At 36.9% G+C, this 144,179-nt stretch overlaps 1 long non-coding RNA gene across 2 annotated transcripts; it reads left to right on the top strand.

Annotated features, from left to right (window-relative positions):
- The first annotated feature begins 39,652 nt into the window (after window positions 1–39,652).
- On the top strand, window positions 39,653–139,057 carry LOC143693965 (uncharacterized). Of its 2 annotated transcripts, none has more exons than XR_013182098.1 (7): window positions 39,653–41,647; window positions 42,668–42,845; window positions 46,503–46,642; window positions 51,511–51,660; window positions 91,847–92,013; window positions 135,642–135,875; window positions 138,187–139,057. It is a non-coding gene; the product is annotated as an uncharacterized LOC143693965 (long non-coding RNA). The 2 variants fall into 2 exon arrangements; XR_013182097.1 differs by having other exon boundaries at window positions 134,142–135,875.
- Window positions 139,058–144,179: the final 5,122 nt, after the last annotated feature.

Below are 144,179 nucleotides of genomic sequence, written 5' to 3'. Positions count from 1 at the left end.
GCAATTTCGCGACCATATGAAAATGGATCGGGATTATTTCAGAACAGTGCCAAAAACCAAAACATGCCAAAAGAAAGCTCACAGACGTAGCAAAAGCAGAGGAAAATGTCAAGGAGGAAGAAAAATCTTGGTGGGGAAGATATAAGAGACATGGCGTGGATGCTTAAGAAAAATAATAAAAAAAAAGAAAAAAAACTTTCCCAAAGTCATAACCATCAAAAGGCATGGCATGTCATCCAGAGCAGGGACATGCACCAATGATTCCTCTAGTAGTCCCCATTAAAATCGCAAGATTCCGTTTCCCTTCCCGAAAGGAAATTTCATTTCCTTTCGGGAAGGGAAACGGAATCTTGCGAACCTGAAAAGAAAGGCTTACAAACACTCTGGAAAGGAGATAGGAACAAATGAAAAAAACCTGAAAAACACCCCAAAAAAACCTGAAAATGGGGTGTTTTAGTGTCTGCAAGAAATGACCCGTGAGGCAATCAGCTGCATTGCAAAGGACCAAAACATGCCAAAACAAAGCTCACAGATGTTGCAAAAGCAAGGGAAAAAGTCAAGGAGGATGACAGAACTCGGAGGAGAAGATATAAGAGACATGGCATGGTTGCTGAAAATAAATTTAAAAAAAATTAAGAAATCCTTCCCATACGCTATTAAGTGCAGGCACATGCAGCAAAGCTTGCCAAAAATGATCCCCGCTGAAGGCCAAAAGAGAAAAGAAGGACTTAGAAACACGCTGGAATGGAGATACCATCAAAGGAATTGCAATTGGAGGAGAAAAAAAAAAAATTTGGGAAATTTGGGCAATTTCGCGACCATATGAAAATGGACCGGGATTATATCAGAACAGTGCAAAAAACCAAAACGTGCCAAAACTAAACTCAGACACGTAGCAAATGCAGAGGAAAATGTCAAGAAGGACAAAATAACTTTGAAGAGAAGATATAAGAGACATGCCATGGATATATAAAAAATTAGAAAAAAAAAAATTAAGAAATCTTTCCCATACGATATGTAGTGCAGGCACATGCAGCAAAGCTTGCCAAAAATGATCCCCGCTGAAGGCCAAAAGAGAAAAGAAGGACTTAGAAACACGCTGGAATGGAGATACCATCAAAGGAATTGCAATTGGAGGAGAAAAAAAAAAAATTTGGGAAATTTGGGCAATTTCGCGACCATATGAAAATGGATCGGGAGTATATAGGAGAACAGTGCAAAAAACCAAAACATGCCAAAAGAAAGCTCACAGACGTAGCAAAAGCAGAGGAAAATGTCAAGGAGGAAGAAAAATCTTGGTGGGGAAGATATATGACACATGCCATGGATACATAAAAAAATAAAAAAAAAAAAAAGAAAGGCATCTTTCCCATACGCTATTAAGTGCAGTCACATGCAGCAAAGCTTGCCAAAAATGATCCCCGCTGAAGGCCAAAAGAGAAAAGAAGGACTTAGAAACACGCTGGAATGGAGATACCATCAAAGGAATTGCAATTGGAGGAGAAAAAAAAAAATTTGGGAAATTTGGGCAATTTCGCAACCATATGAAAATGGACCGGGAGCATATCAGAACAGTGCAAAAAACCAAAACATGCCAAAAGAAAGCTCACAGACGTAGCAAAAGCAGAGGAAAATGTCAAGGAGGAAGAAAAATCTTGGTGGGGAAGATATAAGAGACATGGCGTGGATGCTTAAGAAAAATAATAAAAAAAAAGAAAAAAAACTTTCCCAAAGTCATCACCATCAAAAGGCATGGCATGTCATCCAGAGCAGGGACATGCACCAATGATTCCTCTAGTAGTCCCCATTAAAATCGCAAGATTCCGTTTCCCTTCCCGAAAGGAAATGAAATTTCCTTTCGGGAAGGGAAACGGAATCTTGCGAACCTGAAAAGAAAGGCTTACAAACACTCTGGAAAGGAGATAGGAACAAATGAAAAAAACCTGAAAAACACCCCAAAAAAACCTGAAAATGGGGTGTTTTAGTGTCTGCAAGAAATGACCCGTGAGGCAATCAGCTGCATTGCAAAGGACCAAAACATGCCAAAACAAAGCTCACAGATGTTGCAAAAGCAAGGGAAAAAGTCAAGGAGGATGACAGAACTCGGAGGAGAAGATATAAGAGACATGGCATGGTTGCTGAAAATAAATTTAAAAAAAATTAAGAAATCCTTCCCATACGCTATTAAGTGCAGGCACATGCAGCAAAGCTTGCCAAAAATGATCCCCGCTGAAGGCCAAAAGAGAAAAGAAGGACTTAGAAACACGCTGGAATGGAGATACCATCAAAGGAATTTGAAGTGGAGGAGAAAAAAAAAAAATTTGGGAAATTTGGGCAATTTAGCGACCATATGAAAATGGACCGGGATTATATCAGAACAGTGCAAAAAACCAAAACGTGCCAAAACTAAACTCAGACACGTAGCAAATGCAGAGGAAAATGTCAAGAAGGACAAAATAACTTTGAAGAGAAGATATAAGAGACATGCCATGGATATATAAAAAATTAGAAAAAAAAAAATTAAGAAATCTTTCCCATACGATATGTAGTGCAGGCACATGCAGCAAAGCTTGCCAAAAATGATCCCCGCTGAAGGCCAAAAGAGAAAAGAAGGACTTAGAAACACGCTGGAATGGAGATACCATCAAAGGAATTGCAATTGGAGGAGAAAAAAAAAAAATTTGGGAAATTTGGGCAATTTCGCGACCATATGAAAATGGATCGGGAGTATATAGGAGAACAGTGCAAAAAACCAAAACATGCCAAAAGAAAGCTCACAGACGTAGCAAAAGCAGAGGAAAATGTCAAGGAGGAAGAAAAATCTTGGTGGGGAAGATATAAGAGACATGGCGTGGATGCTTAAGAAAAATAATAAAAAAAAAGTAAAAAAACTTTCCCAAAGTCATAACCATCAAAAGGCATGGCATGTCATCCAGAGCAGGGACATGCACCAATGATTCCTCTAGTAGTCCCCATTAAAATCGCAAGATTCCGTTTCCCTTCCCGAAAGGAAATGAAATTTCCTTTCGGGAAGGGAAACGGAATCTTGCGAACCTGAAAAGAAAGGCTTACAAACACTCTGGAAAGGAGATAGGAACAAATGAAAAAAACCTGAAAAACACCCCAAAAAAACCTGAAAATGGGGTGTTTTAGTGTCTGCAAGAAATGACCCGTGAGGCAATCAGCTGCATTGCAAAGGACCAAAACATGCCAAAACAAAGCTCACAGATGTTGCAAAAGCAAGGGAAAAAGTCAAGGAGGATGACAGAACTCGGAGGAGAAGATATAAGAGACATGGCATGGTTGCTGAAAATAAATTTAAAAAAAATTAAGAAATCCTTCCCATACGCTATTAAGTGCAGGCACATGCAGCAAAGCTTGCCAAAAATGATCCCCGCTGAAGGCCAGAAGAGAAAAGAAGGACTTAGAAACACGCTGGAATGGAGATACCATCAAAGGAATTTGAAGTGGAGGAGAAAAAAAAAAATTTGGGAAATTTGGGCAATTTCGCGACCATATGAAAATGGATCGGGAGTATATATGAGAACAGTGCAAAAAACCAAAACATGCCAAAAGAAAGCTCACAGACGTAGCAAAAGCAGAGGAAAATGTCAAGGAGGAAGAAAAATCTTGGTGGGGAATATATATGAGACATGGCGTAGATGATTAAGAAAAATAATAAAAAAAAAGAAAAAAAACTTTCCCAAAGTCATAACCATCAAAAGGCATGGCATGTCATCCAGAGCAGGGACATGCACCAATGATTCCTCTAGTAGTCCCCATTAAAATCGCAAGATTCCGTTTCCCTTCCCGAAAGGAAATTTCATTTCCTTTCGGGATTGGAAACGGAATCTTGCGAACCTGAAAAGAAAGGCTTACAAACACTCTGGAAAGGAGATAGGAACAAATGAAAAAAACCTGAAAAACACCCCAAAAAAACCTGAAAATGGGGTGTTTTAGTGTCTGCAAGAAATGACCCGTGAGGCAATCAGCTGCATTGCAAAGGACCAAAACATGCCAAAACAAAGCTCACAGATGTTGCAAAAGCAAGGGAAAAAGTCAAGGAGGATGACAGAACTCGGAGGAGAAGATATAAGAGACACGGCATGGTTGCTGAAAATAAATTTAAAAAAAATTAAGAAATCCTTCCCATACGCTATTAAGTGCAGGCACATGCAGCAAAGCTTGCCAAAAATGATCCCCGCTGAAGGCCAAAAGAGAAAAGAAGGACTTAGAAACACGCTGGAATGGAGATACTATCAAAGGAATTGCAATTGGAGGAGAAAAAAAAAAAATTGGGGAAATTTGGGCAATTTCGCGACCATATGAAAATGGATCGGGATTATTTCAGAACAGTGCCAAAAACCAAAACATGCCAAAAGAAAGCTCACAGACGTAGCAAAAGCAGAGGAAAATGTCAAGGAGGAAGAAAAATCTTGGTGGGGAAGATATAAGAGACATGGCGTGGATGCTTAAGAAAAATAATAAAAAAAAAGAAAAAAAACTTTCCCAAAGTCATCACCATCAAAAGGCATGGCATGTCATCCAGAGCAGGGACATGCACCAATGATTCCTCTAGTAGTCCCCATTAAAATCGCAAGATTCCGTTTCCCTTCCCGAAAGGAAATGAAATTTCCTTTCGGGAAGGGAAACGGAATCTTGCGAACCTGAAAAGAAAGGCTTACAAACACTCTGGAAAGGAGATAGGAACAAATGAAAAAAACCTGAAAAACACCCCAAAAAAACCTGAAAATGGGGTGTTTTAGTGTCTGCAAGAAATGACCCGTGAGGCAATCAGCTGCATTGCAAAGGACCAAAACATGCCAAAACAAAGCTCACAGATGTTGCAAAAGCAAGGGAAAAAGTCAAGGAGGATGAATGAACTCGGAGGAGAAGATATAAGAGACATGGCATGGTTGCTGAAAATAAATTTAAAAAAAATTAAGAAATCCTTCCCATACGCTATTAAGTGCAGGCACATGCAGCAAAGCTTGCCAAAAATGATCCCCGCTGAAGGCCAAAAGAGAAAAGAAGGACTTAGAAACACGCTGGAATGGAGATACCATCAAAGGAATTGCAATTGGAGGAGAAAAAAAATAATTTGGGAAATTTGGGCAATTTCGCAACCATATGAAAATGGACCGGGAGCATACCAGAACAGTGCCAAAAACCAAAACATGCCAAAAGAAAGCTCACAGACGTAGCAAAAGCAGAGGAAAATGTCAAGGAGGAAGAAAAATCTTGGTGGGGAAGATATAAGAGACATGGCGTGGATGCTTAAGAAAAATAATAAAAAAAAAGAAAAAAAACTTTCCCAAAGTCATCACCATCAAAAGGCATGGCATGTCATCCAGAGCAGGGACATGCACCAATGATTCCTCTAGTAGTCCCCATTAAAATCGCAAGATTCCGTTTCCCTTCCCGAAAGGAAATGAAATTTCCTTTCGGGAAGGGAAACGGAATCTTGCGAACCTGAAAAGAAAGGCTTACAAACACTCTGGAAAGGAGATAGGAACAAATGAAAAAAACCTGAAAAACACCCCAAAAAAACCTGAAAATGGGGTGTTTTAGTGTCTGCAAGAAATGACCCGTGAGGCAATCAGCTGCATTGCAAAGGACCAAAACATGCCAAAACAAAGCTCACAGATGTTGCAAAAGCAAGGGAAAAAGTCAAGGAGGATGACAGAACTCGGAGGAGAAGATATAAGAGACATGGCATGGTTGCTGAAAATAAATTTAAAAAAAATTAAGAAATCCTTCCCATACGCTATTAAGTGCAGGCACATGCAGCAAAGCTTGCCAAAAATGATCCCCGCTGAAGGCCAGAAGAGAAAAGAAGGACTTAGAAACACGCTGGAATGGAGATACCATCAAAGGAATTTGAAGTGGAGGAGAAAAAAAAAAATTTGGGAAATTTGGGCAATTTCGCGACCATATGAAAATGGATCGGGAGTATATATGAGAACAGTGCAAAAAACCAAAACATGCCAAAAGAAAGCTCACAGACGGAGCAAAAGCAGAGGAAAATGTCAAGGAGGAAGAAAAATCTTGGTGGGGAAGATATATGAGACATGGCGTAGATGCTTAAGAAAAATAATAAAAAAAAAGAAAAAAAACTTTCCCAAAGTCATAACCATCAAAAGGCATGGCATGTCATCCAGAGCAGGGACATGCACCAATGATTCCTCTAGTAGTCCCCATTAAAATCGCAAGATTCCGTTTCCCTTCCCGAAAGGAAATTTCATTTCCTTTCGGGAAGGGAAACGGAATCTTGCGAACCTGAAAAGAAAGGCTTACAAACACTCTGGAAAGGAGATAGGAACAAATGAAAAAAACCTGAAAAACACCCCAAAAAAACCTGAAAATGGGGTGTTTTAGTGTCTGCAAGAAATGACCCGTGAGGCAATCAGCTGCATTGCAAAGGACCAAAACATGCCAAAACAAAGCTCACAGATGTTGCAAAAGCAAGGGAAAAAGTCAAGGAGGATGACAGAACTCGGAGGAGAAGATATAAGAGACATGGCATGGTTGCTGAAAATAAATTTAAAAAAAATTAAGAAATCCTTCCCATACGCTATTAAGTGCAGGCACATGCAGCAAAGCTTGCCAAAAATGATCCCCGCTGAAGGCCAAAAGAGAAAAGAAGGACTTAGAAACACGCTGGAATGGAGATACCATCAAAGGAATTGCAATTGGAGGAGAAAAAAAAAAATTTGGGAAATTTGGGCAATTTCGCAACCATATGAAAATGGACCGGGAGCATATCAGAACAGTGCAAAAAACCAAAACATGCCAAAAGAAAGCTCACAGACGTAGCAAAAGCAGAGGAAAATGTCAAGGAGGAAGAAAAATCTTGGTGGGGAAGATATATGAGACATGGCGTAGATGATTAAGAAAAATAATAAAAAAAAAGAAAAAAAACTTTCCCAAAGTCATAACCATCAAAAGGCATGGCATGTCATCCAGAGCAGGGACATGCACCAATGATTCCTCTAGTAGTCCCCATTAAAATCACAAGATTCCGTTTCCCTTCCCGAAAGGGAATTTCATTTCCTTTCGGGATTGGAAACGGAATCTTGCGAACCTGAAAAGAAAGGCTTACAAACACTCTGGAAAGGAGATAGGAACAAATGAAAAAAACCTGAAAAACACCCAAAAAAAACCTGAAAATGGGGTGTTTTAGTGTCTGCAAGAAATGACCCGTGAGGCAATCAGCTGCATTGCAAAGGACAAAAACATGCCAAAACAAAGCTCACAGATGTTGCAAAAGCAAGGGAAAAAGTCAAGGAGGATGACAGAACTCGGAGGAGAAGATATAAGAGACACGGCATGGTTGCTGAAAATAAATTTAAAAAAAATTAAGAAATCCTTCCCATACGCTATTAAGTGCAGGCACATGCAGCAAAGCTTGCCAAAAATGATCCCCGCTGAAGGCCAAAAGAGAAAAGAAGGACTTAGAAACACGCTGGAATGGAGATACCATCAAAGGAATTGCAATTGGAGGAGAAAAAAAAAAAATTGGGGAAATTTGGGCAATTTAGTGACCATATGAAAATGGACCGGGAGCATATCAGAACAGTGCCAAAAACCAAAACATGCCAAAAGAAAGCTCACAGACGGAGCAAATGCAGAGGAAAATGTCAAGGAGGAAGAAAAATCTTGGTGGGGAAGATATATGAGACATGGCATAGATGCTTAAGAAAAATAATAAAAAAAAAGAAAAAAAACTTTCCCAAAGTCATAACCATCAAAAGGCATGGCATGTCATCCAGAGCAGGGACATGCACCAATGATTCCTCTAGTAGTCCCCATTAAAATCGCAAGATTCCGTTTCCCTTCCCGAAAGGAAATGAAATTTCCTTTCGGGAAGGGAAACGGAATCTTGCGAACCTGAAAAGAAAGGCTTACAAACACTCTGGAAAGGAGATAGGAACAAATGAAAAAAACCTGAAAAACACCCCAAAAAAACCTGAAAATGGGGTGTTTTAGTGTCTGCAAGAAATGACCCGTGAGGCAATCAGCTGCATTGCAAAGGACCAAAACATGCCAAAACAAAGCTCACAGATGTTGCAAAAGCAAGGGAAAAAGTCAAGGAGGATGACAGAACTCGGAGGAGAAGATATAAGAGACATGGCATGGTTGCTGAAAATAAATTTAAAAAAAATTAAGAAATCCTTCCCATACGCTATTAAGTGCAGGCACATGCAGCAAAGCTTGCCAAAAATGATCCCCGCTGAAGGCCAAAAGAGAAAAGAAGGACTTAGAAACACGCTGGAATGGAGATACCATCAAAGGAATTGCAATTGGAGGAGAAAAAAAATAATTTGGGAAATTTGGGCAATTTCGCAACCATATGAAAATGGACCGGGAGCATATCAGAACAGTGCAAAAAACCAAAACATGCCAAAAGAAAGCTCACAGACGTAGCAAAAGCAGAGGAAAATGTCAAGGAGGAAGAAAAATCTTGGTGGGGAAGATATAAGAGACATGGCGTGGATGCTTAAGAAAAATAATAAAAAAAAAGAAAAAAAACTTTCCCAAAGTCATAACCATCAAAAGGCATGGCATGTCATCCAGAGCAGGGACATGCACCAATGATTCCTCTAGTAGTCCCCATTAAAATCGCAAGATTCCGTTTCCCTTCCCGAAAGGAAATTTCATTTCCTTTCGGGAAGGGAAACGGAATCTTGCGAACCTGAAAAGAAAGGCTTACAAACACTCTGGAAAGGAGATAGGAACAAATGAAAAAAACCTGAAAAACACCCCAAAAAAACCTGAAAATGGGGTGTTTTAGTGTCTGCAAGAAATGACCCGTGAGGCAATCAGCTGCATTGCAAAGGACCAAAACATGCCAAAACAAAGCTCACAGATGTTGCAAAAGCAAGGGAAAAAGTCAAGGAGGATGACAGAACTCGGAGGAGAAGATATAAGAGACATGGCATGGTTGCTGAAAATAAATTTAAAAAAAATTAAGAAATCCTTCCCATACGCTATTAAGTGCAGGCACATGCAGCAAAGCTTGCCAAAAATGATCCCCACTGAAGGCCAAAAGAGAAAAGAAGGACTTAGAAACACGCTGGAATGGAGATACCATCAAAGGAATTGCAATTGGAGGAGAAAAAAAATAATTTGGGAAATTTGGGCAATTTCGCAACCATATGAAAATGGACCGGGAGCATACCAGAACAGTGCAAAAAACCAAAACATGCCAAAAGAAAGCTCACAGACGTAGCAAAAGCAGAGGAAAATGTCAAGGAGGAAGAAAAATCTTGGTGGGGAAGATATAAGAGACATGGCGTGGATGCTTAAGAAAAATAATAAAAAAAAAGAAAAAAAACTTTCCCAAAGTCATAACCATCAAAAGGCATGGCATGTCATCCAGAGCAGGGACATGCACCAATGATTCCTCTAGTAGTCCCCATTAAAATCGCAAGATTCCGTTTCCCTTCCCGAAAGGAAATGAAATTTCCTTTCGGGAAGGGAAACGGAATCTTGCGAACCTGAAAAGAAAGGCTTACAAACACTCTGGAAAGGAGATAGGAACAAATGAAAAAAACCTGAAAAACACCCCAAAAAAACCTGAAAATGGGGTGTTTTAGTGTCTGCAAGAAATGACCCGTGAGGCAATCAGCTGCATTGCAAAGGACCAAAACATGCCAAAACAAAGCTCACAGATGTTGCAAAAGCAAGGGAAAAAGTCAAGGAGGATGACAGAACTCGGAGGAGAAGATATAAGAGACATGGCATGGTTGCTGAAAATAAATTTAAAAAAAATTAAGAAATCCTTCCCATACGCTATTAAGTGCAGGCACATGCAGCAAAGCTTGCCAAAAATGATCCCCGCTGAAGGCCAAAAGAGAAAAGAAGGACTTAGAAACACGCTGGAATGGAGATACCATCAAAGGAATTGCAATTGGAGGAGAAAAAAAATAATTTGGGAAATTTGGGCAATTTCGCAACCATATGAAAATGGACCGGGAGCATATCAGAACAGTGCAAAAAACCAAAACATGCCAAAAGAAAGCTCACAGACGTAGCAAAAGCAGAGGAAAATGTCAAGGAGGAAGAAAAATCTTGGTGGGGAAGATATAAGAGACATGGCGTGGATGCTTAAGAAAAATAATAAAAAAAAAGAAAAAAAACTTTCCCAAAGTCATAACCATCAAAAGGCATGGCATGTCATCCAGAGCAGGGACATGCACCAATGATTCCTCTAGTAGTCCCCATTAAAATCGCAAGATTCCGTTTCCCTTCCCGAAAGGAAATTTCATTTCCTTTCGGGAAGGGAAACGGAATCTTGCGAACCTGAAAAGAAAGGCTTACAAACACTCTGGAAAGGAGATAGGAACAAATGAAAAAAACCTGAAAAACACCCCAAAAAAACCTGAAAATGGGGTGTTTTAGTGTCTGCAAGAAATGACCCGTGAGGCAATCAGCTGCATTGCAAAGGACCAAAACATGCCAAAACAAAGCTCACAGATGTTGCAAAAGCAAGGGAAAAAGTCAAGGAGGATGACAGAACTCGGAGGAGAAGATATAAGAGACATGGCATGGTTGCTGAAAATAAATTTAAAAAAAATTAAGAAATCCTTCCCATACGCTATTAAGTGCAGGCACATGCAGCAAAGCTTGCCAAAAATGATCCCCGCTGAAGGCCAAAAGAGAAAAGAAGGACTTAGAAACACGCTGGAATGGAGATACCATCAAAGGAATTGCAATTGGAGGAGAAAAAAAATAATTTGGGAAATTTGGGCAATTTCGCAACCATATGAAAATGGACCGGGAGCATACCAGAACAGTGCAAAAAACCAAAACATGCCAAAAGAAAGCTCACAGACGTAGCAAAAGCAGAGGAAAATGTCAAGGAGGAAGAAAAATCTTGGTGGGGAAGATATAAGAGACATGGCGTGGATGCTTAAGAAAAATAATAAAAAAAAAGAAAAAAAACTTTCCCAAAGTCATCACCATCAAAAGGCATGGCATGTCATCCAGAGCAGGGACATGCACCAATGATTCCTCTAGTAGTCCCCATTAAAATCGCAAGATTCCGTTTCCCTTCCCGAAAGGAAATGAAATTTCCTTTCGGGAAGGGAAACGGAATCTTGCGAACCTGAAAAGAAAGGCTTACAAACACTCTGGAAAGGAGATAGGAACAAATGAAAAAAACCTGAAAAACACCCCAAAAAAACCTGAAAATGGGGTGTTTTAGTGTCTGCAAGAAATGACCCGTGAGGCAATCAGCTGCATTGCAAAGGACCAAAACATGCCAAAACAAAGCTCACAGATGTTGCAAAAGCAAGGGAAAAAGTCAAGGAGGATGACAGAACTCGGAGGAGAAGATATAAGAGACACGGCATGGTTGCTGAAAATAAATTTAAAAAAAATTAAGAAATCCTTCCCATACGCTATTAAGTGCAGGCACATGCAGCAAAGCTTGCCAAAAATGATCCCCGCTGAAGGCCAAAAGAGAAAAGAAGGACTTAGAAACACGCTGGAATGGAGATACTATCAAAGGAATTGCAATTGGAGGAGAAAAAAAAAAAATTGGGGAAATTTGGGCAATTTAGTGACCATATGAAAATGGACCGGGAGCATATCAGAACAGTGCCAAAAACCAAAACATGCCAAAAGAAAGCTCACAGACGGAGCAAAAGCAGAGGAAAATGTCAAGGAGGAAGAAAAATCTTGGTGGGGAAGATATATGAGACATGGCGTAGATGCTTAAGAAAAATAATAAAAAAAAAGAAAAAAAACTTTCCCAAAGTCATAACCATCAAAAGGCATGGCATGTCATCCAGAGCAGGGACATGCACCAATGATTCCTCTAGTAGTCCCCATTAAAATCGCAAGATTCCGTTTCCCTTCCCGAAAGGAAATGAAATTTCCTTTCGGGAAGGGAAACGGAATCTTGCGAACCTGAAAAGAAAGGCTTACAAACACTCTGGAAAGGAGATAGGAACAAATGAAAAAAACCTGAAAAACACCCCAAAAAAACCTGAAAATGGGGTGTTTTAGTGTCTGCAAGAAATGACCCGTGAGGCAATCAGCTGCATTGCAAAGGACCAAAACATGCCAAAACAAAGCTCACAGATGTTGCAAAAGCAAGGGAAAAAGTCAAGGAGGATGACAGAACTCGGAGGAGAAGATATAAGAGACATGGCATGGTTGCTGAAAATAAATTTAAAAAAAATTAAGAAATCCTTCCCATACGCTATTAAGTGCAGGCACATGCAGCAAAGCTTGCCAAAAATGATCCCCGCTGAAGGCCAAAAGAGAAAAGAAGGACTTAGAAACACGCTGGAATGGAGATACCATCAAAGGAATTGCAATTGGAGGAGAAAAAAAATAATTTGGGAAATTTGGGCAATTTCGCAACCATATGAAAATGGACCGGGAGCATATCAGAACAGTGCAAAAAACCAAAACATGCCAAAAGAAAGCTCACAGACGTAGCAAAAGCAGAGGAAAATGTCAAGGAGGAAGAAAAATCTTGGTGGGGAAGATATAAGAGACATGGCGTGGATGCTTAAGAAAAATAATAAAAAAAAAGAAAAAAAACTTTCCCAAAGTCATAACCATCAAAAGGCATGGCATGTCATCCAGAGCAGGGACATGCACCAATGATTCCTCTAGTAGTCCCCATTAAAATCGCAAGATTCCGTTTCCCTTCCCGAAAGGAAATTTCATTTCCTTTCGGGAAGGGAAACGGAATCTTGCGAACCTGAAAAGAAAGGCTTACAAACACTCTGGAAAGGAGATAGGAACAAATGAAAAAAACCTGAAAAACACCCCAAAAAAACCTGAAAATGGGGTGTTTTAGTGTCTGCAAGAAATGACCCGTGAGGCAATCAGCTGCATTGCAAAGGACCAAAACATGCCAAAACAAAGCTCACAGATGTTGCAAAAGCAAGGGAAAAAGTCAAGGAGGATGACAGAACTCGGAGGAGAAGATATAAGAGACATGGCATGGTTGCTGAAAATAAATTTAAAAAAAATTAAGAAATCCTTCCCATACGCTATTAAGTGCAGGCACATGCAGCAAAGCTTGCCAAAAATGATCCCCACTGAAGGCCAAAAGAGAAAAGAAGGACTTAGAAACACGCTGGAATGGAGATACCATCAAAGGAATTGCAATTGGAGGAGAAAAAAAATAATTTGGGAAATTTGGGCAATTTCGCAACCATATGAAAATGGACCGGGAGCATACCAGAACAGTGCAAAAAACCAAAACATGCCAAAAGAAAGCTCACAGACGTAGCAAAAGCAGAGGAAAATGTCAAGGAGGAAGAAAAATCTTGGTGGGGAAGATATAAGAGACATGGCGTGGATGCTTAAGAAAAATAATAAAAAAAAAGAAAAAAAACTTTCCCAAAGTCATAACCATCAAAAGGCATGGCATGTCATCCAGAGCAGGGACATGCACCAATGATTCCTCTAGTAGTCCCCATTAAAATCGCAAGATTCCGTTTCCCTTCCCGAAAGGAAATGAAATTTCCTTTCGGGAAGGGAAACGGAATCTTGCGAACCTGAAAAGAAAGGCTTACAAACACTCTGGAAAGGAGATAGGAACAAATGAAAAAAACCTGAAAAACACCCCAAAAAAACCTGAAAATGGGGTGTTTTAGTGTCTGCAAGAAATGACCCGTGAGGCAATCAGCTGCATTGCAAAGGACCAAAACATGCCAAAACAAAGCTCACAGATGTTGCAAAAGCAAGGGAAAAAGTCAAGGAGGATGACAGAACTCGGAGGAGAAGATATAAGAGACATGGCATGGTTGCTGAAAATAAATTTAAAAAAAATTAAGAAATCCTTCCCATACGCTATTAAGTGCAGGCACATGCAGCAAAGCTTGCCAAAAATGATCCCCGCTGAAGGCCAAAAGAGAAAAGAAGGACTTAGAAACACGCTGGAATGGAGATACCATCAAAGGAATTGCAATTGGAGGAGAAAAAAAATAATTTGGGAAATTTGGGCAATTTCGCAACCATATGAAAATGGACCGGGAGCATATCAGAACAGTGCAAAAAACCAAAACATGCCAAAAGAAAGCTCACAGACGTAGCAAAAGCAGAGGAAAATGTCAAGGAGGAAGAAAAATCTTGGTGGGGAAGATATAAGAGACATGGCGTGGATGCTTAAGAAAAATAATAAAAAAAAAGAAAAAAAACTTTCCCAAAGTCATAACCATCAAAAGGCATGGCATGTCATCCAGAGCAGGGACATGCACCAATGATTCCTCTAGTAGTCCCCATTAAAATCGCAAGATTCCGTTTCCCTTCCCGAAAGGAAATGAAATTTCCTTTCGGGAAGGGAAACGGAATCTTGCGAACCTGAAAAGAAAGGCTTACAAACACTCTGGAAAGGAGATAGGAACAAATGAAAAAAACCTGAAAAACACCCCAAAAAAACCTGAAAATGGGGTGTTTTAGTGTCTGCAAGAAATGACCCGTGAGGCAATCAGCTGCATTGCAAAGGACCAAAACATGCCAAAACAAAGCTCACAGATGTTGCAAAAGCAAGGGAAAAAGTCAAGGAGGATGACAGAACTCGGAGGAGAAGATATAAGAGACATGGCATGGTTGCTGAAAATAAATTTAAAAAAAATTAAGAAATCCTTCCCATACGCTATTAAGTGCAGGCACATGCAGCAAAGCTTGCCAAAAATGATCCCCGCTGAAGGCCAAAAGAGAAAAGAAGGACTTAGAAACACGCTGGAATGGAGATACCATCAAAGGAATTGCAATTGGAGGAGAAAAAAAATAATTTGGGAAATTTGGGCAATTTCGCAACCATATGAAAATGGACCGGGAGCATACCAGAACAGTGCAAAAAACCAAAACATGCCAAAAGAAAGCTCACAGACGTAGCAAAAGCAGAGGAAAATGTCAAGGAGGAAGAAAAATCTTGGTGGGGAAGATATAAGAGACATGGCGTGGATGCTTAAGAAAAATAATAAAAAAAAAGAAAAAAAACTTTCCCAAAGTCATAACCATCAAAAGGCATGGCATGTCATCCAGAGCAGGGACATGCACCAATGATTCCTCTAGTAGTCCCCATTAAAATCGCAAGATTCCGTTTCCCTTCCCGAAAGGAAATGAAATTTCCTTTCGGGAAGGGAAACGGAATCTTGCGAACCTGAAAAGAAAGGCTTACAAACACTCTGGAAAGGAGATAGGAACAAATGAAAAAAACCTGAAAAACACCCCAAAAAAACCTGAAAATGGGGTGTTTTAGTGTCTGCAAGAAATGACCCGTGAGGCAATCAGCTGCATTGCAAAGGACCAAAACATGCCAAAACAAAGCTCACAGATGTTGCAAAAGCAAGGGAAAAAGTCAAGGAGGATGACAGAACTCGGAGGAGAAGATATAAGAGACATGGCATGGTTGCTGAAAATAAATTTAAAAAAAATTAAGAAATCCTTCCCATACGCTATTAAGTGCAGGCACATGCAGCAAAGCTTGCCAAAAATGATCCCCGCTGAAGGCCAAAAGAGAAAAGAAGGACTTAGAAACACGCTGGAATGGAGATACCATCAAAGGAATTGCAATTGGAGGAGAAAAAAAAAAATTTGGGAAATTTGGGCAATTTCGCAACCATATGAAAATGGACCGGGAGCATACCAGAACAGTGCAAAAAACCAAAACATGCCAAAAGAAAGCTCACAGACGTAGCAAAAGCAGAGGAAAATGTCAAGGAGGAAGAAAAATCTTGGTGGGGAAGATATATGAGACATGGCGTAGATGATTAAGAAAAATAATAAAAAAAAAGAAAAAAAACTTTCCCAAAGTCATAACCATCAAAAGGCATGGCATGTCATCCAGAGCAGGGACATGCACCAATGATTCCTCTAGTAGTCCCCATTAAAATCGCAAGATTCCGTTTCCCTTCCCGAAAGGAAATTTCATTTCCTTTCGGGAAGGGAAACGGAATCTTGCGAACCTGAAAAGAAAGGCTTACAAACACTCTGGAAAGGAGATAGGAACAAATGAAAAAAACCTGAAAAACACCCCAAAAAAACCTGAAAATGGGGTGTTTTAGTGTCTGCAAGAAATGACCCGTGAGGCAATCAGCTGCATTGCAAAGGACCAAAACATGCCAAAACAAAGCTCACAGATGTTGCAAAAGCAAGGGAAAAAGTCAAGGAGGATGACAGAACTCGGAGGAGAAGATATAAGAGACATGGCATGGTTGCTGAAAATAAATCAAAAAAAAATTAAGAAATCTTTCCCATACGATATGTAGTGCAGGCACATGCAGCAAAGCTTGCCAAAAATGATCCCCGCTGAAGGCCAAAAGAGAAAAGAAGGACTTAGAAACACGCTGGAATGGAGATACCATCAAAGGAATTGCAATTGGAGGAGAAAAAAAAAAAATTTGGGAAATTTGGGCAATTTCGCGACCATATGAAAATGGATCGGGATTATTTCAGAACAGTGCCAAAAACCAAAACATGCCAAAAGAAAGCTCACAGACGTAGCAAAAGCAGAGGAAAATGTCAAGGAGGAAGAAAAATCTTGGTGGGGAAGATATAAGAGACATGGCGTGGATGCTTAAGAAAAATAATAAAAAAAAAGAAAAAAAACTTTCCCAAAGTCATCACCATCAAAAGGCATGGCATGTCATCCAGAGCAGGGACATGCACCAATGATTCCTCTAGTAGTCCCCATTAAAATCGCAAGATTCCGTTTCCCTTCCCGAAAGGAAATTTCATTTCCTTTCGGGAAGGGAAACGGAATCTTGCGAACCTGAAAAGAAAGGCTTACAAACACTCTGGAAAGGAGATAGGAACAAATGAAAAAAACCTGAAAAACACCCCAAAAAAACCTGAAAATGGGGTGTTTTAGTGTCTGCAAGAAATGACCCGTGAGGCAATCAGCTGCATTGCAAAGGACCAAAACATGCCAAAACAAAGCTCACAGATGTTGCAAAAGCAAGGGAAAAAGTCAAGGAGGATGACAGAACTCGGAGGAGAAGATATAAGAGACATGGCATGGTTGCTGAAAATAAATTTAAAAAAAATTAAGAAATCCTTCCCATACGCTATTAAGTGCAGGCACATGCAGCAAAGCTTGCCAAAAATGATCCCCGCTGAAGGCCAAAAGAGAAAAGAAGGACTTAGAAACACGCTGGAATGGAGATACCATCAAAGGAATTGCAATTGGAGGAGAAAAAAAAAAAATTTGGGAAATTTGGGCAATTTCGCGACCATATGAAAATGGACCGGGATTATTTCAGAACAGTGCAAAAAACCAAAACATGCCAAAAGAAAGCTCACAGATGGAGCAAAAGCAGAGGAAAATGTCAAGGAGGAAGAAAAATCTTGGTGGGGAAGATATAAGAGACATGGCGTGGATGCTTAAGAAAAATAATAAAAAAAAAGAAAAAAAACTTTCCCAAAGTCATAACCATCAAAAGGCATGGCATGTCATCCAGAGCAGGGACATGCACCAATGATTCCTCTAGTAGTCCCCATTAAAATCGCAAGATTCCGTTTCCCTTCCCGAAAGGAAATGAAATTTCCTTTCGGGAAGGGAAACGGAATCTTGCGAACCTGAAAAGAAAGGCTTACAAACACTCTGGAAAGGAGATAGGAACAAATGAAAAAAACCTGAAAAACACCCCAAAAAAACCTGAAAATGGGGTGTTTTAGTGTCTGCAAGAAATGACCCGTGAGGCAATCAGCTGCATTGCAAAGGACCAAAACATGCCAAAACAAAGCTCACAGATGTTGCAAAAGCAAGGGAAAAAGTCAAGGAGGATGACAGAACTCAGAGGAGAAGATATAAGAGACATGGCATGGTTGCTGAAAATAAATTTAAAAAAAATTAAGAAATCCTTCCCATACGCTATTAAGTGCAGGCACATGCAGCAAAGCTTGCCAAAAATGATCCCCGCTGAAGGCCAAAAGAGAAAAGAAGGACTTAGAAACACGCTGGAATGGAGATACCATCAAAGGAATTTGAAGTGGAGGAGAAAAAAAAAAAAATTTGGGAAATTTGGGCAATTTAGCGACCATATGAAAATGGACCGGAATTATTTCAGAACAGTGCAAAAAACCAAAACATGCCAAAAGAAAGCTCACAGACGGAGCAAATGCAGAGGAAAATGTCAAGGAGGAAGAAAAATCTTGGTGGGGAAGATATATGACACATGCCATGGATACATAAAAAAATAAAAAAAAAAAAAGAAAGGCATCTTTCCCATATGCTATTAAGTGCAGTCACATGCAGCAAAGCTTGCCAAAAATGATCCCCGCTGAAGGCCAAAAGAGAAAAGAAGGACTTAGAAACACGCTGGAATGGAGATACCATCAAAGGAATTGCAATTGGAGGAGAAAAAAAAAAATTGGGGAAATTTGGGCAATTTAGTGACCATATGAAAATGCACCGGGATTATATCAGAACAGTGCAAAAAACCAAAACATGCCAAAACTAAACTCAGACACGTAGCAAATGCAGAGGAAAATGTCAAGAAGGACAAAATAACTTTGAAGAGAAGATATAAGAGACATGCCATGGATATATAAAAAATTAGAAAAAAAAAAATTAAGAAATCTTTCCCATACGATATGTAGTGCAGGCACATGCAGCAAAGCTTGCCAAAAATGATCCCCGCTGAAGGCCAAAAGAGAAAAGAAGGACTTAGAAACACGCTGGAATGGAGATACCATCAAAGGAATTGCAATTGGAGGAGAAAAAAAAAAAATTGGGGAAATTTGGGCAATTTCGCGACCATATGAAAATGGATCGGGAGTATATATGAGAACAGTGCAAAAAACCAAAACATGCCAAAAGAAAGCTCACAGACGGAGCAAAAGCAGAGGAAAATGTCAAGGAGGAAGAAAAATCTTGGTGGGGAAGATATATGAGACATGCCATGGATACATAAAAAAATAAAAAAAAAAAAAGAAAGGCATCTTTCCCATACGCTATTAACTGCAGTCACATGCAGCAAAGCTTGCCAAAAATGATCCCCGCTGAAGGCCAAAAGAGAAAAGAAGGACTTAGAAACACGCTGGAATGGAGATACCATCAAAGGAATTTGAAGTGGAGGAGAAAAAAAAAAAATTTGGGAAATTTGGGCAATTTAGCGACCATATGAAAATGGACCGGAATTATTTCAGAACAGTGCAAAAAACCAAAACATGCCAAAAGAAAGCTCACAGACGGAGCAAATGCAGAGGAAAATGTCAAGGAGGAAGAAAAATCTTGGTGGGGAAGATATATGACACATGCCATGGATACATAAAAAAATAAAAAAAAAAAAAGAAAGGCATCTTTCCCATACGCTATTAAGTGCAGTCACATGCAGCAAAGCTTGCCAAAAATGATCCCCGCTGAAGGCCAAAAGAGAAAAGAAGGACTTAGAAACACGCTGGAATGGAGATACCATCAAAGGAATTGCAATTGGAGGAGAAAAAAAAAAATTGGGGAAATTTGGGCAATTTAGTGACCATATGAAAATGCACCGGGATTATATCAGAACAGTGCAAAAAACCAAAACATGCCAAAACTAAACTCAGACACGTAGCAAATGCAGAGGAAAATGTCAAGAAGGACAAAATAACTTTGAAGAGAAGATATAAGAGACATGCCATGGATATATAAAAAATTAGAAAAAAAAAAATTAAGAAATCTTTCCCATACGATATGTAGTGCAGGCACATGCAGCAAAGCTTGCCAAAAATGATCCCCGCTGAAGGCCAAAAGAGAAAAGAAGGACTTAGAAACACGCTGGAATGGAGATACCATCAAAGGAATTGCAATTGGAGGAGAAAAAAAAAAAATTGGGGAAATTTGGGCAATTTCGCGACCATATGAAAATGGATCGGGAGTATATATGAGAACAGTGCAAAAAACCAAAACATGCCAAAAGAAAGCTCACAGACGGAGCAAATGCAGAGGAAAATGTCAAGGAGGAAGAAAAATCTTGGTGGGGAAGATATATGACACATGCCATGGATACATAAAAAAATAAAAAAAAAAAAAGAAAGGCATCTTTCCCATACGCTATTAAGTGCAGTCACATGCAGCAAAGCTTGCCAAAAATGATCCCCGCTGAAGGCCAAAAGAAAAAAGAAGGACTTAGAAACACGCTGGAATGGAGATACCATCAAAGGAATTGCAATTGGAGGAGAAAAAAAAAAAATTGGGGAAATTTGGGCAATTTCGCAACCATATGAAAATGGACCGGGAGCATATCAGAACAGTGCAAAAAACCAAAACATGCCAAAAGAAAGCTCACAGACAGAGCAAAAGCAGAGGAAAATGTCAAGGAGGAAGAAAAATCTTGGTGGGGAAGATATATGAGACATGCCATGGATACATAAAAAAATAAAAAAAAAAAAAGAAAGGAATCTTTCCCATACGCTATTAAGTGCAGTCACATGCAGCAAAGCTTGCCAAAAATGATCCCCGCTGAAGGCCAAAAGAGAAAAGAAGGACTTAGAAACACGCTGGAATGGAGATACCATCAAAGGAATTGCAATTGGAGGAGAAAAAAAAAAAATTGGGGAAATTTGGGCAATTTAGTGACCATATGAAAATGGACCGGGAGCATATCAGAACAGTGCAAAAAACCAAAACATGCCAAAAGAAAGCTCACAGACGTAGCAAAAGCAGAGGAAAATGTCAAGGAGGAAGAAAAATCTTGGTGGGGAAGATATATGAGACATGGCGTAGATGATTAAGAAAAATAATAAAAAGAAAGAAAAAAACTTTCCCAAAGTCATAACCATCAAAAGGCATGGCATGTCATCCAGAGCAGGGACATGCACCAATGATTCCTCTAGTAGTCCCCATTAAAATCGCAAGATTCCGTTTCCCTTCCCGAAAGGAAATGAAATTTCCTTTCGGGAAGGGAAACGGAATCTTGCGAACCTGAAAAGAAAGGCTTACAAACACTCTGGAAAGGAGATAGGAACAAATGAAAAAAACCTGAAAAACACCCCAAAAAAACCTGAAAATGGGGTGTTTTAGTGTCTGCAAGAAATGACCCGTGAGGCAATCAGCTGCATTGCAAAGGACAAAAACATGCCAAAAAAAAGCTCACAGATGTTGCAAAAGCAAGGGAAAAAGTCAAGGAGGATGACAGAACTCGGAGGAGAAGATATAGGAGACATGGCATGGTTGCTGAAAATAAATAAAAAAAAAATAAAGAAATCCTTCCCATACGCTATTAAGTGCAGGCACATGCAGCAAAGCTTGCCAAAAATGATCCCCGCTGAAGGCCAAAAGAGAAAAGAAGGACTTAGAAACACGCTGGAATGGAGAGACCATCAAAGGAATTGCAATTGGAGGAGAAAAAAAAAAAATTTGGGAAATTTGGGCAATTTAGTGACCATATGAAAATGGACCGGGAGCATATCAGAACAGTGCAAAAAACCAAAACATGCCAAAAGAAAGCTCACAGACGGAGCAAAAGCAGAGGAAAATGTCAAGGAGGAAGAAAAATCTTGGTGGGGAAGATATATGAGACATGGCGTAGATGATTAAGAAAAATAATAAAAAAAAAGAAAAAAAACTTTCCCAAAGTCATCACCATCAAAAGGCATGGCATGTCATCCAGAGCAGGGACATGCACCAATGATTCCTCTAGTAGTCCCCATTAAAATCGCAAGATTCCGTTTCCCTTCCCGAAAGGAAATTTCATTTCCTTTCGGGAAGGGAAACGGAATCTTGCGAACCTGAAAAGAAAGGCTTACAAACACTCTGGAAAGGAGATAGGAACAAATGAAAAAAACCTGAAAAACACCCCAAAAAAACCTGAAAATGGGGTGTTTTAGTGTCTGCAAGAAATGACCCGTGAGGCAATCAGCTGCATTGCAAAGGACCAAAACATGCCAAAACAAAGCTCACAGATGTTGCAAAAGCAAGGGAAAAAGTCAAGGAGGATGACAGAACTCGGAGGAGAAGATATAAGAGACATGGCATGGTTGCTGAAAATAAATTTAAAAAAAATTAAGAAATCCTTCCCATACGCTATTAAGTGCAGGCACATGCAGCAAAGCTTGCCAAAAATGATCCCCGCTGAAGGCCAAAAGAGAAAAGAAGGACTTAGAAACACGCTGGAATGGAGATACCATCAAAGGAATTGCAATTGGAGGAGAAAAAAAAAAAATTGGGGAAATTTGGGCAATTTAGTGACCATATGAAAATGGACCGGGAGCATATCAGAACAGTGCAAAAAACCAAAACATGCCAAAAGAAAGCTCACAGACAGAGCAAAAGCAGAGGAAAATGTCAAGGAGGAAGAAAAATCTTGGTGGGGAAGATATATGAGACATGCCATGGATACATAAAAAAATAAAAAAAAAAAAAGAAAGGAATCTTTCCCATACGCTATTAAGTGCAGTCACATGCAGCAAAGCTTGCCAAAAATGATCCCCGCTGAAGGCCAAAAGAGAAAAGAAGGACTTAGAAACACGCTGGAATGGAGATACCATCAAAGGAATTGCAATTGGAGGAGAAAAAAAATAATTTGGGAAATTTGGGCAATTTCGCAACCATATGAAAATGGACCGGGAGCATATCAGAACAGTGCAAAAAACCAAAACATGCCAAAAGAAAGCTCACAGACGTAGCAAAAGCAGAGGAAAATGTCAAGGAGGAAGAAAAATCTTGGTGGGGAAGATATAAGAGACATGGCGTGGATGCTTAAGAAAAATAATAAAAAAAAAGAAAAAAAACTTTCCCAAAGTCATCACCATCAAAAGGCATGGCATGTCATCCAGAGCAGGGACATGCACCAATGATTCCTCTAGTAGTCCCCATTAAAATCGCAAGATTCCGTTTCCCTTCCCGAAAGGAAATGAAATTTCCTTTCGGGAAGGGAAACGGAATCTTGCGAACCTGAAAAGAAAGGCTTACAAACACTCTGGAAAGGAGATAGGAACAAATGAAAAAAACCTGAAAAACACCCCAAAAAAACCTGAAAATGGGGTGTTTTAGTGTCTGCAAGAAATGACCCGTGAGGCAATCAGCTGCATTGCAAAGGACCAAAACATGCCAAAACAAAGCTCACAGATGTTGCAAAAGCAAGGGAAAAAGTCAAGGAGGATGACAGAACTCGGAGGAGAAGATATAAGAGACATGGCATGGTTGCTGAAAATAAATCAAAAAAAAATTAAGAAATCTTTCCCATACGATATGTAGTGCAGGCACATGCAGCAAAGCTTGCCAAAAATGATCCCCGCTGAAGGCCAAAAGAGAAAAGAAGGACTTAGAAACACGCTGGAATGGAGATACCATCAAAGGAATTGCAATTGGAGGAGAAAAAAAAAAAATTTGGGAAATTTGGGCAATTTCGCGACCATATGAAAATGGATCGGGATTATTTCAGAACAGTGCCAAAAACCAAAACATGCCAAAAGAAAGCTCACAGACGTAGCAAAAGCAGAGGAAAATGTCAAGGAGGAAGAAAAATCTTGGTGGGGAAGATATAAGAGACATGGCGTGGATGCTTAAGAAAAATAATAAAAAAAAAGAAAAAAAACTTTCCCAAAGTCATCACCATCAAAAGGCATGGCATGTCATCCAGAGCAGGGACATGCACCAATGATTCCTCTAGTAGTCCCCATTAAAATCGCAAGATTCCGTTTCCCTTCCCGAAAGGAAATTTCATTTCCTTTCGGGAAGGGAAACGGAATCTTGCGAACCTGAAAAGAAAGGCTTACAAACACTCTGGAAAGGAGATAGGAACAAATGAAAAAAACCTGAAAAACACCCCAAAAAAACCTGAAAATGGGGTGTTTTAGTGTCTGCAAGAAATGACCCGTGAGGCAATCAGCTGCATTGCAAAGGACCAAAACATGCCAAAACAAAGCTCACAGATGTTGCAAAAGCAAGGGAAAAAGTCAAGGAGGATGACAGAACTCGGAGGAGAAGATATAAGAGACATGGCATGGTTGCTGAAAATAAATTTAAAAAAAATTAAGAAATCCTTCCCATACGCTATTAAGTGCAGGCACATGCAGCAAAGCTTGCCAAAAATGATCCCCGCTGAAGGCCAAAAGAGAAAAGAAGGACTTAGAAACACGCTGGAATGGAGATACCATCAAAGGAATTGCAATTGGAGGAGAAAAAAAAAAAATTTGGGAAATTTGGGCAATTTCGCGACCATATGAAAATGGACCGGGATTATTTCAGAACAGTGCAAAAAACCAAAACATGCCAAAAGAAAGCTCACAGATGGAGCAAAAGCAGAGGAAAATGTCAAGGAGGAAGAAAAATCTTGGTGGGGAAGATATAAGAGACATGGCGTGGATGCTTAAGAAAAATAATAAAAAAAAAGAAAAAAAACTTTCCCAAAGTCATAACCATCAAAAGGCATGGCATGTCATCCAGAGCAGGGACATGCACCAATGATTCCTCTAGTAGTCCCCATTAAAATCGCAAGATTCCGTTTCCCTTCCCGAAAGGAAATGAAATTTCCTTTCGGGAAGGGAAACGGAATCTTGCGAACCTGAAAAGAAAGGCTTACAAACACTCTGGAAAGGAGATAGGAACAAATGAAAAAAACCTGAAAAACACCCCAAAAAAACCTGAAAATGGGGTGTTTTAGTGTCTGCAAGAAATGACCCGTGAGGCAATCAGCTGCATTGCAAAGGACCAAAACATGCCAAAACAAAGCTCACAGATGTTGCAAAAGCAAGGGAAAAAGTCAAGGAGGATGACAGAACTCAGAGGAGAAGATATAAGAGACATGGCATGGTTGCTGAAAATAAATTTAAAAAAAATTAAGAAATCCTTCCCATACGCTATTAAGTGCAGGCACATGCAGCAAAGCTTGCCAAAAATGATCCCCGCTGAAGGCCAAAAGAGAAAAGAAGGACTTAGAAACACGCTGGAATGGAGATACCATCAAAGGAATTTGAAGTGGAGGAGAAAAAAAAAAAAATTTGGGAAATTTGGGCAATTTAGCGACCATATGAAAATGGACCGGAATTATTTCAGAACAGTGCAAAAAACCAAAACATGCCAAAAGAAAGCTCACAGACGGAGCAAATGCAGAGGAAAATGTCAAGGAGGAAGAAAAATCTTGGTGGGGAAGATATATGACACATGCCATGGATACATAAAAAAATAAAAAAAAAAAAAGAAAGGCATCTTTCCCATATGCTATTAAGTGCAGTCACATGCAGCAAAGCTTGCCAAAAATGATCCCCGCTGAAGGCCAAAAGAGAAAAGAAGGACTTAGAAACACGCTGGAATGGAGATACCATCAAAGGAATTGCAATTGGAGGAGAAAAAAAAAAATTGGGGAAATTTGGGCAATTTAGTGACCATATGAAAATGCACCGGGATTATATCAGAACAGTGCAAAAAACCAAAACATGCCAAAACTAAACTCAGACACGTAGCAAATGCAGAGGAAAATGTCAAGAAGGACAAAATAACTTTGAAGAGAAGATATAAGAGACATGCCATGGATATATAAAAAATTAGAAAAAAAAAAATTAAGAAATCTTTCCCATACGATATGTAGTGCAGGCACATGCAGCAAAGCTTGCCAAAAATGATCCCCGCTGAAGGCCAAAAGAGAAAAGAAGGACTTAGAAACACGCTGGAATGGAGATACCATCAAAGGAATTGCAATTGGAGGAGAAAAAAAAAAAATTGGGGAAATTTGGGCAATTTCGCGACCATATGAAAATGGATCGGGAGTATATATGAGAACAGTGCAAAAAACCAAAACATGCCAAAAGAAAGCTCACAGACGGAGCAAAAGCAGAGGAAAATGTCAAGGAGGAAGAAAAATCTTGGTGGGGAAGATATATGAGACATGCCATGGATACATAAAAAAATAAAAAAAAAAAAAGAAAGGCATCTTTCCCATACGCTATTAACTGCAGTCACATGCAGCAAAGCTTGCCAAAAATGATCCCCGCTGAAGGCCAAAAGAGAAAAGAAGGACTTAGAAACACGCTGGAATGGAGATACCATCAAAGGAATTTGAAGTGGAGGAGAAAAAAAAAAAATTTGGGAAATTTGGGCAATTTAGCGACCATATGAAAATGGACCGGAATTATTTCAGAACAGTGCAAAAAACCAAAACATGCCAAAAGAAAGCTCACAGACGGAGCAAATGCAGAGGAAAATGTCAAGGAGGAAGAAAAATCTTGGTGGGGAAGATATATGACACATGCCATGGATACATAAAAAAATAAAAAAAAAAAAAGAAAGGCATCTTTCCCATACGCTATTAAGTGCAGTCACATGCAGCAAAGCTTGCCAAAAATGATCCCCGCTGAAGGCCAAAAGAGAAAAGAAGGACTTAGAAACACGCTGGAATGGAGATACCATCAAAGGAATTGCAATTGGAGGAGAAAAAAAAAAAATTTGGGAAATTTGGGCAATTTCGCAACCATATGAAAATGGACCGGGAGCATATCAGAACAGTGCAAAAAACCAAAACATGCCAAAAGAAAGCTCACAGACAGAGCAAAAGCAGAGGAAAATGTCAAGGAGGAAGAAAAATCTTGGTGGGGAAGATATATGAGACATGCCATGGATACATAAAAAAATAAAAAAAAAAAAAGAAAGGAATCTTTCCCATACGCTATTAAGTGCAGTCACATGCAGCAAAGCTTGCCAAAAATGATCCCCGCTGAAGGCCAAAAGAGAAAAGAAGGACTTAGAAACACGCTGGAATGGAGATACCATCAAAGGAATTGCAATTGGAGGAGAAAAAAAAAAAATTGGGGAAATTTGGGCAATTTAGTGACCATATGAAAATGGACCGGGAGCATATCAGAACAGTGCAAAAAACCAAAACATGCCAAAAGAAAGCTCACAGACGTAGCAAAAGCAGAGGAAAATGTCAAGGAGGAAGAAAAATCTTGGTGGGGAAGATATATGAGACATGGCGTAGATGATTAAGAAAAATAATAAAAAGAAAGAAAAAAACTTTCCCAAAGTCATAACCATCAAAAGGCATGGCATGTCATCCAGAGCAGGGACATGCACCAATGATTCCTCTAGTAGTCCCCATTAAAATCGCAAGATTCCGTTTCCCTTCCCGAAAGGAAATGAAATTTCCTTTCGGGAAGGGAAACGGAATCTTGCGAACCTGAAAAGAAAGGCTTACAAACACTCTGGAAAGGAGATAGGAACAAATGAAAAAAACCTGAAAAACACCCCAAAAAAACCTGAAAATGGGGTGTTTTAGTGTCTGCAAGAAATGACCCGTGAGGCAATCAGCTGCATTGCAAAGGACAAAAACATGCCAAAAAAAAGCTCACAGATGTTGCAAAAGCAAGGGAAAAAGTCAAGGAGGATGACAGAACTCGGAGGAGAAGATATAGGAGACATGGCATGGTTGCTGAAAATAAATAAAAAAAAAATAAAGAAATCCTTCCCATACGCTATTAAGTGCAGGCACATGCAGCAAAGCTTGCCAAAAATGATCCCCGCTGAAGGCCAAAAGAGAAAAGAAGGACTTAGAAACACGCTGGAATGGAGAGACCATCAAAGGAATTGCAATTGGAGGAGAAAAAAAAAAAATTTGGGAAATTTGGGCAATTTCGCGACCATATGAAAATGGATTGGGATTATTTCAGAACAGTGCAAAAAACCAAAACATGCCAAAAGAAAGCTCACAGACGTAGCAAAAGCAGCGGAAAATGTCAAGGAGGAAGAAAAATCTTGGTGGGGAAGATATATGAGACATGCCATGGATACAGAAAAAAAAAAAAAAAAAAAGAAAGGAATCTTTCCCATTCGCTATTAAGTGCAGTCACATGCAGCAAAGCTTGCCAAAAATGATCCCCGCTGAAGGCCAAAAGAGAAAAGAAGGACTTAGAAACACGCTGGAATGGAGATACCATCAAAGGAATTGCAATTGGAGGAGAAAAAAAAAAAATTTGGGAAATTTGGGCAATTTAGTGACCATATGAAAATGGACCGGGAGCATATCAGAACAGTGCAAAAAACCAAAACATGCCAAAAGAAAGCTCACAGACGGAGCAAAAGCAGAGGAAAATGTCAAGGAGGAAGAAAAATCTTGGTGGGGAAGATATAAGAGACATGGCGTGGATGCTTAAGAAAAATAATAAAAAAAAAGAAAAAAAACTTTCCCAAAGTCATCACCATCAAAAGGCATGGCATGTCATCCAGAGCAGGGACATGCACCAATGATTCCTCTAGTAGTCCCCATTAAAATCGCAAGATTCCGTTTCCCTTCCCGAAAGGAAATGAAATTTCCTTTCGGGAAGGGAAACGGAATCTTGCGAACCTGAAAAGAAAGGCTTACAAACACTCTGGAAAGGAGATAGGAACAAATGAAAAAAACCTGAAAAACACCCCAAAAAAACCTGAAAATGGGGTGTTTTAGTGTCTGCAAGAAATGACCCGTGAGGCAATCAGCTGCATTGCAAAGGACCAAAACATGCCAAAACAAAGCTCACAGATGTTGCAAAAGCAAGGGAAAAAGTCAAGGAGGATGACAGAACTCGGAGGAGAAGATATAAGAGACATGGCATGGTTGCTGAAAATAAATTTAAAAAAAATTAAGAAATCCTTCCCATACGCTATTAAGTGCAGGCACATGCAGCAAAGCTTGCCAAAAATGATCCCCGCTGAAGGCCAAAAGAGAAAAGAAGGACTTAGAAACACGCTGGAATGGAGATACCATCAAAGGAATTGCAATTGGAGGAGAAAAAAAAAAAATTGGGGAAATTTGGGCAATTTAGTGACCATATGAAAATGGACCGGGAGCATATCAGAACAGTGCAAAAAACCAAAACATGCCAAAAGAAAGCTCACAGACAGAGCAAAAGCAGAGGAAAATGTCAAGGAGGAAGAAAAATCTTGGTGGGGAAGATATATGAGACATGCCATGGATACATAAAAAAATAAAAAAAAAAAAAGAAAGGAATCTTTCCCATATGCTATTAAGTGCAGGCACATGCAGCAAAGCTTGCCAAAAATGATCCCCGCTGAAGGCCAAAAGAGAAAAGAAGGACTTAGAAACACGCTGGAATGGAGATACCATCAAAGGAATTGCAATTGGAGGAGAAAAAAAAAAAATTTGGGAAATTTGGGCAATTTCGCGACCATATGAAAATGGATCGGGATTATTTCAGAACAGTGCCAAAAACCAAAACATGCCAAAAGAAAGCTCACAGACGTAGCAAAAGCAGAGGAAAATGTCAAGGAGGAAGAAAAATCTTGGTGGGGAAGATATAAGAGACATGGCGTGGATGCTTAAGAAAAATAATAAAAAAAAAGAAAAAAAACTTTCCCAAAGTCATAACCATCAAAAGGCATGGCATGTCATCCAGAGCAGGGACATGCACCAATGATTCCTCTAGTAGTCCCCATTAAAATCGCAAGATTCCGTTTCCCTTCCCGAAAGGAAATGAAATTTCCTTTCGGGAAGGGAAACGGAATCTTGCGAACCTGAAAAGAAAGGCTTACAAACACTCTGGAAAGGAGATAGGAACAAATGAAAAAAACCTGAAAAACACCCCAAAAAAACCTGAAAATGGGGTGTTTTAGTGTCTGCAAGAAATGACCCGTGAGGCAATCAGCTGCATTGCAAAGGACCAAAACATGCCAAAACAAAGCTCACAGATGTTGCAAAAGCAAGGGAAAAAGTCAAGGAGGATGAATGAACTCGGAGGAGAAGATATAAGAGACATGGCATGGTTGCTGAAAATAAATTTAAAAAAAATTAAGAAATCCTTCCCATACGCTATTAAGTGCAGGCACATGCAGCAAAGCTTGCCAAAAATGATCCCCGCTGAAGGCCAAAAGAGAAAAGAAGGACTTAGAAACACGCTGGAATGGAGATACCATCAAAGGAATTGCAATTGGAGGAGAAAAAAAAAAAATTTGGGAAATTTGGGCAATTTCGCGACCATATGAAAATGGATCGGGAGTATATATGAGAACAGTGCAAAAAACCAAAACATGCCAAAAGAAAGCTCACAGACGGAGCAAATGCAGAGGAAAATGTCAAGGAGGAAGAAAAATCTTGGTGGGGAAGATATATGACACATGCCATGGATACATAAAAAAATAAAAAAAAAAAAAGAAAGGCATCTTTCCCATACGCTATTAAGTGCAGTCACATGCAGCAAAGCTTGCCAAAAATGATCCCCGCTGAAGGCCAAAAGAGAAAAGAAGGACTTAGAAACACGCTGGAATGGAGATACCATCAAAGGAATTGCAATTGGAGGAGAAAAAAAAAAAATTTGGGAAATTTGGGCAATTTCGCAACCATATGAAAATGGACCGGGAGCATATCAGAACAGTGCAAAAAACCAAAACATGCCAAAAGAAAGCTCACAGACAGAGCAAAAGCAGAGGAAAATGTCAAGGAGGAAGAAAAATCTTGGTGGGGAAGATATATGAGACATGCCATGGATACATAAAAAAATAAAAAAAAAAAAAGAAAGGAATCTTTCCCATACGCTATTAAGTGCAGTCACATGCAGCAAAGCTTGCCAAAAATGATCCCCGCTGAAGGCCAAAAGAGAAAAGAAGGACTTAGAAACACGCTGGAATGGAGATACCATCAAAGGAATTGCAATTGGAGGAGAAAAAAAAAAAATTGGGGAAATTTGGGCAATTTAGTGACCATATGAAAATGGACCGGGAGCATATCAGAACAGTGGAAAAAACCAAAACATGCCAAAAGAAAGCTCACAGACGTAGCAAAAGCAGAGGAAAATGTCAAGGAGGAAGAAAAATCTTGGTGGGGAAGATATATGAGACATGGCGTAGATGATTAAGAAAAATAATAAAAAGAAAGAAAAAAACTTTCCCAAAGTCATAACCATCAAAAGGCATGGCATGTCATCCAGAGCAGGGACATGCACCAATGATTCCTCTAGTAGTCCCCATTAAAATCGCAAGATTCCGTTTCCCTTCCCGAAAGGAAATGAAATTTCCTTTCGGGAAGGGAAACGGAATCTTGCGAACCTGAAAAGAAAGGCTTACAAACACTCTGGAAAGGAGATAGGAACAAATGAAAAAAACCTGAAAAACACCCCAAAAAAACCTGAAAATGGGGTGTTTTAGTGTCTGCAAGAAATGACCCGTGAGGCAATCAGCTGCATTGCAAAGGACAAAAACATGCCAAAAAAAAGCTCACAGATGTTGCAAAAGCAAGGGAAAAAGTCAAGGAGGATGACAGAACTCGGAGGAGAAGATATAGGAGACATGGCATGGTTGCTGAAAATAAATAAAAAAAAAATAAAGAAATCCTTCCCATACGCTATTAAGTGCAGGCACATGCAGCAAAGCTTGCCAAAAATGATCCCCGCTGAAGGCCAAAAGAGAAAAGAAGGACTTAGAAACACGCTGGAATGGAGAGACCATCAAAGGAATTGCAATTGGAGGAGAAAAAAAAAAAATTTGGGAAATTTGGGCAATTTCGCGACCATATGAAAATGGATTGGGATTATTTCAGAACAGTGCAAAAAACCAAAACATGCCAAAAGAAAGCTCACAGACGTAGCAAAAGCAGCGGAAAATGTCAAGGAGGAAGAAAAATCTTGGTGGGGAAGATATATGAGACATGCCATGGATACAGAAAAAAAAAAAAAAAAAAAGAAAGGAATCTTTCCCATTCGCTATTAAGTGCAGTCACATGCAGCAAAGCTTGCCAAAAATGATCCCCGCTGAAGGCCAAAAGAGAAAAGAAGGACTTAGAAACACGCTGGAATGGAGATACCATCAAAGGAATTGCAATTGGAGGAGAAAAAAAAAAAATTTGGGAAATTTGGGCAATTTAGTGACCATATGAAAATGGACCGGGAGCATATCAGAACAGTGCAAAAAACCAAAACATGCCAAAAGAAAGCTCACAGACGGAGCAAAAGCAGAGGAAAATGTCAAGGAGGAAGAAAAATCTTGGTGGGGAAGATATAAGAGACATGGCGTGGATGCTTAAGAAAAATAATAAAAAAAAAGAAAAAAAACTTTCCCAAAGTCATCACCATCAAAAGGCATGGCATGTCATCCAGAGCAGGGACATGCACCAATGATTCCTCTAGTAGTCCCCATTAAAATCACAAGATTCCGTTTCCCTTCCCGAAAGGAAATGAAATTTCCTTTCGGGAAGGGAAACGGAATCTTGCGAACCTGAAAAGAAAGGCTTACAAACACTCTGGAAAGGAGATAGGAACAAATGAAAAAAACCTGAAAAACACCCCAAAAAAACCTGAAAATGGGGTGTTTTAGTGTCTGCAAGAAATGACCCGTGAGGCAATCAGCTGCATTGCAAAGGACCAAAACATGCCAAAACAAAGCTCACAGATGTTGCAAAAGCAAGGGAAAAAGTCAAGGAGGATGACAGAACTCGGAGGAGAAGATATAAGAGACATGGCATGGTTGCTGAAAATAAATTTAAAAAAAATTAAGAAATCCTTCCCATACGCTATTAAGTGCAGGCACATGCAGCAAAGCTTGCCAAAAATGATCCCCGCTGAAGGCCAAAAGAGAAAAGAAGGACTTAGAAACACGCTGGAATGGAGATACCATCAAAGGAATTGCAATTGGAGGAGAAAAAAAAAAAATTGGGGAAATTTGGGCAATTTAGTGACCATATGAAAATGGACCGGGAGCATATCAGAACAGTGCAAAAAACCAAAACATGCCAAAAGAAAGCTCACAGACAGAGCAAAAGCAGAGGAAAATGTCAAGGAGGAAGAAAAATCTTGGTGGGGAAGATATATGAGACATGCCATGGATACATAAAAAAATAAAAAAAAAAAAAGAAAGGAATCTTTCCCATATGCTATTAAGTGCAGGCACATGCAGCAAAGCTTGCCAAAAATGATCCCCGCTGAAGGCCAAAAGAGAAAAGAAGGACTTAGAAACACGCTGGAATGGAGATACCATCAAAGGAATTGCAATTGGAGGAGAAAAAAAAAAAATTTGGGAAATTTGGGCAATTTCGCGACCATATGAAAATGGATCGGGATTATTTCAGAACAGTGCCAAAAACCAAAACATGCCAAAAGAAAGCTCACAGACGTAGCAAAAGCAGAGGAAAATGTCAAGGAGGAAGAAAAATCTTGGTGGGGAAGATATAAGAGACATGGCGTGGATGCTTAAGAAAAATAATAAAAAAAAAGAAAAAAAACTTTCCCAAAGTCATAACCATCAAAAGGCATGGCATGTCATCCAGAGCAGGGACATGCACCAATGATTCCTCTAGTAGTCCCCATTAAAATCGCAAGATTCCGTTTCCCTTCCCGAAAGGAAATGAAATTTCCTTTCGGGAAGGGAAACGGAATCTTGCGAACCTGAAAAGAAAGGCTTACAAACACTCTGGAAAGGAGATAGGAACAAATGAAAAAAACCTGAAAAACACCCCAAAAAAACCTGAAAATGGGGTGTTTTAGTGTCTGCAAGAAATGACCCGTGAGGCAATCAGCTGCATTGCAAAGGACCAAAACATGCCAAAACAAAGCTCACAGATGTTGCAAAAGCAAGGGAAAAAGTCAAGGAGGATGAATGAACTCGGAGGAGAAGATATAAGAGACATGGCATGGTTGCTGAAAATAAATTTAAAAAAAATTAAGAAATCCTTCCCATACGCTATTAAGTGCAGGCACATGCAGCAAAGCTTGCCAAAAATGATCCCCGCTGAAGGCCAAAAGAGAAAAGAAGGACTTAGAAACACGCTGGAATGGAGATACCATCAAAGGAATTGCAATTGGAGGAGAAAAAAAAAAAATTTGGGAAATTTGGGCAATTTCGCGACCATATGAAAATGGACCGGGATTATTTCAGAACAGTGCAAAAAACCAAAACATGCCAAAAGAAAGCTCACAGATGGAGCAAAAGCAGAGGAAAATGTCAAGGAGGAAGAAAAATCTTGGTGGGGAAGATATAAGAGACATGGCGTGGATGCTTAAGAAAAATAATAAAAAAAAAGAAAAAAAACTTTCCCAAAGTCATAACCATCAAAAGGCATGGCATGTCATCCAGAGCAGGGACATGCACCAATGATTCCTCTAGTAGTCCCCATTAAAATCGCAAGATTCCGTTTCCCTTCCCGAAAGGAAATGAAATTTCCTTTCGGGAAGGGAAACGGAATCTTGCGAACCTGAAAAGAAAGGCTTACAAACACTCTGGAAAGGAGATAGGAACAAATGAAAAAAACCTGAAAAACACCCCAAAAAAACCTGAAAATGGGGTGTTTTAGTGTCTGCAAGAAATGACCCGTGAGGCAATCAGCTGCATTGCAAAGGACCAAAACATGCCAAAACAAAGCTCACAGATGTTGCAAAAGCAAGGGAAAAAGTCAAGGAGGATGACAGAACTCAGAGGAGAAGATATAAGAGACATGGCATGGTTGCTGAAAATAAATTTAAAAAAAATTAAGAAATCCTTCCCATACGCTATTAAGTGCAGGCACATGCAGCAAAGCTTGCCAAAAATGATCCCCGCTGAAGGCCAAAAGAGAAAAGAAGGACTTAGAAACACGCTGGAATGGAGATACCATCAAAGGAATTGCAATTGGAGGAGAAAAAAAAAAATTGGGGAAATTTGGGCAATTTAGTGACCATATGAAAATGCACCGGGATTATATCAGAACAGTGCAAAAAACCAAAACATGCCAAAACTAAACTCAGACACGTAGCAAATGCAGAGGAAAATGTCAAGAAGGACAAAATAACTTTGAAGAGAAGATATAAGAGACATGCCATGGATATATAAAAAATTAGAAAAAAAAAAATTAAGAAATCTTTCCCATACGATATGTAGTGCAGGCACATGCAGCAAAGCTTGCCAAAAATGATCCCCGCTGAAGGCCAAAAGAGAAAAGAAGGACTTAGAAACACGCTGGAATGGAGATACCATCAAAGGAATTGCAATTGGAGGAGAAAAAAAAAAAATTGGGGAAATTTGGGCAATTTCGCGACCATATGAAAATGGATCGGGAGTATATATGAGAACAGTGCAAAAAACCAAAACATGCCAAAAGAAAGCTCACAGACGGAGCAAATGCAGAGGAAAATGTCAAGGAGGAAGAAAAATCTTGGTGGGGAAGATATATGACACATGCCATGGATACATAAAAAAATAAAAAAAAAAAAAGAAAGGCATCTTTCCCATACGCTATTAAGTGCAGTCACATGCAGCAAAGCTTGCCAAAAATGATCCCCGCTGAAGGCCAAAAGAGAAAAGAAGGACTTAGAAACACGCTGGAATGGAGATACCATCAAAGGAATTGCAATTGGAGGAGAAAAAAAAAAAATTTGGGAAATTTGGGCAATTTCGCAACCATATGAAAATGGACCGGGAGCATATCAGAACAGTGCAAAAAACCAAAACATGCCAAAAGAAAGCTCACAGACAGAGCAAAAGCAGAGGAAAATGTCAAGGAGGAAGAAAAATCTTGGTGGGGAAGATATATGAGACATGCCATGGATACATAAAAAAATTAAAAAAAAACAAGAAAGGAATCTTTCCCATACGCTATTAAGTGCAGTCACATGCAGCAAAGCTTGCCAAAAATGATCCCCGCTGAAGGCCAAAAGAGAAAAGAAGGACTTAGAAACACGCTGGAATGGAGATACCATCAAAGGAATTGCAATTGGAGGAGAAAAAAAAAAAATTGGGGAAATTTGGGCAATTTAGTGACCATATGAAAATGGACCGGGAGCATATCAGAACAGTGGAAAAAACCAAAACATGCCAAAAGAAAGCTCACAGACGTAGCAAAAGCAGAGGAAAATGTCAAGGAGGAAGAAAAATCTTGGTGGGGAAGATATATGAGACATGGCGTAGATGATTAAGAAAAATAATAAAAAGAAAGAAAAAAACTTTCCCAAAGTCATAACCATCAAAAGGCATGGCATGTCATCCAGAGCAGGGACATGCACCAATGATTCCTCTAGTAGTCCCCATTAAAATCGCAAGATTCCGTTTCCCTTCCCGAAAGGAAATGAAATTTCCTTTCGGGAAGGGAAACGGAATCTTGCGAACCTGAAAAGAAAGGCTTACAAACACTCTGGAAAGGAGATAGGAACAAATGAAAAAAACCTGAAAAACACCCCAAAAAAACCTGAAAATGGGGTGTTTTAGTGTCTGCAAGAAATGACCCGTGAGGCAATCAGCTGCATTGCAAAGGACAAAAACATGCCAAAAAAAAGCTCACAGATGTTGCAAAAGCAAGGGAAAAAGTCAAGGAGGATGACAGAACTCGGAGGAGAAGATATAGGAGACATGGCATGGTTGCTGAAAATAAATAAAAAAAAAATAAAGAAATCCTTCCCATACGCTATTAAGTGCAGGCACATGCAGCAAAGCTTGCCAAAAATGATCCCCGCTGAAGGCCAAAAGAGAAAAGAAGGACTTAGAAACACGCTGGAATGGAGAGACCATCAAAGGAATTGCAATTGGAGGAGAAAAAAAAAAAATTTGGGAAATTTGGGCAATTTCGCGACCATATGAAAATGGATTGGGATTATTTCAGAACAGTGCAAAAAACCAAAACATGCCAAAAGAAAGCTCACAGACGTAGCAAAAGCAGCGGAAAATGTCAAGGAGGAAGAAAAATCTTGGTGGGGAAGATATATGAGACATGCCATGGATACAGAAAAAAAAAAAAAAAAAAAAGAAAGGAATCTTTCCCATTCGCTATTAAGTGCAGTCACATGCAGCAAAGCTTGCCAAAAATGATCCCCGCTGAAGGCCAAAAGAGAAAAGAAGGACTTAGAAACACGCTGGAATGGAGATACCATCAAAGGAATTGCAATTGGAGGAGAAAAAAAAAAAATTGGGGAAATTTGGGCAATTTAGTGACCATATGAAAATGGACCGGGAGCATATCAGAACAGTGGAAAAAACCAAAACATGCCAAAAGAAAGCTCACAGACGTAGCAAAAGCAGAGGAAAATGTCAAGGAGGAAGAAAAATCTTGGTGGGGAAGATATAAGAGACATGGCGTGGATGCTTAAGAAAAATAATAAAAAAAAAGAAAAAAAACTTTCCCAAAGTCATCACCATCAAAAGGCATGGCATGTCATCCAGAGCAGGGACATGCACCAATGATTCCTCTAGTAGTCCCCATTAAAATCGCAAGATTCCGTTTCCCTTCCCGAAAGGAAATGAAATTTCCTTTCGGGAAGGGAAACGGAATCTTGCGAACCTGAAAAGAAAGGCTTACAAACACTCTGGAAAGGAGATAGGAACAAATGAAAAAAACCTGAAAAACACCCCAAAAAAACCTGAAAATGGGGTGTTTTAGTGTCTGCAAGAAATGACCCGTGAGGCAATCAGCTGCATTGCAAAGGACCAAAACATGCCAAAACAAAGCTCACAGATGTTGCAAAAGCAAGGGAAAAAGTCAAGGAGGATGACAGAACTCGGAGGAGAAGATATAAGAGACATGGCATGGTTGCTGAAAATAAATTTAAAAAAAATTAAGAAATCCTTCCCATACGCTATTAAGTGCAGGCACATGCAGCAAAGCTTGCCAAAAATGATCCCCGCTGAAGGCCAAAAGAGAAAAGAAGGACTTAGAAACACGCTGGAATGGAGATACCATCAAAGGAATTGCAATTGGAGGAGAAAAAAAAAAAATTTGGGAAATTTGGGCAATTTCGCAACCATATGAAAATGGATTGGGATTATTTCAGAACAGTGCAAAAAACCAAAACATGCCAAAAGAAAGCTCACAGACGTAGCAAAAGCAGCGGAAAATGTCAAGGAGGAAGAAAAATCTTGGTGGGGAAGATATATGAGACATGCCATGGATACAGAAAAAAAAAAAAAAAAAAAAGAAAGGAATCTTTCCCATTCGCTATTAAGTGCAGTCACATGCAGCAAAGCTTGCCAAAAATGATCCCCGCTGAAGGCCAAAAGAGAAAAGAAGGACTTAGAAACACGCTGGAATGGAGATACCATCAAAGGAATTGCAATTGGAGGAGAAAAAAAAAAAATTGGGGAAATTTGGGCAATTTAGTGACCATATGAAAATGGACCGGGAGCATATCAGAACAGTGCAAAAAACCAAAACATGCCAAAAGAAAGCTCACAGACGGAGCAAAAGCAGAGGAAAATGTCAAGGAGGAAGAAAAATCTTGGTGGGGAAGATATATGAGACATGGCGTAGATGATTAAGAAAAATAATAAAAAAAAAGAAAAAAAACTTTCCCAAAGTCATCACCATCAAAAGGCATGGCATGTCATCCAGAGCAGGGACATGCACCAATGATTCCTCTAGTAGTCCCCATTAAAATCGCAAGATTCCGTTTCCCTTCCCGAAAGGAAATGAAATTTCCTTTCGGGAAGGGAAACGGAATCTTGCGAACCTGAAAAGAAAGGCTTACAAACACTCTGGAAAGGAGATAGGAACAAATGAAAAAAACCTGAAAAACACCCCAAAAAAACCTGAAAATGGGGTGTTTTAGTGTCTGCAAGAAATGACCCGTGAGGCAATCAGCTGCATTGCAAAGGACCAAAACATGCCAAAACAAAGCTCACAGATGTTGCAAAAGCAAGGGAAAAAGTCAAGGAGGATGACAGAACTCGGAGGAGAAGATATAAGAGACATGGCATGGTTGCTGAAAATAAATTTAAAAAAAATTAAGAAATCCTTCCCATACGCTATTAAGTGCAGGCACATGCAGCAAAGCTTGCCAAAAATGATCCCCGCTGAAGGCCAAAAGAGAAAAGAAGGACTTAGAAACACGCTGGAATGGAGATACCATCAAAGGAATTGCAATTGGAGGAGAAAAAAAAAAAATTGGGGAAATTTGGGCAATTTAGTGACCATATGAAAATGGACCGGGAGCATATCAGAACAGTGCAAAAAACCAAAACATGCCAAAAGAAAGCTCACAGACAGAGCAAAAGCAGAGGAAAATGTCAAGGAGGAAGAAAAATCTTGGTGGGGAAGATATATGAGACATGCCATGGATACATAAAAAAATAAAAAAAAAAAAAGAAAGGAATCTTTCCCATATGCTATTAAGTGCAGGCACATGCAGCAAAGCTTGCCAAAAATGATCCCCGCTGAAGGCCAAAAGAGAAAAGAAGGACTTAGAAACACGCTGGAATGGAGATACCATCAAAGGAATTGCAATTGGAGGAGAAAAAAAAAAAATTGGGGAAATTTGGGCAATTTAGTGACCATATGAAAATGGACCGGGAGCATATCAGAACAGTGGAAAAAACCAAAACATGCCAAAAGAAAGCTCACAGACGTAGCAAAAGCAGAGGAAAATGTCAAGGAGGAAGAAAAATCTTGGTGGGGAAGATATATGAGACATGGCGTAGATGATTAAGAAAAATAATAAAAAGAAAGAAAAAAACTTTCCCAAAGTCATAACCATCAAAAGGCATGGCATGTCATCCAGAGCAGGGACATGCACCAATGATTCCTCTAGTAGTCCCCATTAAAATCGCAAGATTCCGTTTCCCTTCCCGAAAGGAAATGAAATTTCCTTTCGGGAAGGGAAACGGAATCTTGCGAACCCGAAAAGAAAGGCTTACAAACACTCTGGAAAGGAGATAGGAACAAATGAAAAAAACCCGAAAAACACCCCAAAAAAACCTGAAAATGGGGTGTTTTAGTGTCTGCAAGAAATGACCCGTGAGGCAATCAGCTGCATTGCAAAGGACCAAAACATGCCAAAACAAAGCTCACAGATGTTGCAAAAGCAAGGGAAAAAGTCAAGGAGGATGACAGAACTCGGAGGAGAAGATATAAGATATTTCTCTTATCCTTAGAGAAATAGTTTAATGTCTTAGAATTTTTAAAATAATTTGAAATTTAACCGGCCAGATAGCTTTGGGGTGAGTAAAACTAAACCAAACTATTTTATTTCATGTTCAATCAAAAGTATTTTGGGAACACTTTCTCAAATAGCAGTTTGGATTGCAGGAAACTATTTTCATGAGAGCAGTCGGTTCTGTAGATAATAACTTGTCCCATACTGTGTTCATGCTTTGCAAGCCCTAGTTGTTTTTTTTCCTCTAAAGTCTATATCCATATCCCTTGCTGCCACCTGCTGTGTCACACAGAGTGGCTGGAATAGTTACCCATAGGATTTTGTAGGTTTTGTAATATTGTACTTTGTAAACAACAAGAAAATATTCAGTATCTGATGTAGTGTTTAAGCAAGTATGGGGTAGTTTTTTTGAGAGATTGAAAAAGAATACCAAACCCAAGTGACCAAACCTTCAGACCAATTTAACAGCCATATAAAAATAGCAATAATACACAATCTGTGTTGTCCTTTTACTTGTGCAAATACTCAAATGAGTAAAGAAACAAGTGTAATTAGATGTTATGCCAGAATGTCAGCTGGAGGTCTATTTAGGTCTCTGCTCTACATAGCTGCCACTCCCAAAATCTCTTGCTTACATACTCACATAAAAACCTCTATAAAGCTGTGTTACTGGGAAAAAAAAAAAAGTAAAAGGCAGCTGTCAGAATCTTGCTTTAAATTTTGCTTTAGTCAGAGTGAGGATGGCATACATCCTCAGCAAAGTGATGAAAGCAGGGATTTCTCTCTCTACCAGGATATCAAAAGGCTGCAAATGTCTTATAGGGTGGATGAAAAATTTGTAGCTGAGGAATAAAAAGCAAGAGGTCTTTAAATATGTAAAACAGAAATGAGTTGAATAGGAATACCTCCAGATCACTGGTCCTAATGATTATATGCAGTTTCTTTCAAATTTTCTGCAGATTTAGGCATATAAAATATGCTTTTAGAAATTTATTGAAGAAAAAGATAAAATAAAACTTAGGTGATCACTGTTATATAATGATAAAAAATAATTAAATATTATATATATTGTGATCCATCAGAAAAGCATTACAAGCCTAAGCTCCAAGGTTTTTCTGTCCTCTGCCACCAGCCCTACACCCAGCACTGATGCTTTGTTGAGCTCATAGCAGTGCACCAATGAAATACTTGCTTTCTATACCTGAAGATATAACCACAATGTCCCATAGGAAGCCATTTCATGTGTTTTGCCCTTAAGATTGCATTCTGTAAGGTGAAAGGTGAACTTAAGCACTAAATGTCTGGTTGTTCATTTTGCTTAACTGCTAATTCAGTTTGTCAAATAATACATTTTCAGATAATGCCAAGGCTTGTTTTTGTGGGATGTTGTGCACTAGGCAAAACAGATGAGACTGTGCCAGATTTTGTCTGTAAAAAGAAAAAAATAAAAAAATTGTAAAGAAAAAAATAAAAAACTTATGAAGTCCCTGACCAGTCCCTCAGGACTTTTGCTTGTTATTTCTTCATAGTTTCATATAAAATCTATAGCACTCCTCCTCAATTTCCCATGTAAAAATATTCTGATTGATTGCAATATTAATAATTGCCTTCCTTTTATAATAATTGTCTTTCACTCTGAAATTTAAATAACTAAAAAAAATATGAATTTTGCTATATCTGTAAAGATACATATCCAGGCTGGAGGAGAGGCACAGCCCAGAGCTGGACAGCGCAGATGTGGCCAGTCTGTACTACTTGATCTCACTTTGAGATAATGGTCCCTTGCATTGCTCCATTTGTTTGTGTGTTTACATAATCTTCCTTTTGTTAGCATTTATGGTGTCAGTAACTTGTGTTCTGTGTTTCTGAAAGGTTTGACATTCTTCCATTAAGATACAGCTTGGAGCACCATGTTTAAAACCTACTGGAAGACTTTATACAAGAGGTAAAACACTGTTTCTCACTAAAGTTAGAAAAAACCCCAGCTTTTAAAGTTTTTTTTTATTTGCCTGTAAAGAATAGCAGAAAGAAATATATTGGTTACAAAAAATTAAGACTACTATTTCAGTCTCTGTTGGTTTTGTTGAGTTTTTTTACATGACTAATAAAATTGCCCCGCTTTTGTGGACTTGTAAATAAGCAAGAGGCTATTTACTATAGATATTGGATTTAAAAGTTCACTAAAGGAAGACTGGGAAAAGTATGACTTAAAATATAGCATTTTTTAGCTATAAATTAATGGGAAACCTCTTTCTCTCATTTTTATGCTGAATGATTTTCTTCTGTCCCACATCAAAAATAAGTTTTATCAAGAGTCAAGGAGGACAAAATAACTTTGTTATTTTGAGAGAATGAGGAGAAAAAAAACCTTCAAGATAAAGAATTCAAGAAAAATAATTATTTTTTTCTGAACATATTGAACACAGGCAGAGTGAACAGAGCTGCAAAACTGTGATTCTGTTGTTATACTAACTGAAAATAAGTGCTTCAATATGATAACAGGATTGCCTTGTGTAAAATCTTTGCTGAGACACTGTGTGAGGGAACTTTGTGCAGTTTGAGGAGTTGATTCTAGCATAAAAATGCATGGAAATATTCCAAAGACCAGGTAAATGGCAAAGTGGCCATGAAGGCACTGGCATATTCAGACAAGGAAACCAAGGTCGATGGATTTTGGTTCTTGCCCTTAACAGAAAACATGAATGATAGTGAACAACTCTGGCGAAGGGCAAACAATTATTCAGTCAATTATTTAAAACTAGTAAAAGAACAAATAAGCAAAAACTAAACATCTGGAGTTTAGGTTGGAAATTAAAAAAAAAAAAAGGTTCCTAGCCTTTAATGTAAATCTTTTGTGTAACAACCTTCTAATGGGAAAATAGAAAGGGAGAAGAAATAATATCTTTTTAAATAGAACTTAAGAGTGATCTTGAAATTATTCTATTCTTTTTTTTTTTAATACTAGCAGAGAACCAAATGCAGCGATGCCAGGGATCACTTCTTCATTTCTGCATTTCTCCAGCCTATTAAATGCAAGAAGATAATATATTTTCTCTTCCAGAAGAGAACAGGAAGAATAGGACTTTACAGTAGAGCTGCCATCTAAAGAAGTTTTACACTGTAAGTCCCAACCCCAGATCAAGGTAAGAATTAAGATTTTAATTTTTTAATTTATATTATTTGTCCATGTTCCCAGTTTCTTTTTGCATAAATGAATTATTCAGTGCTTCAGTAAAATGTTTATAGAATAGATGGGATTAATGATCAGACACATAGGTGTGTCCTACAACATGAATCCATCTTGGTTCACCTCTTATTATCTATGTTTCAGATTTAAGTTTGGAATTACCAGTCTTTGGGGCAAAAACTGAATGTGAATTTTTACCTGCTGTGATCTCCTCTCTTTCCCTCACATCCTCTCTCCTGGTGTTTCTGATAAACAGATTCAGCTCAAGTTTACCTAATTGAAAATCTCATTTTGGAGCTATAAAACTCCATGGCAAGGTGAATGCAAGAGGATCTCTATGGATACACTGCATATTTCAGCTGCATTACTAGAATCATTCAGATCACACCCACAAATTTATTTTTCAACTAACGAAGAACATATGCAGAAAATTTCCACAAGGTGGGGATAAAGGGATGTTTCATATCAAGGAGTTTGCTTTTACAAGACTCAGTTTATAGTTTGCACATCTGTATGAAGTTTATGGAAGAGAAATTTTATCTTACAAATCAGGGATTCAAACAAAATATTCATGAAAGCACAGTAACTTTCCACTGACTGTTGTAGGATAACATGTAGGCTTGTTTAAATAACTTGAACGGTATAATCATAAGGGTTATTTAGCAGTGGCCCTGAGAGAGTTCAATTCACTATTTGTCACTTTGTTTGATTTAAAATTATCAAACTTATGCTTCATTTGCCTAATGTTTTGTTATCCTGCATTGAAGAGTCAACCTTCTAGTTTTATGATTATGGAGGCTTATAAAAACCTCATCTTGTAATGCTAAATCCAAATAAGAATGGTTGTTGCAGCACAGTATAAGAAAAAATTAAAACAAAAAATTATAATACATGTAAATCAGATATGAAGAAATTATGAACTAAGTATAATTAGAATAAGAGATTTTGCATATTCAGAGTATTAACAAGTCTTTCACTAGAAGGTTTTACATAGTTTGATTAATCCTCAGTTCAGCAGAGACAAAAATTAATTTCAGAACTCACCCACTTGTTTGTCTGAAAGATTTTAAAGGCTTTTGTAGTTAAGGAGGAAGTTAAGCAATGGCTTAAGAGCCACAGGAAACAGAAATTTCATGGGTTTAGAATGAGAGTACTAGTCACCCATGCTAATTTAACTGTGTTGTGTTACACACAATTAGAAATAGAAGAAATACTGCGTATGATGATTTAAATCAAGAGGAATGGGCCAAAATCAAATCAAGAAGAGACTTGAATGCATTTACCTACCTGTTTTCAAATTGAACATACAAGTTTCCTGTTTAGATTAATTATACACAACTGTGACAGGTTATTTCACAGTCCAATACTTTCTGAACAGATCTCTTAGATATTCTACACAGGAAGAGTTTAATGTTTTAATACCAAACTTGCATTTTTGAAGATACTTGACTCTACACAGGATTTAGATTTTGGAGCATGACTGGGTAAGTTATTGAAATTATTAAAACTGTTGTGCTTGAGCACAACAGTTACAAAATACAGTTGGACCACACTGCAAATGTCATCCCCATGACTCATGTCAGTATGTCCACTTTCACAATGTGGTCTTAACAGTGTCTGACACAGAAAACTGTGCTCTTTATGTCCTTACAACCACAGAGCTCTTATTTTGCATGAGGATGACAGACCAGGCAGGAAGTGTAAGGTCCGGTGCATGTGCTGGTGACCCATTTGTGACAAAAATTTACAGGCTGTGAATCCTAAACCAGTGACTCTTGCTCTATTCTTCCTGCATCTATTAATTGCACACTGTCTCTTTATAATGACATTTCTATTGGTTTTATTATTTTATCTGTTTGCCAGGGTCATACTCCAGTACCATATGTTTAGGTCAGGCTGTATAGATTGATATGTTGCATTTCTTTTTCTATTCCTTTCCCTACAACATTGCGTACTTTTCATGATTTTTAAGCCCATAAGCATAGTTTTCAATATTCATTACTGAAGTTGCTCATAAATTACCTGTTCAAGCTTGGATCCATAATGCAGTTTTAGCAACTAGTATTAATATTTTTCAGGACAGTATATCATTGCTCTGTCTTACACATTTGATTTTAAAAGTGTTGCTCTTTGTCTTCTGAATCATGGTTTGTACCAGCTAATTCTATTACTAAACAGATACATCACTATACAATTTCTGTAACTCTTCTCATAATGGAAGTTCTTTGTAAAAGGAAGAATACTATTTTATCACAAAGACAAACACATTAATTGAAGCTATTTAATTGCATACCTTCCTTAATAACTCTTTTATTAGCTGCTAGCAACTCCATTCATACTCTTGGGTCATTAACTTTGATGCAGCAGGCAAGTGCAATTTTGTTGTAATCAAGAAAGTAATAAAAGGATACTTTGTGCACCACAGGACAGTTTACAATAGCAATAAAGCCTAATGAATTCTATTATTCACTCACTCCTATTAAAGGTTGAGTTTAGGTTCTGATATCAAATATCTGGGGAGTGAAGCAGATAAGAGAGGGACCATTCTGTCCTAATATGAAATTTATAGTTTGCACTTGAGAAATTAAAATGAAGCAATAGAAAATAAGTGGATTCCCATGGGTATTTCTTTGAGAACAATATATTGTGTCTCAAATGGAACCTATTCTTTGACATGATTGTGAGTCAGCAAGATAAACCTCAGCTAGATTTTACCTTGCCTGTTTTTACAGGACAAGATCCTACTGCTGGGGAAGAGGAGTCCAAAAAGTAATCGTTGGATTTATCCAAGATGAGCTGACAGATTTTCTGTGTTTCCCTGTTTTCCCTGTGTATGCATTAACCATTGGCATTTGACTTGGCACAAATTCCCTTACCACAAGAAAGGGAAAGCTATGGAGCCCTACCTTTCCCATAAAATTTGCACCAATACATGCCTTATAACAGTTATTTTGGAAGTTTTTGTCCTGAATAACATTCCAGAAAATGGTTAGAGTAATAAAGCATGGTGAGACCTGATTAGAACCTGAATTAGAATAAATAGAAACATGACTGCTTTTCAAGGACTTGTCAATTTTTAGGTTGGAGAGTGCCTTTGAATTCTAGAATACAGGGAAGAATCCTGTGGAGGCTGCAGTAATTTTAGAAATATGTGTGGTTTGTAAAAAACATTTTCAGGGATTGGGGAAGAAACTGAGTTGGCTTGAAGCTATGTTCTGTAATCTCAAGAACATACATTTTTTTTATTTAACTGAAATTTAAAAAAAAATCATCTTCAACAGACACATGCCAGAAATGGGCTGTACCTACTCAGGTATGTGCTGTAGCAGGGGATAGCATCACACCTAGGCATCTGATACTCATATTCTTAGCTACACTCTTGACCACATTCAAAACATAGCACAAGGAAAATGCATGACACTGTACTAAGGTGTACAAATGGTCTGGTGACGAGGAAAGCCCCATGTTTTCTCTATTCCCCCTTTCCCCACTTTTTGGATGAGTTGTACCCAAGTGCAGTTTACCTTGGTGTTTCTCCTCTTCTTTCACAGTAACAATAACCCAATTTCATACTGTTCCCTTCCTCCTCAATGCTGTTTTTTCATGATTGCAGGGGTAACTCAAATCATGCCTTCATCTAAATCTTGCTTCTAGCCTTCACCACCTCACCAGCACAGTACTCCCTGGATCCTATTCTGGTTTCCTGAGGGGGAATGCAAGCCCAGAACTGCCTGCACTCTTTTATCAAACCTTGTAAGTAGCTTGGATGAGAAAGTCAAGGGCTTCTAATGAGTTGATTGATGTTAACTGACAGTCAACTGACAGTGGCAGTCTATTGTCCAGCAAAACAAAACAATATATGAACAATTACTGTAACACAAGACCTCTTTGTGGTTCATGGATGAAAAGAGGGCAGCTGTGTGGGCTAGTTGGAAATCCCTTCATAAGGCTGTTCAGCAAAAGTGTCCTTTTTCTGCCTAATCAGGCAATTCCAAATAAACTCTTTTTTGTATGTTGGTGCATACCAGATCAGTGTCCTTAGGGAATGAAGGTGCAATCCTGCTCCTTTCCTGAATTTCAAGTGCCTGAGGCAACTGGATTCACACCTCTGCCAGAAGAGTGGCACCTTCTGGCACATGGCTTAGTAAAGATTGCCAGCAGATGTCTAAGACATCTCCAAATGCACAATTAGACAAATTTTGCTCTATTTTCATTCTCATTCAGATGTGAGCTTAAGTAAATGAGCAAAAAATACTGCAGCTATAATTTGGTAAAAAACAGATATGAATTTTTATTTATTAACTTTGGAGCTAATAAATTTTTTGCAGAAATATAAAGAATAGAGAAATCTAAGGTAACTAAAGTCAGCAGCATCAAGATTTTTTTTTTTACTCTGGGGAAATAATGTCAAAGGCTGTCTAGAAAGGCTGTAAAATCTCCTTCCTCAGACTGAGAATGGGGCAACCTCCTTCAACTTGACTTTATTTAAACTGAACTTGAAATTGGAAGACCTCCAGAGGTCTCTTCCAACATATTGGATTCTGTTTCTAGGATTTGTGTTGTTGTTCTATTTCTAGAGTCCCATATTCTTGTTAGATTTCTAAAGTCCATACCTCCTTGGTGTAGTCTCATGGCTGCAGATCCTCACAACACAGACTCCTTCTTCTGCATGCTGTTCTCTCTCAGTCCAGGGCTCCTCCAAGGCTCTCCCTGACTGGCTAACCCGCCCCCTTTTATCTCAGTTATCTTCATTGGTCACAGCTGCAGCCCAATTAAGGACATGGCAGCTGCAGCCCATCAAGGACAACCGGGACCTCCCAAGGCAAAGCCTATACACAGATATTCAAGTACAGATATTCAAGTACAATACATTTCCTCTACTATAGATTTGTGTCTATCTGATGACATTGCTGCATATGCTACTGATCAACTCAAAATTAGCAGCTAATACAAATGGGATTATTCATAATGAATACATTCAGGGTTTTTTTGCCAAAGGTTTTCAAGCCTATACTTTTCAGTTTAAAGCTCACCAGCAGGCAATGCAATACTGTTGAAAACAGCAAGTAATTCTTAACACTGGTAATTTCTAGTACGTCAACTGCATACCAGCAATGTTTGAAAAACTTCAATTCCCTATCAAAAATGGATGTTCAATTCCATGTTAGAGCTAGAACCTGGGTCTCACAACAGGTTTTTAGAGAAGTTTACCGAGATACTTCACCATTATTTCCACTCTTTCCCACTCTTTTATGTAGTAGGCATATTTAGCCACCCTCACTGACTATTGTTGAGGAAGCAGTGTTCTCATGCCTCCTCTTCTTTTTACTGTTCACTGCTGCACTGCAGCCTTCCAGCAGCCTCCTTTTGCCAAAATCCTTTTGCTGCCACATCCTTCACCTCATGCTTCTGTTAATTCTTAATGCAAGTGATGATTCTATTTTAAGTCTGGTATTGATTCCCTTGAATGAGTGTCCATCCTTTGCCAAATCGGAGCACCCCAGCTCATATCCATCTTTCCAGCTCCTCTCCTTCCCTGAATTTTGCGTTGTACTGCTGGAAAGGATATAATACTTTTCTTTTCCCCCTCAGCCAAATGATGACTTCCCTGTGAGCCCAGATTTTGTGTTTTGCACAGCCCTTACTTCAGCCAAAACCCTGTATGAAACTATCTGTGTGCATTGAAGAGCAATAAGTAAGCATTTAATCAGGTTTGCCAGACATTGTTCAGGGAAATCAAGCACTTCTGTGCTAATTATAGGTTTAATAAAGGATGGGCAGTGATAATTTTCCAAAATTCCTTGACAGTCCTCCCTGAACATACATGCTCACATATATATATATTTATATATATATATATATATGTGTGTGTGTGTGTGTGTGCATATGTGTATGTGTATATTTATAATACACTACAACCTGGTTCAGAGGAAAAGGGCTCTGCATTACCTTTATGAAATTGTCTTTCAAAAGTAAGAGAAAAAAGTTAAAAATAAATTTGAAATCTACTAATACTCCAAATTATGCTGCTTAAAATTCCACAGTGAACCATGAAGACATTTATATTATTGTAATTCTTGTGAAGGGATATTGATCTGCAAAATGTGAAGTTAGAAAAGTGCTGTTCTATCCAAAAGCAGACAACTGCCTTTCAAATGTTTAAATGATCTGAGGAAATATTAAAATGAACATTTGCAATGAATCCTCAACTTTCATCAGGAATCTTCAGTGAAGAGGCTATGAGCTAGCAAAGGACAGGAAAAGACATGGCCACTGCCCTTTTCTCAAATTATTAGAAAATGAATATCTAAAGAAAGAAACCCAAGACTGTCACTGAGAGAGTTCACTTGAAATTAAGAAACCACTGAAGCAAAATTGAGGGAAGCAAAATTGTTTGTCAGGGAAATCTGTAGAAAAATAACATAACAATCATGGTTACATAAAATTTGTTACATAGCTTTAGGTAAACATGGATATCCCAAGACATTTATTGCAATTCATACTTGCAGAAAGGGAAGCAAATGAGAATGGATGTCTGTTCAAATATTTGAGGACTGATCCTGAAAAAAAGCTGCAGCTGCCTAACCAAGGTAATGGCCATTCAGCTAAGGAAAAAAACAACAAAAAACAACTAAAACAGAACTCTTTGAAGTTTGGGCAAAAGGACTTATTTTGGACCTGATTTAGTAAATCACTCTCTTAGGTTTGGTTTCCTTCTTCCTAATGTTGCAGATTTAAACTCATCTACCACATTTTGATAGCCTGAAGGCTTTCAGTTGTTACTTACACAGTGTAGTGTAGCCACCTCCACAGATTTTTTTAAACCAAAAGTTAATTAGTTAATTTTCCACTGACAGAAAAATGGAGCAACTGGAATGATTGCTCAGGACTTAGAAAAACCAGGCACTGCTGTCACAGGCAGATGTCTTATGCAGGATCTTCACCAAGGATAACTTTTCAGGTGTAAAAGATTCTTGAAAGTCACTAGACATGTTTATTTTATTAATCATTGAGTCATCAACTCAGAGCAGCCACAAGATGTCATTGTGGGCCTACTAAGATAAGCACTGTTGGAGTTGAAAAAAACCCATTTTATTAGTTACTGATATTCGTTCTTGAACACAGAAATGCTATCCAGACAGTGACAAATGGTTTTAGCATTATAATGAGGAGTATCTCTGCTTTCACTATATAGAGTTGCTTTATGCTTTTTGGACAAATATTTTGTAAAAGCTAACAAGCCTTGAGATCTCACTTTTCTTGTATAATACCATTATAATCTGGTAATGAGACAGAAAAAATAGAAAAAATGCTGATCAAATCTGTTGCTGTAAGGCACTTAATAAAAACTTACAGTTAGAATGAAAAATACCTGAACATTTTTGTTGTGATAGAACAGAAATTAGCCATTGGATGTTTTTAGTAAATTTTCCCTTTACATATTTTAAGAGTCTAGAGAAAAAAAATCATTCTTATTTATGTTATTATTTTATCTTTTTTTTTTTTGCTGCATCCACATCTAAATTCATCAACTGAAAGTTTTTACCTCAGAAGGAGCACACAGGAGCCTTAGAACTAAATTATTTTTATATTTTGGGCTAGACAATAAGGATCTGTAAACCTATCCATATACAAGATGTAACAGAATCAAAATGAAGGCATCAGCAGACAGTAGTGATTTTATGGGAAGTTATTCAGTAAAAATATCTGAGAAAAGGAGGAGGAATAAGAAAATAAGAACCTCAAAGGGACTATTGTTGTGATAGGAATTATTGTTGGTAGGATGATGAGACGTGGACGTGGGATGGTGGCAGACACGCATGTTTCACCTGCTGAGATGTTTAAAGCAGTGGCATTGGGAGAATTGTTGTCTGACAGACTGTCTCAACAGAATCATCTCCGCTAGGAAAACACACAAGGAATGAAAAACACGGGTAGCGCCTTTGAACTATTTTCAGTGGCTAGAAAATATGTATAAGGCCAGTGATTGTTTGTTAATAATTTCTGTGAAGGAAGTGAGGAAGGGAATTACCAAAAATAAGGCTTTCTGAGAATCTGAATCACTGATAAAGCAAGGAAAGTAAGTCATGGAAATGGGGTTTATCTGTGTTTTTTGATGAGGTGATGTCAAGTGAAAATCTGTTCATCAGGTAACATGAAGATTAATATAGGAAGAAATAGAACAAAACTTTTTTTGGGGAAAAATATGTCCAATGGTTATTACTGGTCATCCATCACATAGGAATCTTAATTGTTGAGAAGGTTTGATAATGAGCTATTTCACCAAATTAAGAATATTCTTTTCAATGCTGAATAAGTTAAGTCTTGGTAGGCCATGCAATAAATGATGGATTAGTACAATTGTGGAAAGAATGAAATCTTTTGGTTGAGATACCTGGATTTTGCTGAGAGATGAAATACATTATTTGGACAAGTCTTCATGAAATAATAAATAAAAATAGAGAAAGGGAAGCTGGAGGATATGAAACATTAGACTGACATCACATTACATTATCACATGCACATTATCATGCTTATGATAATGCATAAAACATTGATTCACTTGAAATGTTTATTGTCTGATTGTCTGATGAAAATAAAAGGCTTCTATTCCTTCACAGGGATTTTCATGATGTACACTTGCATCCACTACCTGGATTAGTCATGTTCCTCATACTACCTGTTGCAGAGCTGAGTGCTTGAGAGTCTGTCTGCTGGTCTTCTGGGTCCTCATCAATCTGCTAAGAGAATATAAGGAACAAGGAGCCCAGGTATACCTAAGCTCAATTTTATTTAAAAATGTTGTAAATGAAGCTAAGCTATACAAAATTAAATTCTTGGTTGTTAGAAAATTTTCAATGGATTTTTTCTGCTACAAAATTGAATATTCTTGCCCTTCCCATCAAGTTCCTGTAGAATGAAAATTCTGATATCTTGTCAACTCTAATCACAAATTTCTATTTGAGCAAGGAAGACCAGTTTGGCTATATTATGCTGCTGTACCTTTGCAAAACAATTTAAATCTGCATCCCCGAACTGTTCATGGAATTTGAGAGAATGACTTAAGAAATTGCTTCAGTTCACCCTCTTTCTGATTTGATTTGATTTGATTTGACACAGAAGTTTGTGTAGGTCAGGAAGCAGGATGGGACCTATATTTTGAATCAATGAATTTTATTTTGTCACTAAGTGTTGTTTTGTTATGGGTACTCCTGACATCTAACTTATCATGTTTTAAACTTCTCTGTTTAATAAACTATGATAATTAATATTACATTTATCTGAAACAGATTTCAACACAGAACATTTCCTCTTCTTTCTTCCCATGAGAAAGTGCTTTTTTTACTTCTTGTTCTCCAAGTATGAGCTAATAACTTTATTTGAAATATGCATCTCTAGTGAGATAGTTCTATCTATATGCATATGTGTTATGTATCCAAGTATAAAATTATGGTTGTCAGTATTTTTACCACTGTTCTCCATTCTGCTTCATCTGTGAGAGTACAAAGCAGTATATAGGCACTATGTTTTTCTCTATATGATTTAGAAAAAAACAAAACCCAGTCAGATAAAATTTGACTCAAAAAATTTGAGTCAGAGATGAAACAGGATTTTTTACTTCAGAGACACTTTTTAAAGATTGATCTATTTCTCTCCTGGTTCCTTGTCTTGCTTTTGGTTTCCCTCCTGTATTGAACTGATTACTCTTGACCTTTCTCACTCAGGTTAATGTGCTTTTATAATATGATGATTGACTCAAACCAAAATTTTCAGCCTGTAGCACTATTTAGAAACTTTACTTGTGTTGGAAAAGATCTTTCCAATACAAAGCCCATTGCTTAAAAAGAAAAATTTTTCACTGTTCTCCTCAGGGAGGGAACATCAGGGTGATCCCTCTGTGATCCATTTTGTATATTAATCTACACTGTTCACATATCATTTGTATGTTTGGGTAAAGAGCAAGGATACACCATGTTAAATCTCTATATGGAAGCACCATATTCATTACAACCATGGGAAAGACAAAAATTAAATTATTAATATAACATTTAAGCAAGGATTTTTTCTGCTAATTGCTCAGTTGTGGTAGCAATAGCAAATAGTAATAACATAAATTGCTGGATTCATTATAATTTACATTGCATTGAAAGAAGTATATCTAACTTACACAAGGGCTATTTTTACAATCAAGTGTCAAGGCAAAAGTTTCAGTTTTGCTTGATTCTATGATAAAGTTATAGTTGTTCATATTTCCTTTGGTGGAGTTTGGAGTGAGCAGCATGATGGAGAAAAGGAGAAATGACTGAAACACACATAAAGAAGGGAGGTAAATCAGTTATGTAAGGACAGAGAATTTTTGTGGGAGGTCCAGTTAAAGCTAAATAATTGCCTGTGGAAATGGTCACTCTCCTTCCTTACCCCATGCTGGAAACACTTAAGCTCATTTTCACCCTTCCAGTACTTTGCTCTTGACTACAGAGTGTCGCTCAGCTGGATAAGCTGGTGTTACTAATAGAAATATTATGCTAATCCCCAGTGACTTTCAGTATACATGAGTGTCTGTATATTTAATGTGAAAATTTATCTTCTGCAAAATATGAATACTAATCATTTGCCTCAGTTCAAGACCTTACCTTCTAGTCCCATACTCAGAGCTGTAGATAATCCTCCATCTCTCAGAAAATACGGGTAAAATTAAGGTCTTATATTTTTGTTTTACATCCTCATACTGCTTAGAATCTAAATTCTCTAAATTAAAAAAAAAAACAAAACCAAAAACCACTATACTGATATTTTGAATTTTTTTCTACATGATCCATCTTTTATATAATTCAATATACTTTTTATTATGTCAAATGACAAAATTTCTTTGGTCAGTATTGCACCAAAATTATTGTGGTTGATGAAAGACATAATGTTGGTATTTTAGTACACAATTGGAGAAAATTAAATTTTAAACTTCTTAATTCTCTAAGATGAATTAAAATTTTTGATTTAATAAATGTGTTTAGGTATGTATTGATAGTGATGGGATTTTTTAATGTAAGTATTATAAAAATCTTCATTATGGTCTACTTAGATAATAAAGTACAAAATAATTTTTTGAGGCAAAAGGCTTGAATCTGCAAAACAACTGCTCAGAGTATAAAATTTGGAGTTTATTTGCCTTAGTTTTGGAAATTATGTATGGAGGTACTTTAGACCACAAGTCCTTCTGCATTTTCATATTTGCTTTCAAGGTAGAAAGAGTAATTTGTACTTTGCCAATTTTAATTTCATTACATATTTTGCCATCACTTAATGCTTGCATTCAAAATTGGGGAAAAAACTCCCACAAACAACTATCACCACTTCTTTTGAGGGGAGGGATAATATTATGTTTTCTTCTAGTTATAACTGTCTTCTTGCACTTATTTTCCCTCTCAGATATTTTTGTTTTGTATTTTTTTTTTGTATTTATAGGCTTATAGAACTCTACAATTTGTTTCAATATCTTTTGCAGGATATCTCTTGCTCTGTCTTTAAGCAGCTCATGTGGCATCATAGATATCTTCTTGTTTTTCAAGGATATTCAGAGATCAAAAAAGAAGTAATAAGTTATACTATCAGAAACTTTAAAAAATAGTATTAAGCAAATGTTGTTAAAATCTGCATCTCATAACTTAAGCAAAAACTAGTCTTGACTTAAGAGGTACTTTGGGATTACACGTGTGTTAGCTAACATAGCTATCTTCAGAAGTGGCAGAAAGGATGCACTACACCCCTCCAGTAGGTTAAGCAGTTAAGGTAACACATACACAGTCATTTGAAAAGTGGTAAAGGGTTAAATCAGCAGATTTTGTACTGTGCTTTAGAAGGAGCCATGAGTCCCTTCTAATTCTTCCCAAAGGTTTTGCACTTAAAAGAAGCTGAACTGAGAGTTGTCAGAAAAGGCAGTGACAGAAAAAGAGAGAGAAAAAGCAAAGAAGTTGATATGGGGTGACTAACATGAGGTACAAATCAGCAACTTGTGATTTTAAACTTTGGGGTTTTTATAGACTGACGTTTCCTTGATGAGGGTTTTTCTAGTGTTGGAATGTGTGCATAGCAAATGACAGCTCTGGTGTTCTTAGCTGTGTGCTAAGCAGAAATGACATGTGTAAGTCCTGGGTGGAGGGGAATAAAACAGAAAATAGAAGGGGCTTGTGGAAGGTCAATGGCCCAGTCATGAGCAGAATGAAGGTCTGTACCTTTCCATGCCGTGGCCTTTCTGCTGAAATACATGGTTTGCCTAATCTTGTATTATATTGTCATCTAGAGGGTAGAGAGAGAAAACAATGTACCCGAATATCTAGTTGAATTATTTTATTAACTCACCTCTAACACCCTTTTGAATACACCTTGTAAAACTGGCATTATCTGACACATATGAAACAAGAATTTACTGGTTTTCCCACAGTGTAAAATAGCAGCTGGCACGAAACTGTGAGGGAAGCACACAGAAATAGTCTTAGTGAGTCCAGAAAGCTATTAAGGTACACATAAAGTAGACTCAAGGAAAAAATAAACTGTAGGAGGTAAGCAGAGGAGAGCATCAGTAAAACACTCTTTAGACATCCACTGCATAAGGATGTGTAGAAATATGCACCAATATAAAACAAACAAACAGAAAAAAAACAAACAAAAAATATGAAGGTATCAAAATATCATACACAGGTTGAACGACATGTATTTGATAAATAAAAGTGAGATTATTTTATCCCGCACTAATAAAACACATGGTTTTTCTTCAGCTTTGCAATATCTGAATTAACCAGAGATATTGCGTTATACACAAAGATTAGACCAGAACTGCATTCAGCAGAAATGGAGAAAGAAGACATAGAATTTTAAGTAGTTCTGTGATACTGCAGCCTGTGTGACTGCTCTGAAGATTTGCTGCCCCTAATGAATAATGCATAAAGTGTGATTTCTTTCAAGGGAATAATAGGCTATCTAATGAAAACTTTGAAGGGGATTGCAATTTACCTGCCTCAAGTGAACTAAAAAAAATAAAAATATAGGTATCTCATTATCAAACAAAATAATATCAACCCTGGAAAAAAAACCAGCTTGTTCTCTTAGTTTCCAGTTATTTCCTAACTCTTTTTTTGTCTGAATATGCTGCATTAAAAATAAGACGTTTCCATGTAAAAACAAAAGAAGTTTTTAACTCACTAAGTAAATATATATTTCATTTCTATATTGAGGTAAAACAATTAATGACAAGATGTTGTAGTATGCCCCTAAAAGCTAATAATATGCTGCCCATCAATGATATAAGAACATTTAACATTTATTTTGTACTTTTTTTTCTTTGTCTTTTCTTCTTCCTTAACTTTCAAATCAGAGGTGAGTTTATTTGAATGTGTTTATTGTTGCATATTACACTTGACTCTTGTAATTTTGTCTGAAATATACGTATGGTAAAATAAAAAAGTGTTAGGGAAGTAAAATTAAGAAGAATCAATATGTCGCTATGTTTAATATGAAGACTTTTATTCATCTGTAAAGAGTTGGAGGCTCTTCAGTGACTTCATTGCATATGTGTGTCATAGAGCAGTAGAGAAGGGAATGCAATCTTTAACATCAACCATTCTGGGAAAATTCTTGAAAGTATTAATGTAAATTCTGAATAGCCTAGAAGGCTGAAAGAATATGCTTGTGTGGGACAGGCAAAACTACTGATTCTGAGTGAAATGGATGTCAGGTACTTTATTATAACAATTATGGCTTGTTTTGGTTTTGTAATTACTGTGGTAAGAAGTAAGCATTTAAAAGACATCAGAAATCTGCACTAAATGAATGTCAAAACAGAACATATTATTTCATATAAAAGTGCCCTTACAGTGCTGAAGGGTACAAAGAAAACCCTGCTTTGTAACCTATGCTCTCTATGCTCTGCCTCTGCACATCTAGAAGGTCAATTTTGTGCTGCAATTGATTGGAAGATATTTGGTGATTACTTGGTTTGCCAACACACAGAATATTTTGCCCACAGCAATGGTTTTGCTAAAGCGCCTACAAAGGAGTCCAGTTTTTGCACAATTTCAACTTTTTTTAGCAGCTCTACATTGATATAAAATCTGGAGTTATGAAAACCTCATTGCCAAATCTTGTGTCCAAGCAGTGTCTAAGTTTCTTACTCTGGAAGGAAGTAGTTCCTGGACTATAATTTCAACATGAAATGTAGTAAAACTAGCTGTGCAAAAATCAACCATACCATCCTTCCTTATTTACATTTACTCAGGTATAGAAAAATAATAATAAGTGGCCAGAATCCATTTTACAAATTAATATTAAAAAAACCCACATTATTTTTAATGCAAAACAGACATTCATTTCAAGATTAGAAAAACATTATCTACATACAGCTATCAGAAAAATAAAGAGTTTTTTATAATTGATTGTAAGACGGATTCTGTGACAATGACATTAAAGAACTGTTAGAGGATTTATCTATTTTTTGTAATAGCTTCAGGTTTTTCCAATTGCAGAACTGCTCAAATAATTTTTTTTTTAAATTTGAAAATTACCCCTTTGCTCTTTATTAACTACTAACAATTTTCTTCATGTAATATATACAGCATATTTTCCTACTCTCTAAATAGAACAAGGTATAGAGAACACAGAAAATGATGATCAAAAGAAAAGCAGGACTTAGAAATTATAGTAATTTGTCTTCAGCTCTACACTTCTATGCTATGGAGAAATATGGTTTCTGCAGAAAAAAGGACAGGGGACACACCAAAATGAAGTACTCAGGCATATATCCTAGAAGTAGTCCAGGTTGTTCCAGAACATTCAGGGCCTTATAAGTGACTTTCAGAAAATGACTAGTTTAACTCAGTTTAATCTGTTTTCTATAATATTTACTACATTTATATATATATGAAAAAAAGAGAATTAAAATGGAATGTTTTTTTCCTACATTTATTAAAAAATAACAGAAGAAGAAAATTTCAGCTAACATTGGAAGACATTTGTTATTTTTAATAGCTGAATAAGCTGTTTGGCATTTAGAATTTTATATACAGGAAGTTGAGCTCTGTGAGAAGTAAAACTGAAAAGGAACATGACTGAGGAAAAAGCACAGCACTATGCAATATGTGGACTCTATATAATTACTTCTGACAAAATGAAATTTATTAAGCATGTTTTTCATAAATAAGATTTAAATTACTTCCTAAAAGAATGCAATGAGCTAGTGTTCTCTATCAAAAGGTAAGTGGGTAATTAATTATCAACAGGAAACATGAGAAAATTTAATCGGTAGCTTAGAGTTGGTGTTAGATTGCTGTCTATATATAGTAATGCAAATTTTATATATTAACTTACTATGTCTCTACATAAATTGATACAATTTCTCAAGTTTTATGTTGTTAAAAAGCATAATTAAATTTATATACTAATTCTGAAATAAGCTGATAATATAATTAGCCCTGAAGTGAATGACCTTCCTTCTTTTTTTACGTCTCCTGGTATATCAGCCAGTGGATTACTTACAAGATTAAAGCTATTTGATAGTAATGATTCACAAAAAAAGTAGCTGATAGAGTTGCTTATTTTTACCAGATACATGTATTACTATTTACCCTCAACTCAAGCTTTTTAATTCGATATTTTTTCTTAAAAGATAGGCTTCTATGAAGATGTTGAGACTGTTTGCTGTCATGGTAACACGCTTTATATAGAGATATTTTAGTAGGCTTGCTGTTATGTCCTTTTTCCTGTGTGTAAATTAGTGCACACAGGTCTTTACATGTAAATATAGCTTAGTCATCTCTGAAGTGGGTATGTGAGTTGAAACCCCAGAGGTGCAGTTTCAAGCTGAATCACTGAGAGTGGCGATGCACTCTGTAATACAGGCCGACAACCAGGGATTTACTGTTGTACTCGCTGCCAAGCCATGCTCAACAAAAGAGAAGGAAAGGTGTTGTTTTGAAAGTATTCTCTTGCCAGGCAGGAGCAGTGGGCTTCCCACAGAAGTGTTCAGTTCTGATCTCAAAAGGCACTGAAACCAACAGTAGATTTTATGAACTTCAAATGAATTCCTTCTAAAATGAGAGGAGCAAAACCATCAATGTTACCAGTGCTGCAGTGTCAGACAACATGGTGTTTGCCAGACAACAGCACCAACTGCAGCTTATGGAGCATATTCACAGTGCTGCTTCGTGGCAGACCTGAGATTTATGGTCTTCCAGTTATGTCTCTAACAGGCTTCGTTTGATAAGCTGTTAAAGTGTGTACTTCTAACAAGGCACTGTCACGAAATCATGTCCCATGGGGTAAGTATAAAACTTTTATTGTTTCTGTCTCAGCTTTTAAGTAGGGAACAAAACCAATGATATAGCAAATTGCATTTCTATACCAGCTTTGATGTTGACATTTCATACCTGTCACAGGGAGCTGGGCTGCCCCTGGAGTAAATGAACATTTCTTTCTTGTGTCTGCAGAACTGCCCATTCTGTACTATCCTCCTGACTCTAGTCTAGTCCCCTGTAGACCATTCTTTCTGTAACAACTGATATGATAAATATTTTAACATTTATTCTGAAGATATATTCAGTGTTCAGTGCAATAGAAAGATCCCTTACTTTCCCCCCACCTTTTTAGAGGGAACTATCCACTTACTATCCTAGTAGATAGTCATGAAGAACAGAAGCAAGATAAATCAATGACCCAGAGCTTGTTTTACAGCCATCTTTAATGTATATAGACAATAAAGCCCAATTTGTCTGTTTTATTGGTCAACATATTTGCTCATATGATGTGTAGGCTGTTGTTATGCAATTAATTTGTTCTGAACATCTTGCATGGAAATACTACAGTTTGCATTTAATGGTTTTATAAAGGCTGTTAATAAAGATTTACAAGAAACCCTCACATCTTTTACAACTACCACCCTTTCCAGTAATATAAATTCTTGTCCAGAGGTTTTTCAGAATGTTTTGTTCTCTATTCATAAAGTCCTGGAAAAGTTTAAGTCAGAAAGGATGGTAAAGATAATGTAGTTCCGACCTCCCCAGTCTCAACCGTTCCTGGGCAGGGACAACTTTCATTAAACCAGCTTGCTCAGAGCTCTGGCCAGCCTGGCCTTGAACAACTCCAGGGATGGGAGAGCCACAACTTCTTTGGGCAACCTGTTCACAGTGCATCTTCACCATCACAGTACTGAATTTCATCCTCCTATCTAATCTAAACCTGCTCTACAATGCTTTGAGACCACTCCCTTGTCCTGTCACTATGTGTCCTTATAGAAATTGTCTCTCCATCCTTCTTGTAGTCTCCCTTCAGGTACTGGAAGGCCTCAATTCAATCACTCTGGAGCATTTTCTTCTCCAGACTGAACAACCCCAACTCTCTCACCTTTCCTTGTGGGAGAGGTGCTCCATCCCTCTAATCATCTTGGTGGCTTCCTCTGGACTCGCTCTAACAGATCAATGTCCTTCCTGTGCCCTTCGTAAAGTCATTTTTTCTTTTCATACTAAAGAATAAGTGGGAAGTAGGTTACATATGCCTTTCTTTTGCCTAAACTATATTTTTTTAATATTTTCTTCTTTCAGATTACATCTAGTCCTATAAACAGAATATTAGTGGACATATATTACAGAAACTTGTATATTGGAATGAAGGCTATTTGCTTCCTAAGTAATTCAAAATGTTTACTTCAGGATTTGTAGTGGATAATTAATGCACAACAATAAATCTTAAAGGTGTAACAGTTAAACCCTGGTCTTGAATAGAGTCAGTCTTCTGCAGGTCTAACTGGAGTGTCAAATTGCTGTTCTCACAGCCATTATTAGTCGTGTACAGATGCACATCTTCAGAAATCCAGCAAATTTTTTTTTCAACTACAATATAGCAAAAGTTTGCAGGACTTTATGAGTGGAGGCAACTATTTTGCTCTGATAAGCTGTGCTGCAAACAGCATTCACATAATGTTTTTTTGAGTCTAAAATTCTATTTAGCAAGCATAACTAAAGCACAGGTCTTCAGAGATAGCAACATTGTTGAGATATAGTACTCTGTAAAAATATTAAGGGTTGGTGGTCTTCAAACAGATATTGAAAAACAGTGCAGTATGGTGTTTTCAACAACCTAATTGCAAATATAAAATATGTAAAACAGCACAACATCAGGGACTAGATTACTAGTCTTGCTTCCAGAATTTCTTAATAAATCCTACCTCTGTGTCCCTCTCTTGGATTCATTTTATTCAGGTAATAGCTCAGACACAGACTGAGTCACAAGTCTCTCAAACTATGGTCTGTAAAATGAGGATTTAGGCATTCCTTATTTAAGCATTCTTTCTCTGTCTTTTCTATTTACTATTATTTTTTCTGGTTTATGTGCATTGCACCTGACTTAACCAGGTTCCATTTTTTTACAGGTACATATGTGTGCAGTAATGAGGAAGGAAAATGTCTCAGCTTCCTAAGGAATGGCTGTATTTACTTATTTAATGAAATTTATTAATTTACTTATTTAATGAAAGTAACATTAGGTTATTAAAGCTGATTGAGTTACTATGAATGATGATGCTCAAATCTGTGCTGCAGATACAGGAAAAATTGCCAGCTATATAAACAACAAAGTATTAGTATTTGCTACTGTGATGATACCCAATGTCATGGGAAAGCTTTTAGTTCCAAGCCTTAGCCAAAAATTGTGTTTTCATGTCTTGCAGTATTTGCAAATTTGAACATTTAAACATCTGTTGAACATTTTTTGATTCCTTCCTTCCTTCCTTCCTTGAAGAAAATGAAACATTGTTTGAAGGAGCAACAACTTCTGTTTATCCCAAATTATTTTTGTGGGTTTTTTATTTGTTTATTTATTTTGTTTGCTTGTTTCGAGAAGTTAATAGAAGCAATTATCTTCATTTTGAGTCAGTTTTCTACATGACCAGTGAAATGAACAGTCAGCTTTTTGCATAGCACCTTTCTATGCCAGTTGTCAATCTGCCAGTATGGTACTAATGCTGTTTAAACAAAGCTGGTTCTGTTTCATTGCTGGCAGCTGAGCCAGTGAGTTGTAATGATGGGAACAGGAATTGGCTGTTCCATGGAAAATGAAGCAGTGATTCTGAACAGGAACTTGGCTAACTACATAAACGTGCCATATTTGCATCGTGAATTTTTATTGTGAAGAGTTTCAGATAAAAATTCATTATTTTTATGAATCATAAATAAAAAATATATGGCCAATTTAAATGTGGTCAGCAAGAAACTATTATTGTCTATATAATAAATGGTAAGAAGTGTGAATACATAATTAAAGGCAGTTTACAGCACCATGATTTTTAGAAAAGCAGCCAGACTGATATAGCTGCCAGTGGCAAACCCACTTTATTTCATTTAATAAGCTTTTATTTGTTGGATCTAGCCCAGTCTCCTGGAACACTGGATTTTGCCAAACACATTTCTTATTCATAAAATAAAAGCAAAAACTCTGGGACCTCCTTCCCATTTACAGTTTTCTAATTAGATGGTGAGCAAGACACCAGAAGTAATCCATAAACTAACTGCAAAGTATTTTGAGTGCTGAATCATATGAATTAAAACTCCATTAAGTTATTTACAAAACTGTAGCAGTAATTTAGAGAAACATGAGCAAAAGAGCAATTCCTCTCATGGTGGGAATGGCTAATCATACTTGCTACAATTTTTTCCTCTTTGAGCCTCAGATTTGGTGTTTCATTCAGCTACAACCAGGTGGTAAATATTTACTTCTGGCAGTGCTTATTTGGGTTAAATGACTTAATAACTGACAACAGCTAATTGAAAACAGCTTGGGATCAGCCAGCACACTCTAAACTCTCTAACTTAGATTATGAAAGCCTGTAATACCTGCTGTCTGATGTACAGGCCAATTGTAGAGGAAGTCAAGCAAGATTAACAGATGGCTCAGAGATTGCTGCAGGGAAGAAGGGTCTCAGATGCTCATATCTTATAAGGTGAGCAGAGAATTCTCCTGGTAGATAGATTTCACCTGAGTACTCAGGAGAGCCATCCAATCTTCAAGCTGGCATGAATGATAAGAGCTGTGAAGGATGCTCCTGTAACTGCTGGTTTTAACATGAGGGATGAGCTGGCCTTTACACGATATTATGGAAAATGCCCAGCCTTTCATTACCTTACAGACTTCACAAAGTGGTGTGTGCTGGAAGATGAGTCCTCTTACTTGCTTTTCATATGAAAACCATTTTATACTATTGATTACTTTGTCTATTTTTGGAATAGATCTTAGGGAAAAATTCCTTCCCTGAGAGGGTAGTAAATCATTAGAACAGTGCGCCCATGAAAGTGGTGAAGTCACCAGCCCTGGAGGTAAGAGATCTGTAGATGTAGCCCTTAGGTCCATGGTTTAGTGATGGACTTAGCAGTGTTAGGCTTATTATGGTTGGACTAGGTGATCTCTGGAGGCCCCTTCAAACCCCAATCCTTCTGTGATTCTGTGTGAGCACAGTAGCATGTTCTCTTGTAATGGGGAACCAAACATTTACATCAACATACAAACCCACCATGAATGTATACCTTCCCATGCTTTGTTTATTTTCTGTTCTCTGTTTCTGTCTCCATGATTGCTAAGATTTTGTTTTCCTAGTTCTTTTGATGCTGAAGAAGTGAAATATCTTTTGTAGCCTCTTCTGTTGTAATAGCAAAAGGTTTGTCTAATTTATAACTTATTTGAATTTTTATTAACTGTTCTGCAGTTACAGGTACTCATAAGTTTTGTTTTGAAATAAAATTTTGTAGGAGGGGGTATAATACACTGTATTATTACATGAAATTATATGTGCTGAAGGTGTACTAGGTGTTTGCTGTAAAGTTTTGAAATTTCTTGCTTTTTTGCAAGTACATGAGCTCTTTTAACACCATCCTTTGCAATGCTTCTGCTGCTGAAAAGCAGAAGAGGATTGTCCTTGTTTAAACAAATCACATTGATATGATGTGAGTACCTTTTTCCTATATCAGTAAACTGGCAAAGCCTTGAAAACATCCAGGAGAGTTTCCTCAGAGACCGATACTGCAAATCCTGTTGCTAGGAAACCATTTTTATTTGTTTTCCTTCAAAATGACTAAATCATTTTATGTCTGGTTTCAAAGACTGCTGGAAAGATGGCAGAGGAAGGAAATGCATTTCAGTAGTCTTACCTCTTCTCCGTTTTTCTTTCCAATATGAGGAGAGCAGTGAGTTGCTACCATGTGGTGGGATTTAGGGGAACATACGATTAAATGAGTCACAAGCAGTGGGGTCTGGGTGTGGCTGCATTGTGTGAAGCAAGGTGAATATCTGGGTGAGCCTCCCTGGCTCCTCATGGCTTCCTCTCTTTTACCTCCACCTGCTGCCTGCTCCTTTCCCCAGGAATACCCCAGCTATACCTAGTGGCTTCTTTTCATCCATATTTTGGGACTCTCTGGGTCTTTCTTATTCCTTTCATCCTGCTCTGTCTCCTCAGCACAGGTTCCCCAGAGGGGCCGGGTGGGTGGCAGCCGTGGTGGCTGTCTGGCCCTTCCGGGAGGTGGGATTGCCAGGGCCAAGGTCAGGGCTGGGAGTGTGGGCTACACCAGGTCATGCTTTGAGCCAGAGGGAAAGCAGGGAAAGATGGGTCCCTATGGGGCAGCTATGGGCTGATGGGAGGAGGGAAGAAGCCCTGGTTCACTCACTTCTTCTTGTACCTTCTGCCCACTGAACTCTTGCAGCTTCAGTCCTTCTTCGGGTCAGGAGTTTCCTTTCCTTGCTTCCGGCTTTCTCCTCTCTGTCTTGCCACCTCCTGTGTCTCTTCTGGTGTGCTCCAGCCTGGGCTGGACCTTGAACCAGAGAGTGTAAAGGGGATTCTCAGTAAGAGTATGGGAAGCTGGCATTTGGTGTCCCATTTGGCATCGGAACTGGAAAGAAAAGAGAAAATTGCTATTACCTCTTAGTTATGGAACTTGCCTCCAGTAGCTGTTCTTGTCCACTGAGGAAAAGCTGTAGTATGAACCTGCAGAGGAGTAAAAGATTTGGCACACCAACCCCCCCATGCCCCCCTGCTGCCCACAAGTGCTTTATACAGAATGGCTGCTCTCCACATTCTCTCCTGTCAGAACAGATGGGCTTTGGGTGGATCGTGAAGCTTCATGGAAGCAGAGGCCTTTGACTTTCTTCTTCCCACCTATCCAGAAAAGGGACTCTCTATTTGTGTTTTGATCCAGACAATCCCTTGAATTTAAAGACTTGGTGGTGGTAGCTGCAAATCAGCTCGGGATGTTCTCTCTGTGACAAAATGAAATAGTGCATTGAGACGTAGGAGAACTGAGGGATATTTTGGTTCACTTTGTGCACTGGATAGGCAAAATTTTCAATTTACCATCTTATTCATAGCCTGCCACAGTTTTGGGCAGCACTAAATACTGGAGCTTAACACAGAGTTGAGGAGTTTTTGTTGCCTGTTTTCAACCGGTTCTGGGTATGATCCTGAATAAGTCTTTATCTGATGAGAGGAGGAGCTTCTACTTCTGTAACTCACAGAGATTTTGAAAAAAGCAGTGCTGTAAATCAAATATTCTCAGGGATGAGCTAATTAATGAAAGGCTTTTCTCTTAGCAATGCTAAGAGATTCATAATGTACTTCCAGAGTAACTGTGTGCCAATGAGATCTTTCCTTAACTAATCATGTATCAGGCTTGTTAGTGGAAACCTTCCCAAGTGGAGACCCCAGGACAGAATTCTACTCTAATTCTGTGATTTGCAGTTGTACTGTTTATATGCTGCAGTTTATAAAACAGGCTCCTCTGCATTGTGTTGCTATGGGTTTTTCCTTGTATTTACTGAGAAGAGATAGGTGATTTATTTTTCTAGTGTCTCAGCAAATTCTTTCCTGCTCTATTTTGGGGAGGATTGAATGTGATCTCTTTCAAATTATGAGGAATGGTTTTCTTGGTTTCTAAAGCATTAAAGATCTTTGTGCTTGTTTATATATAAATGGAAGTAGGTTATCTCTCAGCTCTTTTTGAACAGACTTTGTTTAGATCAGCTCAGGAGGTTCTCTTCTGTCTGTGACAAATTGAAATGGTGCATTGAGATGTAGCAGACTATTTTGGTTCATTTCATGCAATGGATAGACAAAATTTTAAATTTATCTTCATAGCCTGCTACAATTCTGAAATCACTCAGTGAAAATTTAGAAGCAGTTGATAAGAGAAACTTCTGTAAAATATTAAAAATTTAATAGCTACTGGTGTATGCATTGAGCAATTAATTTAACTGCTGTTTCTTGTTGATAAGACACCAATGTAGCTTCAAAAAGGGGAGGAAGAGGCAGGAAGAAGAGCCCACTAAGGAGTACCAACAAACTTTGAATATGAAGCCTAAGCAGAATTTTTCTCATTTCCATTAAAACTCTTTCCCAAATGGAAAATTCTAGACATGAAAATAACTACGTCAGAACATCTGTTGAAAAATTGTTTATGTGGCTACTATTAACATTTTCTCTCAGTGTTCAGTAAGACTGAAAAGCTACATCCTAACACCTTTAGCATCAGAGTCTCTGTTGCAGCTTTCTGGCAAAATGCAGTTTCTATAACATAAATTGTGGGAAGTTTTCAGAGAAAGATGGAACACAGAAAATGTGGGATGTAGTTGGATATGAACTTTATTATGAAGTGGCGGTAAAAGGAAAAAAATGTTTAAATGGTATGTTTGCATATAACCTTGCAAATATTCCACATAATTAAGATATGATTTTAACTACACTTTTTCATTAATACTTCCAGAGAGTAAGTACTTTCCATGAAAGCCTCTTCTTCACAAATTCTTATTCTGGACTGTTGTTTCTTTTGTTTGACTTATATATATCATCCCACTTTTCTGCTATTAGAGACTGGATGGTGAGCTTAATTTTTCCTTCAGATATGCAAAAAATTTTCAAAGGATATAGATGTAAAAATTAAGGATTTATAGAGCTTTACTTTGTCTAAAGGAACCCTAATCTAATAAACTAGCAAGTTTTTTGTATTCTGTCAAGTAGACACTACAGCAACTGTACTGTCCTTTGTCTTGGGTTTCTGTGAAGGTGAAGAAAATGACAGGATAATACTTTATCATGGCAGCTTGGAGCCTTTTAAAACAAACAGCCTTCCTGAGTACATATAAAGTGATAGTGGCAGCAGCTTTTGATTACAAAACACCAAGGGACAAGTTTTGGCCAAGGTTTTCAAACTAATTGGGTCAAGCTAGAGGCAGCAGGAGAATACAGGCTCTGGATTCATGTAGGTTGATGTGTTTAAGGTTTCACTGAATCTGGCACAGAATGATGTTACAGAAATGGGTAGTAAGCAAGCTTTAAAATCTTACTGGTGTTCTTATATTCTCAGATGCATTAACTAATAAATATATTTCAGCTTGCTAGTAGAATGCCTTGTGTACTTGTGTGCTGTAGATTAATTATGATAGAATGTGCAGCATTGTGAGTCCATTTGCTGTTTCATTTTTTTTCCAGAAAAATTTCTTAATGATTGAAGTTGTCTCTGCTTATTTCCCAAGAACCAGGGAACAAATGATGTGTGATACATTTAGTTTGTGAAATGAATTCAGTATGGAAAAACTTTTACCCTGGGGTATATTTAAATATTCTGAAGATTCTAGATGCCTCACAGACTAACTAGGACTTATGAAAGCTTTTTTTTTATTATTTTTATTCAAGATTTATTCCTAAAGAAGAAGGATTTTTGGCAGTAACAAAATTAAGTGGCTTTTCAATCGTCTGTTAATTAGTGTCAGTTACTAACTTTGGAGATAGGATTCCAAAACTAAAAATAAAAAAATTAAAAAGAGTAAAAACATGTTGATATTTTCTAAATAAATATTTGATGTCTTTCTTGTTTTGAAATTACTTTTCAGTTTAGAATTATTTTTAAATTATTTTAAGAAGGTCAAAATTCAATAGCTATGTTCTCTAAAATCCAGAAAATTTTCAACTTCAGAAAATTGCAGTTCAAGTTAAAAAAGAATTCTGAGTTCTATAGTCTACACTAAGACATTTATCTTAGTCTTCTACTGATTCCATGTATTTTACTTTTTTTTCTTTCCAATCATTTTAATTTCAGCATGGATTAATCCTTCATTTTCTGTTCCAAGCTAAATCTGTCAAACTCAGAAAGAAAAAAAGTATAGCCCTCTGCTTTTCTTTCCTGTTGGTTGTCAAAATTAGAGTTACAATCCCATACTTTGAAACAGGCAGTCTATTGAAAGCAATACGCTGCAAATTTTTGAGGAAATTTCCATGAGATCTGTAGCAAAAGTGAAATAAAAAGTCTGTAATTCAGTTATAAAGTCATACTGCAAACTACGTAATAAGTAAGACTATAAACAGTGTGAGGGACAGTTTTGTTGGACAACTGTTTCCAGAACCTGTGTTTTGCCTGTAGAATTCAAAGTGGTACTCTGAATTGTACTTTTGAAAGAATACTTAAATTTTTGTTTCATAGTTCACCACATGTTAATTGATATTCTGACTGATGTAAAAGGAAGAAAATAAAATTTTAATATTATTTCATCATCTTTACTGCCTTTCCAGCATCTGGAATTTCGAATGATATTTGGAGAAAGAGAAGTGTAGTGATGAAATTCTTCTGAAAGTTGCAGAGTTAGATCAGTGCCTCAATACCTGCTAAAATCCTATAATAGTAGCATGACAACCAAGTTGGTTTAAAATGACAACAAAAAGAAACAGCTGGACGTGTCTTTTAATTGTTCTGTTGAAATGTTAATTCTGCATCAAAAATACCAAATCTTTTGGGCATCTTGGACAACTTACACACACACTTTTATTATCAACCCATTTTGGCATTTTTGCTCTATAACTGAATATTTTGTAAATGGTATATTTTAAAGTCATTTTTGCAACAGAGAAATGATTAATCATATCCATATCTTTGTGAGCCTATAAAGCATGCAATTTTAAGGGCTTTAAGATATCTGGGTCCAGTCGTGCGAAGTCCTGCAGTCACAAGTCTAACTGATTTTTGTGTAGTGATGGCTGCTATTATATGAAGAAATTTCATAACTTTGGCACTGAAAATTTGGCTTTTGTTACATAAACACTTGTTTTTTGAAAACAAAACACTTGTTGGGAGAAGTGCGATAAAGATTGTTTAAGCAGAAAAAAAATTTAACATTGGAAAGGACATGTCAGAACTCAACTGGAGAACCAGAAGCAGAACTCAGCAAATATGAGAACAATTGGCATGAACAAAAGAAAGCAGGCTTTGAACTTCCTGACATTATTTTAATTTTAAAAACTATTTATCTTTCTATCCTATGGCTCATGCTATTTCTGTACAGCAAGTAACCTTCTCTGCTTCAGGAAAATTTTGTGGGATGAGAGGACCTGTCACTGGTACAAATTCAGCATAGTGACCTCCCTGTCTGTTTTCATTTGTGCTGTAGAAAACAGGCATTTTTAAAAAGAATCTGATTCTTAAGCATTCATCAAAACATGTTTGTAAGGAGAATATCTCAACAGATCTGAAGAAAGGATATAGAATCTGAGAATTTGAATGCTTTTTCATCTACATTCCCTACCTAAGATGTGCTCCCTAGCACTGCAAATCCTGTAGCTGTTTTATATCCAGACCTGATAGGTAATGCCAGCTGTATGCAAAGCTGTCTTCAGAATTTCCAGGAACTGAAGCCAGATCTATCACTGAAATGGCAATGAGCATTCTAGGGCATCAATGGTGCTCAGAACAGTTTAACTTGTAGACTTCTGCAGTCATATGTAATTGTCCTTAAATAAGGTCCTCGCTCAGGAAAAAGATTAATTTGCTCCAAGTCTCTCATCTTTGAAAATATTTTCATTTCCTCCTAATACTTCACCCATGCACCACAACAGAACTGTTTGCTTTCAAAGGCACTCACCCTACAGCAACTGGTGCCAGGGAAATGACACCTACACTTTCCTGCCCTGTACTTTTTCTCTTCCCTTTTTTCCTCTGGTATGTGTTCAGTTCTTTCCCTTCTAATCTAGAGATGTCCCTGAAATAATTTCCAGTATCAGTGTGGTATTCCACCATACTAAAATTCAAACCGGAAATTCAGTCTGGAGACTGGTTAGCTGCTAGGTAATAGGTGAAGGATGAAGACTCCTCTTCCTTATTTTAATGTCCAATTCCATTCCAATGGCAAAGAAAAATACATTTTTCTGCTTATTAACTTGTCAATGAAAGCTACCTATTGGCTGGCATAGGATTGCTAATAAAACTAAAAATACATATTTACATCTAAAGTCACTTAAAAGCAGTATTGGAAATCATTGCTTTTATTATTTTTTTCAGGAAAAAAAACACCAGATAAAAACCTTCAAAGCTCATGATTTCCTCTGTGCTATCAGAGTAATGATTAACTTCCAGTCCTTGTAGACCAGTCATGCAGTGTTCAATTAACTCCTGTATGATGGAGAATCTTAGCAGAGATTCTAACACTGCACTGTAGGAGTAGCCTAACTAATAGTAACTGCTCAACTTCACAACAGACATAAAAAATTAGCTCATTTGGTTAAAGGATGATGTTAAAATGCTAATATTGTGGGTTTGATCCCCATTGTGAGTTCCTTCCAACTCAGAATATTCCGTGATCTGAAATAGATATAAGAGAGTAATAGGGAAAAAATGGAAAGAAACAAGAATTAAATGTGTTAGTTCTGGGGTAGAAGTGTGAGAAGCAATTTAGCCTTTGAACAGCATGACTATATAAATGATGCATATATGCATACTTGTTTTCCTATTTTCATCATATATATTTATGTGTTTAAGTGGTTTTCAAAGTCTGGATTTTGCATTAAAGAAAAGCACTTGTTTCTTTCCAGCTGTATCTAATATGATTCAGAATAATGCTTTAAAGAAAAGCAAAAAATATCTTTTGCCTGAAAATCAGACAATAAGAAAAACAGTTCCTAACACTCCTCCAGCAAAAAAAAAGAAAAAGAAAAACATGACTACAGATTGAATAATAACAAGATTGTTGAGGTTTGGGGTTTTTTTAGGGAACAAAGAACTACACTGACCTCCTATAAGAATATTTCAGCAGCCTTTCTTAATGTTAGGCTTCTAAGTATTGTATCCAAGGACCGTCGACATATGCTGTAGCTAGGCAGAGATGAATAATTTGTTCAATAACTATACTCCCACTTCTCACCATCTGGAAATTTTCTGAAATACAACAACATTAAATTAACTAAATAACAAAAATTCATTAATTTCTCCAGCAAACAGTTCTTGCACTGCAGATTAATTTTGTAAATTTACTGGGATTACCATTTGTGAGTCTGATTTCACTGGTTAATTCATCAAATCACTTGATGTTTCTTATTTGTCTGAAATAGAAATCTGTACAGAGAGGGTAAAGATGCATGCTTTCTGCCTGGTGGCAGTAAGGAAGGAGATTAAAACCTTCCAGAACTGTTGCTACATTTGTAGAACCAGGCTCATTCATATTTTTAATGCTGCCATTTTTTAGACTAAATGGAATGCTTCAAAGGATCTTGCTTCCATGGCCTATTTTCTCTCTTCAATCCATCCTGAAGTAAGGAGTTAGAGAAGGAAGCTAGAAGAGTCCAGATTTGCTACTTTTCTTTAAAACCTAGTGCTGCTACCAGTGACCGACCTCTTAACCCTCAGTCTTGTGCCTTTAGTAGACGTGAATAAACTTTGAATATTCTTGTGAGGATTTTCACTTGGGCCTAAGTGAGGTACTTATTCAAGATTAATATGGAACTATAGCTTAACAAGAAGTCTCCCTGGGAAGTTACCACATTACTGGAGAAAATGAGTGAAGCATACAGTTAACCTTCACCCCCTTCCAGTTTTGGCTATGCAGATGAAGCTGTTGGGGACACATAAACAAGTTTGGTCCATTTCCTTAAATTTCATGACAAATGACCTTCCTTTTTGCATTGCTAAATTGTCTTTTCTCTTTCATCAGTGATGATGTAATTAGTATTTCATTTTTGTATAATATAACTGTGTTTAAATACTTCTTTTTAAAATGTAATTGCTGTGTTTCTCCTTTCTGTTAATTCTGTTTTCCCCCTGTCATTTATACTTCAGTGAGAGAAACAGACATGTGCTCATTAGTGCAAAATTAGTGTTTATAGCAAAGAAAATTTCACAGAATACTAGAATGTTGAGAAATTGATATTCAGGATGCCCAAGACTTTCACATCACAGTGTGTTGTTTTTAAACTGCCTTCTAGGATTGCAATCTGAAAAGCAGTATCCCTCTAAAACTGCAAAATATTGATTTATCTACTGATAAAACAAAATATAATATATGGATAAATATACTGTTTCACTTAGAAGCACCAATAAGCTGACATTTTTACATAAAATAGAGAAGGTAAACAAGCTTTCAAGGTGATTAATCTTACTGTAGCTGATACAAATTATCACAGGGTGAATACAAGCTCGATGAAAACTGTAAATCACATTTTTTGTCCTTGAGTTAAATCTAAACATCCCATTGCAGTTTGGGACATTCATCTTGCTTGTCTTTCTTAAGGTCTCTCTATAACTCTTTAGAATTTCGACTGGATTTTCACAAATTCCCTGCTCTATTATAGTAAAGGAAATCAAGTTGAATATATCTTGCATATTATTTATGTCGGTAAAATCAATTTAAAACACAAATAATTTTCCTTTTTTATATGCTAAGAACAAATTCTCAAAGATTTAAGTTTCTTTGCAGATTTCCATTTAAAGGGTGAACTTCTAGAAACTGTAGCTAGTCTGAAATTTTGAGTTCCAAATCATTCAATAATGGCTGGAGAAATAGTTTTATGTATTAGACTAACCTTGTTTGAGATTTTAATTATCACTATTTGTTCAACTGTTGTAGCACAAATAGCTTACATAAAAATGTTTTAAATAGTTTTATGCCCAGGCACAAATATCAGTAATCTATTTCAATAAAGTGAGTAATAATTTCAGAATTAAGATGTTTAGTTGGTCTACCTACTTATTTTAATGGAATGTGTGGTTTTTTTCATTGTTTTTATGATGAGCTGAGTATGGAGAGAGCTCTGCTTTCTGCCCTGTAGAATTTTGTGAATGTAGATTTTTTGTAACTTAGTCTGATCCTGCACGTTTTACTCATGAGGTGTTTTTGTATCAGTAAACTTGTAGCTAAATGTTTTATATGTGTGTTCAATAGGTGATCCTGACATCAATAAATCCCTGAAGGCTCTATGCAGTCCATTTGGTTGTACAGGTACAGCACACTAATAAGACATAAAAAACCTTCCCACTCAAGATACTAAGAGTGGGATTCCAGCTGGTTTTGAAAGAAATTGTATTAATGTTAGTTTTAATGATAGTCTTTGTGTGTCTTGACTGGAAAGCAGTATGATCAGATCTTTATTTATGCAGAATGTCAAATGAAGAGAGAAGAGCATCAGACTTTTTTGGAATTACAAGATGCAACTTGTAATTGTGCTTATCCTGACAGGAATGAGCAGTAGCATTTAGTTAGGCATGGCCTTAAGTGTTTGTTTTCCATGCAAACTTGAACTACAGCAAATATCAGGGAAAAAGTTATTGCCGGTTGTAAATAAGTACTGACAATACTATATAAGCTTGTAAATAAACCCTTATTTTTCGTGTACTCTGAGTACATATTCCAGCTTAAACATCAAGGATATGTGAAGTATAGAGGAAGTGTATTTTTAATATATCTGTATGGTATTTGTTTGAGTTATATGAATAGCTCATATTGTTTAACATTTCAGCTGCAGAACTTGCCACCCATCACAATTATAATAACAAAAATGCCTTGTGTGTTTAATTAATGTAGATCTATACTGAAAATGCAAACACAAATTCTGATGTGCATTGCTTTTTTTGAGATTTCTCACCTTATTTGTAAATACCGGACTTATCCTTCAGAAAAATTAAAAAAATTATGAAAAGCTAAATGTTTTTTCCAAGCTGAGAGATGGCACTTTGCATTAAAACATTGCATGCCTGAGACAACCATACTTTCTTGGCTTAACCTGCAGGGAGCCCTTTCTGTTGAGAAAAGGAAACAAAAATAAAGTCTTGAATTAACTAATCTAAGGTGTGCCAAATCAAATACTGTGCAAAAATTATTTTGTTCTGAGAATTAGGAGAGGTTTAGGGAACACCGGGAGAACATTGTTGTTTGAATCAGTGACAAAACCCACTCCTTTTAGCAGGGTGTTTTTTTCAGCAGGAGCATTCTCCTGAAAAGAAAGAACATTGAACTGGACTAATAGTTGTGCTGAATATTTGCATACCTTCTGGTCATGCAATTCTTAGTCATGCAGTTTTATTGCACACAAAACACCTGAAGAACTGTGTGGGAACTTCTGAATAGACAGGGTCCTCAAGGGCCACTCATTCTGTAGATCTGAGTATCTCATCTTGTTTCTCAGACCTCAATTACAGAGTGATGAGCTGAAGAGATCAGGAAGAAGGGATGCCCATGTAAATCTAATTATTTAGAAAAAAGTATAGCAGAGTGCAAAGTTCGTAGTGCAAAACAGCTCCCTCTGTTTTGGGATTATTTAAATTCAGTTTACCTTTCCCTAATGTCAAATCTGTTGTGCTATCTTGTTTGATCCATGGGAATGTAAATATCTGTCGTTGTTGCTGAACATATTCTCCTTCATGCAATAAAAGAGACACAAACACCCTTGGTCCAAGTGAATGCTTTTTTCTCATCAAACTAAATTTATTTTAAACTTGTTGCTTTTGAACTTGCAGTTCTGAGCACTGCAATGTCTGAACAGGCTAGTGTCAATATAATACCATTAATGCAATACTCATTAGTGCCTGAAAACAAGCTAGCTGCTACAACAGACTATGCTGGTTTCAGCTGGGGTAAAGCTAACTTTTTTCTCAGTGGCTGGTAGGGGCTGTGTTTTGGATTGGTGCTGAACACAGGGTTGATAATGTGGAGATATTTCTCTTATTTCTGAGCAGGGGTTGCACAGAGCACAAGGCCTTTTCTGCTTTTCATCCTGCCATGCTGGGGAGGAGACTGGGGGTGCATGGGAGGCTGGGAGGGGACACAGCCAGGACCGGTGACCCAAACTGACCAAAGGGATATTCCAGACCTTGTGACATAATGTTCACTTTTTATATAAAGTATATAAAGTGGAAGGAAGAAGGAGGAAAGGGGCAACATGTAGAGCAATGGCTTTTGTCTGCCCAAGTAACCGTTACTTGTGATGGGGCCCTGCTCTCCTGGGAATGGCTAACGCCTGCCTTCCCATGGAAGCAGGGAATTAATTCTTTGTTTTGTTTTGTCTGTGTATGCAGATTTTTGCTTCCCTACTGAACCATGTTTATCTCAGCCCATGAGTTCTGTGGCTTGTACTGTTCCAGATCTCTCCCTGATCCCTCTGGTGAGGGAGTGACTGCGTGGGGCTTGGCTGCTGGCTGGGGGTGAGCCATGACACAGGGCTTCTAATTAGCTGTGAGGAGTGTGGTTCTGAGATGCTTGCTGCTTATGAGAGCAGGACTTGCTTGGGTATCACTGCAAGGCACTGTTTTATCCCCCAAAACACGATCATGATTTTCTATTTGACAAGGTTGGTCTGAATACCAGCCTTCAGTTGTGTTGCTGCACCTGTTATTGTTGTCACTGTTTGAAATGTCAAATATGTTGAAGGGAAGGCTTTGACTAAACAATTTCTTTCTAAATTTTAACTAAAATAATTGTTATTATCTTAATCTATCAAAAGCAAAAAAAATATGAAAGCTTTATTTCATGCTCCTAATCTCTAGTTCCTTTAAAGTTGATAAATGAAATCTCCCTTTATTGGCTTAAATTTCAGCATTGTTCACTTCCTGTAGAGTGAAATATTTTACACTTTTTTTTTTTGTGTATGTAACACAGATTTTCCTACTTGCCTTTTTGTTAGTCTTGCTCCTCTGACTAGCATGCTTGATAAAGATTAAGTCTTCAGAAGAAAAAAAAATCTGGTTAAAAGTAATTATTTAGAAGATTCCAGAATGTATGGTAAAACACCAATAGAAATTATTAATCCCTGTCTGTTTTAATTTGAAGTCAGGGGTGGCTTTTTTTTCCCTCATTTTTCTTGAGTAGGCAAATACATCAGTTTCTGACTGAACGCATGTAAACTCTTTTTCAGTGTGCAGGCCCCATGGCCATGTCTCATTACATGTGCTTCACTTTTGGATTAAAATGAGTCCCATTCCCTGGTTAGTGCAGTAATCTGCATGATAAGAGTATGTAGCTGAAATGACCTTTGAATAGTTCCAAAAGGCTCGGGGTCTGCCTGTAGCTTAAGGATATTTTGAAAATTTTAAAGGAGATGGTGAAGAAGAAAGATTCTAATTCATCATAAGTTGGACAACTTATTACTTTGATGCTGTATTTGGTTCTTTAAACAATCATTTACCCTGACATGTGAGTAAAAAAATGAGCTTATCAGAAGCTTAGAGAGCTATTGTTTCTACTTCTAAAAATGTCAGTAGTAGCTCATCATTTTCTTTTCTTTTTAATACAGCAAATGCCTTTTTTCTGAAAGGTCAAATGATGTCATTCTAATTTAGTTCTATAGTTTCCTTTCCTCTGCTTCTTTAAAAGAATTTTTTAAGAAAACAATGGTGAGAAGGAGGTCCTTTGTTTTTTTTTTTCTCCTCTTTATTTCTACTGGAAGTTGAGGTAATATAGCAGCACATATTGAGCCAGATTTTTATCAGTATTTGATGATGAAACATTTCTACATAAATTACATTTTGATTTAGAAGGTTTTGAGCAGCACTAAACCACAGTTTGGAACCTATTAATGTGAGTCAGAAGCTATTAGCCTCTGAGACTACCCAAATGAGGTTATTTAGTACTAGTATGCAAATAACTAGGATATGCAAATTAACAAAACACAGAGGAGTGAATTTTGAAACAAAAAGTTGTTGTTGACTGTGGTTTTGAAAGCTAGAGTACTAATAACTTCAGAATTTGATCATTTGGGTATAGTGAGTTGTTAGCCACTGTTACTTGAAGTTCCCACAGTCCGAGTCAGGCTTTTGGTATTCATCACACACTTGAACCTTTGAGACTCACCTTGTGAGCAGAACAAGAGGACAAGAACAAGGACACAAAAGGAAACAACTGTAAAATCTGCTCTGTGGCCTGAGGACATGATATCCTGAAAGAGAGGGATTCCATTAAAATTGAGCAATGTATCTCCTGTAGCCGTGTTCGGGGGAGCAAGGGGGAGGGTGGAAGAATAGAGGAGGAGGAAGGAGTATTCATTGCATCTTTCCAATTGCCATGAACTTTTGGTTCCAGTGAGGTGTAGGCTCTCAATAGTTAATATGTCCATTCCTCAGAGCTCTGCCTCCCAGAGTTCCTTACACCTGCCTGCCCGATTTCTCTGTTCTGTACAGAAGAATCAGAGGAGGCAGAAAGGACTTACACTAATGCATGGATGTGTTACAACTAAAGCATTTGCTTAAAAAAAAAAAGAAATCAGTCTTGTTCACACAATGTCCAAGTGAGCAAATTCAGGCTGGACTGGTTACTTACCTGTTTTTTCCAAAGTACAGTTATGTGATCATTGTTATGAATCCAAATATTTTATAAATTAATTAGCATATATGTACAGAGAGCCCTTGGATCTTCTAAATAAGCATTATATCTAATAAATTTTAAAAGTTTCTATGAATAATAAGCCTGAAGGCTGCATTAAGAAGAGTTAATTTTTCAGAACAATCTAGCAGCTCTTTGCAGATGTTTACTGAGGGAAGGTGCAATGAGAGGGAATTACGTGGGAGGCATCTACCACGGAAAACAGACTTCCCATGAGAACAAGATCAACTTAATTATTACATAAATTCTTTATGTAAATAAAATTTTTAGATTAATTAATCATCAATTAATATAAAATTTATACATTCTAAATTAGTATTTGCCTGTTGAACCTAGATATAGTTCAAACACAGTATACCTCCCAGTGAATCAGTCATCTAATACTGTTTATAGAGTTTGAAATGTAAAAGGGATTTTTTTGGTTTTGTTTTGCTTTTGTTAAAAGTCTAAGTGAATACATGAAAAATGCCTATAGCAATGAGGCAGAATATTTGCTTTTGATTCCAAGAACATTAATTTTCATTAAAATTACATTTTTTAAATAGAAGGAAGTAAAATATCAATGATACCCGTGAGGACTGCACTACAAATATCCCATAATTTAAGGAGACAGTATGGGAATGTTGTTTCTTAGGTATGCCCATAGTGCAGAGTGTCTGTGGAGATTTGACCTAGGATATAGCCTTTCTGTTATCACATATTGGTCCACTGGTTCCAGTTCCTCCTTGTGTCTTTCTCTTCTCTATTCTACCTTTCATCCCCACCATGGTATGATGGAAGAAACCTTCTTTTCAGTATCATCTACCCTAACAGGAAAATGAAGCAGAACTCAGTCTGTCAGTCTCATAGATGTTGCCTACATTAGCCAGAATATTTATCTTTAAATTAAATACTTGTCTGCATACACTCAGCTCTTCTGAATGCCTTTACAGAGCATATCTGTAGAGTACTTTGGTTATTCCAAATGCTGAAGACACCTCAAAAAAGTACTTTGCTAATCCTCATAAATGACAGACTTTTTATAGATTTACATCAGCATGATTAGGAGTCATCCTTTCTCTCCAGCCTGATAGAAAAATGGATGTGAAGTAAGCGTGGACATAGGTCAGACAGAATATAAAATATACATAAAGAGGGAACTTGCAAATAAGTTATTATTGCCATCCTGAGAGATCTCACCCTGACTTTTAGTAAAGAAGAAGCAAGAATGGGAATACTGAGCCTAGGTTTTCGTGTGGAAAATAAATCTAGTTATTGGATATAGATTCCTCTTTTTATGTGTAGTCTCTGCAACCACTGGAACATTATTTTTGATCCATTGGTTCTCTAAAAAAAGTAATACGTGTCTTGCCACATATGCAGTGGTTTGTTCAACAAAGTGTGGTGAATGTGCTAGATAAGAGGATTGTCTAACCACTTGTTCTCAACCAGGAAGAACTGTGTTTTCTAGGTTGTCCCTATGTGCCCCATACCCCTCACTGTGTACTGTCAGGATGAGGATGTAAATAGTTTGTCTGTCAACTACTCTTGAAAAGCCTGGGCAGGAATATTTGCAATGCCATTCCAATGGGTGCCAGGAAAACTGGTGCTAATGATTGGGTTGCTTGAATCCTGGCATACAGCAGTGATAATTAAAAAGAACAAAGACATGCTCATCTTGAGGTTAATTCTGAAGATAAGTCCAGCAGAGAAGAAAGTGAGCTGAGATAAAGGAAAATAGCTGCACCAGGTTTTCAAGTTTATAGTCTACTTCTCTTTGCCATTGAAAGGGCAACACAGGTTGTGGATTTGGCAGTGAAGACAGCCTAAAAATTTCAATAATTGATAGTATGAGCTAGAGGTCCTGTGAAAGGATGGAAAAGTATGTAATGAAGAACTGACCCTGCACTTTTCCTGGAACGTCTAAAGATGATTTTGGCTTGTCTCAAGGTATTTTAGTGCTGTCTTTTATTATACTGGCCATGGATGCAGTCAGTGAAGGGAGGCAGCACCAGGCAGGAGTCAAAGGCTTTCAAACACTCAGATTTAAAGTTTTGTTTTCCTGAGTTTGTTTATTTGGGCCTAGGAAGCCCCTGAATATGCTCTGGGATTAACAGAAGTTTAGTCAATAAATACTTACACACCTGTACAGGTATTCTTACAATGCAGTACAGGCAATAGTTTTTCTGTGCTTTGTGAGTAGCACAGTGAATGCATATAGTGAACTGGAGCTTTTGCCTTCTGTGCTGTCATAACAGCTGAGTTAATACTCCTCATTAGTTTCCCAAGTGCCAATTGTATTGTCATTCTGTGGATGTAATATCCTGGTTAATTACAATAGCATTAAGGTGTTAAGCTACTAGAAAAGTGGAAAAAAAAATCCATGGATTTTTAAAGCTCTCCAGGCAAGAACATATTCTGAAATTAGAGCAGTAAGCTTTATATTTAGTAGCACTTGCTTAAAGCCAAATTTTGTGCTCCAATTTTTAGTACTGTTGAGTATTTATCTTAAGGACTGGAAGCACATCTAGGGATGTGCTAGAAGGTTGAAGTGGTACAAGAAACAAGTGATTCAACTTGTTATAGGTGAAACAACTTTGCATTATATTGCTAATGTGTTTAAACAAATCTTTTCAATGGATTTCACTGTTTATGATGGAAAATTCCCCACAAATCAGGAGAAAAAATAAGGATTACAAACTATTGGAAAAATTCTGCATTAGGAGAGACATCTAAGAACTCGGGCTTAACAGCTAGCATTTAGGGAGTGCATTAATTTAAAATAAAAGACAAAAAGGACTATTTGACAAGCAATGTATGGGGAACTTCTTGAATTTTGACAGCAAATTCATCTATCTTTTGGTCCTTGGTCCTACCAAACATAGCTTATGAGAATTTAATTTATTATAAGCTTAAGAAAACAAAAAATACCCACCTTTGATTTCACTTCAAAGGCTTCAAATAGAAAGCATCAAATATATCATAGGCATTTGAAATACAGAAAAAAAGTGTCATTTTTCAGAAGAGTTTGGAGCCATATATGAATATTGCATGAATTTCAGCCGCTAAATTCTTGAAAAAAGAAACAGTGCCTGATATTATGCTTGCCAATTACACCTGTAACTAGGTGCTGCTGCTGCACTGAAGTTAATGTGGAAAATGAATTGCCACGACTTTCAGAGGTGGTAACAGTTTCTAGAAGCCTGTAGCACTAAAATAAAGTGTTCTTCATCTGCGGATTGCTGTGTATGACTCCTCAGACCTCTGCTACTCTGTACTGGCAGAGCCCCTGTGTGAAACCGTTGTATTTGCCAAAGGAATCCTTTCTGCCTCCATAGCATTTTACCCCTTTAAATGAATAAGTTAAAACAGAATTTTTAAAACAAAATCTATTTACAGGATTTGTAAGGAGCACATAAATGATGATTGCTTTGTATATAACAATAGATGTGCAGTTACTATAGTATTTTTTTCTATAAATTTTCTTTCTAGAAAGATATTTGTTGAATTTAAAACACAGGACCGCTGTAGCGTGCTGAAATGTTCTTAAGGTAGGTTTATTTAGTGAGAAGCAAAAAGCAGCACAAACAATCTCAAGGAAGTAGGTAGACTTAAGAAATCCAAAAGCCTGAGGCAGTACCTTGAGGTGGATGTCTCTATGGGCCAGAAACAAATGAAGTCTACTGATACTTTGCTAAAAGCTGTTATTTCCCAGACTCCATTGGAGTCAACTTAAAAGTTTTGTAATTATTCAACACAAGATTCACACAAGTCCTCTGTCAAGCAAAGAATAGAGTTAATGGTTATAAATGTCTATCTTGAGCTATCTCCAGTATAGCAGTGCTTGAAAACTGCACTGTAGTATGAGTAGAATAGATGAAAAAAGGCAGAATTCTAGAGGGACTTTAGTACGTTAAAAATGCCAATCACAGCTGGTTCATAAATGAAAAGCACAAATTTCTATGCATATTTCTCAGTTTTATGTGTGTTCCTTACAAGTAATATGTCTTCTTGCTTTATCACTATATAATACATACTACTAGAATGGTAGCTCTTGTCTTTTCAGAAATAGCCTTTCTTTGATGGATATTAAATTGGATGCAGCTAGGTATGCATCTCTATTTAGATTTAGACTGTAAAAAATTAATATGCCCCTTCCTCCAAATTTAAAAGACCGTATATTTTCAAAGAATATCTGCAAGTCAGTGTTATATACAAGAGATTGAGAACCCAATCGATGTATACTTGTCACATGAGATAGCAGAATTTTTATCTGCTGTACTGAACTGTGCAGGCTACATTTGAAACTTATTCTCAGAATTCCAATTTAACATTTGCAATGGCTTAAATTCTGGTTTAAGCTGTGCTTTTCAGACACATATTTTAAAAGTACAAGTACTACCTTATAAGGATGTTTGGTGAGTTTACCTATCATCTCAGTGTATGGATACTTACCTGGTTTTTATTGTGCTTTATCCTGCTATTCCTTGGTGCAAAACACACTAAGTTTATTTGTTGTCTGAATCATTCCTTTCAAGACAATCCTATTTTTCTGATGCTTGAATCAATATTCTTCTTTGTAGATATTTCTGTTCACATGGGTTTTTTTTTTATTTCACTGGTATTTGTGAGTATATATGTACGTTTGTGCATGTGGAAGGTTAGCTTCTGATTTCCTGAAACTTTTTCATAGAGAAACATAAATATGTGTAAAGAAACAAACCACACCTTCTAGTATTATGTGAGGAGACCTTCCAGAATCAGGCCTATAAGGCAGCCAAGGAGGGACTCATCTTTAGGAACTGCAGTGGCAGAACAAGGGTATGTCTTGAGACTGAAAGAGAGTAGGTCTAGGTTTAGATGTTAGGAAGAAATTGTTTACTGTAAGGATGTTGAGACAATGGAACACGTTGCTCATAGAAGTTGTGGATGCCCCATCCCTGGCAGTGTTCAAGGCCAGGTTTGATTGAGTTTTGAGCAATCTGGTCTAGTGAGAGGTGTCCCTGCCTGTGACATAGAGTTTGTAATTAGGTGTTCTTTAAGGTCCCTGCCAAACCAAACCATTCTATAATTCTATGACTTTTTTTCCCTTAAGTTTCCACTAATGACTTGAATTTGTTTGGCTCTCACAGTAGCAAGGGACAGTAAGCAAGCTCCCTGTATGTGCTGTTCCCATTGGAAATCTTGCATTTGGGCACCTCCTTATATCATCCCCTGAAACAGACCTTGGCAGTAAGGAGCTGAGAAATACAGACTGTAAAGAAAATGGCTCTGTTCTGCCACTTTACTTTTGTAAATTCACTTGGTAACTCTGCATATGAGCTGCAACAGGACATAGAATTTATGATGGCAGGAAGCATAAAGACCTTAAATTTTCATTAAAAGTTGTAGGCTGTAAATTCTTCAGTTGAGTCAGCATTAAACTCCAAGTGTGATTAGATCCCCTAAATAAATATTTCATACTCTCACACTGTATGTAGAAGTGGCCTCCTTAATTAAGCAATGACTGTAGAAATACTCTGTGATTGACACATCACATAAAAACGGGCTGTTCATGCTTTCTAAAGCACAGTGGAATTAATCAAATGTGCCCTGCTACCCTTGGGGGCAGGGGTAGCCTTTTTCTATATGGTCTTTAATATGTGTTAGCAACTAATGGGACTAAAAACTCCACAACTCAATTCACTGATTCCAATGCACAAGAAGCCATAGACAGAATGAAGGACTTAAAGAAAAATGTAATGATAATATAGTACATATTCATATAATGTGAATATATTAATATAATAATAAACCCAAAAAGTCTCTGGCTCTACTTTTTATTAGTTTGTGGCTAAGGAATGTAGACCAACATAGGACCAAAATCACTTAATTAACATTTAGATTCTAAATAAGCAGTCCAATTGCAATGGTGGAATAGGTAATCAAAGATGGAAAACTGGGCACTAATTTTAAGGATAATCAGAAAACACTGAAAAAAAAAAAAAGGAAAGAAAGCACAAAGAGAGCACAACATGTTGGAGGAGAAAAAAAAACAAACCAAATCTTCTTCAGTACTATTCCCACTTATCTGACTTTCTACAAAAATTGTTTTGATGTAATATGTATCAATACAGGAAATTACAGTTAAGAAAATATTCAATTGAAAAAATATTAACATCATGCCAATCTTATTTACATTTGTTTCCTTATGCCAAATACCATGATAAATTCAGTCATTGATCTCCATGCTCCTTAATCAATTCTCCATTGGCAAAGAATTTATTGGTAATGTGTTAAGTTCTCCACATGTAGTCTCCAAGTGAGTAATTTGGCTTCATACTACATTATACAGAACTAGTGAATCAGCAAAAAATTGATCTTAATCTGGATCACAGATTAAATACTATGTTTGATTGTGGTTTTAAACAATGAATGCTAGGATTACTTCCAGAGCTGAAAAGGAATTATGCAACATCCATGGCAGAACACTTTACATAGTGAGGCAGGGAAGAAATGAAAACAGGAGTGATGTAAATTACAGTTTTCTTGATTATTTAGTGTGTGTGTGTGTGTGTGTGATTATCTTGAGTAATATATATTTAAGCAACCTTAACTCTAAGTTTTGGGCAGTTTTGGAAATCCTTGTCTTTCTCAATTATTTTCGTATGGGTTTTGGTTGATTTTTGGTATTTTTTTCATTAGCTGAAATATTTTGAAGGAATTCTCTAAAATCATTGATCTTTCCTGCCTATTTCTCTTAAGCCTGTATTTATATTCGCAATCACTTTCAGGTAATTTACAAAGTGGTAGCACTAGGCAAAATTAACCCTCAGTATAATATGGAGTCTTAAACAGGTGTGTATTAAGTACTGATTTGTCATGCAGTTTATTTTCATACAAGATTACAGAAGTTGATGAATGCTTAGGTAGTATCTGGAATAAGAAAACAGATGTTTTCCCTAGGTTCATGTTATAATTTTTTTTTTAAGTTCTAGTAGATAAAGCAACAAAGTATGAAAGAGCATTCCCTATAGTGCCTATTCAAACACTAATTTTTACTGTATTAAGACATTTTCTTGATTATGAAGGAGTTGAAGAATCAATGTCAGGCCAGAAATTAATCCTTTGCAGAAGTAGTATCTCCATTGATTATCAGTGTTACAGGTGGTTTACAAAACATAGAGGTACCCATAAAAGAGAAAAGGGATTATTTAAAAGCATATGCCTATTTGGATTCCATTTATTATCCTGGCATTTTCTTTGCAGTTAATAACTACAGCAACAGGTGGTAAAAGGTTAATATTAAGAAAAAAAACTTGGAACAATTACTTTAGATAAAAGCCCCATTTTTTATCTTTGTAATCTATTTACAGCAGTGTCATAAGAGAGAATCAGAAACAAGTATTTTTGACATAATAACCTAATTTGCAGTTTAAGGTGTTTTTGTCAAGAATACATACATTCTGAGAAACAAGTTTTGCAAATTAAAATGGGACATAAACAAAAAGTGTTTTATCACCATCACAACTGGAATTGTGATGGTGATAAAAATGAATAAGTTGTCAAGACCAGTAGGAATGATCAAGGGTTTGTAAAGGAAACATGTCACACCTGAGGACATTAAACTACAGGCCTAACTTAAAGTGGTACATTTTCAAGATTTGGAAGAATAGAATCATGGAATAGTTTGAGTTGGAAGGAATCTTTCAACATCATCTAGTTCAACTCCCCCTGCAGTGAGCAGGGATACCTTTGACCATCAGATTGCTCGAAGCTCTGTCTAACCTTGACCTTGAATGTTTCCAGGGATTGGGCATCTACACTTCTCTGCACAACATGTTCCAGTGTTCCACCACCCTCATTGTAAAAAAATGTTTTGCTAACATCCAATCTAAATCAAACTTCAGATTAAAACCATTACCCCATGTCCTAACTCAACAGACCCTGCTAAAATATTTGTTCCCATCTTTCTTGTAAGCTGCTTCTAGGTACTGAAATAAAGGTACTTTGTTACTATGTAGTAGTTATATATTACTACCTAGTACTTATGTACCATAATAAGGCCTCCTCAGAGTCCTTTCTCCAGGATGAACAACCCCAGGTCTCTCAGCCTTTCCTCATTGGAGAGGTGTTCCAGCCCTCCAGTCTTGTTCATGGCCATTCTCTGGACCTGCTCCAGGAGGTCCATCTCTTCATTATATTAGGGGTTCCAGAGCTGGATGCATACTCCAGGTGGGGTCACACCAGAGTGGAGCAGAGAGGCAGAATCACCTCCCTTGACTTGTTGCCCGTGCTGCTTTGGATACAGCCTAGGATATGGCTGGCCAATGGGCTATAAGTGCAGTTTGCCAGCTCATGTCCAGTGTTTCACCCACCAGCAGCTCCAAGTTCTTCTCAGCAGGGCTGCTCTTGATTGTCCATCCCCTTAGTGACAATACCAGGGGTTGCCCTGACCCAGATGCAGCACCTTGTACTTGGCTTTGTTGAACAACCAACATGAGATCCTTGAGCCTGCCCTCTGGATCCCATCCTTCAGGTCTGTCAACAGCACCGCTTGGCTTGGTGTCATCTGCAAATTTGCTGAGGGTGCGCTAAATCCCAGTCTCTATAATTGGTGAGTGTTTTAAAATGTCCTGGTTGAAATATGGATCCCTGAAGGACACCACTTATCACTGGTTTCCATCTGAATACTGAGCTTTTGACTGCTGCCCTATGGATGTGACCATCCTACCAATTCCTTATCCACTGAGCAGCCCACCTATCAAATCTACAACTCTCCAATCTAGACGGGATTTAGAGGACTGTGTAATAGACCTTACAGAAGTGCAGATAGATGACATCTGTATCTCTTATGAAATGAAAGTCAATGAAATAATGCATGGAAAAGAAGTCAGTGCAATGCATACAGCTGCTCTCTCTCTTGGCTTCCTCTTGGATTTTCTTAAACAGAAATTGTTATGGAACGCTTTGTCAGACAGTATCAAAACTGTTGCAGAAAGGGCAAAAGAAGTGTCCCCATCCAGGGGCTGTGCAAGCTGCTTTGCCCTGTGGCACTCTGTAGAGATCTAATTTGGTAAAGGTCATTGCAAACTGGTGGAGGATTAGTGATCTTTTGTGTAAAAATTGAATTTTCCTGTAAAACATGTTGATTTCTCTTACTTCTGTCTTTTGCATTTCAAAGGAATCACTAGTTTTGATCTTTGAAAATATCTTCTCATGGTTGGTGATTTTTGGCTTTCCAATACTTTGTTAGTATTTCTTAAAAAGTGATGATTTTTTTCTGGTAAAGACTTACATGTGATTGTTTTATTAGAATAAACTTGACATGTGACTTGCTATTGAATACTTTTTATTAGGGAAAAATGCTGTAAACTACAGAGTCCTAAATCTGAAGTATAAATTGAGCATAAATTTTAACAGTGAGGAGATTAGTCACTGGAGAAAGAGCAAAAGGAAATGAATTTTCTGTCTTTTGTTAACAAGGGCAGATGACATTTTTCAAAGATGCATTTCAGCCAAACAACAGGGGGTTTTTTTGATCAATAATGAGATAACTGGTGGAAAGTTGCATCCCTGAATCATCCAAAAAGCAAGGCTAGTTTGAATACTCCTATCAGTGCTATGAATAATGCATATAAGTATCAGGAAGTTTTTGCTTATGGCTTGCATACATTTCCCCTTTCATAATCATCTTTTATTGTGCTACAGCAAAAGTACTTTTTTATACTGAGTAGTATTTCTCTTACTATCAGAAGTACTGGAATTTATATTTACTTTTCAGTCAAAATTATTTTTCATTGGAAAAACTCTGTTTCAGTATTTGGGGACATTTTTAAGATAAAAGTATCAAAAACTTTTGTAAGATTTTGGAATTTGTTACTTCTTATTAAATAAGGCTTTTTTCCTTCTTTTTTAGAGAAAAAAGAAATTTTAATTCTATTTCTATTTTATGTAGTGCTGAAATCCGAAAGCTGCCTGTTACCCTAGCTATTCTTGAAATACACAGGTTAATTATTGCTTAAATAAAAATGGATATTTTAATTTGATCATGTCTTGCAGTAAAGTATTTAAAATTGCAGCTTTTGGGACTTAATTTCTTAAGGGACTTTTCCTACCCATCCATCTCTAAAGAAAAACTTTAAAGTTCAAACTGAGATGGTGGAAATTGGGCATTTTCATTCTGTGAGATATTTTGTAATATCTTAGATTTTTTCCTGACCCCTTTCACAGGCAGTCAAAGATATCTGAGTGCTCTCTCTGATTCAAGCTGTGATTTTTTTTAGGATTTTCAGCTCTCTCTGCTGAAGAGAGAAGAATTGAATGCTCTTACTTCACAGCATGAATAAATCCTTAGTATATGTAGGCCACAAGACATCCACTTAAGTCTGAGAGTTATGATTTTCTGTCTTCTGCTGCAGAGGTGAGGACCAAGCCCTGATTAGGACTGCCTGTAGATATGTACATGGGCCTCATTTAGATTTCACTAACATGAAAACTGTAATGAGTCCACAACTGAAAATGAGAGAGTAGCTGAATATAAAATCACTACAAGTTACATTGGTTAAGATATCTCAGAATTTCAGTATTTTCCCATATCTCTGTATTTAATCAGAAAATACAGAGCTCCTAATCCTTTCAAATAAATATTTGGAAGTTTCCACTGGGGACTTATGCCTTTTTTGTTATTCTTATCAATCCTGAACTACTCTCAAATTTTGAAATAGGGCATGACGTGTTTGAGAGCACAAGTATGAACACACAAAAGAATGAATGCACATACAAATATATTCAATATCTACACACATTTACACAATGTGTAAAACATTTATAAGGACTAGGAAAAATGAAAGTGCAGGAGATAGGAGGATGTAAGAGTGTAAATTTAAGATACAGATAGAGACAGGTTCGCAGGTTTGATCTGAATTTAATGAAGGAAGATAATTGAAGCCAGTGAATGTATTAAAGACAAATGCATCTTTTGCATGTAGGCCAGCATCTTGTTTCTAGAATGCAGGCTGAGATAATGACATTCTTATGACTGAAAAAGTTAAGTTCTGAACTACCAGCTGAGATTTAGTTATTGTGTTGTTTCTGTAACCTCATTCTTGATCAGATTTAATTTTGAGAGGCTTTTAAGTAACCTTATTTAATCTTTCAACATGTAGTCCAGATTCAGACAAATTTAGACAGAAAAAGCTCTTGCCGTAAGGATGCACATGCATCCCTTTTTTGTGTGTGTGTTGCAAGCTCTTCCTTTTGGGTTCATTTTACACATGATCATTTAATCACTCATTTCTATCTAGTCATATTATAGCAGATGGGAGGAAAGGAGTTGTTGAGCTTGAGGGTGTGCAGCTGAGCCAATGGGTGAATGTCAGTTGTTGAATCAATTCCGTCTATAGTTTAGGAGTGCTTTTTTAGAAATTTATGTTTAATAGAATTCAAGAATGATCATTAGAATATGTGTCAAAATTTATGGGTTTTTTATGTTCTTCTGATAACTGAGACCCACTGAAACTCTGTTCCTTTTTCCACTCCACTAAAAGATTATGAAACTAGCATCTTCTGCAGATAAATGGAAGAGAGATGCAAAATCATACAGGTATTTTACCCTGAGAATATATTTTTCATTTTAAGAATTGACAGAAATCACATTTAAAAGTCAAAGGCTAAAAATTTACTATCTGCAGAATGAAGATAAAAAATTAAAATGTTAGTCAACTCAGACTAAGTCAACTAAGTATCAACAACTATAAGAGGACTTCATTCGAACTGTCTGGTCATAAATAGCCATCTGATCCAAAATAGTGACATCTCCAAAATGAGTGTTGATGAGCATCTGTCACGGTAAAATCATTATTTTAAAAATAAACTTTAATAACTAGTTATGTGGGTTTTTTTTTTCAAATTTTAACCAGTGTAGAAGAAACTATTTTCAAACAGAGAAAACTTTTACTTACTTTTTCTTTTTCTTTTTTTTTTTTTTAAATTTAGCTATTCCCTGCATAATGACCCTTGTTTTGAGAAGCACATTATGAAGTATTAAAATAGTAGTACTGAAGGGCCACGTGTATTCTTTCAGAAGTGATTCTGAATAAAGGCATCTTTCTTTCTGAATATAATGTTATGCACATTTTAGAATTAATAAATGTAATTAATTTCCATAATTATGCACTTGAAATGTACCTTTTAACTTGTTACAATCTACATATGAACTAATTATTTTTGGGTTTATCTGTGCCACTCCCCTGTGGTCATTAGGCTTGACTCAGTCTCCCTGCAAGCACACCATTTAGAAATGCTGTTATTACTTGCAACAGGAAAGGCCACTGGTCTTCTCTCAGTTGCAGAATAGAAAATATATTAAATGCAGCAGTACATACTTCCCCTAAAAAGGCAGAGTTAGCCCGTCTCTGTGATATTCCAAAGGATCTTTGGGAATGTGTGAATCTTGATATTTCATAACATTTGCAGCTCCTAACAGAGCCAAAAAAAAAAAAAAAAAAAAAGAGAATGTTTTATTTTCTTGAGTTTGAGTTCTGGTGTTTGTGGAGCAGTACATATGCTCTTACTCCATTTGCCTCAACACTTCTTCAAACATCCACTATTTATTATCAGTGAATGACTTTTGCCAAACAATCCTCTAAAACTAAGAAAATTTCCTCCTTCTTACTGAAACATTTCCCCCCATTTTTACTTACATATATCTTATATGCCATATACATTTTTCTGTCTTCCTATGCTAAGGAAAAGGATCTCGCTAAATTGATTTTCCAGCTATTTTGTCATTATGAACATGAGGCAGTCAGAGGCAACTTAATAAGAAATCAAAGATACCTTACTGGTTGAATGATGTGGGAATTCCTTGTACAGAGATGAATGAGCTGTACTTTTAAAACTCCTGCTGCAATTCTTTCCAAAACAGGAGAAATAGCAGCAGTATCCTACTTGCTAGACATACTGATCATAGATCTGTCACATCTTCACACACATAACTCTTCAATCCACGCTGTGTGGATTGTCTGTCAATTTTAAAGGTAATTTGTTTGTGTGACCAAGCATATGATGCAGCATCTACAGACTAATCTATTCTATAAGCATCTTACAAGTGAGGACCTTCTCAGCTGCTCTAAAACCATATTTTCTTTAATATGCTAGAGGCTGGTTTTGCTGCCAGCACCTTCCACTTAAAATCATGTTTCACAGACCTTAATTTTTGGTACCTTCTCTGGACATATTGATGCTAATGCAAGGTACTGTGAAGCTGTAGCAAGACATAGACTATAAAGCTCATGGGTATGAAAAATTAAACTACACCAATTTAACATGTTTATAAACCTTTCTGCTTCGTATTCAGTTGCAATTTACTGGGAAGAAAATATTTACTTATTTTTAATACGTTGTCTATCACATACTTTAATCCATGTAATAATCCTTGTAATTGTTAAAAGTGTGGAGAGAACTGGAAATAAGCAGTAGATATCAATAGATATTGCTCATCTTATAAGTGTCACTGGGAGAAGGCAGAGGAAAGGTCTTCAGCGCATAGTTGGTCTTTTCATTCAGAAACCCAGTGCTGGAACTTTAATTAAATAGGAAAAAGCTTTATGTTTTATCAAGTTATGACCAACATCACAGTAGGAAAAAGCAGTGGGGTAGGGGTAGAAGCCAAAAGGTACATCCTGAGGTCTGTGACACACAGAAAATCACATTGAGTGGTGCCCTGCCCCCTGAAAGGCTCATTAAGAGGGGTGTGGGGACCCAACAGCACACCCAGGGGTCCAGAGTGGTGCTGGTGGAATTCCTGTTAATGGTTAATCCTGCAGGCAGCTGCCAGTGCCCTGCTGCACTCAGGAACTTGGCTCCCCTCTTTTTGCAGGTGGCATCTGGCACCACAGGGCAAGTCCTGCCTGTCACAGCCTCCTGGGGAGCAGTGAGGTGAGGCAGGGTGGTGTAGGGGCCATTCCCACTGGGCCAAGAAGCAGATCTGATGGTGCTGGGGTGCAACAGGATGCAGATGGAACTGTGTCGTTCAGGAGCAGGAGAAGTGATGAGCTGCGGGACAAGGAACTGGATGAGCTGCATGTAGCAGCCACCAAGGCTAGCAAAAACTTTGGGGGTATGTAAAAGCAAAGATTTTAGAGTCCTCCTTTTAGGATTGTATTACACATTAATGCAAAATAAGACTTTTCCATGAATAATGCTAATTTAGAATTGTTGAAAACTCCTTTAAAATCTGATGTCGAGTTGCTGACAGTCCTCTTCTGGTTATACATAATGCTGCCACTGGCTCTGTCTCCTGTTTTGAGTTAATTTCCTAACTTGTGTCAATTTGCATTCTTTAACTTTGAATAGGCAGAAGATGTAAGAGGCCGAGTACCAACATCAAGCTCTAAATCATCCTTTTCCCACCTGTGCCCTGGGAGCCATCAGACATCAGGGAGTGTCGATGTGCAAGTGCTGAAAGCATGTGAGCAATGACTTCGGGTGCAAGAAAAGGTCACTGGGGACATCTGTGACAGGTGAGAAACCAGCTGAACAAAGCCAAACCAACAGCTAGCAAGCTGGAAAAGGAAATGGAGCAACTGCAAAAGCCCTCTAGGAAGTGTCATTTACTTTAGTTATATGGAAGAAAAAGAATTACAGCAGGCCTGGAGACAGACAAAGGAGCAACACTGAGAAAGTTCAAGGGAGAAAAGGTGCCATCAGGAGGGTGCAAGAACTGCAGCAACAACTGGCCTAGCTCCACCATGAAATCTTTGAGGGGAACAGCCCAACCTGAACCCTAACTCAGCATTCTCCTCAAAATCCCCCCAGCCTCAAATGTGCTGCCCGCTACCCCACACCAGTACAGCTCTGGTCTCTGTACATCCATACCCTGGGATGCCTTCCCCAAAAATATCACAACCCCTCATCAACCCCTCTTGAGAGTTCCTGTGGTTCTGTCTCTCCTCAAAATATCCTACAGCTCCCCGACATCCACCCCACTGTCCTTGGTAAGAAGTACCCCAAAACCTCCAGTTTTCTCCCAACTAGACCCACATCCATGACCTCCCCCAGATGCTGCCCAGCCAGATGAGGAATACAGGTGTGAGGAATACAGGTGTTTTTAGTGGGGGCACAGATGAGCACCACCAGGCTGTTCTGGGTACACCAATACTGTTGGGGGCAGGCCCAGGGTCACCCCAACCCCTCTTTCTCCTCCTCTTCCTTCCCACTGCCTCTCTACCCACATCACCCCCAAGGTCACTGCTTGCGAACCATTGCTGAAGCATCTGAATGTGGGAAAACTTACATTTTTTATTAGAGAAGATAGAAACTACAAAATATTTTTCTGGTTCATTGCTTCACAGTGGAGCTTCCCTGGTTAACTTTTTTGGGAAATGTCACATTGGCAGATTGACCTTAATTAAAACTTAGATGACTTTACAGTCATCTAAGTCATTTTCAGCCACTCTCTGAAAGATATAATAATATGGAAGTGGGTGTTTGTTTGTTTGTTTGTTTGTTTGTTTGTTTTTCTGCAAAACCATAAGCACTCTAATATGTAAAAGGGACAGGGTGAAATGTCTACGCATCAGAGCATTGTTCAAGTTGTTTGAGCCCATTACAGGGCAGAGCATCCTGCTACACCCATATACTGCATTTTTTAGGCAGATTATCACTGGTAAAGAGGACTAAGCAGAGAATCGTGACAAGAAAAGTGTGTTTGCAGATAACAAATAAGGATGCTAACATTTTCTGAAGATATACAGTTTTAAACTTATATGCCTTTATTATTCCTCAGTTATTGAAGTGAGACTTTAGGAAGTTTGATACTCTGTGTTTTTACAGTGTTACATTTTAGGTACAGCAGTTAGCTGCTTCTGTCACCTGTAGCTTCTTGGCTATTCACAAGAACAAAATTGTTTCTAGTTGAAACAATCAACCACACTGAATCTAAAGTACCTCGAGCATCCAATATGAAAGTCAGTGATTTAAAGGCCATTCAACTGTAGGCTGATGGTTTCTGTGGTGGGATGATAGAAACATTAATCCAGAAATCACTGAGAGGGAGCCGAGTAAATATGTGCATATAGAATAACAATTCAAACCCTACTGGCTATCCACAATTTTTTTTTCTACTATTGTTCAACTACTGTGCATTGTTTTGAGCTCAAGCATCATGCTTTAGGACATACAGGCAGATTCTCTGCTTATTCTAGAAGAGGTTCTGAAGAACTTTTCAAGATTGTAGGATTTCAAGACACCTGCCTGCCTGGAATGGTTGATGGTGTCAGGGAGCAGAATGGTCCCCCCATTATCCAAGAAGAGGCAGTCAAAGAACTACTGAAATGCTTGGATGTTCATAAATCTATGGAACTAGATGGGATCCATCCGAGGGTAATGAGAGAGCTGGCAAATGAGCTTGCAAAGCTACTCTCCATCATTTACCATCAGTCCTGGCTCACTGGTGAGGTTCCAGATGACTGGAAGCTGGCCAATGTGATACCCATTCACAAAAAGGGTGCAAAGGAGGATCCTGGTAATTATAGACCAGTCAGCCTGACCTCAGTACCTGGCAAGATAATGGAACAGTTTATATTAAGTGCCATCACATAGAATTTACAGGATGGCCAGGGTATCAGACCCAGTCAGCATGGGTTTAGGAGGGGTAGGTCATGTTTGACCAACCTGGTCACCTTTTATGACCAGGTAACCCGCCTAGGGGATGCAGGGAAGGCTGTAGATGTTGTTTATTTGGATTTCAGCAAGGCCTTTGACACTGTCTCCCACAGCATACTCCTAGACAAGCTGGCAGCCTGTGGCTTGGACAGGAGCACTCTTTGCTGGGTTAGGAACTGGCTGGATGGCCAGGCCCAGAGAGTGGTGGTGAATGGTGCTGCATCCAGCTGGGGGTCAGTCACCAGTGGTGTCCCTCAGGGGTCTGTGCTAGGGCCAGCTCTGTTTAATATTTTTAATGATGACATGGATGAGGGAGTCATCATTTAGAGTCTTTCATTAGCAAATTTGAAGATGACACTAAGCGTGTGTTGATCTGTTAGAGGGACGGAGGGCTTTGCAGAGGGACTTGGAATGGTTGGATGGATGGGCAGAATCTAATGGGATGAAGTTCAATAAGTCCAAGTGCCGAGTCCTGCACTTTGGCCACAATAACCCCCTGCAGCGTTATAGGCTGAGGATGGTGTGGCTGGACAGTGCTCAGGCAGAAAGGGACCTGGGGGTGCTGGTTGACAACCGGCTGAACATGAGCCAGCAGTGTGCCCAGGTGGCCAAGAAGGCCAATGGCATCCTGGCCTGTGTCAGGAATAGTGTGGCCAGCAGGAGCAGGGAGGTCATTCTTCCCCTGTACTCGGCTCTGCTGAGGCCACACCTTGAGTGCTGTGTCCAGTTCTGGGCCCCTCAGTTTAGGAGGGACGTTGAGACGCTTGAGCGTGTCCAAAGGAGAGCAACGAGGCTGGTGAGGGGCTTGGAACACAAGCCGTATGAAGAACGACTGAGGGAGCTGGGGTTGTTCAGCCTGGAGAAAAGGAGACTCAGAGGTGACCTTATCACTCTCTACAACTTCCTGAAGGGTGACTGTGGTGAGCTGAGGGTCGGTCTCTTTCTCCGGGCAACAACAGACAGAACAAGAGGACACAGTCTCAAGCTGCGCCAAAGGAGATACAGGCTAGAATTAAGGAGGAAGTTTTTCACAGAAAGAGTGGTCAAATACTGGAATCATCTACCCAGGAAGGTGGTGGAGTCACCATCCCTCGATGTGTTTAAAAAAAGACTGGATGTGGCACTTGGTGCCATGATCTAGTTGAGGTGTTAGAACATGGGTTGGACTCGATGATCTTAAAGGTCTCTTCCAACCTAGAAATTCTGTGATTCTGTCATTCTGTGATTATTTTTTTTTTGTTTTTAAATAGGTAGAAGAGATAATGTTATTATCCACCAGAATAATGTTAGGATTCTACTTCAGGAATGATGGTAAGGGTCAATTATTAAAAGATGCCTCTGCCTGAGCTAAAGTGCAAATAAGACCATATGCCAGAGTCAATAGTACAGATTTTATTCAACAGTAATGTCCTCACATAGAGGGGAGCTATAGAGGGTGGAGGGGGGTGGGGGAGAAGAGAGAAAGAAGAAAGAAAGAGACAGAGATTAAATAAGAAGATAGTCATCACCACATGGGTTCCTGTGGCTTCCCACTGGCCCTTCTTCTTCTGGTCTTCTCTGTATTGGTAGTCCTCAAGTGTTCTTCTTAAGGTACCCCTTTTGTAATAAGTCCTTGGTATTCAGCAGTGTATTGGAATGTGCCATTCCAACAACTTGAGATGGCATGTGTCTATGCAGCTGCTTCCTTCCCAGCAGCTTGCCATGGAGAGAATTGTTGGTGTCTGAATAGGTTATCCAGATGTGCCTTGCCCAGCCTGGCATTTTCCTGTAGTTGCATCTGCGCTTTCCCACAGTCTGCACAGTGAAATCTTGTCTGGTCTGCTAACTCCACACCTTTCACCTCCTGCAGGACAGAAATTAACATCTTCCTGTTATTCATCTGTGCTTGTTGTGGTATCTCATCTTATGGGGAGAGTGTTTTGAACCATTTTTACTGCATTCTTTAATTTCTGACACATAAAAACAAGGAAGTGCTTCTTTAAGAAGAGAAGAATATGGCTTTTTGGTAGCAGTAATCAGCTGGTCTACCTTTTTTCAGAGTGACTCAGTTTTGGGTGTATTTGCTCATTATTTTTTCTCATTAATTTCTAAGGTAATCAAGAATGAAGAGCAGCTGCCTTTATACTGCTAAATAGAAGAAAACAGAGAGAAATCTCTATTTATTTTAACTGTCTCCAGAATATGTTAAAAAATATTGTATTTTCTTTGGAACTGTTCTTACCCAGTTTCACTAACATTACCCTTTTGAATTTAATTGTTAGTTAGAAATGATTGATGATAGTGAGAATATTTTAACATTACTGGACATTTAAGATTTTCAGTATAAAATTCCACTCCACCTAATTGGAATGCCCTTCATTAGGATTAATTAGTTATGATTTCTTCCTGCAAATCTATTGAAGCTTAACCAGACTTAAAGAGTAACTGACATTTTAAAGTAGCTATAATTTGATTTATTTCAGTTTTAATAGACAATTTAAGTGTACTTATGTTCCTTTGGTGTGCATCAGTATCAGAAAGCTCAATTATTTCTTAGCTCTGATGAATGCAGAGTTCTTATTTATTGCTTCAGGGCCATTCCTTTCTAAACCCTCTTTCTGTGCTCTAAAGGTCTAAGTTCAAGACGTAACTGAAAACAGTATGGATTTCTTTGTGTGTTCATATTGATCATCAACATTTTCTTAACTTTCCTATTTGAGATATATCTTTTTTGCATTTTAATTTAAACTTTTATCCTAATGAGACATCTGATTTAATTGAAATAGGGACATTACTTTTAAGATCTAAGTATTGTTCACCTCATAATTAATTCCAGCAGATCTTTGTGCTGTGAACTATAGTGAAAGTCCTAAGGGTGTACTGAGATGTGTCTCCCAAGGGTAAGAAGGCAGGATTATCATATGAAAAGTAAAGGTTAGATGAATAAGATAAATCCTCAAACAAAATTTTGGTGAAAAGGGGAAATCCCCACCAAAATTGCCTTTTGTGAATATGGTTAAAGTGGAGAAACTTGGAACTCATTGTGACCATGTCCTGATTGAGTGTTGGGATGTGATCTGCATCCAGGCCATTGTATCCTGTTGTCCTTCCTGCTTGGCTGCATGAGTGGAAAGGACTGGGATAGTAGTGTGCTTCAGTAAGTTCCTGAATCTAGTTTAATGGGAATAAGAAATGAAGGCTGCACATTTCTCTTGGTTTAGATGCAATTAAGGTGATTATCTTAGCAATAAAAAATTATAATTTCAAAAGGATGTGATGTCTTGAACAGTAATTTATCTTTTCCATGGACCCCCAAAGCAATCTAAATGCATTCATATGTTTAAGTGGGAGCATATAATGGTGTAACACATACCTTGGAGTAGCAGTGAATGAGAATAGATGGCTTAATGATACCTGGCACAAGTGTCATGATTCACAGCAATGCAAGGCATTTTTTACTTCACACTACAGTATCTAATACCAGTATGATGCTTTATTTTTGTTTATCAAACATGTTCCAAAGAGTGTGAAAATTACTTCTAATCTCCTGAGCAAGACAAAATTTTATATATGAAGAAAATGGAAACTAGATACCGTTTTTATAAGAAAGGGGAAAAACATACCTAATAATTTGCGCATCTATCTAATGCATTAGATAACATAACAACATCTAAGAAGGGTGAGCAAATTCCGAAAGACTAGTGTACCTTTATTTTCTAACCTTTTTCTATCTCTGCAGATGAAGTCTACATAATCAAAGTAATCTGTTTCATCAGATGGAGCAATTTAATCATTAAAAGTAATGAAATCATATTATTGGTATTACAAAAAAAAAGCTATTACTCTGTTTATCAAAGTTGGATTTGCTAGAACCTTGGATTGTGTGAAAGCATCAAACTCAGCATTTTCTGCTGAGTGCTGGAGCTAATCTTATCCCACTGGATACACAGAGATATTTGTTTGGAGTATAGGACAACCAAGCAGTGTGTTCTGCAGTCCTTGGTGCTGAGGGAAGAAATCAAAATATTTGAAAGCTTATTTTAAAAGGCCCTCATAAGGACCCTGCAGCTCCAGGGACCCATAGACTATCCTTTAGGTCTGAAAACACTTGAAGATTTAGGGAAACTTTGAGAAAGCTTTGGGGCATTGCCAGGGAGAAGACACTGCAAATAAAACAGCCTTAATCTCCAGCACTGAAGTTAATGGGCAGAAACCAGCAATGCTTTATAAGGTAGCTGAAAGATCTGGAGGAGTGGGACAGCTTGAAAACTCCTAGACATAGTCTGAAGAGAAAATCCTGGTGCATGGCTGGATCAGATATTCAGGTAGACCAATTTGTTCTGGAATATATGAATTTCAGTAGTTACTTAACATGAGAAAATCCTGGTGCATGGCTGGATCAGATATTCAGGTAGACCAATTTGTTCTGGAATATATGAATTTCAGTAGTTACTTAACATGAATTTAATCTCTCTGGTGGTATACCCACAAGCAGATTTTACTAACTTTGAAATACCTTTTTTAAATGAAAGTAGAAAAATCTGAACAATTCACGAGCTGCTTATGGTCCTTATTCAAAGTGTACAACAAATTTTTGGAAGTTACATATTCCTATTCATATCAATTAGTATTTATGCTGTACAAATTACAACTAACTAATCTATAACTACTTTTGTGTAAAGCATGCACTTAACAGCAGTATTGAATCCTGAATCAAAGGGTTTGTGGTCCAATGAATACCTCTGCATATGTGTTTCTCTTGATATAAATAGATAAAAATAATGAAAAGTGATATGATAAGAAGTTCTGCTGAAGATTTACTTGATGGAAAAAAAATTCATTTTGTCAAATGGTGAAAAAGAGAGTTCCAACATCATATGAGATAGCAAGTGACATTTCAAAATCTATTGGCAAATTCATTAGTTTTAAATGTGGGGAAAAATTCAGAAACAGCTATGAACTAGAACTATTTTTAGGTTTAACTTTTTTAAGACTTCAAAACTGTTCTAAAGAACTTTGTTGACTTGTTTATCTTAAGATATTTATCTTTATTTTAATTTTTTTTAATCTTTATTGTATTACTTCCTGCTTAGGCTACAAGCTAGTACCGAAATAAATAATATTTATTTATTCTTGAAAAAAAGTGGCTAAAGGGATCTTCTCTTTAAGCTACATTGCTGATATTTCAATTTTTTTCATCTACTAGGCAGAAACATTATCAACAAATAATTTGTCAGGAGCTATTTTAAAATATTCTGTTGTTATTTAAGCTTGTTACTGAATGAAGATGATCTGAAAGAATATAATGGTTAAACAAAATTAGTACTTTCACTCCATATTCCCATATCTTGATGGGAAAATTTCATTTAAATGTAAAAACAATTTATATAATTAATATTAATTTATATTTATTGTTAAATAAGTATTCTTCAGATTTCAATTTTCCTCAAAGACTTCATAATAATGCTGTTTTATATTTCCACTATCAGCTAACCTCTCTTAATAAGGACAGAAAAAAAAATCAGAAATTATATGCTTTCTTTTTTCTTGGCACAGTTCAAACAATAGATAACACTGTAAGACACAGAAAAGACTTTTATGGAAAAAGAAGTATGTTCTGCCAAACAAATCACAGTGGGCACTTTAAGCAAACTTAACAAGTAGGTAGAATAAATATGGTGCTGTATGATACATATTTTATGAGACCACAGGCCATTACATATTTTTTCATAAATTTTTAAAACTGTGCAATTTTCCACTCCAATAATTTTAAATGAAAAATGTTTTACTTTAGAGAAAATTAGTTAAAGGATTGAAAACCATTGTATAAATAAAGAAACTTTGCTTAAGAGAAAGAAAATAGATTTTTTAAAGTGAAAAGTCAATTTATATAATTTTGCTAAATGCTTTAAGTAGGAAAGTACATAAGTAATTTAGAAGTGCAAAGTGCCTTGGGTTGGTTAGTAAATTACAGGGATGTTTTAAAAAATGCTCCCCACTGGTTACAAAACAGACTTGAGTAGGAGTCTTGAAAGTAGTGTTGTAGATACAACAGAGCATATCAAGAATTTCACTGACCAAACGTAATACAACTCATCTTTTCTGTGAAAAGCAGGCTGAATTGATTGGCTGGTATCCTCCAATAATATAAAGCAGGGATTTTTTGTTTCTAACTTCCAGTATTCTCATCCTGGAAATCCTTTGTGATGGTATTATTCTATTTGTTCACAATTTATTCAGGACTCTGGGCAATGTCAATAATTTACTGATGTAGAAGTTTTAATAATAAATCTGTTGTCTATGATATAAAGATACTACATTTCAGATTAGTTGTGAAAAGTCTCAGGTGTTAACTGTAAAATGAGAAATTTAAATTGTTTCTAATTTTATCATGGATTTTAAATTTTGGTTCCTAAAAGAAAACCAAAGCCATGTGTTTGTCTTCTCTTACAAGTCTAACTTTACGGTTGTTAGAAACTAGAGTCTGTCCCTTTGGGGCAAAATGACAAATATTGCTAGTTGTTTAGAAGCATATGTCATAAAATTACCTTAACTCTGAAGTAAACTTTGATTAAATATTTTTTACATGTATATAGATAAATCATTCCAGGGAAAATAAATCATCTCATTGGGACATTCAGTCTTAAAACGTATTATAGAATTGTGACTCACAAACCGAGTCACTAAAAATGTCTAGGATGTTTTAAATGGTCATGTATGCATCAGAGGTTTATTTGGTTGTGGAATTAAATTTAAGGTCTAATATAATTTTGCAAACTGCATTCAGTCATGAAACCTCATTTTTCATATAGTGTGACAGTTCCACATCAAATCCCTTTTCTGCATTGGGGTTTATAATAGGAAAACCTTGGGAATTACTGTCTGAACACAAGTATTAAAATATAAAAGTTCATGTTGTTACTGAGATAGAGAGAAATACTATGTGAAAAGGGTTAGTTACAAAAATTCATCAATTCACCAAAATATAGTATAGGACAACCAAGCAGTGTGTCCTGCAGTCCTTGGTGCACTATACAAGTAGTGTATAATAGAATAATAGTGTTAGGAGAGCAGAAAAAAAAAATCAAGATATAATAATGATTGTTTCAAGACTGTGAGCATCCTAAATCTGGAAGTTGATTTTTGTTTAATGCTTATGTTCTCATGGTGTTCAGGAGTTCTTGCTATTGGCTGTAGCCTTTCATGCCTAACAGTATGGAAGCAGATCTTCACAGGGTTCATAATGAAGCCTTTTTTGAGTGTTAGAGTATGAAAATATAGAATCTAGAGGACATGGGATCAGTCAGCTAACCTCGTAGAGGTTAGCTACGTGAGTAATTGTCAGTGCAATGCAGACTATATTTTTGCAGGTGTTACAAAATTGAATGTTTAAGTCTAATTAAGGGAAAAATAACTAGTTGGTTACAGCAGTAGGATGAAGGCACAGAAATGTTTGTTAGAAAATTTAGAATCATAAAGCACTTAAGTTGGAAAGAGCATAATGGAGTCGTCTACTTCATTCCCCTCTTCAAAGTAAATTGGTAAGTGGTAGGGTCTAGAAGTTAAGGAAATTTTGAAAGAATTTTAGACTGAATTAAAACGTGTTGCTTGTCATTACAAAACATCCTGAAGGATCTGTCCTTTCAGAGTGAAGGTCCTGAGGGGTCTGTCCTTTCAGAGTAAAGATCATACCCTATGTTCAGTGTAAAAAAATATTCAGGTTGGTGAACAGATAGGAAGGATAAGGTACATTTGAAGCCAACTAGGAAATGATGGGTACTGGAGCAGTTTAAAAAGACAGGAGAGCATTCATTTGGTTTCTCTGTACCACAAAATCGGGTGCTGCAGTTTTTGGGATGAAGCCAGGCTGAGAGTGCAGCCTGGGTGAGTGGACAGGGAGAGCCACACAGGGAGGGTCACTGAGGTGCTGCTTCACAGTAAGGATCAGTCAGTGGTGATGGCTGAAAGCATAGCCTGGGGTCAGCAGAGAGACTTTGCAAACAGTCTGGGAAAAGGTGAGCAGCTATTGAAGGGTTTGCAAGAGCATTGCTTAGTTCGTGTTCGAATTTAGCTGATGACTAAACCACTCTGAGGAGGTCATAGAGGCAGAGAATAAGATTTCAGGTCAGAAGAGACACACAGATCCCTGAGTTTCTGTTCTAAATATGGTGTCTAATTTGTGGTGATGGATGGGACTCTAAGAGTTGCTCTGCTAACACAGGATCTAATTATAAATTAGCAAGATTGCAATTTACATCTTTATGTTATTCCATTCTGAAAAATGGTCATATAAACTCTATTGAGTTTCTATGTATTTTCACACAAATATTTCCTTGCTTTCTATGTTAACCTTTATTTTTGTCCCTTGTGAAATAGGTTTTGCAGCTCTAAAATTTGCAGCTCTAAAAGCACCAGACTTATTTCACCAAAGACATCTGTAATACAGTAAAATACAGCAGTAAATATCCAAGGTGCATACAGCCTACTGTTTATTAAATTCAGAAAGTTCTTCTGAGTTTTATTTTAAATTTCTATTACTAAATATTCACTACAGAACATGCTTGCTGAGCATACTTTCTAAGTGTCAGTATTAATATAAGAAACAAACAAAAAGGTGTTTTGGAAGGTCCTTTAGCAGATATTAGGGCAGGCTCAACATTGAAAATCTGCTGCACTACTTAATGTATGATTGAAAGGCATTTAGAGACCTTTCAACCTGCTATTGATTTTTTGGTACTTTGAAAAATACTAAAACATTTAAAAGCCTTGGTTTAGGTAACCATATATGACTCACAATATCGACAAAGATAAAAAGTTTTTAAAAGAGCAAAGTATTTTTGGATGACCCTGGCATGCTGCTGTGGTCATAAAAGGAATTGAAAGAGTACATTAAACCACTTCAGCAAAAATATGTACTTTTAAAAAAAATATAATCAGTTCTCTGTGTCAGAAGTCTTTAAATTATGTCATTGAATATTACTATGCAAAAAATACATATTAGTTGGAATCTGGGCTGTTCCAGAAGGTATTTTAATAAGCTCTGATTGTCATATTTGCAATTTTTCTTTTTAGCATTGAGGGTCCCTCATCTAAGAATAAAACCTCTTTTTTGCCTTATTATCACTAGAAAATTTTTTAGCTTGTTATTTTTCACAAAGTCCACTACCCTGTAGAGAATTTTAAATGTATTTGTTTAATGCGAAGAGAACAGGGCAGTCTGAATCATTAATTTTTAATGAGTAATTTAACTAATTGTTTAATAGAAAGTTTTGAAGGTGCAGTCATTCATTTAGGAGAAGGAAATTACACTGAAAAAAGCAAAAGTTCAGTTTCCTATTTAACGGCAGTATAATTTAATGAAATATGAAACTTAAATGTGAGAATATGCAAATCCATAAACTGGTTTTCTCAGTACTTGGTTCTCTTGTTTGTTCACTCATGCATTTAGTTTCTTTTGTTTGTGATTTGCTTGGATTTTTGTTTGTTTCATTTTATAGCCTTCTTACATTAAAGTAATTTGCTTGAACCTAATATGTACAGGGAACAACGATTTCACAAATTACACTACTTTTCTAAATATAATATTTTTGTTATTTCCATGCACAGCTGGTAATTTAGGTATTCATGTTAGCAGCTATCACACTGTTCTTTCTATGCAGCTGCCTACTGGGGTCTCCAATCATCCACTTGAACTGTACTGAATTGTGGTAAACCCAGTATATTTTAAAAGTGTGAGACAGGTATGAAAGATTTGTTAACAGTATTAACTAAAGCAGTTGGAACAAAGGAGAAACATACATTAATTTCTCTTAATATATAGCATTATGCTAAATTCATTTTGTCAGCATAACTGCCAAGACCTTTCATTTTCTGACCTTTATAAAATCTTTTTTTCTTACAAATCCTCTGTTTGTTTCCAGCTCATAATTGAAATTTCTGGAGGTCATTTACTGTGTCTGTCCAGTCAGACACATGACCAGCTGATAATGCTGTTTAATTGGTTACTTCATAAAATTTGAAAGTACATGATTGCATCAAACCCACAGATTTCCTCATTCCACTTTTTTCTTTTAGCAGGGGATATCAAAAATTTTTCAAGTTATTTTATATCTAAATGACTATAAAAAAGAGCATGGTGCTTTTTTCTAAGTAAAAAGAGTTTCGATTAAGTATATTGAGTTATACTCTTGAATATATTCTTATTCTCCATTTTTTGTCAGCTGACAGATTGAATCTGGACATGTGTTTGCAGGTGAATCACAGATCAACAGGCATCGTTCTGCAACATGGTCACTCAGTGTATTTTGCATGGGAAGTTTACTTATTCGGGTTGTAAATGTGAAAAAGATGGGAAAAAATTAAAATATAAGAAATCACTGATATCTCAACTCCAGCTTTTAGAGAAGAAGGAGTAGGAAATATTAAGTCTGTTAATCTTTTTCTCCCGTGTATTTGGAGTGGCCTGACTGTATGTGGTCCAAGTTTTGTTAGGCAGAAATAAAATTCAGAACTTAAGTTCCTTAGAGGGAATATCCTACTACTCTTTAGAAAAAAAATATTTTAAGTCCTTTATCTAGGTGATTTAAAATATTGTCTTGTTTTGTGGTAGCTGTATTTATTAACTTATTTAAAACAGTGTTGCTGTTGAGATACCAGAGTTGATGTTATCAGATCTCTCCATTTTCTGTTTTTACAAAGAAATTTTTTAAAAGTTATAGAGATCAATTTAACATCTGGTAACAGTTGTCCATTTGAAAATGCAAACAGAATTTACTTAGTGACCTGCTTATGAAAGTAATAAACACCATCTGCTGGGTGCAAAAATATTTCATCTTTCATCTACAGCATCAAAGTAATGGATTCTTTACAGTCCTCAAAACAAGAAAAGGGAAAGTATTTCAAGAAGAAGGGGGTTTTTTAAGTTTGAGATTTTGATGAATTGGAACATGGTGTAATTGTTGTTTGTAACTTTCAGTAAATACTGTCTTGTTTTGCTGTTCTGCTTGTTTTCATAATAAACCAAATGTATCCTGAAAATCTTTTATTTTTATTCTTTATTGCTTTGTTTCTTACCACTACAATTAGTTTGTTTTAGTGGAAAGATATTATTGATAAGTATAGGCAATAGAAGATCACTATCCAACTGTAATTGTGTCTGTACAGCCCACAGTAGCACAAATGTAAAAGGAAATATGTTATAGCTCTTACCTTGCTGAAAAGTGCCAAAAAATGATTACACATTTTTCACTGGTGAAGTTTAAGTTCTACAGTATATAATGGGGAACAACTAACTCCCCAAATCAGAAATCAAGACAATTGAGTTTTGGAAAGCATCAATGAGCAATTTATGAGAAAAAAAAAAGATTTTGCAGAAACAAACACGTGTCGTGCACAAGGTCCTAGATAGGTGTTTAGATTTTCTCCAGTGCCTTCTTTGAAAACACAGAACTAAAGGAATGGGTGGTGCAGACTGACCACTGATGAATGAGTAATTATTAGGGTATACTGTAACATTTTGGTACTTGTTCTAAAGGAATAACCACTATCATTAAGCTTGGAAGGTCTTCATGAAACTGATTGTTCTCCACATTTCAAAAAGTCCAAGCTAAAAATAATGCAGAAAGATGCTAATAGAGTCTTCTGGATTCCAGTCAAATAGTTAGTTTGGATCCCATTCAATTACAGCAAAACCCAAATAAGCCAGACAAAATCCCTGTGCACAGATTTTTGCTAAACACCATTATTTCAGTGTTTCTTCAGAAATAGCTTACAGAAAGATATACATATAAGTCTGACGTGTGTATCTATCTGTAAAATACTCCATAAAGTAGGAGGAAAAAAACAAACTTTCTCAGAGGACTGGAAGATAAAAACTGAATATCTAGAGTTTTTCTTTTCACACTATCAGCAATTGGATTATATGTATATACATTTATGGCTTTGACATTAATATTTCTAAAACTAGAAAGTGGTAAGCTCTAAGACTGGATAAACTAGTCATCAAATAGGGAAAATTGATGAACAGAATGACAGTTTGCCTGTACAATGTTGGGATGTATCTGGAAAGACAGAGATAAAAAGCAAATCAGAAAGCAAGAAAAAAGAGAGGAGCTTGAAAGACAGATATATTACCTACTTTATTACTCTTGATACTGTGCAATAAATTATGTCTTATTTTGTGTTACAAAGTGAACCAAAGGCTACTGCATTTTCTCACTGTCATTGTATTTCTATATTAGGGCAATAAATTCATGCTTTGATACCAGTCTCATTCCATTAACAGTGTATTTTTCCACAGTATCTGATCTAATAGGAAACTCACTTTAGCACTCCTCAACATCTCCAAAGGCATCTTGTTTACAATGATTGCTCAGTGAGATTTCTTTGAAAAGTGTGCTTAGTTGGAACAAATAACATTTGCATCTGGTTAGAATATCTGAGTGAATTTTCACAGTGTGACTGCTATGTAGGTGCTTTTAAAAAGCCATGGAACCATCTTGTGCCCAGTCTTTTGACTGACATATTTTTTCCTTATCTCTTAATAGCCGGTATCACATACAGACACTTTGATTTATGCTATCTCATATCATACATTTCCTTACTTCCAGTTTTAGACTTTTAAATAAAGCTTAGCATCAGATGCATCCTTTACCAAGCAGGAAAAAGGATTCTTTTCTGACACTTGAAAATCCATTTTCCTATGTTCAGAGCACGCTTCAAACAATATTCCCATCTTAAATAGCTCTGGATATTGTTACCAGAAGCAGGGCCTACCTGAACATTACAATATATATATATATATACACTCCTTATGCTTTGTTTATTGATTACATATCCCAGTAAATCTTTCTAGTAAAATTAAACAAAACCAATGAGATAATAATTCATTTGCATACATACACATATTATACATACACAGACATTAATTATTGCTCCTCTTTGCAAATAAATAGCTTGGAATAAATAGGTAATTTTTCTACCTAGCCACAGAATCATGGATTTCTTATTAAATTACTGAGTTGGGTATTTATAGTCAATGGTGCCTCTAAAGCATTATTGCTCTTCAGTAAGCATTTCTCATTACACTCAATGAAACAGACTGATTGGTGGTTATTTTGAGGTAGAGGGAATTAGATCTACCAGTAGGAATGCTCATTAAAAATACAAGTGTTCTCATTTTGTTATGTAAGTATTGATAAGATTTTTCCTTCCTGATCTCATACTTTTCAATAATATCACATTCCTATGAACTGCCCATGTTGCTTTGAGACTGCTAAACATAGAAATTATTAATAATTATTGGAAATGCTTTTTAAAAATCTTTGCGTTTCTATTTCTCTTTTTCATGTGAGTCATTAAGTCCTTCATTGTTGAAATGTAGCCTATGTCATCTATGACATATTATATTTCTTTTAATACATTAAAAGAAATATATACATTTAATACATTAGGACTTACTTTGTCTGGTAGAAAGCCAGTGTGTATTCTGACTCCTCACAAGCAATATTGAAAAAGGGAATGAAAATGGTTTTAGTGTTCATCTAATGCCAAATGCTTGGCTTTACAAATTGATGTGGATCTTCACAGAGCTGTCTTACTAAGGTGCCACATGCTAATGGTAGCACTAATTAAAATATCTCAGAAAAATGTCTTTTGAAATGACACACTATTTCACTCTGACCTTTTTCACTATTCTTCATGAATCTCTATAATATTTGCCATCTTACCTGCTTTTTGCAGTTTAATCCTCTCCTCTGATGATCTACGTCTTGGTGTTGTGATTATTTTTATTTGGTGTATCTTGTCTCAGATGTTGCAGTTTTATAAAAGAAAGTCTGAGAATCTAAAAGTCTTAAGCAATTTCATGTGTCATTTTTTAGAGGAGAGGGAGATGGTAGGTATTTTCATGTGTCTGTCTGTCTGTGACCTCTCTGACACTGGTATATCACAATCTAATCTTTAATGAAACAGCTGTTGAAATCTTTTGAATCTGAAATTACATAAAGATTATCGCCATGATTTAAACAACAAAACCAAACAAACCACAAACCCTCCTCCTAATAAAAAGGTAGCTAGTCTGGTGTTCTTGGCTGAGTTGGGATAGAGTTAATTTTTTTCACAGGAGGTGGTATGAGATGATGTTTTGGATTTGTGACCAAATTGATAACATACCAATGTTTGAACTCTTGCTGAGAAGTGCTTAATCAGCGTGTAGGCTGGGGGTGCACAAGAATTTTGGAGGGGTCACAGCTGGGCCAGCTAACCCTCCCTGACCAAAGGGATATCTGACAGTATATGATATTGCAGGAAAGAATGGGAATATTTGAAGTTGTGGAATCTGCCTTTCCAAGTCACCATTAAGTGTAATGGAGCCCAGCTTTCTTAGGAATGGGTGAACACTGTCCAGATCATGGGAAGCAGTGAATGGATGGCCTTGTTCTGCTTTGTTTGTGCACAGCTTTTCTTTACCTCTTAAACTGTTTTCAACCAACATTGTGACTTTTCACACTTTTATTCTTTAAGTTCTTGTCCATCCTGTGGAGGAAAGTGAGTGACCAGCTGTGTGGGGCTTGGCTGCATGCTGGGGTTAACCCTCAGCATGCAGGTTTCATGCTCTCACCAGCTGCCTTCAGCTGGCCTTGGTGTTTGCCAGAACTCTCCTCCAGCAGGTCCAACTTGCTAATGGAAAACAAAGCTGCCATCCCTCGTTCTCCCCCACCCTGCTCTGTTTGTTTGCAAGGACAGTTTTCTACTGTTTGATACCAACTAGTGTCAGAGGTTCTGCAAATGACCAAGCAATGGTGAGGTGTCCTTTGTGATTATCCTCATCTGGTGAAAATAAGCTGCTGGATTGGCACTTGCTTTCTTAGTCCAGCAAAGAGAAATGAAAGGATCAAAATATATAACAGGTCAGCTGGAATTTTTTATGTTCTGCACATAATTTTCCCTCTTAGTTCCAGTACCTCTCTTTCAGTCTCAGAAAGGGGAACAATGTTGTTAGGATTACTTAGCAGGATTTTTCCCCAAATAGTTTAACATGTGACTGCATATGAGTATGTAATATTACAAATATTTCAGCAATGGTGTTGTAATTATATTAATATTCATTGGGCTTACCTCTAAGAGGAATGGTAGTGTATCTATGGATTTATTTGAAAAGCAACCTGTGAAAAACCCATATACTTTTTTATTAATCTCCAATTATGTTCAAAGCTGCTTTATATAGAAGGCTTTTTTTTATTACCAGTGGGAGCATATATTTCTTGGCTGCTTTCAGATGGAAAAATATAAACTGCTAGTCATTAAAATGTATTCCTTCTTATCTCTAAGTTTTTTTTCACAATTATCCTGCATGCCCTCAAGTTCCTTTTTTGCACTCAGATGCTCATAGCTAGCTTATTCTGAAAGCTAGACAAAATAATTAGGACTTCTGTGGCTCAGTGCAGAAATAAAGATTGTTTACAAAGAACTGGGAAATTAGGGAAAAAAAAGACTATTCTCAATTTTTCATAGGAAGCTCCTATAATAAAACCACCAGCTATATAGGAGTCCCGGACAAGCAAATAGAACAGATCTTAGTTTTTTTGTTCCAAGCTGTTTTCTTTATGTCTCAAGGAAGATGCTGCATCTGCCAACCTTCCACATGAAACATTTCTTTTGGCAGTAAATTTCCTTTTGGTTTGTTTTTTTTTTTCTTTTTGTAAGGAAATAAACAGGGTTTACCTTACCCACCTCTTTCAGCACAATTAAGAACCAACTTTTCTATAACAGCACAACACAAATTATTTAATAAAAATTTTTCCAAAGAAAAATAGAAGTTCCATATTTGCACGGGAAGCTGGGTCATAGCCACATCTCTTGTCCATTCCTAGAAGAGATTTTCTGTAGCCTGAGGAGGACAGAATTGCAGCCAGCTGCTCCATCTGCCCAAATCCAATGGAGCGATGCTGAAGCAGAAGCGATGCAGACAGACATTCCTCTTGTTTAAATTGCTTTCATTGCTGGATCTGGTCTATGTGGCATTGGATCTGTCAGGCATGTGCAGGATTTCAGCCATGTCTGTGGGATTTCCAGGCATTGGCAATTCATCAGGTCTTTACATATATGGAATTACTATTGGCTTAGCCTAATAATTCTAAAAGAGAATGAAGAGCTTATTATGGAAGAGGGCCTGTTGAAACTGGATAACTGGATAAATGAATATTGAATGTAATTTAATTAACAGAATTAATTAAATAGAAATTTAATTTATTTTTAAATGTTAAATACATGAAAAGGTGGATATGAGGTCTCAAACTGTAGATGGAATGTAAGAGCAGTGTGGTGCACTAAGTTCACAGTATTTTGCAGTGTAGGTAACCGAGTGTTTATTTTACTTTAAAGACCTGTAAAGAGTAAAGCCACTGAGAAGTGTTTATAATTTTAAGAAAGATAACTTACTGGTGATAGAAAACTTTCTAATAATGAAAGGAATTATCTGCTAGCCTTTAGCACTGAGTTTTATTGAATTTTCCATTTTTCACTTTTGGCTTTTCTGTGTTTTGCCTCTTTTAAACTGCAAGAATGTATGACATTGAATGGATGACGATGATGATTTTGAATTTTGTTCTCACAGATGTATCTGAGTACAAAATATCTGTCTCTGGTTGGGGTGGATTAACTGAATGGATAGGGAAATTCAAATAATGATGTAATAACAGCTATAAAGACTACATATAATTTAATTTCTCTGGATTGGTTATAACCCTCAGCCCAGTGAAACTGACTTCCAAAAATTCTTTGGTTCTGAAATGCATGTGAAAGCAGAAAGAACTTTTTGAACTGAAATCTGAGAGTCAGGGAATCCTAGATATTTTTTACAGTTACATCCAAAATAAAGGCAACTCTGCATTTAGGTCGACTATTCCACTGAGAATTCTATCTTACAATAAATATGCTCCCTGGCTTTTGGGTTGTTTCTGGATTACTCTCTGCATGTACTCTGTGCATGCAAGAACTTTGAAAACAAAAAGAGACAGGAGAGGATATTAATGAGAAGAAAACCTTGAAACAAAAGTGAAAAATCTATTCCTATTTACTAGATACCAGTGTGTAAATAAAAAGCTAAGTTTCCTTATTTAAAAATTAGAGTTAACCTTCTGTGATAGATCCAGGCTTGGTTGTTGCAGCTGGCAACCTAGAGACTTTGTCGAAAAGTTCATTCAGTTTTTTCTTCATCTTGGATTACTTTGTTTACTTAGAGTCACTCCACTGATGCCCTTTTGTTTTTTAATTAAGTGTGTCAAAGTCTTTATAAAGGTTTAATCTAACCTTTAGAATGAGAAAAAAATATGCCTGGTCTATAAACATGTTTAAAAAAGGACATCAACTAGATCTCAGCAGGCATAGTCTGGTGTCTAGTGTCCACAAACTAATTTTTAAAGTTTTGTATGTACATTAATTCACTTATACACAGTACATCTTGTAGCTGTCTTTGTCAGAACACAAAGAGAGTTTTGCTGTACACAAAATAATCCCACAGTCTGACAGCATTTCTACTCACTGAACATACTGAAATATGTACAGGCCTTATGTCCTTGTTGAAGAGATTAGAACTTGCCCATGTCACTTAGTCAAAAACAAAGAAAAAAAAAAAGCAATACACTCTTGTTTTGTCCTTGAGTTAAAAAAATTGTGTTAAGTCATCTGCAGAGGAGTTATCATATTTCCTTTAACTGCTGCCACTGGTTACATCCAGAGAAAGAGAATCTTTATGCTGTGTTCAGACATGAGTTGGCAAAACTCCCAATGATTCTTCTTTATGCTGGGACAGCAATGTCTATACAAGCATATTAAATGAAAACCTTCCTCAAAAATGCATTCTGCAATATAGTAATGCTGTCAGAGAACAGCATCTCATATGGATGCAGCTCCATTGAGTGAACTCTCACTGTTTCTAGGGTTGCCTTTCTTCTACTTAAAACTCTTGTGACAAGTAAGAAGAGACCACAAGTAAAGGCAATGAGAAATAAGATTGGTAAAATGCAAATACTCAATAACTTTTGTATTATATATTTTCCATTTCTCCCACTTTAATATCTCTCTAGACTGATTCTTTTGGTACAAAGTATTGTTCTTCCAATGTGTTTTTCTGCTATGCTTGAGTGTATTGACTTCTTTTCATAACAGAAAGAAATGTGTAAGAAATAAAAAAATTACAACTACCTATGAATATACAATCCACTTGACACAGATCCTGGGGTTTTTTATGGTATTTGAAGGGCATTTCCTGTAACTGCTATTCATGTCTGTTGCATCTTCTCTTGTCTTTGGGCACCATGGAGAAGAGTCTGTCTCCTTGTTCCTTACTACCCTCCACTAGATGTTTGTTAACATTGACAGGATTCCCTGATTCCCCTCTTCCGAAGGATAGCCTCCCACCCATTTGCTGCACTCAAATTTCTCTTTTGTGCAAGTTGGGTTACACATTGTATATGTACGTCAAGGATTTATTATTAATCTAGCTGAAATCTTAGCAGTTCTAATCAAAACAGTACTATTAGTCCAGTTGTGGTGTTTCTAGGACTTAGGGTTTTAAGGAAGTAGAGTTAAAATTAATATACACAAACTTCTGCAGAGTATGCACCTCTTTTGTAGTTACTTTCCTTCCACTCATCTCCCAAGCCCTGAGCTTGATGGCTTTGGTCTGCCAGTGGGAAAATCAGCAGCATACAAAGTTCTTTTCCAAGAGTATGATGTTGATGATTTCCTCATCCCCATGTGTGAGCGCAGCGGAAATTGTTTCTAGCGTGTTGTTAGCACGCTCCACACCTTTGTCTTTCTTCCCTGTTTCATGGCTCCACGGTGTATCCACATTTGCCATCCATCAAAGTATGTGTTCCATACTTTCTTCTCTTTGCTGTTCCAAACACTGCTTTTGCCCATTTCCCAGAGCTGCATTTCTTTGCTAACCACGGAATTAGCACTGGTGAGTTTATAGCTCTGGTGCCTCTGGTAGTCTCCTATGATGGTTCAAGGCTCCTGCTACAATCATGTGTCTGTCCTGGCACACACTGAGCTCCTGCTGCAGTCAGGGACAGTTATTCTACACATAACAACTAATTGCTATTGCTAGTCATCTCCTCAAACCCCAGATAAAACAGCAGGTGTTGTGCCACACACCTCTCTCAAGAAAAAGCCACCAGCACGTTTGCTCCTCTGGGCCAAATCCCACTCCAGACAGGCCAACACATGCCTCAAGTCAGACATGGCCTGAGGCCAGTGCTGTTAGTTCAACAAGCCTACAGCCAGAGACAATCAGTATTTACTAGGCTACAAGGACTCAAATACTTTTGAAAAATCATTTCTGAAACACCCATAGCTGTAAAAGAAGAAAATATATAGTGGGTTGCTATTTTCCTTGCTTTCTGTGGTCTTGTCCTAAAGTTACATTAATAAATCCAGTTCTTTCCTAATAATGAGGTTTATAATAAAGTGGAAAAAACCTTTTACAACAGAAAGTGACATTACTTATTGCTTAACTTTCGACCTTGGCAGGAATCTGATTGAAATGTTGTGAATATCCCAGTCATGACTTCATTTGTGTTGCCATCTTACTGTTTTTAAGCATGTTTTATTTATTAAACCAGGCCCTTATTTAAACTTGCAAAATGAAAATGGGAGCAGTTCTTTTTCCATCTATGCTGCATCATTCTTGAATTGTTAAGTGATAATTCCTTGAGTTTACCCATGATACATTTTCACCTTTTTAATTGTTCCTCTGTGGTTTGCACATTTTGTCTATTTCTACAGCTCTGGTAAGCTAAGTTAATAAATAAATATACTATTTTTCTACTTCTAAAAACTAAAAAGCCTATGAAAATTCCTTTGCAATTTATAGTGTTATGAGTAATTTTCCCTTGGGACTCTGCCTTACATGTTCTAAAGAATTAATGATGCTGGAAATTAAACAAAACTGTCTGGTTTAGATAATCCAGGAAGATAGCCATTCTGTAGGAAGTAATTTTTCATCTCCTTGAGTTTTTTCCTCGGGGCCAGTGAAGTTTCTTCATAACTTGAAGATGGAAGGTCTTATTAGTGGGAAGAGCAAATGAACACTGACCTTGAGCACCAGAATGTGTTATGGTGTGAAGTTTCCTTGGTACAATGAAGCTAACAAAAAGTGACTGTACCCATTGAAATGGGCTAAAACCAGAAAAACCAATTCTTAATTCTGCCTTTAAAATTGTGCTAGAGAACCAACATTTTGAAAACCTTTAAAAATCAACAGAGTGTTAACTTCCAAGTGGGTTCATGGACATTTCAACCTATTATTTATTCATTGATCTTTTTTGAATACATAATGTAGATGACAAAAGCAATGATAAGCACCATGTCTCCTTACACCTTTAGAAGAATCCGCATAAGACGTAAAATTAGCTAGTGGAAAGGCATGAGTTAAGCACTCGGATTCTGGCTTTGTCCAATTAAATCAGAAATTGGTTCCATGTTTTTTCAGCCTCCTGTGCAGAGTAGCTAAATAGCTATCCTGTCTATCATTAATCATGCCCCCCTGATTCCCTCTAAAGCATTCTGTCTCCTGGATCATATTTATTAAAATGCTTCTCTGAAGAAAATTGGAATATTTTAATGTAAGGTACTATCAAAAATGCTTTGTATAGTATTCACTCCAATTTGGGGATGTTGACCATAACATTGGCTACTTAATATATATTTTGGACAAGTATGATTTTTTAGTTTATTTTTAACATAATTTACATTTAAATCACAGGATGTCCAAGGTATGCAGCATTATAAAGGTTTAGAGGGCTTTGCCTTTGGGTCTGAAACCCATGAAACCCAGTTATTAATATAGCATTTATTTCAAGTGTTGTTTTTCTTATTCAATGCTGTTTCAAAGAGTCCCATTAATCACTAAGCATAAAAATGAAGAGAGGCTATATTGTGTACATGGATATCATTCTTTCTTCTGTACCTCAAACCTTGCTACTTGCCTTTAGTAATCTCTCCTGGTTTTGCATTAAATAAATTTTTGATGAACAGGAATAAATCACGTCAACCCATCATGTGACCTAGATCAAATTTCTTTTTCTTTAATATCTTATCTTTCATTTGTGTCTACAAAAATTTGGAATTTCTTCTGTATGAAAAGGGATTTTCTCCTAACTTTTTGTATAGGAGAAAGCTTTTCTCCATCTACTTCCTCATCTTGCTGAAAAATTGATAGCTGTTTTTATCTTGTTGTATCAGAGTGAAATTTGTTTTCTCTCATTTTCTTGCATTTCCAATGATAAATTTGTTTAATTCTGCAGACTTATAGGGAATATTTTGACTGGGAAGTATTTTATTAGTCTTAACAAAAGACTAATAAGTGAAGTCTATTTAAATGAATTGACTTTAAAATGAAGCAATTCTCTGGAAGACGCAGTATGGTTCTCTGAGAGAGCTGTCTCTACTGCAGAGCTGCTATGTTGTTTGAGGTTTTTCCCCAACAAGATAGGCTGTTTCAACTTTATCTATACCAAAATTTTTATTTGTATGATTTCCCCATCTGATAGAAGAGAAATTTCCTGTGAATAACATTTTTTCCTATGGGTGTCAGATGCTGTGTGACCTTCACTGAAACTAATCTGCAGTGAAAGGGTTGTAAAATGTGGAGAATAAATGGGGAAATAACAGCTGTGTGAAAATTGGTTTCCTGAGAGTCAAAAAAAACCCCACAGCTACTAGTGGGAAATTGTAAGGCACATCTTAATTTTATATTTATTGCCCTTTTACATGGAAAAACTTGATCAATAAATTTAAAGTGCTTGTCTTACAGTGACATTCATCTAGTATTTTCAGGTAGGAAACAATTATTTCCCATGTGGGAACATACATGTTTTCCATTTTTCTTCTTAAAGCAGAAAGATTACAGGGAGAAGGAGTCAGAGAATCTCCCCACTTTTGCATCGAAGTACAGAAATAAACCAATGAGAAAACTTTGCTGGGATAACAGATTTTGTGCCTGTGTACAAGTTATACTGTGCCTGATTTTTATGGCTAATTGAAATGATCATTTGAGAAGACATAGGGGTTAGACATTAATTAATTCCAATGTTGATAAATATAATTTAATTTGGGATAAAAACACATGATATCTTACAGCTAAATGGTCTGGTAAAAATTACAGTATGTGCAATGTATAGTCAGACTCTTTTAATCTTCTTTTATACTCCTAAATTTTTCAGAGAAAAAAATAGATACTATTCTGTATAAAGGAAACCTGAAGTGATGCTAGAGGACAGAGTAACATTGTATCCCATGTATGGGGCTGCTTCTGTACATCTGAACCAGGAAATTTAGCTGTTTTTTCTCTCTCATTGGGCTGATTTTACACAGATAGGCTGAATAGACTCAAAGCCAGAGCAGGTATCAAGGGAATGGTCATATGGGAATATTTGTCTTTTTTGCTATTCAAGCGGTTCAAATAGTTCCACAATGTAGGTTCACATTCCACTGGATCTTTTAGGAAGTAGTATTTTAGTTTCAGGTCAAGAATAGGATCTAGGGAAAGCATTCCCATTTTGCTTTCATCCTGATACATTTAATGACTCTTTTTAGACTGCTGCTCTGTAAACCCCATGTGCTTGCAACAGAGTCCTCCATAGTATCCACCTTGATTTATGATAATCCCTTCTAATATTGCAAGGAGGCATTTCATGAGTTGTCTCACAATTAAATATTCAAGTGTGCATAATTTTTATTTGGACTGTTGTTGAGTAGATTAATAATTGTATTATAGAAAAATATGTGCAGACTCAGAAAAAAGAGAGGAATAAAAAAATTTCTATTGCTCCATCTATATGCCAAATTCTTTTCTAAAAGAAACTTAAAACTAGGAAGACGTTGATATTTTTCACTATCTGAATAAATTTGTATTACATACCAGTGTCATTTTAATACCAGTTATTGAACATATATTTTGGGGAAAATGCCAGTTTTGAATATGGGCAATAACAGAATTATATCTCTACCTCCATACTGGACTAAAATTTGGTGAGTAATAAATGGAAAATGGAAGAAGAGGGGTCTTAATAGTCAAGAACAATAAAGATTTACTATTTGCTAATTGTAAATGAATTTTTACAAGAAATCTTTCTAGCTAGCAGAACAAAACTGTTTTCTGTCCTGAAGGAGAATAGGATGGTGAGTTGCAGAAGCATGCAGTATTGTAGTCACTGAATTGCTCTGCCCTCAGTCAAAAATGCAGATTGGTATTGGGTGAAACTACTGAGGCAGAGGTGCCAGAGCCACTTCTGAAACATGTTGGTCCTTTTAGTCAGGTATCGTGCTTGGCAAATCATCTAAAACACTTTGGGTTTGATGCAACCAACAGAAATTTATAAACAAACTGAATGACACTGACAGATTCAAATCTCACACACAGTCTTGTGCTTACCTAAGAAGGTTTTATTAGGTCAGAAACTGACTTACAATGACAGGAAGAGAGCACGCAATGATTAAATCAAAAGCAGTTTGGAGGAGTTTTATATAGTAACTCTTACTGCATTTGACATTTAAAATCCTTGAGATCTAAATGTAATACAAAACATATGTATAGATTTTTATATACTTTTCTTGGAAGCAGAACTGTTCCACCAAGTAGCACAGAGAAGAAGAAGGAAAATATGCCCTGTTTCACTAGTCTGTAGATTGCTGGGTGACCCATGCCTTTGTGGAAATAATGCTGTTGTATTTGTTGTTGCAATTTGGAAAAGTACTAGGACATCAGAGAGAAGGTTCCTCTAATGGAAACCCAGCAAAATATGCAATTAAAACATGAATTTTAAAAAGTGTATTTTGTGTGAATGTGAACTTTCTGAGTGTTGTTTACAATGTTAAATATTTAAGGGAGGTAGTAGGGAATGGATTTTTATGTTAGGGTTTTTTTTGTTTGTTTTTGTATCATATTTCAATCATTTTGAATGTGACATTTGTTTTTCAATGGAACTGAAAGAGACTTCATGAGTTTGATACTCATGAAGAACCTGGACCTTAAGGCCATTTTAAGTTTCATCCAAGATGCTAATTATACAATAACCTCTTAGTCAGCATTAGATCCTTACAATTAAAGTGCATTTCCACACTGTTACAAAGCTGAAACCATTATCAAAGGTGTGGCTACCTTTTCTGGCTTGTACTATATGTCTCTAAGATGTACAACTTTTTACTCATTTCATGAAATTTTACATGTTTTTCTGCACTCTTAAATAAAGAAAATTTAATATTTCAGAACAATCCATGATGTCTTTTTTCAATTCTGTTACCTGAATTGCAGGTCACTTGCAGCGCAGCTGTGATGAAGATAATTTTCTCTTCTAAACACTCTATGTTTCCTAAAATGTAATTCAGCTTATATTGAAATTTGCTGCATTTTGATAAAGGGTTTGTGAATGAATGCTATTAATTAACTGACTAAGGAGTTATGTATGTGTGTGTGGCTGGCTTCTCTGTCCTCCTCAGGAGCGAAGTACAAGCACACCTTTCTTTGAGTTTTGCATACTGCAATTCAGTTCTAACACCTGTGGCTTGAACTGTAGCTTTATTTCAGTTCTGAATAGCTTTCACCACAGGGTACTGGCTGAGCTGGTACCTACACCCCTCCCACAACACACCAGGGTTTATCTGGAAAGAGATTTCACTGAAGTCATGCTGAAGTGACCTGAATTAACCTCACTTGCTGTCAAGGTGACATAGGATTAAAAAGTAACTTTAAAGTGCAGCTGCTGTGACCTTTTTAGCATTGTTTTGTGCAGATTTAATTTTTTTAAAAAACAATTTTAAAATGTTATTAACTATTTTCCTCACGAACTAAATAATATGAACATTGAATGATGAAGAGAGAAGAACTGTGGAGTTAAAAGATGTCTAGAAGAGAAATAAACGATGAGCATGGTTGGGGAGAACTGCTTCAGGTCAGGAAAACTGGAGGAGTCTGGAGAGTATTAGAGAAGTCCATGTAATTAGATCTGAGCAGAAGTATGCAGACCAACCAGAAAAATATCAGCACTTATAATCAAGTAGAATTGTCTTTATTTAACAATCCACAATGAAAGATCTTGGTTTTTGTCTTTGCAATGCACACTCTATATACCCTGCGTCCCTGTGTATTTTCACACAGAGTCACACAGGCTCTGGAACTGCTGAGAGTGGTATTGAATGTGTAACATGAAACAGCAATAAGTCAAAATCTGCAACAGTGAAGGCTCAGCCATTCATGATCCAAGAGGAAATTGCAAGTCAACTCACTAAACATAATCAATCTAAAGGCAGGCTTTACTCAATCCAGAACAGGATGCCTCTGGGTTTGCCTAGTCATAACACAATTTTTGCTTTCCTTATAAACTCTGCCATACCGATGCCTTAGCTGATCTTCATTTGAGGTGACAAGCATCAGTGTTACTTCAGGTCACTGTGGTTTAGATTTTGTGGATCTTTGAAAATCTGAGTCTCAATTCAGTCAACAATGTTTGACTTCTGTTCATCCCTTATGAAATCAAAATTGAGTTGACTTGACATGGACTGACTCTAAATGAATAAGAAGCACAAATGTTTGTAGCAAGACATAATTATTGCCAAAATGGATGGGAAATCTCACTTTTAATCCTATCTGTATGCATTTTTGTAGAGCCAAATGTTAATGAAACAGCAAATGTGGGCTTTTGAGGTAATTAATGGGTCAGTCGTTGCTCTACTATTATTGACATAGTTCATCAAATTAGCAAGACCAACATTGCACAGTGACTGTAAATTTTTTAAATTAGTCTGTGGTTTTCAAAGACATGATGCATGGCATCAATTCCAAAGAGTGTTTATGAACATCAATAAGTATCTCATCTATTTTAAAAGTAAGACTGTCATAAAATAATAAATTAAATTATTGTCACTAAATGAGTTAACTTATAAAATACTGAAATGTTCTAATTCTCCAACAACTAATTTAAATATCTAACCCTTAAACCGACAATAAAAGCAAGAAGGGAAGTCTTATTTGTAACATGGGAGATGAAAGAGAATAAATTTGTGCTTCCTGAATGAAAGAAAAAGGGCTTTTTTGTGTTTGGCACTGAATTGGCTCTCTTTTTGCACAGATGGGTGATTAATTGAATTGATAGATACAAAAGCATATAGGAAATTCAGTTACATCTGTGAAACATTTTGCTAATGTTTTTGCTAATGTTTTAATAACAAGGAAAATGCAAGTGAAAAATTTGTAAAAGTAGAATTACCATTTTGATAGCATGCAAACAAATAAAATTGGTTTATTTTTGCTCTCACAAGATTCTACTCTGGAAAAATCAGTGTAAATCTTCTCAAGAACTAGATTTAAACAAATGTGAGTGGAAAAGTTTAGACAACCAACTCCAAGGGTACTGTTTTCTGTTTTGAGTAATAAGTCTTTGATGGATATAAGTTTTGTTGTATAGAGTGGGTTCATATAAAGGTGAGTTCTTCTGCATCAAACTCTTTCAAACTGGAGAATTCATAATGTTAGTAGTAGATGTATGCAGAGCTATCATGTGCAAATGCAGCCTGAGTATACTAAGATAATTAACTGTTTCTGAGGAGGAATTGTAAAAATCTTAATGCCTCTTATATTTGTCCATCTTTCAGTTTGTTAATTCTTTCAAGTGGCTTTGGTTTTGAAAGTTTTTTGTGTTTTTTGAAGTCTACTCAGAAAGTTTCCTTGTCACCCTTTCTTTGTTCTGTGTGTTAAGTTATATTTTAATATCACATTGTTGGAGTCTGTGGATTGTTGAAGACCTAGTGACTTAATTTATTTTCTTCTGGCCTGCTTATAGACCCTGAGCTCTTGGAAAGTGGAGCTGACTTATGCCCTCATTGCAACGACTTTCTCTAATCTTAGCAATACGAAAAGGAAGTAAGGTGAATTGTCACATGAATAGAGTTGTTACAGAGCACATGCTAGAATAGGTGTTACAATGGCAAAAGTCATACGCAGATTTTGGCCCCTCAGTAAAGAGAAATTCTCTGTACACAACAGAGAATTTGAACAGGAAAGAATACTCACAGGAGAGTTTTGGGAACATTCGAATCCTCAGAGGCCCTGCTTCAGATAGAGGAAGGCGTAGAGAGCTGTCCAACAGATGAGCTACAAAGAAATAGCCAGTGGTCCTAGGGAGATTCTTGTCAGCTTGATTGAATAGCATACCTGTTTGTGTGGATTTAGAGCTTTTTCCTTACATAAACAGAGATTATGTGGAATTTGTATCATCACCCATATAAGTAAAGCCGAAGGGGTTTTTACCTAATTAAGACTAATGCTTGGGGGTTTTCAGTTATTTATATTTGGGATGGTGTTTGATTTCCTGAAGCCATCTCTTGGTAGGCAGGTAAACTAGATTATGTGCAGATGTCTCCTGCAGACTTAATTATGCTGCGATACAGAAATTCTTATATTTGTCATAAAGAATCTGAAAATTTGACTTTTTTCAAATTTCTAACTATCTTCTCCTAAATAGTTTCATTTATCTATGTTGACCTTCATGTTCATAAACATTGCTTAGGAAAAAAAGACAAGGTGTTATCATTGTGTCTTTGATGCTTTTCAAGGTTTTTGATAACTAGAACAAACTGGATTCAAACAGTTTCACAGTACCAAAAATAATATATCTGTTTCAAAATTAAACTTCACAAAAATAAATATTGCTAAAAGATGTTTTCTTTACATTCTGAATTATATTTCATTGGTATATATATTCAGTATTTTAGACAAAATTAGGGATATTGCAGACCATTAAATACTTTAAGTACTTAGTTCTTTTACCATTCAACTTGAACAAATTTTTTTACTCTCACACAGAGGTCAGAATTTAATTAAAAAAAAAAATAACCAGCCCAATTTCTAAGGTTCTGATTCTTTCTGGTGAAAAGGACTGGGCTCCTGTACTGAGGAGCATGGTTGTTATGACAGATTTGAGACAGCTGTAGCTTGTTTGCTTGTTTGGGGAACTTGGTTTTTTTATATTTGTGTAAAGAAAAAATATGACAACTCAAGTAAAAACATTTGGTATTACAAGTGGTGTAGAGAAGCTTGATAGTTTTCCAGAGGGCAACCTAAGTAGGACTAGAATGGAAGGGTTTTTTTGTGCCCACTTGTGAGACAACTCTCTTGATTCCCTTGGCAATAATGCTTGACTATATTACCCTGTTTCCAGTAGACTACACTTGAATTAAAATGTTTTAAAGAATGCCATTGTTGCAGGCAGAACTAATTTTATAAGTGAAGTGGATTCTCCTGTAGAATTTCAAGGACAGGATGTGAAGATTTCAGTTACTTAATTGATACATAAACCCACTTTACATATACATATATGTATACTGTACAGATGTTTGATTTCCAGAATATTTTTTCCACTTTCTTTTGTAAATCACTGCTTTGATTAAGAAAATAATCTACTCCCTGTTTCACAAGTGACTCATTTATTTGTTTCTCAAAGATATTATTTGCAGCTTTGGCTCCCAACAGTTTGTCACTTAACGAGTTTCAAAGGCTCAGTTTTCAAATTTCAGTTCCTTCAACAAAATTATCTACTAGTTCCTTCAACAAAATTATCTACTGTGTTTCAAAAGATCATTAAACAGAGCTCATATTTTACTAAAATACTGTATTACTCTTGGGAACTAGTATATTAATGATTTTGTGTTTTCAGATGTATTGATCTTTTTCTACTAACTAATTACAATTAATAACTTCAGAAAAGAAAATTTTATTAAAAAGGGAAGAGATACTGGCCAACTAAAGACTGGAAATTAAATTCTCTCAGATGGTGTATCTGAGCTTTAAAATCAAACCATAATAAAATATTCTAATGTATTATTCTTGTACAGATAATTTTTTTACTTGCTTAGGATTTCACTTTCTCAGAGATCACACTCCATATTCTGCATTTCCACTAGCTCTATTACAGGCTTTAAACATGCTCAGACATAATCATAGAATCATTTACATCAAGGACTCTCATCTTTTAAATATAGACAAGGAAGTGTGCATCTGATCTGTGCTTTGAATTCTGAAACATGTTTCATTACTGTTTATTGTACCTTCAGCATTGTAAAGAGGGAATCGTTTTGCCTTGAAGACACACAAAACAGACCTAGACTCTAATTGCAAGCTGTATTTATTTCTTTCTGGTGACTCTACCATAGCAGATTTTTTGACTCAAACTGCTGAGGAAATACAATAGTATAAAGGGGAAGAAAAAAAAATAGTGCTGATTTATGAAACAGTTCTTTGTGACAGAACAGTTATATTTTGGTAACACAAGGGTATCATGGTGGTTTGTAACATAACATAACATCAACATCTATTGGTTTGCAGAGAAAAACTTCTCTCCTGGTGTTTCCAGTACACCAACTTAGTATAATGTCAGTATGAGTAGGGTAGATCATAAACCATGAGAGTTAGTATAGAACTAGATAATCCTATTGAACAGAATCTGTATAATAAGCAACAGGTTGCAGAAATTGACCCGTGTTATGCATTGCAAATCTATCCCAAAAAGAAGTTGTCTCACTTCCTAGAAATATTGTTAAACAATGCATACAAAACATTTTTTGACTTTGACACATTATTACAAAATTATTAAAAACCACTGTAATACTAAACATTGTGATTTGGTGCCCATTATTGCTCAAAAATGATATTTTGTCCTAACTAGACTATGTTAGGCATACAATACCTGAGGCACAGAAAGTATCTTGATGCTTTGTTTGCACTCTACACAAAAATTTGCCCTGCTAAATAATCATCTGTTAATTGAATTACAAATTAAAATGGATGGAGGCCATATTACTCCACAGAGATTCCTACAATATTCCTTTACTCAGATAGGACACCCACATGGCATAGGAGTCCTTTATGGCTCTATTCTGATGAGTTGAAGGCAGAAGGAATATACATACAGTAGATAAATCACTATAATTTGCCCTGTTTTGCATGTTGCCCTGAAATCAAAGTTGCAATAATTTTATTTCTGGGACTCAAATTTCATTCAAATTTCAGATTATACTTGTTTAAAGATTAGTTTTTAAGACACTGTCCTTAAAAAGAACCAATACCTTTTAGTTTGAGAACTGAGTTTCTCTTGAAATGTTTCTAGTTACTGTGGCAATTGTACCTTGACTGTTGAAAGCTCACTGAATAGTTAATGTTGAAGTTGCAAAGTAAAATTTCCTGAAATGTGTGTTTGCAATACTATGAACATCAATACACAAGCAGCATTTATAGAAAGACTCTTTTTCTCCTAATTAGGTGAGATGCAATGTCTTGAAGAATTTTTTGGTAAAGCGCTTTGAGAGCTGAGATAGTTTTTAGTGTATAACAGGTCCACAGCAGTACAGTTGTTCTGTAAGGCTTTGCCTGTGTTTTTTTTTCTCTGTCTTTCATTTTCTTACCTAAGGATAGGTTGTTGAATTTTATTTAGCCTAATACCTAATAATTGGAGATGTTCTTTATTTTCACATGCAAAGCCTGTGGGTTTTCTGGAGAAATAACAAGCATGCTGTCAGATTCAGCTGAATGGTTGGTACAAGGTGAAGTTCATCCCAAATCCATTTTTACCCAATAGCTTACCAGGTTTTATAGCTCTGTATTCTCTGCCTCAATCCCAGAACAAAGGTGTCACTCCCAAACACTGAACTAACCTCTTGCAAGAAATATGCAATGTTTCTATTGTTATAACTAGACTTATAGTGCACTAAAAATAGTTTTCTTGTAGTCTCATGAAATGTTATGGATTATGTATAAGCAAGAGCAATAGCAAACCACATTGAGATACCCACTGAATCAGACACTAGTTTCAGTTTCACTATTCAGTGAACAGAAAATAGGGATTATTAAATTAGGTTATTTCTTATATGAATCCTAAAATCATATTTTTAATAGGCAGAATTCATCAGGGGGTTTTCAGGCATGGAAAGGTCAAATGAAATAGGGTATGGTGCATAAATATATAAATGTTTCTTCCTCCAAGACATCTGGTCTACTGCTCCAAGGAAGTAGAGTAGGACAACCCTTTAATTAGTGCCACTGCACATTCAGTTCATGCAACCACTCTCATTGTACTGCATGGGGAAAAAATCCTCATTATTCTGCTTTGATTCAGAAGAAATTTTGAATGCATAGGTTTTAGAAGTTTGGGATTCCACACCTGACCTAGTAAGTTTGGTTGTTGTGTTTAATTACTTTTGAAATACACTTTGAATTTCTTCCAGTTTAATGAAAATTAAGTTTTCCTTTGGTGTTTGCTGCAGAGTTCAAATATCCCCAAAGTGACTAACACATTTTTATCCTCATAATAATATCAGCTAACCTATTTACTTATTCTGCTTGAAAAATGAGAAAGTGCTTTCTATTAAAAAATTTAGCTATCCTTTCAAATTATTCCATAGCCACAAAATTAATCAATCTCTATTTTAAAAGCTATTAGTCACATGAGCAAAGTGACAGACTTGCTGTTTTCCTTAAAACTCTTCAAATTTCATTGAAGTTTCCACTACATGAAAACATTACAGAAGATTGCCATTTGCCTAGATATTTCTGTTTTAAAAAGGAAATGTTTAATAGCAGCAAATATGCTGAAGGTTCTCCAAGGAAATATGCATGTATAAAGCTGAGTAGTTTAGCCTATGAAGCATATCAAAGCATTTTATGAACCTTTAAAAGAAAGGCATATCTTTGAGATGAAAGAAAGAAGTGGAGGAATGTTTATATGTACATATGCTAGTCTTAAAAAAGCAGAATGACATCCAAAGAACATGCAAAGGTAACAACTCTTTCTCCACATACTTGAAACCTTTGTTGCTGAGTTGTAACATGAAAAAAGCTAGAAGTGAAAAAAAAAAAAAAAAAAAAAAGAAAAAACTGAAAGCAGTTTCAGCCCTTACTCTTTTTTTTTGATCTTCTTGTCTTTACTACCCCCCCTTCCTTTTTCTCTTTCTTCACCCTACCAACTTCAATCTGCTTTAAATTTAGGTTGGAATCCCTAGTTAATATTTAGAGTTAAGTACGAATTTAGCTATAATGCGTTCTGTAAAACTGTACAAACTAATAGCCACCTTAATGTGTCACATTTTATTTTGAGAAATACTGAATTTAGTACTCAGTTAACAGTTTAGATTGCAGCAGTGGGCACCATCAGTAGCATGAAATATAAGAAGTCCAAATGATGGATTGTGCGCCTGGGACAGAGAAACCCTGGGAATGAGTAAAATGGGCAGAGGAGTGGCTGGCGGGCAGCCCTGCAGAGAAGATTATGGGGTGCTGCTCTCAGTGTGGAGGGAACCCTGAGGGCACAACCCCGCTCTGAGGTGCCCTGAGCTCAGCATGAGCAGACAACCAACAGAAGTGACTGTCCCCCTGCATTCAGCCTTGGGGGGGTCACCCTGGATGCTCTGTGCAGGTCTGGGCCCCACACGTTAAGAAGGATTTGAACATCCTTGGACATGTCCAGAGAAGGTGACAAAATTGGTGACAGGGCTGGCTGGCATGTCCTGGGGGGAGGAATTAAGGACTCTGTGTCCATCTAGCTTGGAGAGAAGGAGTCTGAGGGGTCACCTCACTGCTCTCTGCAGCTTCATGAGGAGGAAAAGTGGCAAGGGAAGTGCTGAGCACTTCCAGGTATCCACTGGTAGGATGTGTGGGAATGGTCCAAATCTGGGTTGGGGGAGGTTTAGACCGGCCATTAAAAAGCATTTCTTTACTGAGAGGGTGGTCAAATTCTAGAATATGTTTCCTTAAGAAGTGGTTCATGAGTTTGTCAGTATTTTGGAGGTGTTTGGACAGAGACCTTAATAATTTTTATCAATTTTTGGTTAGCCCTGAAGTGCTTAGGCAGTCAGACTGGATGATTTTTGGAGGTCCCTTCCAAATGAAATATTATTTTTTATTGTATTCTATTCTGCTGTACTGTGTTCTGCTGAAGTTGGACTGTTCTGTTCCCCCCTTGTTTGGTAATGGTTCTGCCCCGGTCCTCCCTCCCCTCCCTGTTAGTGTCTGTCACCCTAACCCCACCCCAGTTGTCATTGTATCCCTTAAAACTCCTCCCCGGTTTCCCTAGAAACCAATGTATCCTTTCCTCAACCCCTCCCCGGTGCCCTGCCAGTCACTCTCCATTCCCACCTTTGTTGCTAGAAGTTTCCAGCTGGAGAGTTGGATGATTGGTCCAGGGGCTGGGGCCCCTCCTCAGAATTGTCCCCACTGGTGTTTTCCCCATGTCAGTGCTTTGGATCCCACTGCCCACCGTGTCTTTATTGGACCCAGGTCTGGCACCTCCCTTACATCCTCCACCCTTTAAAAACCGCTGTAGTCCTGTCCTCCCTGTCTTCTCCTGCTGGTTCCGCTGGAGTTCGTTAAAGCCTGGATTAACCGCAGTTGGAGTCCGCCCTCTCATTCCGCTGGTTGCAGCTTTGATACAGCCTCGTCCTGCACAAGGCAACGCCTACAGCTGTAACGCTGGGCGATGGCCTGAGGCGCTGTCCTGGAGCCGAGCTATGGGGACAAGTGTCCCCCTGTGCTGCTAGCGGTGCTGGCCAGCTAGCCGGACGTGTGTCCCGCAGCCGCACTGCTGCACTATTTTAACCACCCTTTAGAAAAGCTGCACACTAATCGATGCCAATAGGATTTAAAGTGTTAGATAGCAGGGCTGTAGACTCATAAATGCTGTCTAGTAAAACACTTGAGAGATTACAGATGGGATGTTCATAAAGCATGAAGTCAAATGTGTCCACATAAAAATTCCAAGAGAAATAATTCAAATGTAAAAATAAAATTTAACCAGAAAATATTCAAATACTTTATCACTGTCATTTAGTGAAGCATTGAAGTGTTATGTGAAATGAAAATATATTAAATTTCATCTCACATGATCTTGACAGATCGATCAAGTCCATTTAACATCAGGGCTTTCTGTCTGCCAGGTATTACATGGTAGGTAACCAAAACAAAAATCTTCATTAATTTGTATCTCATGTTGATAACCTCTCTTTTACAGCAGTTGCAGAGGGTGTGGTGAGCAATGCAAAGCTTGATATTTGTCTGTACTTGGTCTTTAGGTCACAGGTGTTACAGTTTTCTGATTTAATGCAGGCAGATACCACATAAAAGCTGCTTTTTCATTTACTGACTTGCTAGTTTCTTCCCAGCTCATGCCCAAAGCTTTTATGTAAGTATTTTGAAAGTGTCCAATGCAAATTCCTATAGACCTGTCTCGTGGACTAGCTCTCAACAGGATAAGAAAGCAGAAAGCTGAAGATTGCAAGTATGTTATCTCTCATCCCTTTTATCAGCAGCTTTCATCATTCAAAGGCACTTTCTTCTGGAAAAAAAAGTAAATATTCACCCTGTTAAGCAACCGAAGATGTGTAAAGCCATTCCACATTTGGTAGAAACCAACTTCTGAATTTGACTTAGTTTTTGTATATGTTACTGCTGTCACCCATAGGTTCAAAAGTGACTGACCTTCAAAAAAGTCATGATCAGGTCTCATTAATCTAAAGCAGCTGATTCACTTCTTTCAGATTTATTCCTCCATTTACTGGGACAATGAACACAAATACCTCTTGTTATATCAAGAAATGTTTGATCTTTGGGAAAGAGTCTTCCCCCTTTGTAAAACTTGGATTATAATTAAAAGCTAAAACCCGTTAACAATATTGTTTGCTTAGATCATAGATGGGTTTTTATGCTAACAGTGTGAAATAGCTTTATTTGATAATTGCTGGATGAGTTAAATATTTTCAACTTGTCATGTAACACACCACATATGCTCATGCTGAAACCTTCAGAAAAATATGCTTGGTTGTGAAAAGAAAATTCAGCTTTCCACAATAGTTGGTTGGGGTCTGTAAGCTTTCTTGATACTAGATAGATGTAAACTCATTTCTTTCTAGGTTTTTTGCATAAAAACTGCCTCATTATCTCTTCTCATTTAATAGGCTTCCAAAAACATGGAGTGTTAAACTAATCTATATCCCAATTCGCTAAATGAAAAATAGAGTTTTATGTTTAGGATTGTCAGGGACAATCAAGATTTCCCCAGCTGGGGGGCAGAATGATGTTTTTGTAGACCTTTTGAAATAGATTCAAGAATAAAAGTTTATTCTTTCTCTTTAAGCACTTACAGCAAAAGTGTCGCTACAACCTCTGAGTTGATCTCAGTATTTATTTCTATCTGTTGTTAGGTGTTTTTTGCTTTATTAAACCATAGGAATGTTTTTAATTAGGAATTTAGCTAACTTTATGTTCCCATTTTCCTCAGCAGGGAATATCCAAATCTTTTGATGTCCTATATTTTATAGATGTCTTTTATCCCATACAGCTCTTCTCTGGACTCTTCTCAGTTTTTCTACATTTTTAAGAAACATGGTGGCAGAAATAGTAATATATCTGAACTGGCTGCCACATAACTAGTGCCAAGTAGGCTGGTGGTTCTGCTGGTACTTCTTGTTTCTTTCCATTTTGGGCAAGTAATTTTGGTGGAATGTGGTAGAGATGTTAATCTCAAATTTGTTTCCCCTTCCTCCACCCCTGTGTTACTGTATTTTAACCAAATTACTTCGTCTTTTGCTTTCTTTTCCTCAGGTTGTATTTTTGTTTGTTGATATTTATGTTTGGTTGACTTTTATCTGGGGCTGTTTTTTTTTTAGTGCTTTATCTTTTCTTTGACTTTCAATTTTGGCTTGACAGAGGATCAGAAAAGTCATCACTAATATTAAAAAAAAGAAACTATAAAATTTTAATCTGGTTTTCAAAGGGTGGACACCCCTTCTTTCTCAGTTTAGTAAAAATATTTGAAAGTTATTAGTAGCTCACTGACAAATGATAACTATCCTAATTAGAACAGAATATAACTTTCAAATATTTTTTGTCTACTCTGTGACAACTTGACAGCTTGACATCTTGACAACTGCTCTGTGAGCAATTTCTTCCCCACTTCTCTCAGTTTGAATATATTGGTTGCTTATAACTCTTTTTTCACAGTTTCTGAAACTGGTAAAATTTTGAAAAATAGTTCCTGGTGAGGTAGAGCTTGCCCTATCTAATTTCTCCTGCACTCTACTGTGAATTTTGTTGAGCTTGGTTACACTTGCCCCTTGTATTCTTTCCTTAGTTGTTTTCCTAAACTTCTCTGATTTTGTAATCCTTTTCAAATGAAATAACCTGTTGAGAGGAAGGTTTACACACAAAATTAAAGGTGTTGGTTTTTTCCTGTGTCATTTATGAACTGCTTTTTAGATTAGTAAAGTTCTGTTTGACTACATTTTATCAGCACACAAAATAAGTGATCATTTCAAGCTATGGCTTTTAAAATTTTTCCCAGTAATGTTCCTCCTGCTTTTTTTCACATCTGCCCTTTTTCTGTCCTCAACTATGTTCCAAAGAGATTTTCAAAATGTTTTAAGTGAAAGCTTTGATTCTTTAATAAATCACCATAGATACACTACAGAAGCAGAAACTTTCATTTAAAACTGGTATTTTTTTTATCTCTCAGCTATACACATCTACCTAGAAACTTCTGGGACTCTTACTGTATCTTCAGTTTTATAGCAGTGATGTCTTCGTCTGGTTAACGATAACACAAATACATCTGGCTTTAATTTTGTGATGCGAAAAATCATCAAATTCAGATAACTATGTTTAGAACACCCTCTCTTCTGTGTTTGGCCACTGAAGGAAATAACAGGGCACAACAAAAGTATAAAAGGATTAAAATTATGCTCAAAAATTCTAATGCTGTGAACCCAGGTAAGAGATTTCATTAATTTCTAATGTTTGAGCATAATATTAGTTCTCTTCTTTTTTCTTTTTTTTTATTATTACCTAATTTCTTTTATTGTGGGTTTTTTTCTTTGATTCTTTTTTTAAATTCATTATCTGGATCTAACTCTATAGATAAAAAATTGGATTTTTTTTTTCATGGACAGAATGTATAATCAATTTATGAAGACTGGTAAAAAATTTTTAGAAAAATATACATTTTCTTCATAAATACAGCCATCAAAAAATTTTTTAAGGTTTGTCATTGACAAGGTAACACTGATGTATTTCATATCAAGTATCTTTGCTGTTCAGATTATTATAATTTCAAGTGGGGTTGAAAAGATCTTCACAAGGAAGGCAACCTAACCAATTTATTACTTTTTGGCTAGAATACCCTAGCTGTGAGAGCTATAGTTATATATAAGAAGAGAGAATGGTAATATGTGGTTTTTAGAAGACAGATTTCATGCTTTTATCTTATCAAGCACTTTGGATTAGATCCCATTTGGGACTTTGAGGACACAAGTGAAGGATTGCCAAATTTAGCTTCAGAAGGTATTTGACTCCAGGGTAAAACCCAGGATTCAGTGAAAAGCCTAGGATTTTTTAATGTGTAACTCTAAAAAGGATTAGACACTTCAGAATAAAAGCCAAACTATATTAAAAAAAAAAAAAAAAGAAAGAAAGAAAAAGAAAAGAAAAAATGTTTACACATAGAGTGACTTGAAAGTTTATTTCAATTGGTTAACGTGGACATGCTTGAATTTATTCTCTAGATCTTTGGTTGCAATCACTCCTAAATTTCAGAAACAATCTCCCAGTGCTGTTTAGGTAAAATGGGCCAGCGACAGGAAGGCCCAGACTCTTTCTGATGTCTTCTCAAACTTACACCAAACATACAAGCAGCCATTGGAATCCATGTGGGAGTAACAGTTTGTTTTATTTAGTGTAACATGGAACAAATTCATTGGCAAGATCATAAAATCATTTGACTAAGGAATTCTTGGTTATTTTTTCTTGGTTATCCTATAGATCAGTCTTTCCCTGATTTTTTAGATCTTATGCATCCCTTTCATTAAAAAAATGTGTCTTCCAGGTGAGCACTCTGAGATATTGGATGATTCTCCTTACTCTTCCCACCGAGAGGGCCAGGTGAATGAATATATATTGAGTAAAGTGTGATGCTTTGAGGAGAAAATTGAGACCTATGCTGTGAATTGTTGGTGTGTCAACTGTGGTAAATTGAATGATGAGAAAATCAATAGCTGTTAGTGCTGACATTAAAAATAAACTGAAGGAGATGTGATTTCTGAACAGAAAGAGATTAAAGATTGTCATAGCCACAGAGAAAAACCCTGTTCATAAAGAAAACTGAGTGATTTAGTTGCAAACATGTAGGTTGAAAGAACTGTCTAATTCTCATGATTTGTGAACTGAATAGGCTACCAGATATCAGAATTTTCTGACTGTAAAATATATATCCAAAATACCCATTTGAGACTCATAAAAGTACAGTATAAACCACAAGAAACATGGAGCAGAGCTATTTAAAAAAATCACTCACTTGAAAGTGGCAAGCATTAAATGGGGCTCCTGCATACTGCTTTGTGTGAAACATTGCTGCATTGTGTGATGCATTTTTGGATCCAAAGAAATACCACCTACCTGCCAAAGTGAAGTAGCATCATGAAAAAACAACACAGAAATGTACCCCCTGCATAACAAGCAAAATAATCTGAAGAACTAGGGCTGCTCCAGGGCAAATCTCTCTGTCTGGTCTCAATGGGATAGAGTGGAAAGAATGCATTCATGTTTTATGCAACATCTGTAAGAAAGGAAAAGGTTTTCCTACCAGAAGAATGCCATCAAACAAACTCTGAATTCTTTGTTTTATATTTGGAAAAGTTCTGTAGAATCAACATCAGAATTCTAGGGGGCCAGAACAGGCAGGCATTAAGATCTTGTGAGATTAAAACCGAAGAAAACTCACTTTACAATTTATATAAAATGAGTCACTTTTGCTGAAAGAATTTTCATTTTTATTTGATTTTGTGTATTATGTAAAGGGCTTTAAGTAGCTCCACAAGTTCAACAGCCTCTGCAGATTACTGTTATTAAATTAGATTCCATTATTTATAATGGTAATTGTACGTTGCAATTGTATGTATCTACAGTGTAAAGCATTTTCCGGTCCTGGAAAACAATGTACTTCTTGTCCAGAAAGCTTCTTAAGTAAAAAAATAAAGAGGCAGAACAGTGTGAAACAAACAGGGGAGGAAAAGAGAGCAAGTGTAAGAAATATGGTGATAATTGCTCCCTCCAGCCCCTTGAAGTGCTTTGTCATGCAGTATTTTATCTGAAAAGAAAAATTAAAACCAGAAAAGGTGGGGGGGGGGGGGGGGGGGAGCGGGCAGGAATACATGAAAAAGAAAGAAAAAGAAAAGTCAAAGCCTCTTCTTTTTTCACAACTTAGCCAGATTCACTGACACTGCATCAAGCTAAAGAATCATTGTTGGCAGAAATTGTATTCTTGTGGCTGGTAAATATTTTCAAGAACATTATTCTAATAATTTATTTTAAAATAATTTTATTCCCATTCAGTTAAAATGGGAATGAGATCAGGATATTTCATTTTCTGTTAAGAAAGAAATATGTTTGTTTTTCATATCGTGATAAAGGGCTGAATGTATTGTCATGATATTTGATGGATTAAGAAATCTGGGGAAGAATTTCTGGATTATTTTGGTGGCTGATATAAGACAAATGTGGAACAATAAGTTGGAATTATTTTTTTTGTTTGTGTGTGTGTGTACTGCAATACAGAGAAGATTCTATATCTAATGCATGTCTTTTAAATGTAATATGTGTAAAAGCCTTGGTAAAGTGATTCACCTCATCAGTGGACACTGCATGGCTTCCCGCTAGGTGTTACAGAGGGGAATAAAATACTTTGCTTCTGTTAGACTGAGCTGTCACATCAGTTCTCTTTGCTGCCTTATCATCAAGAAAGAGCTGTAAAATTTTCTGGTTCTTGAGGTGAACTTTCTGCCCCATCAGCCCAAAGAGGGAAATCTGATCCACTGAGATTTAAATGTTTGGTAATATGATTATAATTTTTCTATGAGGTAATCAAATCAATTTTAAACAAATGCAACAGTTTCAATTTTCATCTTTTTTTCTCAGGTGTCCCTGTTTGGAAGCACATGAAGTTTTAGAAGTGCTGGCTACGTTATTTCTCTTCTGACATTTCTTGGCTATAAAGGCATTAATGATTAAATCCCAACAGAGTTCACAGCTGTATATGTATATATATTTTTTAGATGGTGAATTTTCCTTAGATCAGCTTTTTCTGTAATGCTTATGTTGCTTTTGTAAGGTTTTTTTTGCTAGTTTTGTTTTTAGTTTGTTTGCTTGTTTTTACACAGTCTTTTATGCATGAATGGGAGAGCAGAAAGGCCTTTAAATAAACAATTGCAGAATAATTTGTAGCCCAAAGTCTGGGCGAAAAGCAGAAAACAAAATCTTGGGTCTGACTTCCTAGTTTGAAAAAGGACTTTCTTTGTTCAGTATCCTGTGTTTCTCCATTTTAATCAAGTTTCTTTGCAAAAAATAATTATACAGTTGTTGATCCAAAACATAATAAATCCAAATTTGCAGCATGACACTTAACAAGAAATGTAATCTGTGAAAAATATGAGGTCTTTTTGCTCCAGATGAAGTTTTCAGTTTAAAATGGATGCACGAAATTCAATCAAATTTAATTTTCAAAGTAGATTAAACAGTAGTTGCAAATCTCATAATATTTCTCCCCTCCAGCAGTGCTGGATCAACAGGTACCCTTACTCCCTTAGCCATGGAATGCAACTGGAGGCATGTAAAACCCAGTAAAAGCAACCACAGGACTGCTCAAGAGCTAGGGTTGTTCAGTTCTTCTTGAGTACAACTACATATTGATGTAATAAGAAATTTAAAACTACTTTTGGATTTGTTTTTAATGCAGTTTTAGTTGCCTGTGAATACAGTTTCTTAGTGTCTGGATAATGTTTTTGTTTTCATTGATGTTGCAACTTCAGTAAACTCAATACTATTTCCTTGGGAGAATGTGAAGGACCAGATGAGATTATTTTTTTCTGTAGACAAACCATGATAAAGAACTTTACTTTGTGTACCTATTATTTGTTGACCTCTCCATTATTGTTGCATTTAGCAATTAGTATGTTTGTGGCTAAATAGAAATACAAGTTTTTACTACAATTCTCTTCTGACGGCTTCAGACCTAAAGGGCTTCAGTGTGCACACTTAGCTGATCTGCAAAATTACTTTGGGAAAAAATACCAGTTTCTTCAAGTGAAATGCTATGAAATTGGGCAAATAGTTCCCTTTAAACTGTGTATAGTGATCAGATATCGTCTATAGAATCAAATATTTGATTTAATTTATTTTTACTTTAGTCCCTACTTAGACTTGGATCTGCCTGTTTGCCAAGTTCCCTTGCTTTACCATGTGTGCACAGGAAGCACATATTATATGCACATATGAAAGAAGGCCAGATAAAAATACACATCTTAACCTAAAGGGTAGGAAGTGAAACGCACTAGAATGGAAAGGATACTGCAGGTGTTTGAATTGCTGAATGTAATTTTGTGACGTTTCACAATCTCACCAGTGCATGTCACGTTTCAGCAGGGGACGCCGGATCAGCGCTGCCAGTGGAGCAGGGAGTATGGCAGGGCAGCTCAGCACGCCGTGCTGCAGGGCTGGTCATCGGCTTTTGTGTGGAAATCCAGGGCATCAAGGGAGAGCTGCTCCACAGTCCTGAGAGAAATTGCAGGGAATGAACTCCAAGGGTTGAGAGCTGGTGCTGTGTGCGCTGCCCGCTTTGAAAGATGTGTGTGCATGAAGGGCAGAACAACCAAGGTAAAACTAAACTGTGGCCGTACAGAACTGCTGTAAGGCTGAAAAAGGAGAGGGGAAGAATTTATACTGATCTTTGGGAAAACACATGTAGAACGAGTTTCCTTAGAGAGCAATACCATTTTTATTAGCAGCTGGCAAGGAGTGAGCAGTGTGAGTAACCTAATGTGCTCCTCCGCAGTGTTGGAAAGGAAAGAAAAGAAAAGCGAGTACAGACTACATTATTTGACCACAGCCAGAAGCTCTCAGAGGAGAGATCAAGGCCTGGTTAATCCAGCCAAAGGAAGACAGAGTTTAAGTGTTTTATTTCTCCACTGGGGATTCACAACCTAGAACCCTGTCATAATTATGAGCACTTGTTGCAAAATAAAGCATTTTTCTTGCTGAAAAATTCTGTGTTTTAGCTGGAGGAGGATCTTTTTCCTTAGAAATTAAAAACATAAGAAACATGGACTGAACTCAGAATACAAAATGAAGAAGTATCCAAAAAAATTAATTTGAAATTGAATTATATTAAAAATTCAGGGAGCTATCACAGTCCCTCACAGATAAGACTGTGACTGGAATAAAAAATCAGATTCAAATTAGAGGAAAAAAAAATAACTAGAACAATTCGAATGCAGCTTGAGACCTGCAAGCATTCTGCTTTCTAGAAAAATTGAGTATAGCTGAGCAAAAAGTGATTTGAAGATGTTAAGGGAAACTGTATATCATGTTATCATGTAAACTTGGATAACCTATAATCAGCATCCTAGGCATTTAAACAACCTCATTATGTTAGTTCAGCTGCAGCTTTGTGAAGGTCAAGAATAAACACTAGAAAAATAATTTACTACTTCACAACACCATCAGTGCTTATAATTTTAATAGCATTTCTGAGACTGCAAAGATATCAATGTTACTTTATATGTTATGTGTTTGATAATTTGATTTTACATTTTTCTAAACTGAGTGCTACCCAGGTGTTAATGCTGATAATTCTGAAAGTTTGTTGTTTGATGTTTGTGTTTTGATGTTGTGGGGGTTTTTCTAGTGCTCTAGTTAGTGGTATGTGGGTTGTGAGAATATCAGTGAAATTTTTCTTAAACATGTGGAAGGCCATAATTCACTAAATAGAGGTATTTACGGTTCTACTAGATGAACAAGAAAGATAAAATTTAAAATGTGCTTAAGGGAAAAAAAGCTATATTTCCCTTCTCTTTCACCTGTATCCTCCTCATCATTGCCTCATGCAGTTGAAAATATTTCTGCAGCAGCTGACAATTCTAGGTTATGTGTGAATTAGTTCATAGGACTCTTACATTATTTTTTAAATATGTGTTTTAAATTTAGCAGAAAACTATTTAAAATTTAGGAATTTGTAATTCTGACAGCATAATTTATGTTACCCTAGAGAAAAGGATCTGGTCAATGCTTGTGACTCATTTTAAAAATGGGTTCTTAGATGGTCACTTAAACAAGAATTTCAGGTCAGTACTTTTGTGCTAGGCAGAGATAATGCAATCAGGCATCCAGAAATTGAACCTGGGGGCTTGATGTGCAAAACAGGAACACTTAGTGATAAACTTTTGTTAAATGCACTCTGAGCATATATCTGTGAGCTTTATACCCTGCTGAATTAGAGTTACTCTTTATTTATTTATCTTAAACTGAAATATGCCTTTATCAATGTAATTTAAGGTATACTTGAGGGTTTCCCTGAAGACTGTTTTTAACTTTTAATTTCTATTTTAATTCCTTTCCATTTATTGTTTGTTGGCAAAGTACCTCTGCCTGAAGAATGAAAAAGACTAGCAATCAAACAGCAGATCCTTCCTTCCCTTAGTTAATATTAATTTATATATATTCAATTTTGAGTGCATGTAATGAATTTATATAGTTGCATATATGAATCAGTTAGTAGCTGATCTCGAAAGCAAAATGAGTTATACAGGAGCTTAAAACACCTGAACTTCCATTGCAGCTATATTAATAAATGTTTCCAAGCATATCTGGTCTAGAGCAGGGAGAAAACAAACAAAAGCCAAAAAGAAAAAACCTCAGGACACTTATCTCTAGAGAACAGATCATGCTTTTCTATATAAAACTGCTTCTTCAAGGGAAAACAAAATAAACACAAGTCTTGCAGAAACTGCATGGGGCCACCCACCAAAGCAAGAAGAAGGGGAGCCCATGAAGCCTTCTCAGACTTTCCTGCCTGTGTTCCAGGAAAGAAAAATAAGCAGTGGTGGAAAGGGAGTGGAATTAATTAGTTTCAAGATAAGTGGATCCTCCTTCTAAAAGTGTTTTTAAACTTATAATTCTTTTTCATTAGCCCAGAAAACAAGAAAGATTGAGAAGAGAACTGAAAGAAGAAGTGAAACATTGAAAAGAGAAGCATTGAAAAGAGCAGAGAGAGCAATGACAATTTGTTGAAGTCGAACTGCAGAAGACAAGAGCTATTTGTCAGAGTGAAAAAATAGACCAGAAGTCTAAATGCAGCCCTGGGAATGACAATAATTTAAGAGAAATGAGGCAATAGAGAGAAATTCGAAAGGAGGTTGCTGTACATCCATAGAAAGACTAAATATCTGATGCCAGCAATATTCAAGAGGTGATACCTCAGATGCATAAGGATGGAAGTTCAGGCAAAGGACTGGGACTCTGCACAGGATGTTTCAGCTGCAATTCTAGAAATCTGGAAGGTTCAAAAAAAGAGGAGAAAGATACCAAGAATGAAAAGCAAGTTGCAATACAGAAATCATACTAAACCAGTAGGCCAGAAAAATCAACTATGATAGAGAGAGAAGCATTCAAATATTGTTTTTTCATTCCAGTGCTGAAGCAACTAAAAAGTTGTTTAAATTAATCTGATAATCTTCTTTATCAGAACAATTTAAGCTCTTTTCTTTTATCATTCTTGCTGCCTTCTGGGTTTTTTTATGGAAAACCTTGTAGATGACATTTTTTTTTTTGCCAGAAGGTGATAATCAAGGACAGTATAAGCATACTGTAGATAAAAAAGCAGCCAAATTAAAGCTTATCAAAGTTATATATAACTTCACACAATTAATTTTCAGTGTAAAACATCTGCAATGTACTGTGAGCTAAATTATGAATATTCAATTCCATCTTGCTTTAACTTTATTAATAGTATCAATATTTACTATGCCATATGCAAAGATGATTATAATAAAAGCATTACATTAATATACATGAGTTCATGAGTTGTCTTCATTTGCATGGATCATAAATGCTTTCTAAAACTTAATATTGGGAACATGTAGGTCAAATTCTGTTTCAGTTATTCAATTCAATTTTTTATCTGTTGGACTTGCTTGAGTTTCAAGTTATGACAGAGAACATCGCTTGTTGTGATCCACATGGGAATCACTTTGTTCACAAATGAAGCGCAACCAGCTCTAGAGTGAACATCTGCTTGTTTTAACAGCACACTGCAGCATTACACAGTCAAAGAATCAAACTGTAAACTAACTGTGGAACCAGCTATTGGATGACCAGGGTGTTTCCAACGCACAAAGTTTACACATCACATGATATAGGTCTCCCAGTTGCCTTCTTGGTAACTGCTTGCCATCAAAATTATACCCAGTGGTGTTTAAAACAGTATGGTTCTCCTGGTGTAAGTAGAACTAAAGCATCATGACACCTACCCCCAGACTGAATTTTAGGTAACCACTGTGACTCAAATTTCAGAATTTTCAAAATCATAATTCTAACGGGAGAAAAACCTGTTTATAAATAATGTTCCAGGAATAAATAGCAAATAGGAGAAACACAAGTGAAAGAAAATGTTCACTACGTTCAACTTGCCCCTGTTTTAAAAGTCATGATTCAGTTCAAAAAGGTATTCAATGTTGACTCCAAATTAGGGAAAAAACCCAAATATAAAAATCTGCAAAATATTAAAGGCAGTGTTTGCTGGTGATTACTGCTTGTGGGTATTACAGACACTGAAAATAATGCAAACCCCATCACAGTCTACATTTACCTCCATGCCAGCTTCCTTTATGAGGTAATTTCTTCAGACAGTCATATTGGGCAAGCTTTGCTCTGACCAATAAATGTAAAGGAAGAACATAATTGTCTTCTGAAATTTAAGTTGCTATTTTCAAAGCTGAAAAGTGTGTAACAGCCTTCTCACACACTACACAGAGTTTCTGGATTTTCTTACACCCAGAATCACATTTTACTAATATTTTCCCTGTCATTCTGTGGCTGCCTTTCTCTACTTCTGGGCTTAACATAAAATTTTAAGAAAATTATATGGTCTTACTTTTAAAAAGTAGCACAAATTAAATTTCTCCACATCTTAAAACCTTCTCTCTTCTTTTATGGCTTTCAGCTGTTTAACCACTCTGAGCTACATGGAAAAAGACTTGATTATGGGCCCTGAGGGAAAGATAAAGCCTTTCTGCAATCTTTTATATAAATGGTGTAATATTGTTTTGATTATAAGATTATTTATTTTCTAATACCTAATGAAAGATAAAGCTGCATCAAGGTAGTTGCTTTTCAACACTAAATGTTCAGTTTCAGACTGTGGGTTTTTGTTTGGTCAGTTTGTATTTGTGTTTGGGCTTGGTTTTTAGCAAGATAAGGTTTTAAATACAATGAGGAGGACTGTCACAACAATATTCAGGGAAAAAAAAAAGATTTAAATGTGACTGTGAAATTCTTAACATGATAATGGGTAAAAAGTGAACAAATGAATGCATGCATTTACAGAAGAGCCCAGCAGCAAGAACTCTCCAGTAATAAATTTGGACCTGCTCCAGCACCACATTCAGAGTCTTTCACTTGACGGATTTTTGGAGGTGGTTCCACACTTCATACAGATGTCTTGCTACAGCTTGCAACAATTAAACACCTGTGAGTTTGGATACCGGTTAACCACCACATTTGAGTGTTGTAGGAAACGAATCCTGAGCAGCTGTGCACACAGAGAACCTGCAGCTACTTTGTGCCCTTTGCAAGGATGTATGCCTTGCACGAGTCAGATGATGGTTCCTACACAGAAATAATAAGGACAAAAAAAGGTTGAGATTTACAAAATTTCCAGTTATACAAGACTTATGAATGCTACCAGAATATAATCAGGGCCCTGATCAGGGAGCATGGGGGTCTGTTCGGAGTGTCTGCAGGCACACCAAGTATCTTGCAGCATGAGTGTTTCAACATAGAATTTCTGCTTAAAGCTACTTAAATACAGTGATATGATCCAAACCAAGATCCAAAAATCAGCTTGAAAGAATACACTTTTAAAGAAAAACCATAAGTTATTCTTGGCATTGAGTTCTTTCCAAAATGTTCTGAATTCTAAAAGGCTTGGACAAATCCTGGATCCTAGAAGATTTAAGCACTGAAATGGGGAAGTTTCAACTCACCTTGGTCAATTTTTTTTGCTAAAACAAATGTAATCCACACAATCCTTCTGATACTCAAGGAAACTGAGCAGTGAGGAAAGAATTGTGAGTACAGCACAATCAGACCAGCATGATGGGACACTCAGTGTCTGTACAGACTGCATGGCGGACAAGTAGACAAAAATCTAACCTTACAGATTTGTGTTTAATCTCATACCTGGGCATTTAATTGTATAATTGTATTTCTGTTCACTACTCTCACTTTTTAAGAAAGGAATGTGCAGCAAAGATCTGGTTTGTTAACAAGGAGTTAACAAAAGGGAGCTTAGATGTTGTAGTGTGTTTTTATACTTTGTAATACTTTGAAGTAGTTTTCTTTTGTATCCCCATATTTTTCCCAAATGATTTATCCCAGACTGTACCCCCCTCCCTTTACCTGTGTAATCCCTCTCCCTGGATGAGATCATCCCCAAACCTAGGACACAGTCTCCAGGATGAGCTCAGGGTTAGGGTAACGCTCAAACTGATGCACATACCTCAACTTCTTTTTTCTTCAGCCTGCTAGATTTGCTTCTTTCTGGATAAGGCCAAAATAGCTGAAAACAGGCAAAATGGGAGCATTTGCCTTTAGCTAAGAGAGGAATTTTCTTGGGAAAAGGTGTTGGATTTCAAGTACCTTTTTACACTAGATGGGTTAGCAGGCAGTTAGACAGTACCTTTGGGAGATACTGGCTGCCTGAACTACTGTATGGGCACTGTCTAATCTGAGGAAACACAACATGTGTTATGGTAAAAAAAAATATATATAAACATCTGCATGTTAATGAAAAACATTGTCAAACAATGTAGCAAGAAAGGACACTAATAGTAGGGAGAAAAATAAAGCATAAGTAATAAACCAGTAGGAATTACCTCAGAGCACTGTTAAAAACATGCAGACCATGGTGTGGTTGCACTTGTCATCATCGTAACCACACTCCTTTTAAAGCAATCCAGAAAAGCATGGAAATGCTGTCTGGGGAAAGCCAAACAAGATTCCCAACTTCATCCTTAACAACTCAGTTTTAAAATGCACTGTGAGAGTGCAAAAAGTGAGAGGTAATCGAGGGGCACAGGATGTAACCCAGAGAAAGCTGTGAGAAACTGATCAAGCTGGTGAGCCCCTTCCTTCCCCTAGGCTCTGAGGTATTGCACAGCAAGCAGTAACAATCAAATAACTCACAAGCACTCATAAGGATTGAGCTGTCAAGGTGTTCTTGAAACAGCACAGTCAGAATTATAAACCTACTTTTTCCCTGCAACTGGCATGAATGAAGACTGAGCAACTTTACTCTGCAACTCAGAAAAGGACTTTTACCTCTTATAATACCTACCTATTTATTCACTTCCAAAAGGAAGATTATGACTGACAGTGTAGAAGTCCCATCTGTCTGCCCTCATCTCCTTACCCATTATTTTTCCCCAAATCCTGCACTCTAAATAATTACTTGCTCCTTATTAATCTGTTCATTATCTACATTCTGGAGTTCTGGAAAAACAAATTAATTTTGTCCTGAATAGATGCTGAATTAAAGGTCATTATGTTGGACCTTTCCTGAAGTCTTTACAGAGGGATCAGGGATTGTGTGGATTTATTAGTTTAGTTAAGTGCCAAAATCATGTTTAACCCACTTATTTGCTTGTGTTCCAAAAGAGAACAAAACAAAAACCAGCAAAAAAGTATTTTTATCCAAAGGTAAAAGAAAAAAAAATACCCAGGACACTTTGCACATAACTTTGCTTTTTTAACCAGCTTCACTCATAATTAGCCATGCCTTAGAAAATTATTTCTACTTATTGCCAGCAGTTGCGTGAGAACATCAGACTGCTGTGGCACAGATAAAGGTCTTCAACAGCCACTAGCCCTCCCATTTCTCTTCCTGCATCTATGCTATAGAAATTTTGAGAATCCCCAAAATAACCTTGATGTTCTTAGGGCTAAAATCACTGTCACAAAAGTTTCACATCTTAGAAGCATTTATGTGTATAATTGTGACGCTTCTTTGTCTCACAGCTCTGATGTTGAAAGAGAGAAGTGTGTATTTATCATACCAACAGAAACAATTCAGGTTCCTGCTCTAGTACCCCAATATGTGACTAATCTACTACCAAAGATAAAGTGAGACAAAAATAGTCAGGGGAGCAATGAACTTCAGTGCTATGGATGTCACTGCCTCATGGAAGTTTTAAACACTTAACAGTGGATAGTAAACTCAGAAATCCTATGTTTCTATATGAGAACTTTGTATGTAATGCCTCAAAATTAATTGTTGTAGTGTGTTTTTATATTTTGTAATACTTTAAAGTAGTTTTGTTTTGTATTCCCATATTTTTCCCAAATGGTTTATCCCAGACTGTACTCCCCTCCCTTTACCTGTGTTATCCCTCTCCCGGGATGAGATCATCCCCAAACCCCCACCCTGGCTCTCTGTCAATCACTCAGCATCCCATCCCCTCCATCCAGAAGTTTCGGTCCAGGTCGTTGAGTGATTAGCCAGAGACCAGGGGTCAGCCCCCCAGGCCTTGCCCCATACTCTGTCCTTTATGTCTATCCCCCAGTACCCATCCCTTAGAGTTACTTATTGGTTGGTAAAATGTTATCTACTTTTGGTTTCCACCTCCCTTTAAATGTGACCTTGGCACATCTCCCGGGGCTCTCGGCAGGAGGCCCCTGAGGTGCAGGAGCTCCTTTGGGATCCTAATAAAACCTTGGATTAACCCCTGCTAAGAGTCGGCCCTTTCTCTTCCACCGATGTCTCTGGTGTCTCTTGTGCTGCACAGGTGCCCAGCCCAGGTGCCCTCAGCACCCTCGGGGCACAGAGTCTCCCTGCCAGCCCAGGTGCCCTCAGTACCCTCAGGGCACACACAGACAGTGTCTCCCCTCCAGCCCAGGTGCCCTCAG

The sequence above is a fragment of the Agelaius phoeniceus genome, chromosome 4 (assembly GCF_051311805.1).
Source record: "Agelaius phoeniceus isolate bAgePho1 chromosome 4, bAgePho1.hap1, whole genome shotgun sequence".
In the NCBI taxonomy this organism is placed as follows: domain Eukaryota; kingdom Metazoa; phylum Chordata; class Aves; order Passeriformes; family Icteridae; genus Agelaius; species Agelaius phoeniceus.
This window is presented reverse-complemented; position numbering and strand designations above follow the sequence as displayed.